At 32.8% G+C, this 144,179-nt stretch overlaps 1 protein-coding gene, 1 long non-coding RNA gene and 1 pseudogene across 2 annotated transcripts; all 3 read right to left on the reverse strand.

Annotated features, from left to right (window-relative positions):
* Positions 1 to 31,878: 31,878 nt before the first annotated feature.
* LOC107500288 lies at positions 31,879 to 104,833 on the reverse strand. The gene is made up of 5 exons (XR_004953390.1): positions 104,776 to 104,833; positions 101,367 to 101,528; positions 71,180 to 71,263; positions 36,203 to 36,319; positions 31,879 to 34,736 (listed from the first exon to the last, which is right to left on the reverse strand). It is a non-coding gene; the product is annotated as an uncharacterized LOC107500288 (long non-coding RNA).
* LOC118609386 (thymosin beta-4-like) lies at positions 66,999 to 67,127 on the reverse strand. Its single transcript, XM_036228875.1, has one exon. It carries the CDS (start codon positions 67,125 to 67,127, stop codon positions 66,999 to 67,001), a length of 129 nt encoding a protein of 42 aa, XP_036084768.1.
* Positions 104,834 to 112,691: 7,858 nt separating the features above from the next.
* On the reverse strand, positions 112,692 to 113,289 carry LOC118609309 (annotated as a pseudogene).
* Positions 113,290 to 144,179: the final 30,890 nt, after the last annotated feature.

Raw genomic sequence — 144,179 nt, forward strand, 5'->3', positions numbered from 1 at the left:
ATAATAGCTTTTCGCAGAATTTGGGAAATCTGAGGTTTTATCTAAAAGATTAATATTAAATTTTTATCCTAGTCATAATCTGAGATTTTAAAAATGTATCAACTATTAGGGAAGGAGCCTCATCCCAAGGAAAGAATCTATGTTTGAATCTTTAATTTAAGTGAGGTTAAAATCCAACATTTCAGTGGTAGAAAACCTTCATCTACCTCCTTCTCCAGAGTTATACCAACTCTCTTCCAAGTCAGTGAAGACTGTTCTTCATCACTCTATCGATTTTAGGTATTTTCTCCTAACTCGTATTTAATTATTTTTTTCTGGTAGGTTAAAATCTAAGTTTGTCTAAATATAAGTAAAAGATTACAACTACTTAATATATGTTATCATTTCATGCATTATTTATTTAAATCATTTAAAATGATTTCTTAGGTCAATACAGAATCTGTATGAAATAGAGTCATATATACATAATCACAATACTAGCAGCAAACACTTTTTTAAGAGTTTATTTACAAGGATTGAAAACTCCTGGAGAAAGTATAAAGAATTTATAGATCATTATATTTAAAATAGGCAATATATTCCCCAATGGTATGCAACCTACACATCACTGAAGATATAGGCTTAATTTAATAAGAAAATAATGTGTTTAAATTGAAAGGTAAATTAAATTTTAAGAAAAATTAGAAATGTTATTTCTTGAATTAAAAATTGAGGATTAATTTAATAAGAAAAATAGCAAGGTTTTAAGCAGAAATATTTCAAGTGTTAAATTGAAACAATATTCATGACCCTTTGATAATATAAATGATAAACTATTGAGAGAAAAAGAAGCATAATATAGATTGACTTTCTTATATTTAATCTTCCTTAAGTTTCAGACTACTTTTTATCTTTTTTTTTTTTTTATCACTGCTGTTTATACCATTACTCTATTTGCCGATGAGCCCGATGGACTCTTAAAAAAAATAACACGCTTCCAAAGACTATCTTTTCATTAAATAAAATTTAAGTTAAGGGAATTAAACAGGAGAAGTCTGATGACTTGTTTTCCCCAAAGATACTTTTATGAAAGAACTAATACACATTTATTTACATTGGTTTCCTTTTTTTTTTTCTTTTTAAGTTATATTTTATTATTAGCTTAAGTATACAGTGCATTGGTTAGACATTTATATAGTTTATGAAATGATCCCCCTGATTGCTCTTTCTCTCCTCTGACTCTCCACCTAGCCGTCATATTACTATTAACTGCATTCCCTATGTGGTGCTCCCCATCCCCGTAATCATCTATCAAATACTCTGATTTCTCTTCAAAGCGTATAAATCATTTGCCTTTTACATTTGTTTTCTTAAAGTATACACTTACCTTGCCATGAAGAAATTTTAAGCAGTGCTTTAAAAGTATCTCATCATTGGACTCCGCGACCGCCACTGAGCAGACCCGACTCACTCATTCTCGTGCCTCGCTCTGCTTGCTCTGCAACCATGTCTGACAAACCTGATATAGCTGAGACTGAGAAATTCGATAAGTTGAAATTGAAGAAGATAGCAACGCAAGAGAAAATTCCACTACCTTCAAAAGAAATGACTGAACAGGAGAAGCATGCAGGCAAATCGTAATGAGGCGCCCACCACCAATATGCACTGTGCGTTCCACAAGCATTGCCTTCTTATTTGACATCTTTTAGCTGTTTAACTTTGTAAGATGCAAAGTGATTGGCTAAAGTTTAAATGATTGTGCTGCCCCCTTTTCACATCCAAGAGCTACTGACAAGGAAGGCCGCACCTCCCTCTCCAACCTGCCTGTCTGGCTGGCAGGGAAGGAAAAGAATTTGTTTTTGGTGAAGGCAGAAGATTTTTACTGTTTAATTCCCTTAAAACTTAACAAACAGAGGAAGAAACAAGTTGCTCCAAGGTGTCCTGTAGGCTGTAAAATGCAGTTTAATCAGAGTGCCATTTTTTTTTGTTCAAATTATTTTAATTATTGAAATGCATAATTTTTAAATATGCAAATAAGTTTTAAAACCTGGTTGGGGGGGGAAGCACCTCATTATTGATACTATACTTTAGTTGGTAAGCTTGATGCTTTCTCTTTTAATAGATAACTTCATATAATTAATTGAAGCAAATTTATAGTTTTACCCCATATGTAGCAGCAAATAAGACAAATGTTTAATTAATTCTATGGAATTCTAACATTTTTTATCACAATGCACTCCAGTCAGTGTGCTGAAAAATGTTTAATAGACAACTTTCAAAAAAATTTTTTTTAAATAATAAAGCTCTGATTTTTTAACATTTGCCAATTTCTTTGGTGTTCCCATCCATAGTGGCTACTTTCAAGCTACAATCAGACATCTCCAAATATGTAGTTTGGAAAAGAAGAACATAATTGTCATGCTCCTCTGATCTGACCTGGTTTCAGCACAATACTGGGTTAGTCCTTAATCACAGACTTTCAAAGCAATGAAAACAATTCCATAACATGTGTGCTTCTATTATTGGAATTTTCTAGAGTCATGTATCCTTTTATGATGCTTGCACTAATAAGCTTTTAAGAAACAATAAGAGATAAAGGTGTATTCAAACAAGCCAGATTAAACAATCAAGGTATCGTATGAAATAACATCATTTTTAGGTCGTTTTTCATTGAACTTATTTCTTTGCATTTACTCCATTTTTTTCCTGCCTATTCATTTAGTGTTTACGGAAATTAAAATGTATCGTGTTTTGATAATTTGAAACTATCTTGAGGACATTAAATATTCTCTAATAGGTCAAAAGTACCACATAGGTACCATTATTTAAAACTTAATGAATTTTGAGCATAATGGTTTTAGTGAGGAAGAATAATATTCCATGTGGTAGAAAATTTGGATTTTTATTAAAATAAAAAAAACCCTGAAAAATGAATATTTATCATTCTTTTAGTTTATTCATCTGATTCTACATTGTTACAGATATGTCATTTGAGAAGAAATAACACAAAGTCTGTTAATTTACTCATAGCCAAGAATTACTAAAAATGAAAATCCAAAATATAGGCTAGTGACACTTTTAATACAGCCCTGTGCAGAATAGCAATTTTTTGGTCAACAATGGACCAAATATAGGACACTAGCTCCACAAGACTATAACAAAGCTAAAAAGTTCCTATCAGCTAGGGACTTTGTAGCCTTCATAAGGTTGTGTAGTGCAAAGCATTGCTCACGTGCTTATGGTGATACTGGTATAAGCAAACCCACTGTACTGCTAGTCATATAAACTATAGCACATACGATTATGCACAATACACAATAATTGATAATGATAATTAACCATGTTACTGATTTATATATTTAGTATGCTATATTTTTTATTATTATTTTAGTGTATACTTTTTCTACTTATAAGAAAAACATTTGCTATCAAACAGTATGCCATGTGATGCTGGCAGCAGCCTCGTACATCTCATATTTACTGCATCCCTTAATTGCATCATTTTCTCTGTTGTTTAATTTCATTTCATGTTGTTTTGTATAGTAACATGCTATATAGGCTTGTAGCCTAAGAGCAAGAGGCTACACAGTATACTCAAGGTGTGTAACAGGCCATACCATTGAGGTTTGTGTAAGAGCACTCTATAAAATTTACACAATATCAAAATCACCAAACAACACATTTCTAAGAACATATCCTATAGTGTTTGACAGTGAATGACTGTGAGTTTAAATATACACGTTGTATACTTAAATTAAGGTCAAACCATAAAATAATCTCTCAAAATTTCACATCAAATGAAATTGCTTCCACATACTTACATTTGTACATTTTAAGTCCTTTATTTCTCTAGTCTAAAAAATAGTTCATGAATTATAATTTCTTCCCACATCACTACCTCAAACATTTAAAAATTCATACACTGGTCCTTATTCTTAGAAATATTTTATAACCTCCCAGGGCAAAGTCATTCTGTAGAGGCCTTGTCCTGACCTTAAGATTTGCTCTCACGTCAAACATTTTGATCCATTCGCCACTGTTGCAATTCCAGCTGGAGCCAATTTTATTAATTACAAGACTTGTTCAATTCCCTTCACCCCAGTTCTGTTTACTGGTAACATTGTCTTTGGTAAATCAGGGCCAGCAGAGTCAAGGAACTCTAAGAAGTGGGGCCAGACAATAAACCTGACACCAAATCTCTGTGGATACATATAATTCCTTAATAGGCGCAGTTTATTCATATGATTCCAGCAATTTTTTAATGATCCATAAGAATGTAGGAATAATTGCATTAAATGGCTAGGCCATGGGAGTGACATTTAGATGTAGGCATGGCAAGGCAGTCATTATAAAAGAATACTGTGTATATACACTGAGGCTCAAATTTTTTCCTGCTTTGGTAACCATAGTATGTGAAGTTTTACTGTAAAAATAATCATTCCATTGACCTTGAGAAAGCTGCCGAACATGAAAGGGATTTCTTTTTTCCTACAAGAAAGGAAATAACACAAAAATGACAGGTGCCAAGTACTATCATAATAAAACACACTTACAAATTTTTGGAGCTCTTTTTTCCTTTTAATTTTGCCAAGATATGTTACCTCATTTCATTGTTTAGCAGATGGACATCATTCAACAATATGTTGGATAGTAGAAGCTATCCCATGAATGATTATTTAGATTTAAGAAAGTCTGACAGGAATGAAGGTCTTCTTTGAGAAATTAAGATTTAAGGCAGCATTTCAAAGTATTCAGTTAAATTATTTCAGGGATACCCCCAATTAAAAAAAAAATCGAAATTGATCATGACTAATTTAATATAAAAAGTAGATCAATGCAAAAGTAAATTACATAATGATAACAAGAGGAATAGCTTAACTCAGAATATCAAAAAACATTTCAAACTTTTGTGTGATATTTGATGCACATCTAAAAGTATGCTTCATTCAATAAATTATTGACAAGCATACACACACACACACACACACACACACACACACACCCTCACACAGCAGTCAGTATAAAAGAATGAAATAAGTCCAGAATTAGCACAAAAGTTTCAGTCAGGGATTTTGGTACTATAAGAGAATCATGAAACCTCTGGGTTTTTTTTTTTTTTTTTTTTTTTTTTTTTTTTTTTTTTTTAATAAAGAAAACCAAGAAAAGCATCCGCAGCCAAAATTTTTTGTACAATTCCTTGTCTGTGATCCCTGACCACAGTATAGAGCAACTTGTTATCTTCTTAAGCTAAGTTTTACAATCAGGTATCTTTGTTAAGATTAAGAATCTTAGAGAGTTTTATTGAATTTTAGGAATATATCACTAAAGAATGTCCATTTAGGGCATTTAGGAAAAGAGGTCTGCTCACACAGATAAGGAATTATAAGTGTTGCTTTCCAAAGATATAAATATCAAAGAAAGAAAAGAGGTAGGATGGTAAAAAATATCATGGAAAATGCCTTTTGTCATGAAAATTATAACAGATTGATACGCTAATTGAAAGATGATATGAAAGACAGATGGATAGCTATGTAAAAGTTGTGAATAGGATAAGATTAATGTTACTTTACTCCAAAGAACAGATCTAGGAAAATAAGTAGAAATAATAGGAAGCACAAATATAAAAAGAGAGGTTTCTTGCTCACTGTTCCTCCATCTCTCACATTCAGAAAAAGCCAAATAATGAATCGTTTATACTTAAAGTATTAAAAATGATGCCTGAATAACTATTTCTTAATGTTATATTATATAAAATGGATTCTTAAATTATATGGAAATTTGATCTTTAAAGTCTTTTATAATCCAAAAAAAGAGCATTATTTGTGACATGGTCACTATGTAAGTAAAAACAGTAGACATTTTATTTATTTAACACACAGCTTAATCAAATAACTATTCAAAGTGATTCAACAATTAAAAAAAAAAAACAGAATCTTAAGTTAAAGAAATGTTCAAATTTTAAGTCAGTGGTATAATACCAAAAGTGAACCATAGCATAAATTATGGACTTTGAGTAATTATGATGCATCAATGTAGGTTCACGGATTGTAATAAAGTACTTTGGCAGAAGATGTTGATAACGGAGAGGCTATGCATGTGTGGGGGAAGGTAGTAGTATATGGGAAATCTTTCTACTTTCCCTTCAATTTTGCTGTGAACTTAAAACTTCTCTAAAATAAATAAATAAATAAATAAATAAATAAATAAATAAATAAATAAATGGCAAAGACTGGAAGTATGAAAAAAATTGTTTTCAGCAATATATGTAAGGAAAGCCAATAAGCAGTGCATTGATATAAAATTAAATGAAATCTCTACATCGTCTTGGAATTTTTAGCTGAAATAAGTTTCAAAAAGTTACATTCAAATAACAATTGAACTGAATCCAAGTACTGTAATCACTGATTTCTTTTGTTTTTCTCCGGAATCCCAGTAACCATTTAACATACTTCTTAATTTGTGCATTATATTTTTTCAGCTGAATATGTTTTGTGGACAAACAAGAAATTTAAAAACAATTTTGGCCTTTCATTGATTAATGTGAATGAAACAGATTTGACACATGCATTTTGTTTTTCCTCACTTTTAATATGCCCATCCTAACTGAAGCTTTCATCTCAGGCATTTTAGTCCTCACACTATCAAGAAAATAATTTCTACAGTTTGGCCTCTTTTATGTTTTCTATAAATGTGATCATATTGTTGGCCTCTACATTCTATGAATATTTGAATGTCACTAGATGGTTAGACAATGAAAATTTATGAAAACATTTATAATGTTGGTTTTAAGACTAAAAAATTTGAACCTCTTCAATAATCTTTCAGAACAGGAGTCTTCAGAAGCCAAACCTGGCCAAGGCCATCCATCATAATAGCTATCTCTTAAAGTTGTAACAAATGAAACGGATTCTTGTTATTAATGTTGATTTATATAGGTAATTCTTAAAGTTGTATTAAGAAAGTTAGGTATGGCTTATAGCCATTTTCCACACAACAGTGTCAGAATTGAGTAATTACAAAAGAAATGGTGAAAATATACACTGAAATAGAATGCTTTAGAGGGAAATTTTTAGAGAAGCCTGGGGGCCATGGTGTCTGCCTGTGCAATTCTATCAACTTGCTGGATGAACCACAGTTGACTTAGTCACTCTACCGATAAACCAAGAATAACAATATTTTTGACATTAGGTCCACATATTCAAATCTACATGCAAATCTATACATAAAAACTGGGATTCCTTAACATATGTTTAAGTATTCTAGAAATAGGGTCTTAGAGAAACTTATAATGTTCTACTGGAGTTTTCAGGGTTTCATTGACTTATAAACACTCAGTTCTCTATCCTAAGATACCAGTTCTAGGAGGATCGACTCACTCACTCACCTCCTATCCCCTCAACAGACTCATTCAATATGTAAAATTCAATAGATCTTAGTCAAATTATAAGAAACCTATACTTTATTTCATCATTCTATCAGAAAGGGTTTAAACAGGGAGGCAGACCCCTGAGTTTCATGAAATAGTAAGTGGCAAAAAAGATTTTTGTAATTGAATTTGTACCTTATACAGTAGATGGATGTGCTGGGGATGCAAAGTTAGGAAAGGGACATGAGGAAAGCCTTTATCAGCACAGTGCTTTCAAGAGGCTATATAGCTGCCATAATGGAATGCGAAGAAGGTTGTTACGGAAGTCTACAAGAGTTTGCTCTTTGTAGCTACTCCCTTACTGAGTCAGCTGCAAAATATCTGGTGTAGACCTGAATCGATTGGTCGGCAAGACCAGCTGTTAGGAATTAGAACATGATGTGTCGAAGGGAAAGCCACGAATAAACTGGAGGTAGCAGGCCACTTTAGTCCTCATGGACTCTGACAACAGTCAGCAAGATTGCTACTTTCTCTTGCACATTTATCTTATAATCAAAACTAAACAGGACTCATACACTGAAGAGAATTCAGGGAACAGAGTTTGTGTATATCTCAGCAGACCCAGTCGTAAACCACAGCACTGACTGTGTTCAAAAGAGTATTACAATTTAAAAATATTTTTAAGTGTATTGTGTGTATGCATATGGGTGTGTAATTAGTCATTAAGTAAATAGATATTTCAGGCCAATTTAGAGAACATACCAATAGTAATAGAAGTTCTATAATATATCATTTATAGTAAATGTTTACTTGAATGATAATTAATCACCACATATACAAGATAGAGAAATATATAATTCTAAAATTATGATTGTATGTTCTCAAATATTTTGGAAAAAATAAATGTAAAAGTGATACAATTAGTTTTAAAGAAGAAATAAAATATAACCGATGCTTAGTAATGATATTTCTGTCATAGTAAAAATTTCTTATATGGTCTAGGTCTTTATTAAATAGTTTGTTTCTCCTCTTCAGTAAATGATAAGTGTAATCGTTTCTCTATGCAAGTAAATAAATAAATAAATAATAAATAGTAAGACAAATACTTGTATTTTAGATTAATTACTGTTCCTTAATTTGAAAATAAAAATAATTGAAATCAAAAGAGAGAATTCTAGAAACTATGGTTTATGCTTAGAAGTCCAACAAAATCATAAAGATAAAAACAGGAGAAATATTCTGGTACATAAGTGAAGAACTCACCTCTTAATAGAGCAGTTGCTTATGCATTTGATTGAAGAAATATAGGGAGCGCAGGAGAGGCGTGTTCCTAACATAATTCTTCACTGTACTGATGAGTGGCATTCACAATTAACTATTTTTTTTCCCATTAAGCCAAATATCGTGTGCCCTATTGAAATTTAAGGATTCAGAAAAGGAATTGAACAGTACTTATGGACTTAACTATATTATTCATATCTTCTATTCATTCACATTTTCAATAAATATGCAAATGTTTATTGGCTAGTTTGTGAAAAGGAGGAATAGTGGAAGGGAGAGAGCAAAAAAAGAAAATTGAAGATAAATCGATAAGAATTTTATGTTTGTTACAACATGCTTTACCCATAGTGTACACCTAGAAAGCAAATCCACATGAAAGAAAATTAGTTATGTTAAAACAGTATGACCAAGCTGCCTTTCTAGAAAGTATCTTACTTTTTCTAAGAGTTCCATGTGAGGAGTCTGGCTATAAAAAAAAAAAAAAAAAAAAAAGACTACATAAAAATCTCAGAGTTCTTCTAAATAACTTTCGAATGCTCTCCATTGCAACTGTTCACTTCAGGCCAGAAGTAATGCGTGGCTATTTTAAATGCCAGAATTATATGATAATTCGGCAATATCGATTCTATTTCTATCTAACAAATACTTGTAAAGTAAATTTACTCAAGGACACTCATTGAACGGATTATTTGTAGATTTCAATTTTCTCTAACTGGATATCATTCATTGATCTCTCACCACTTTTTTCCCTGTGTTGCAATGTTGATTAAAGGTAACTGTGATTTAAGAATATAACAGTGCTATATTCTGTTTCTAAGGAACAGAAAATATCTTGCTATTTATTTTCTAAAAGAACTAAAATTTGTGGGATGACAAGGAATCTGTCCAACTTGCTATTATATTCAGCAGCTGCAACATAAACATTATATTAAAAGAATATAGCTGTAATCAATTGTAATGTTATTTCCAAAAGAATTTTCATTGTAGTCTATCTCACTTAATATGCCTCTCTCATTCCTAGTATAGACAGAGATGGACTAGCCAAACCAATATTAAAATAGCAAAATGATAAAACAATAGGTTAAGTACAAGTACAATATATGAAATAATATGCAAAAAATTGCCATGCATCATGGACTAAATATTCTCAAATAACTTGTAATAGGAAGAATATCACATAACAAATTAAAATATTAATTTTACTGACCTTGACTAAAAATATATTTGTTAAAATTATCTTCTTCACTCTTCATTAAGTGCTATTTAATATAAGCCTATGATTACTAATCATTTTTGTCTTTGTTTTTTATAGTGTATACTGTGTTGCATCATCTTGTTCTCCTATTAATAGTTAACAAACTTATGCACTATCTGCTGAGAAAGGCTTTCATTCATGTTTACACCTATATCCATCATTGTGAATTGCCTTCGGCTATAGGAAAATCTATCTCACTCAAAGTTTTTTGGGGGAAGCCTGTGGCCAATGATTGATCAATGGAAGGATACAAGGACCAGACCCTGTGCTTCAATTTGAGACACATTTAATGGGGCCTTCCAGCTCTAGAATTCTCTGTGAGATTGACAGTTGCTAGTATTACAACTAGATTGCCTTTCAGCTTCTTCTACCCTGTCTTGCTGACTTTACTCCTTACATATTTCCCCCTAAGTTCTTTCCACAAAAAAACCTTCTGAATACAATTTTGTGTCCAGATGTGATAATTTTATTAAAGTGTCAACTTGAGTAGGCAGTGGTGCCTAATATTTTGGTTAAACATCAGTCTAGGTATTGCCATGAAGGTGTTTTTTGGATGAGATTAATATTGAAATTAGTGACTTTGAGTAAAACAATTTACCCTATGTAACACAAAGGGGTCCCTTCCAATATGTTGAAGGTGTTAAGAGAAAAGACTAAGGTCAACTGAAATACAAGGAATTGTCTTTGAGCCGCCTTTGACTCAAGACCACAACATCAACTCAGACTGCTGTCCTGTTCCTCTCCCTCTCAACGTTGATTTTAATATAAAGAATTGTTCCCCCCCCAAAAAAAAAATAATAATCCTTAGGGATGCATTTTGTGAATTAGTTCTAAGGTTTCTGGAATAGGTTTTCTGATCTGATTAGATTTAAAAGTTCCAATAACTCTTTTTCTAGTAGCAAAGAGAACACGGACAATCTATGGCATGATGTGACAATAAAGATGCATAGACTAGCACCATTGGATACTACAAATTAAATAATTTTAAGAGATTCTGGGTAAACTCTCCAATTTATTTAATATATTAGAACATTTTTGTCAAATTAGCAGGTATAATGAGATTGGCTTCTTGCTCCTAATTGCACTGGACAAAGTAGGGTGAGCTCAGAAACTCAAATTCTCAACATTAAGTGCCTCATAAACCACCTGAAGGCATCTATGTCTGCCACAAAAGAAATCTTAATCTCCTGTATAGCTACAGAGCTGAAATTGCTGAAAATCAAGTGCAGAGTCTCATCCTGTAGTGGTGGAATTAAAACACAAATTGCATTCTCAACCTTGCAAATTGTCTGCTGTTAAAGTGAAGGCATCGAATGGGAAGGAATGGGAGCTTGCAAATTGGAATGGGACAGCTGGGAAGATCCTGATGAAGCTGAGTACATTAAATCCCTATATTCTACTGTCTTTTTTGCCTGTGGTAATAGTAGTTCCACCCCTGTTCCACCCCTCCCCTTGTCTGAGGAAACTGTAAAAAGACCTTTCTGAGACACCTGCCAGGAAAGACACCACTAATTTTCCTCAGCTGCCACCCCAACAAATCCCCTTTGCTTATGTACCTTTAGTTAGACATGAATACCACAGGTACTAAAAGGTGAAGTACAAAATGTGACTGAAGATGTGCATTACCCTCTAAAAGAATTACATGATAATTCCAATTTATACAGGCAGAAATCTGGAAAATATGGGAATGGATATGAAGGATGGAGAACACTGGTAGAAGAAACATAAAGTTGGACTGGGCCAAATATATTGATACATACCCACTAAGTAGAGCTTCTGGATTTAATATTACAGCTCAGAGTTAGAAAGGGCTTTAACAATTTCTGTGGTGGGTTGCCTGAAACGTGAACAGAGAACCGGCCTTTGCTAAACGAAGTTTAAATTCCTGGTATACTGAAGTTGAACATCCTTGGTATACTATAGAGACAGGAATACAAAAGCTGAGGGAGATTAGAATGTTCAAGTGGTCTTAGCATTTAAGACTTGGTCACCCAAGAGGGTCCAAGGGACACACTTTTACTATGATGTGAGAAATTAGTTTGTGAGAATTTAAACCCAGTATCCTTGATGAGTTCTGTGATCACTCTTCTCTGCAGGTAAGAAATTACAGTGGGAATCACTGCCAGTGAATTGGGAAACTTAAATGCAATAGAAATAATTAGAACCTTAAGCAGAAAGGACCACATGGTGGCACATAATCTCCAAGGGAAAGAAGGGCATGGTAACTGTAATGAACAGCTGAGTCTAAGAAGTAATCAGAATAGTATAACATTGGCTAGTTGATTGTGGCATTCCTAGAAGTGACATAGATAGAAAGTAGAATAAATTGTTTAATCTATGTAAGTGGAAAAGTGGAAAATTGAGTGAAAAACTTTTATTTGAACCATAAAAACAAAGGGTCATGGATCCTTGATCAATTCCTAGGCTTGAGCCAGTTTATAGACCCAGAACCACATGGATGCGAGAAGGTCAAGTATCCCTGAAGAAGTATTCTGTCACACTGCCAAAAGGACCTATAGCCTTTACTAGAGTGATGGTGCACTGGGGAAAAGAAAATTATCAGGACTTTTTGAAGATTACTGGACACTGGCTCTGAACTGATATGAATTCCAGGAAACACAAAACATCACTGTGGTCCAGCAATCAGAGTTGCAATTTATGCAGGTCAGGTGACCAATGGGGTTTTAGTTCAGATTCATCTCACAGTGAGTCCAGTGGGTCCCCAAATTGATCCTGTGCTTATTTCCTCAGTTCTAAAATTTATAGCTAGAATAGGCACCCTTAGTAGCTGGCAGAAACTTCACGTTGCTTCCCTGACCCGTGAGGGCTTTATTTTGAAAGAGCCTGAGTGGAAGATGCTAGAACTGCCTCTGTCTAAGAAGTATAAGCCAAAGGCAGTACCACACTTCCAGAGGGATTATAGAAATTAGTGCCACAAGCAAGGACTTGGAGGATGCAGGGTGATAATTTCTACCTCATCCTCTTTCTACGCCTGTGCAGAAAACTATGGATCTCAGAAAATGATAGTGAATTATCATAAGCCAAACTAGGTGATGACTGTATTAGCAGCTACTGTACCAGATATAGTTTCACTGATTGACAAATTAACACATCCTCTAGTACCTGGTATGCAGCTATTGATCTGACAGATGCTTTTCCTCCTCCATACCTTTTATTAAAGACCACCAGAAGCGATATGCTTTCAGCTGGCAAGGCCAGCAATACATCTTTACAGTCCTACCTCAGGGGTGTAACAACTCTCCAGTCCTATGCCATAATTTAGTCCACAGGGAACTTGGTAACCATTCCCTTCCTTAAGCCATAATATTGGTCCATTATGAGTGAGTGACATTATGCTGACTGAACTTATGGGAAAGAAGGAGAAACTACTCTAGATTGATATGATAGTTTCATGCCAGAATGTGGGAAATGAATCAAAAAAATTCAGGGACCTTCTATCACAGTGATATTTCTAGGGGTCCAGTGGTAGGGGGCATATTGAGATACACCTTCAAAAGTAAAGCATAATTTATTACATTGGGCCACTCCTACAACCCAGACCCTGAGAGAAAGAGAGGGAGGGAGAGAGAGAGAGAGAGAGAGAGAGAGAGAGAGAGAGAGAGAGAGAGAGAGAGAGAGCACGTGAGCAAGAGAGAGAGTGTGAGCAAGAGAGAGAGATCTTAGCCATCACCTTCAAATTCTGGAGGTAATGTATTCCTCACCTGAGTGTGCTATTCTAGGCCATTTACTAGTTTTGAGTAAAGGTCAAGACAAAAGAAGGTTGTGCAACAAGTCCAGGCCACCTTGCAAGCTGCCATGCTACACTGGCCACATGATCCAGCATATTCAATGGTGCCTAATGTGTCAGTAACAAATAGAGATGCTTACTATTTGGAGCTTTGGAGGACCCCTATAGGTGACTCACAGCTCAGACACTAAGAATTTTGGAACAAAGCCTTGCCATCCTCTGTAGATAACTCCTCTCCTTTTGAGAAATAGCTTTTTGCTTATCACTGGGTCTCAGTAGAGATTGAGTATTTAGATATGAGCCACTAAGTTACTATACAAACTCATATGCCCACTGTGAACTCAGTGTTTTCTGACTCATTAAACTATGAAGTTGAACATGTACAGCAGCACTCCATCATGAAATGAGAGTGGTATATATGAGATGGAGCTCAAGCAGGCCCTGAAGGCATAAGTTCCTTGAATATGTAGCCTAAACGCCTATGGTCCCCAATCCTGCTACGTTACCTTCCCTCCTAGCCTGCACTTGTGGCTTCATGGGAGTCTCCTAACTTCAGTTCATAGAGGAAGAGAAAACTAGAGCTTGGTTTAAATACCAATTTGCACGACATGCAGACATCACCTGAAAGTGGACCGCTGCAACATAACAGTCCTTTCTGGGACATCCCTGAGAAAATTGGTAAAGAGATTTCTTCACAGTAAGCAGAAATTGAAACAGTTCACCTGGTTGTTCATTTTACTTAGATAAAAAAAAAAAAAAAATGACCAGACATGAGATTGTATACTGATTCCTGGGCTGTGGCTGATGGTTTGACTGAGTGGTCAGGGACTTAAAAAGAATATAGTTGGAAAATTGATAACAAAGAGATCTGGGAAACAGATATGTGGATAGACCTCACTGATGAGGTAAAAAACTGAAGAAATGTGGGTCCTATATGAATGCTTAACAAAAGGTGAACTTCAAAGAAGATTATGTTGATAATCAAGTGAATAGTGTGACCCATTTTGTGGATACCAGTCAGCCTCTTTCCCCAGCCACTTATGTTATTTCCCAATGGATTAGTGAACAAAGTTAATTGTACTGCCTATGTACTTAATGTAATTAAATAACTCAAAAACATAAGGTTAAACAACTACGAGGAATTAAACTGGTATAGTAGAAAATATCTATTTCATACAAAGGAATGCATTAATAGAAAATGAAAGAAGAACAACAACAAAAAACATAAGACATGCACAAAATACATAACGAATGGCGGGTGTAAATCTTCCTAAGCAATAATTACATCAGCTTTAACTGGATTCAACTTTCCAATTAAAACTTGGATTGGCAGAACAGATAAAAACCATGATCTAATTATATGCTGTCTAAAGAACACTTTAGATTCAAAACACAAGTAGGTTAAAAGGAAAGAATAGAAAAAAATATATACTCTGCACAAAGTATAACCAAAATAGATGCATTGTCAACACTAATATCAGACAAAATAGACTTTAAGGCAATTTTTAAAAAAATCTTAATGACCAAACAAGGACATTATATAATGATAAAAGTGTCAATCTATCAAAAAAATATAAAAATATATACAGGTAAAAACGGAGCCCATAAATCCATGAAGCAAGGACTGAGAGAATTGCAGAGGTGCATCCTTTCAAAATAAAAGCTGGAGACTTCAAAATCCCACTTACAATAATACTCATAAAGCAAAGATTAGAAAAAAAGAAGGCATGAAAAGTAATATAAATCAATTAACTCTAGCAGACATACAAAGAACACTCCACCTGTCAACAGCAGAACACATATACTTTTAAAAAGCACATGGAACAATTTCCAAGATACATCACATCTTAGGCCACAGAACAAATACCAAAATACGTAAAATGACTGAAATATATAAAGTATGTTCTTTGATCATGATGGAATAAAATCTAGACATCAGTAAAAGAAAGAAATGTTGTATCTTCACAAATATGTGGAAGATAAATAACACATGTTAATATAATGAATGAGTCATATAAGAAATCAGAAGTGAAATTAGGAAATTAGAAAATACTTTAAAGTTATCAAAACAAAAAATGCATCTTAACAAAACTTATGGGAATCCCTAAAAGTAATGCTGAAAGGAAACTCGTAGCTATCAATGTGTACATTAAAAATAATAAAAAAAAATCTGTCAATAACCTACATTTTCACCTGTTACTAGAAAAAGTACAAACTTAACCTGAAGCAAGAAGAAGGAAGGCAATGATGATGGTGAGAACAGACACAAACAAAATATATAATAGAAAGAATCAAGAAAACCAAAAGTGATTTCTCTGAAAAGATCAACAAAATTGAAAAATTTCTAGCTAGACTGCTCACAAAAAGAGAAAACTCTAATGCTTTAAAATGTGGAAACAAGAAGAGCATTATAAGTGACTATATAAAATGTTGACAGTAATAAAAAGGATTACAAAGGGATATCATGAACAACTGCACATCGACAAATTAGAAAATCTAGAATAAGTGGACACATTTCTAAAAGGATACAATCTACAAATCTTTCTTTTACTTGCACACAGAGAGGTCATTGTAGGGTTATCAACTGACCTAATTTCGATATTGTTGTGTCTCAGGGAACAGGAAGGCCTGAGGAGAGGGGAAGAGATGGGGGATGACTAGTTGGTAGAACAATGAGAGCGTACACATTTATCAGCTAAACTCACCATCTTAATGTGGACATGATTCATGGCACTCCAAAACAATTACAACAGATCACTAATCAAAGATCGCTGATCACAGATCACCATAACAAATAGAATAATGAAAAGTTTAAAATATTGTGAGAATCACCCAAATGTGACATGGAGACACGAGGTGCACAAATGCTGCTGGAAAAATGGTTCCAATAGATTTACTCAATGCAAAGGTGCCACAAACCTACAATTTGTAAAAATCGCAGTATCTTTGAAGCACAATAAAGCAGAGCACAATGAAACAAGGTATGACTATAGTGGTCAAACGGAAGTAATTTAAATGTCCATCAACTGATAAATGCATCAGCAAAAAAAATGGAATATTATCCAGCTATAAAAAAGAATGAAGTATTCATACATGCCACAACATGAATGAATCTTGAAAACATTATTATGTGAGAGAAACCAGATACGAAAGGCCACATAGAGTATGATGATTCCATTTTGATGAAAGGTCTAGGATGAACACCTTTATATCAGGAGAAAGTAGATTAGTAGTTGGCAGGGGCAGAGGGGAGGAGGCCAATGGTCAGTGACAGTTAATAGCCATACCACAGGAATTCTCTGAACATTTTTTTGGGAAAAGTTATAAATTAGATAATGGTGATAGATCTAAGAATTCGTGAATACACTAAAAATTAATGAATTGTGCTCTTTAAAGTGATTTAAATGATGAATTTTATTATGCAAATTTTATCTCAATAAAATAATCTCACATCTATTAACATATCACTTCACTGCTATTGCCAATTAAAAACCCACATTCTTAACATTTCCTGCAAAGTTACTCTAATGCATTTGTATTATCTACCTGCTATTGCTTCCTTATAAAATAATATTCCATCTGTCCCTGGCTACCTTTTAGCTTAGCAAATTAGTTTCGTACTTCTCTACTTGACCTTAAAATCTTTCTAGCTATTGCCTATTTCATAATTATCCAAGATTTTATCCACAACTCAGAAACAAATTCAATCAAGTCATATTAACCTCTTCATAGCTACCTTAAGCAATTTAATTTGTATATCCCTGTAGTATACTGTCATTATTTCTGAGAATGACTTCTATCTTCTTATCTGCTTTAGAAAACGCAAGTCTATAAAGCATTTAATTACTTCCATATACTTTGTAAAAAAACAATTAAATCCATATAATTTTCTTGCATTTTTTAAATTAACATATTTTGTATACTAATAGTTGTCTTTAGTAAGTTAATGAACAACTTAAGTACATGAAAAATACATTTGTAGAAACAGCTACTATAAATGCCTGAGAAACCTATAAAATAACAGAAATCCTTAAAAATGAAGAGAACTCATGTGTGCAGAGCTTTTAACCCTGAAGCCAGAGATGCCCTACCAGTGCCCCAAGGCCTACAAGTTTAGTTTTATTAGTTCCATGCAGGGATCAAGAGACAAGCCAAGAACCTGATTAATAATAGATACTGAATTGCAGATATTCTTCAAATAGCCAGTGCAGAAAAAAAATGACACTTTCTATGTATAAACTAGTACTAGGAAGGGGAGAAATGGGGAGGAGGTAGTAGAGGAAGGGGAGAGGAGCAGAAGCAAGAGAAAGAGGCAAAGCAGCTGCCAAATGTCTATTGGTGTCAGCCTTGACTTTTTAAGCCTTTACATTTAAAAAAATATGTTTTAGATATGTTAAGCTATAAGAGGAGGCTAGATACAAAACTTGATAGTTCAGAATTTTTTTCTAAAGTATATGTTTCCCTTAATAGTAATTTCATTTATGCATTAAACAGCAATGCTAATATATATGTTTGGAAAGTAAGACTTGAAAAAGAGGAGTTTTTCTTTTACTGGGTTAGGGACAGTGACTACTGCTTGAGTATATCTAACAGAAGAAAGGTAATTGAAAGAAAAAAAAAAGTTGGGCTAATTTTCTCAAAGACAGCTTGAGTTCCAGGAAATCATTGAAAAGAACTCTCTGAAAGCTTCTGATAAAGCATAATAATAATCCATAATAAGAACATTTAAAAACGGCTATACTAGATGATCATGAAAAAAAAGGAGTAAGACTATTCGTAGTTAACAATATCAAAAAAATGTATGTACAATATTTCTAGCATTAGAAGGTTACTGTTAGATGGTGATAACAGTTATTTTGTTTCTAGAGATCTTGCTTAGAATACATTAAAGAATTGCAAGAAGTAAGAAAAACACTACAGAACAGACCACAAAAATAGGTAAAATCCAATCCAAGACTGCTAGAGTAGAAAAATAAAATTGCTTCCTTAAGAGAGGAAGGGAGGGAGGGAGGAAGGGAGAGAGGGAGGGAGAGAGGGAGGGAGGGAGCGCGAACATGCGCGCGCCAGTGAGAAGGAGAAGAAGAATCTGGACCAGAAAACAATATGAAAGGAAGAGTAATAAAAGTACTGCAATCGACCCAACAAACAAGGCGGAACAAAAATGTGACCAGCTTAAAAAAAAGATACAGATTTTTAAAACTCAGTTATGCCTAACTACAAAGAGGAAAAATGAGTGAAAATGGAACGCAGAAAGTGTGTTTCACAGCCACAGAAAATTATAAGGCAGACAGGAATCTTCCCACTGTTTCTGAATTACCGAAAGTTTCTAAAGGCTTGGGGTAATCAAAAATGAAAGAAAAGCAAAGTATCAAGGAAGAGCATCTGGCAGAAGTGGCGATTCCCACTAGGTCCTTGGTTCTGTAGGCACAGGCACTGACGGCAACTCCATTTCAAAAAATGCAGTAAGAATAAGTCTCTCAATGAATCGAATGCAGATTCTCAAGGGAGGACTTCCCCATCATACATATATTATATACCCAAGAAACTCCACTCCAAAAATACAAGGGAGCTGATAGTGTAGCACAGAGTCAAAAATGCATTGAATCTTGGAGGAAGGAGAAAAACAGAAGAAAATACAGGATTTGAGATAAAGGATTTGAATAGAGAATTGGCTGCTCCAGGTGCAATTTACTTGGTATAGTGGAGCGAGAAAAGAAAATGCCACCTGACAAAATTCACACGATTTAGCGCTAAAGTACCTGAAGCAGATTCAAGTAGAAATGGCGAATTAGTTTTAAATGTACAAAGTGGAGAAAAATACTCGAGTTCACCCTTGCATATACAAATTTTTTAAGAAAACATAAATATATCAAATAGCAAGAACTGCTATGGACAGGAGGATTTTTTTTTTTTTTTTAGCTCCTTTAACATCTATTGCTTCTGCGAGATTTCACTGAGTCTGTTATCAACTTCTAAAAAGAAGCATCTCTGTGTTTTTCTATGTCCTCATTCTAAAAACATCTTTGAAACAATGGCTCTAGTCACTCTTCTTTGAGTTTTCTGAATATCATAGGTGTGGAGGACGCTTTGATAGTTTTATTTTGGAATCTAAAGCATGGAGCTTTTGAGAGTCTGGGTAGAAAAGAACTTCAACTTAAATAAGCTGTCTCATAGTCCACAGTAGATACTTCAGGCTGCAGCAACTGAGGAAACAAAGCCGAATGAGGATTAAAGCATTTTGAACCTAACACTCATTTGCTTTATTGTACCAGAAAAGGAGGATATACAGTGTTTAAACTTAAATTTCTCTATGGGAATTGATAAAGAGAGAGTATATTGATGTTCACATTTGTATCAATCTGATCTCTTATTTGCATGCAATAGAAACCAATACTGATAAACATTTTTAAAAATTATTGGAAGACTATCAGGGGTACATGGAATCAGGGGAACAGGAGTCTGAAAAATGGGTGGCTATCGAGGTAACTTCTGAAGAAGAAGAAAAATATATCCAACAAGCATGTGTTAGCCAGAAGAGGCACGCTTGGCTGCTACTGTCACTCCTGGTGGACAGTATCACAGCTGGAAATGCACTTGCCACCCGACAGTGTTGTAGTTGCACTTAATGAGTTCTAATTAATTCTTTCTATGTGTTACCTACTGCAGATTCAATTTTATGCTCTCCAGGAACACTGAATTTTCTAAGCCTGGGTCCTATTCTAGTACCCTGCCCTCTGGAAGGTGGATAGAGATGGAGAGTGATAACCTTTCCTTTTTAAATTTGTATTACAGAAGGTTGGTCTTTTAATTGCAGAAATATTAAAAACAATGAATATTTTAAAAATTTCTAATGATTAATAATTACTCTAACAACTATAAAGTTTAAAAAAACACATATAAATCTATCTTCTTATTTCTGTTCCTTCAACATAGCTAAAATCACTAAACTCTTACTTTGAGATCTACATATTAGAAGGCAAGGTGTTCTAGTGAATTGCAAGAAAACATTTCTTTTATTTACTCACATATTTTAAACACAACTTGTTATAATTTATTTGAGAGGTAGGGAATGTGTTCCCTGAAATTTTTTTTATATATTAGTATATCTTGGTATACTTAATTTGAAAGACTTCAATAAAAAAATTATCGGAATTAATTACAATTTCAAGATTCACTTGATTACGTGGAGTACACTGTTTCTATGGTCCTGTGCTTGATATTTTGCCACCTGTAACTATAAGTAATATTCAATTTATATGACTTCTATCCATATCTTCACAGTTATTTTTAAATAGTTATTTTCTAGGCAATACAGTATTTGTGAGAAAGTCAATCAATACTTAAGTATTTTCTTTTCATCATTAATGTTTTTCATCTTTGAATAAATTAACTTTTTTGTTTTTGCATCAGGGTAAGACTATGGTGTTCACAAACAATGCATATATGGATGGCTAAAATGAAATAAATACACATCAATGATTTTCCAGACTAAAGGGAAGAATCACAACTCATAACTGTATGTGTTTACAACTTATAGAATACTTCCTAATACATTTAATTTTATGCTCACACAACTCTGGGTGGATGTATTTATTATCTTCATTTCACAATGGGCCAAACAGTTTTATAAAAGTTACATTATTTATAGATCACAGTGTTTTGACTGCCAGGATTAAAACTTTAGTCACAGACTATACATGCTGGGAATAGTAAGACAAAGGTAAAGGTAACGGTTACGGGGAATTTATAAATGTACACATAGGAATAGACAAGGTTGGGTTAATGATCACATCAGAAGCTAGGTAGGCTTCCAAAGAACTAGTCCTGATCTGTCATAGAGGGATTATATTGTGTTTGATACAGCGCTATACCATTAATCAGAAAACTGGTTAATGAACTGCTTCACTGTGACCTTGACCACATGACATTTAATTTCCATTGGCAATATTTTCCACATCTACAAAATTCAGTGTCTAATATAATCCTCTAAATGAGTCACAATTTTATGACTTCTTTTGAAATGGATGTGCTTCATAACAAAGCCAATTTCCTGCAATGCAGGGATTTTATCTATTCTGTGGTGGTAATCTAAGATACAAAACAAAATTTGAGGAATGTAAAAATCTAAAATATCTACCCATTTCAAAGATTTTGGTATTTGTGTATTAGATGTACATATTGTTTCAGGTATTAAAATATCCTCAACATACAAATATTTTCAGCAAGTGATAGTACATTGTTATTACTATCCATAAACAACTTTGGTTAGAATAAACCATTTTTGATCAGACATTGACTTACTTATTTCAAATAAATTTCAGAAGGTTAAGAGCAACAAACACCTAGTGATGCTAAGGGATACAGAATACAGAGTGCTGAATGTTAAACATTTGCTAATTTTCTTAAGGTTTCACCTTCATAAAATAACCTTAAAGCCATAGGAACCAGACACTTTCCTTTTCATAATCGTGAATCTAAAACATTTGATGCTCAGGGGTGACATACTCATTCTTGAGCCCACAGAAATTCAATTCCGCCCAGTGCATTGCACAAAAACTGTTGTCATTGTGATAGCAGACGATTCCTTCACTCTGTTAAGTGAACATTATTTTAAATTCTAGTGTTGTTATCTTAATAAATTTACCCATGGTTGTTTTAATTTATTTTTTCACTACTAATCCCCTTAGTATCTGTGATTTACCTATAACGTTACTGTCTCAACCATGAGAGTGGGTTCTTTTCTCTCTGTTTATATTGTTATTTTCATATTTGTAGATGTTCTTTTCCAGGCCTTCTATGCTTCTGACTTTCCAACCAACAATTATTGTAAGTTAAATCAAACTCAAAGTCCATTCTAAAAATACATACTTTAATATCCCTTTACTCTCCTAAAATGAAGGATAAAATGTTTAGAATGGGAAAATCCATACAGATGGAAAGTAGAATAGTAGCTACCTTGGGATAAAGTGAGGCGGAGACTGGAAACTTTGGACTACCTTTTCAGAGTGATGGAATAATTCTTAAATTAGAAAGTTGTAACAATGCACAACATTATAAATATACCCAAACCTCACTGAACTATATACTTTAAACTGATTTAAATAGTGAGCTTTATGTTAATTGTACTTAAAACAAGCAACTTATAAATTTCATCTAAAATAATGTATATAAAAATTGGGCAATATGCTAAGTCCTGAAGTGGCTTGAAAATATGGCTTCTGGAGGCAGGAAGTGTTTTTAAAAAAGGTGTTGTTAGAAGCTGGGGGGAAAAGTGATCTATACTGTGTAGAGGGAGAAGTCTGACAACACCTGTCTACAGTAATATGCTAAATAAAGAGTTCATATAATGAACTTGTCATTGTGGCTAAATATTTTTAGAGATATTTAGATGTATTAGCACCATCAACCTAGAAGGTGCTAATTGCTTTTTTTTCCTAGCTGTCCAAGGTAATATATAAGAGACATAAAATAAGAAGACATTTTAAAGGTTTATAGAAGAATTTAGACATATTAAGGATACTAAAGAGTCTTTCCAGTTAAAAAAAGTTTTTTAAAAATAAATATATTTTAAAAAAAGATAAAACAGAGTGCTGCCAGAAATAATCTGTTTCAAGATGTCATATAACCTTTTAAAAAATATCTCATAAAAACAGAAGGTTTTAGTTCATAAAACAATTCAGAAAAAAAATAAATTCAGAGATTTTTAGCATATACCACTTCAAATCTTGCTTCAATCTTCTGGTTAGACATGAAGTGTTGTAGGATTCTTGAGCGGTTTTCCCTCAAAAACCTGACTTTCAGCCTTAGTATAGAAGGACCGGTGCTGAAGAGTTATGTGGGTACAGCCCTTGTCGAATTGAATGTATAATAATTTGTTATACACAAAAATCACCCAGTTTTCAAATAAATTATACCTGTTAAGAAAAAGTGGTAGTTAAGTTATAAAAATCTGATGTACAACACTGTCCTATAGTCAACAACACATTGCTGTGTACTTAAAAAATGACAGGTCTTAGATATCGTGTTCTTAACATAATAAAAACAATTAAATTTTAAAAATAATAAAATGGGGTCTCTCAGTTCTCAATTTAACCCATTAATTTTGAAGGCTGAGAAAGCTACTCAACTGCTAATAGCATTTTCAAGGTAAAGGAAGAACAACTCAGAGAGCAGAGTAAAAGAGTTGAAGAAAACCTCATCTAGGAAGCATGAGTATTGATGAAATATGGCTAGCTGAATATCTGAATTGCTAGGAATCAGTGCCTCTCTCACTCATCATCCTTTAAAGGAAGGTATTTATTACAGTTATTCTTTTTTCCTTTTTTTCTCTCAACATATGTTGGATACTTTTAAGTGCACAAGTCTTTGAGTCCAAGCAAATGCACCTGAAATGCTGAACCCAATGAGCCCATCTACACCTTGACCTGATTTAAATGATAAAATATTGAGCTTTTAAATTATAACATAATTAGAAGAGGGGGATGGGAGGGATACATTTTCATATGGAAATAAATTATTGTGATAAGAGGAAAAACAATGATATCTAGTTTTTAAAAATAATATCCCCAAAGTCCTTCCTTTCCTGCATAGCTCCCTGGATTCAAGATGGTCCCATGACAATCAGATGAAGAGATTGTGACAAAAGTGATATGTACACACTTCAGATTTCAGGCCTTAAAAGGATAGGCAGAATCTGCTTATTTTCATCTGGAAAAATTTATCTTGGGAGGTTCCTTTTGGAATGACACCATTTGAAGATAGAACACAGAGGGAAACAAGGCAGTCTCACCAACAGTGCAAGCAGAGCTGCTAAAGGAACACCAGCGACAGTCTCTAGGTGTTTGAATGAACCTCCCTGCACATATCAGCGCACCGATGATATGATATCTGCAGGAGACTGCAGTCCTAGCCATTGTTGGAAGTGGCAAGGAAGCCTCAGGAGAGGTGAGTCTATGCACAGATTGTAAGACATGATAAAATAGTTGTTTTAAGCACCAAATTTTGAGACCATATGCAGCAATAATCACTTACATATCCACTCATGGCAGAAGGTTTAAACAAACTGTCATACAGTAACTCAATAAGATATGAAAGTTGATAAATATAACCATGTACAACACTATGGGAGAAACGCATGACCCTAATGTTGAACAAAAGAAGCCAGACTTAAAATAGTGCATACCGTTTGATTTTAATAAGATATTATTCCAAAACAGGTAACACTAATCTGGGACATTAAAAGTCAGGATATCAATTACTCTTGGGAAGAGGAAGTAACTGGAAGGGTGAACACAGGGCTTTGGGGTGTCAGGCAGTGTGGCAATATTCTATTATTTTTATGTAAGGGCCAGTTACAAGCATGATTTCAGTTTAGGAAAATTCATCAAACTGTCCACTAGGCTCTGTACACAATTCTGTACATTTAATATAATTTAAGAAAATTTATATTTGATTGATTGCAAAACTTGTAATAGTAGGCAATTTCATTTCCATTTGATTAACTACATTTTAAAAGACTGATAATGCAAAATTGTAGAAAGTTTTTGATAACCACTTTAGAAAGAAATTTTGCAATGGATAACATTTGAAAATGTGCAAGTCTCAGAACTTTGAAATTCTACTTCTACCTATTCTGCCTTTGTAACGTTTTTGTATGTATTCACAGGAAACATACGAATGTCCACTGATGAATTTTGTAATATAAGATATTTTAAAAAAAAATAACTACTCATCGTAAATTTAAAATTGGTAAAATAAATTGAAGTATAATTATAAAATTTCAAAATATATAACTTAAAATGAATAAATTAGAACTAAATGTACTTCCTGTGTTTGGGCAATTTGTTGTGACATTAGGTAGTTAGCGCAGACACACTCCAGTATAAACCTGAATAAAGCTCTATAATTATTTTGACTATTACTGGGACTGTCATTGACCACTATTATTTGGTTAAAAAAACAAACAAACATATATCCAGAAATCAGAATAACAATATATTATAACATCACCGATTCTTTATGACACACATTTTTACATCCCAGTACATAGATCATAAACTGATAAAAGGCAATTTATTTTTTCTATTGATTTTTTTATAAACCTTTGAAAAGACTCTGTCCCGGAAGTTGGAAAATAGGAATTTGAGAATTCATTCAATAGAAGTTTATTGAGCTCCTAAAATATGCCAGGTTGTGACATGGTGCCCTTAAGAAGCTAGTGGAACATGCAACTACATAATAGGTGAATTACTATGCAGTTAGTGGAGCACACATCTAGGTAATGGATGAATTACTATATAGTGTAATAAGTACTTTGACAGTGATAAGTGAGGGGGTCAATGAGCAGTCACATATAGAGACACTCAAATGAGGCTTTGAAAGTTAGTGCCTAAAATCACAGGAGAAACAAAGCAAATGTTCTTTAAGTGGCTATCTAAAGGACATATCTGTGTTACCAAGCTTAAACTGAGGGCTGAAGGAGGAGTGTTCTAAAAGGATGACATAGTATCAACTAAGGATAATAGATGCAACAGAGCAAAGTTGAGAAGCAGCATGAAATTCAGCCTTAAATGCATATTCAGTGAATGTGTGAGTGGTACTGATGGAAATGGAGGGATAAAATAGGAATCGGTTATCACAGAATCTCTGAGGGATTAAAAGAAGTCGTCAAATTTTAGAAATAGAAGCAACGAATCTTAGATGTTACAGATTCTGCACCCATATAGTATGTCTTTCTTCTCATTCCCCATGATCAGTCATCCAAGCATATTGCTCAACCCAATCCTCTGATGGCTGAACCAGGCCAAATCCTCTCTTACCTACAAATAGTACCTTCCTTCCTGTCTTCTACATAATCGTTATTTTGCATTAGATAGGATAATCCCCATCAATATATAAATATGATGATTTTACTGCCATCTTAAAAACAAAACTGAAAAAAAAGAACTTCTCTTGCCAGCTACTACCACATATCTTTGCAACCTCTTGTCAGATCATCTTCACTCTGCAAATTGATACTGCTGCAACAAGTAACATTGGATACCAGCTATAGGCCTTGATCATGCCAGAAGAGAAACTGATAGTTCCTGAATCATGCCTTCTATAACCCCGCAGTCCAAAATCTGACATCTAGATCTGTTATTATATTTGCCTTGTCCCAGAATGCAATTGGCTATGAGGAAATCTCAGAGTTGCTATATTCTTTCTGAAAGCTGAATATGTTTACTATGATGTCATCTGACATTATTTGCTCAACAGTAGGCTTCAGTCATTTTGACACCCATTTTTTTTTTTAAATCTACAGTCTATATGACTCTCATGAAATCTAGACACGCATATGCAAGCGCCTATCGGGCATCCACACTTGAATGTATTACAAACCTAAAACTTACTTTCCCAAATACCCATCCTTATTCCACTCCTCAAAGTATACTATTTTTCAGTGTTCTCCAGCCTGATAAATTACAAATGATATATCCATACACCCAGGTGTCATCACTTATTCTATCCTACATATTATTAATTCATTCAAAATATTTATTGTCAACTTGATCTTCTCTAGGCAATGTTCTAGACGGTGGAATTATAGAACTGAACAAATCAGAGATGAACTCTCCCTTTAATAAGCTTGAGATGAATAACAAACATCTGGAAGTGTCAGTGGAAATACATTTAAGAATCACAGAAACCTTTAAGGATTATTGATTTTTTAACATTTCTATACATACCATGCCACAAATAAAATAATCATCTATTTCTATAGTCTATAAATTTTTTTTTCTTTGTTATGGTGGTCGTCATCCCAATATATTCCACAAACTTCAATGGACTTAAATGGAAACTTTTAAAATGGTATTCTTGTGCTTCTCTTATTAAGCTTGTAAGGAAAAGGAAGCACTCCTTCTTTCTTACATGGGAGGGGTGGAACTCAGCTCAACAAGGAACATCTTCCTAATTTTCAACAACTCCTCCACTCCTTCAATTCATACTAGAGCTAGGAGGAGTCTGGTCTGCCTGGACGCAAAATCTTTTTTTTTTTTTTTTTTTTTTTGATACTTTTTCATTTATCATGTCCAAGTTCTTAAACATGTCACCTTGGAAAGTGACTATAGTTGCCAAAATTTAAAAAAAATCAGTTGCAGCAGAGAAAGAATGTGTTAGGTAAGACATATGGAGAAAATTGCTACAGAAGTGTGTATAAAGCAATTATTCTTAAAGGGTCCAACCACTGGAGAAGGCAGTATTGCAGAAATTATATTCATTGTAATTTTCTTATTCGTTAGTACTAATATTTGCCTTCGGTGGCTTGGTGATACAGTACACATGGTTATTATTTGATCTGTAATGCACACATTACTCAGAAAAAAAAGAAAGGAAAACCTGAAACGTCTTCCCTAATCTTTTAAAAGAAAAAGGTTTTCTCGATCTTTTCCTAAACCTTTAAATTGAAAGAAAAAAAAAAAACTTTCTTTAATGGAGGATAAGGTCAATAAAAACAGATCCTAATTATTACAGTCTAGGTTTCTAATTGTGAACATGGGACTCTATCCAGAGTAGAAAACAGAGAGAAGAAGGACAGGGTAGAGTATTCATTTATTAATGCCAAACAATGGCTTTCTCTCGAGAAAAGTCATTCAAAGTCTTTAAAATAAGTCACTGTGAAGACAAAACATTTTTATAAGCTATCTTCATTTAATCTTATATATTTACTACTACTCTCCATTTCTACTTTACACCTACACTTTATTAGGTTATGCATTATATGGAACTAGTTTTTTAATTAATAATATCAGAGAAAGTATTTCTCTCTCTCTCCTTCTTCTGTCTCTGTCTCTGTCTCTGTCTCTCCCCTTCTCTCCCCAGTATTGAAGGCTCTGTGTGCTCTATTTTGAGATAACATAAAAGACTTTGAATACATATATATATATATAATTATTTCCAATATTATATATCTATACAATATAGTAGCCACTAGCCACTTGTGGTTATTTAAATTTATGTTCAAATTAATCAAAATGCTATAAAATAAATATTTTCCCCTCAGTCACACTAGCCACATATCGAGCACTCAGGGACTACATGTGGTCAGTGACTACCGCAATGGACAATGCAGTTATTATAAGTTACTATTATTGAAGAGATCATTCTCTTGGATAGTACTGTTCAAGGTCATGGCAGCTCTAATATGCATTAGTCTAAGCAACTAAGTTACTGTCAATGTGGGAAATAATTAAGAAATTATTAACTGCTACAACAGTATTTACTGGAAAATATATTTGAAAACATTAGAAAAACATATCAACTTAATTTTCATACTTACATATAGTCCCATATATTCTACAGCTCAATATTCCTGAAAGCACTGTGAATATGAGAGAGCTCTGTGTAATTAATAATATTGAATATAATCAAGGGTATTTGCAAAGCATTTTTAAAACTTATCAAAAATTGCATGCCCTTACACAAATACATACATTATATGTGTAATTTCTCAAAATAAGTTAACTTACATAAATCAATTACCAATTCTAGAATATAGAAGACATATTATAACTCTGAGTTTAGATACAGTTTTGTGAAAGAATTCATGACTTCTAAAATTGTTTGTGTCCCCAGCTGTTGATTTTCAAATATATCAGCATTCAAATATGAGAAACAGAACTAAAAGAAAATTGAATATTAACATTTGTTATTATTTATAGCAAACATCTCCCAAATCATTTTAAAAATAGAGGACTGCATCTAGACATTTTTCTGATCCAAATTTTTGAATATATAACTATCTACTCATGGAGAATTTGTTAAATTGGCATTAAATTGTTCAAGACAGCAGTGTGCACATATTTTACATTCCAGAAATATATAAATATAGCTTTCAGTAATGGATAATATACTGCAGTGATCATTTAGTCTCATATAAAATATAGGCTACATTTAGTTCTAAGGAATGCACCCAGCTTAACACACACAGAAACACACACACACACACACACAAATACACTTAATATTTTTATTAGAAAATTGCCATTTGATTTCTTAGCATTATTTATAGTAGGAAAAGTGTACTTCCCCTATTATTTTTATTTTATCTCTTACTTGTGATTAATTTTCTCAGATAAAGTCTTGTAGAAAAATAAAGTAGTTATCTGTCGACATAGAATGGCTTGAGGACTGTTTGGGAGTTTTGTTATCCAACTTATCTCAAGTGATCTGAATGACTAGTTTAATTCCCCATTTCCCCAATTGGCTCATATCAAACACCCACAGGTCCATCTATATAGTACAATTCAAATAACTCCTAAATATCTCCAAAGAATGTCTTACATTCTGCCTTTAGGTAATATGTTTCAACTCCACTCCAAGGTGAAATAGTTTATGAACTCTCTCCCACAAAACTAGGTTGCTGGGAGCAAGTATAGCTTCAAGAGTAGACTAGAGAGATTAGTCTAAAACACGGAATACTGCCCTAGGAGACATGTTAGAAATGACCATAAAATAGAAGGCCCTGAGTAGTGAGAGAATAACTAGTAAAGAAAAAAGAGGAAAAGCAAAGTAGGACAAGATAAAAAGAAAATTTAAAGTTTTCCAATGTGTCTTTACCTTTTAAAATGAAATCTTCACTTCTTAGTTATTTCACTTTTATTTCATATATATATATATATATATAGATGATAGATATTCAGTAAAATCAAATTTTCATTTAAGACTGATAATTTTTAATATATAAATCTGGCATTTAAAATGTTAAATTAATTAAGACTCAATAAAAGATTATCATAAATTATAATCTTCCAGATTCCTCTTTTCCTTATACATACCATATCATTAATCTGTTATTTGTTATTTATTATTAATTTGTTATTTCTTATTAAATCACTTCGAGTCTTATAGCATCTTCTCTCAACTATAGAAATTAATTTAGCAATGTGTTTCAATAATCATTTCTTCTTCTACTAATTATAATTATACCCTTTCTAGTTCTTTGTATAGCAGATATAAAATATTTTTAAAGTGATTATTTCAAAGTAATTATTATTTTATTGTGATTCAGCAAATAGTTATTGAATACTTAGTTTTTTGTGTGTGGTATGTGCTGAATGTAGAAAACTAAGTAAGATTACTAATCTCTAATATCTCTAATGAATTATATCTAATTTAGAAGAAAATGCTCTAAGTAATTTTACTTTTGACAATGTTTTTCCTAACAAAGAATCTCATTGTTCATAGAGCACTGGCATCAATTTTCATATTTTCCATTTTAAATTATCACACGTTGAACTCACTAACCAATTACCACTTGGCAGATGGAACTTCATGGCTGCTACTGCATTCATCTTTATATTCATCATTGAAATGCTTTCAGGTATAGTTAATGTAAACCTGTCTCAATTGAATTTTAAAAGTAAGGAAGCATTTTCTCTAGCATAGCAAGAAGTTCTGAGGTAGGTGTCACCAGAGTTCTTAACTCCTCAATGATAACATTAAAGTCTCAGTTTCCTTCATCTGTCAGAAGCTTTGCTGCTAACATGTTCTAAACACGGTTACCGTGGTGCCAGGTCAATGTTCATGGGGCTGGAAAGGGGGTGAAGGAGCAGAGCACTCTTTCAAAGTCTTTATATCATCTTATCAGTGAAGAAACACTCTATAGAAGTTTGTCAATTGCATTCTTCCTATACTGTGAGTGGGAATTATGTCACAGTTTAATTCCTAATCCAATCTGTGATGAGTAATAGGACCATCATACTTAGTTTAGTATAAAAGGACTTTATTTTACAGACTAAATCCCACTTCCCTGAAGGATTGTGGCTACAGGGAGTAGGGTAGATTCTTAGAACAAAATATATTGTATGCCAACTATAAATGAAAAAAAAAAAATTAATTATTTAAAAAAAGAAAACAAAACAAATGATAAATTAGGGCTTGGTTGAGACGGGAAAGATATATTTATTTTATGGTACAGGCAGGCAGCAACAGGATCTTGTACCCTTTGGTCTGTCACATCTCTTACATCTGGCAGGTCTTACTAAACTATCTGCTTTATAGTTTCAAAGTGCTGAGAGCGTCTATTTATCCTGCCTAAATTATAGGCAAAAAGGAGCTATCATTCTGTCACCAATAAGAAAATTTTCCTAGACACCAGTATTCTCAATCATTGAAGTCTTTTTTAATACTCTTTAGTTCCAAAATATCTTTCCAAACCTCTCACAGCTGTAGAGCAAAAAAAAAAAAAAAAAAAAAACATGGCCTTACTTAACATGCAAAGATTGTAATATAAATTACTGCTACTTCTTAATCTATTTTAATTTTATAAAGTTAAAATCTTATTCCTTCTTCATTGGTAAAGAAGTTCGAATTGAAGAAGTATAATAATTTGCCTAACAGCTTCACTCTTCTATCCAAATACATTCATTTTGTAGTGTTTTCAAGGCAAGGGGATATTTACAAGGCATATGTCCTTGCTAAAAAATGCAAAAATGCAGTTGTGTGGTACAGCTAGTGGAAATCAAATCTGAAACTTGAATCTAAATTCTCTCATCAACTTCTATGTTGCTTCAGCATAATATTATACACAGAAATAATTATAACTTGAGGTCCATGGGCTGATTAATTTCACCAAAATTACCTTGAATTAGGACATTTCTACAGTAAAGATACAGGAAGTATAGGCTATACAGAAAATACAGTCATAAAAGGCCATCACTCCCATTTTAAAAACCAAATCATGTTTTCTAGCTACAGAGCACTGTTTATTTCTCAGTCAGAGAGCTGGCAACAAAAAAGAAGTTTAAGAGAACTAAGCGCTAGAAGTGAGAAGCCCTACATGAGAGAGCAGAGTGATGACTTCTCCTCAACACTGGTCGAACGATGAGAAATCAATTGATTGGGTATAATAAGAAATCAGAGACACATGGTTGAACTTTTAGTGGCTGCCTGTATGTATGACAAAATTCCAAGGTTCTCAGCCAAAGAGTGAGTTGTACCAACCAGGTGATATTTACCTAGGACTGTCACCAACTGATTGAGGGCCGTATGCCAAAGGATGGAGCTCAGAACAGAAAATGGAGGCCCATCTTCTCCAAGGCAGTGGCAGGTCTCTCAAGTGTAAGGTAAATGTGTGTTGAGACAGAATAGAAATCCTGAGAGAAGTCCCACATGAGACCTTGTACCTAAGGAAGTAATGGTATTATTCATTTATTTGTATATTAATTTAAACATATATTTTTCTCAATTTATAGTATTAATAATCAGTTACCAACTTTTTTATTGTATGCTAGACATTGTGCTATATTCTAAAAACATTCTATAAAAACAACCATAATAACTCCAAGAACTCAATGTAGAAATTGAGACTTAGAGGATGTAAGTTGCTCAGAACCATGAACTAGTAAACAGTAGGATAATAATTTGAAGCTATGACATAATATCTGTGCTTTGACTGAATAATTCAGAGATACTGAATCCTCTAAAATGTTTTATGCTCTTATAAATGGAATAAATTAATTATAATGTATGGCATATTTATATATATGATACAAATTGACATGCTGATATATAAAAAATGGGTTCATATTTTAAAATTCTCTAATATCTCTTGTGTTCCTTAATCAGATTTATATTATACAAATGTCATAAATATTTACAGAGGTTTATTTTTTCAACATGTCACTAGTACCTTGTTTAGTATAAAACATGAAATTGTACACCTTTAAATAAAATGAAATCCATCTTTATGCCCTTAGAGCAATCATTTTCATTTCAATGCATTTTGATAGCAAATGTGATTAAAATATTAGAAAATATGCTGGCATTATAAAGGTTATTACCATAATATTTACCTGATTCAGAAATTTTACCCTTCAGGTTTCTTTTGCTTTTTGAGTATGTTTGTTTTTCTTCCAATAGTAACAGATTATCCTGCCATCAGTAATGAATGATTTTAGAAAATACTGTTAGTCTTTTTGACTCAGTAGAAATTAAAAATACAATTAAAGACACAGTGAAAATCTGCTATTTTTGCCTAAGATATCATTTGTTTCTTAAACCTGTGTGGTGTGTTATACACAACCTCTTAAATTAATCATTCTACATGTAAACTGCAAATAATATTTATGTTAGTCAAAGTTAAACTTGATTCATTAGAGAACTGAATTTAAAATGCTTTAAGCCAAAAAAAAAAAAAAAAAGAAAAAGAAAAGACAAAAGAAAAGAAAGGAAATCAGAATAAAAGAACAAAAAGGAATAAATTCATTAAAGACTGTAAGTAAAGGATGCAGCAGTATTTCATGGGACACAAGGGCAGGCAGTACATTCAGACCTCCTGAGGGCTGAGAATTGAGATGTGGAATTCTATCGAGAATCAAAGCTTCCGCATCTTTAGTCTCTCTCTGTCCTCCCTTGGAGCCACATAACCTCTCATCTCTATACCACTTTGTTTGTCTGCTTCATTCTCTCTGTAGACTGGCTTTCTCTACTCTAACAAACACAGCTCTACAACTTACATTATGTTGATTCCAGACAGAAATGGAGATTTATAAAATCATTGAATTGCAAGTTTAAGATTCTGAGACTATAATATAATAGAATTAATAAAAATGAATCCCTTTACCAGGCTCAATATATAACATTATTTGACTTTATAGCTATTAGTTGAGAAATAGAAAATTCAAAGAAAACACTCTCATCCTCAGACAAATACAGTAGACTCTAATACATCCAAACATTTTGGACAAACATGGTTTAATACACTGTGTTAGCAAACCTTTCATTTCTAAACAAACATTTGAAATTATCAGTCCTTAACTTTATGTGCAGTTACATCTTTTCTAGTGAAGAACTAAGACAAATAAAGAAACCGGTAAGATATCACATAAAAGGCAGAAGCTTTGAGTTTTAAAACAAAGATCTGAAATGTATAAAATATATGCCCCAAATCAATAAATTAAAATATTTGAGTCTCTATTCTTTACTTCTGAAAGGGTAAAACTTCTCTTACATATAGAAGTGGAGTGAAAGCAAAATACTGAGATAGATGAATGTCCTTGAGAAGAGTCCTTGGCACCATCTTGTTTTCATCTCCAAGACTGGCAACACAGAGAGTCAGCCAAGAGCTATGAGAACATACCAAGTCAAGCAGTGGAATCTGATGACTTTCTTTATAGAGGAAAAAAGAGTCAGCAACATCCCCACAATCTACTTTGTCAAGAGAAAAACAAGAAGTTGAATCATGATGTGAAGAACATCAAAAAGAAAGTGAAAATTGAAAATTTTTAAAGAGCAGAAATGGTCATCTTGAAGTAAACACGAATAATTATCATCGGAATGTACATTGACAAATATATGCAAGACAATGAAATGGCATGAAAGAATTCTATACCAAGTTGTACTCCCTTTTAAGTGTGAGGCGTATGATCATATCCACCATCAAAAATACTACATGATATGTTCAGACTACAGAGAGCATATCAAGAACTCAAAATAAGATAAATTAGGTCACAGCCAACACCCTCAACTTATTAATGCAATATAATAGAAAATAATCACAATAAACTATCCAAATGTACCTGAGATCATTTAAAAACTTTTTATACTAGTATTTAAGCTGTGAATGATAAAAATATAAATAAAAATAGAAAAAGTAAAAATAAAATTAGAAAATAGAAAATGTACCTAATAAAATTCTAGTACGTACTATAAAAATGTGACCACAAAGCAAACAAAAGTGTAACTTTAATATTAGAAACCTATAAAAAGGTCAATAAAATAAAACAAACTGAAAAGTAGAAATAACAAATTTGCAAAGATATGATTACAAATTAAGGGATACACAACCAAACAAAATTGTAATTTATTACTTAACACTTAAATTAGCTTTTTGAAAAGATAAAAATATATACTAACTTTAACAATTTGAGAAAATATATAACTCACATGCATAAACATACACACACATATAAATTTGTAAGGCATACGTTTTAAATGGAAAATAATAGTGTGTATATTTGTGCTTTAATACATTCATGATTGTGTATTATATGGATTATTGTCTACCAAATTATAATTTAGAATAATAAAATCAAGCAAAATGGAGACAATAGAAAATACACCTAAAAAAAAAATCAAAAGTAGTACAAGTTCAAATCCTAATATCCACTGGGTTCACATGACTTATTTAACTCATTAATTCATTTTGTAAACGTAGGTTAATGTGGCTTCAAAATTAAACAAGAATGACATATCATAAAAACGAAAACTGTCACTTAATAAAAAAGCAGAACATTTAAAAAATACTACATCGTATATAATGTCTAAGTAAGAATGATCCCCAAATGTCAAAATTAGCATTTTATGAAATATTAAGTCCAGTTTAAAAATCACAGATTGAGAACCTGGTAAAATGTATAGTCAGAAATCATTCATAGAAAGAAAACATACATATACTAAAGTAAAGTTATGCTACAAATGTAAAAGTTCATATATAGTCTCGATGTAAGTTGATTAAGGGACTCCTCTGTGTACCAGAAACTGTTGAAACTGTTAGATGTACTGGGAAAAGAGAAACCAAAAAAAGACTTACCAGTGAGGATGACTCTTCCAGAGAGTCTGAGTGCCGGTTCCTGTGCTCTCAGCTTGGTCAGGGCTGACACTGGAAGCCACAAATGTGTTCCATCCGACATTGCCATAAATATATGTTCTAAAAAAGTCAGATTTTTAAAATGACAAATTGATCTCATAAAGTCTTTAAAAACATAGTATAAAACTTTAAGAAACTAAACGTGTACAATAAAATTCAGAGGACTGGCAGTTATGACCAGGCCTCTCATGATGAGTTCACAGTTCTAAAAAACAGAAAAAGAAGAGGAAGTATTTGAAGTACTGATGGCAAAATTAAAAAGACAAATGTCCTCCCTTTGAAAGAGGGAGTTAAAATGATTAGAATTCTAATAGGAATTTATATATAATTGATATTTTTTTTTCTGAAATAACTATATAAAATGAAGACCATTTATCAAAGAAAAACAAGGAGGGGATTTTGCCTTACCAGATAACAAATAGTACATAAAAATATAAACATATTTAAAATGTCCTACTATCACAATAATGTATAAACAGACTCAAGGAGTAAGTAGCAGAGAATTTGAACAACCTGATGATTACATGTTAATTAAATAGAGAAAAGTATATTTAGAGAAGAAAAAGTATTTCCAATAATTAATGAACAATGGCTATTTATTTGTGAAAATGTAGGTTATAAAAATATTGTTTACAAAACACCTATGTTACATTGATTTAAAAAATACAGAACTGTTAACGGTATAGGAAAACGTTTTCACTTTGGAATAAGAAATAAATCTGGAAATGTTTTCACTTTGCTGTATTAGTTTCCAATTGCTGCTGTAACAAATTATCACAAATTTAGTGGCTGAAAACAACACAAATTTATTATCTTTCTATTCTAGATGTCAAAGTCCAAATCGTGCTTTAGTGATCTGAAATCAAGTTGTCTGCAGACAGTGCACTCTCTCCAGAGGCTCTGGGCAGGGGGAAAAATTCCTTTCTTTGCCTTTTTTCAGCTCTTAGAACTGCGTTTCTTTTCTATTGCTACCTACAAAACCAGCAATGTAACATCTTCAAAACTCCCTCTGCATTGTTTCATCTGCCTTCTCTCTTATAAAGACCCTTGAGATTACATTAGACCCACCCAGATCATCCAGGGTGTTCTTTACAACTCTGATATTTAACTAAATCACATCAGCAAAATACCTTTGGCCATTTAAGGTAACATATTCACAGTTTTTTGGAATTTGGGCATCATTATTCAGCCTGCCACAGGCATCTTCTCAAAATAGCATGCAAAATCCATAAAGATAAGTCAAAATAATGCAAATTAAAATAAATTGGTGTTTTTTTAACATCAAAGTCTAAAATGAAAATAGATTGAATCTGTAATTAATATATATTGGTTAAACATTCTGAAAAGAAGTCAGTATTTATTCAAATGAAACGGATTTGAATTTTCACTAAAATTCTCCTTCTTATATTTTCTTTGGAAAGATATTTGTCATATACATCCAAGGGAACATGTGCAAGAACATACTTGCAGATTTTTCTTACTGTGCAATAGAATAACATCTGCAAATTCAAAATGGCTTTTATTAGAAAAAGTTTTAAATAGAGTTATATAAATAGTATAGCATGATATTCAACAGTTAAATAATGAAGCACAATTGTGTTGGTAGATATGAAAATATCTCTATATTATTAACTTGAAAAGACACAGATACTGTCTGTGTATTGGTTATGAAAAATATACACGTTCCCTAACAGAAACTAGAGTTGCAAATATAAGTACAAAATACCTAGTTAACTTTAAATTTTAAATAATGAAGATACATTTTATTTCTGAATGCTGTTTGCTTCAGTTATGCAATTTTAAGTTAAACATCACAGACTGAAAACATGCATTTTTGTTCCCATATCAACCCCCCCAAAATATTTTGTAAATCTATGTCACCTGGTCATTTTTATGTTCAAATCTAGACCTTTAATATTAGCATTTAAAATTAAATCACATCATTTAAATATATCTAATCAAATCTAAACACTGTAGAATTTTGACGCCACTGTCTTTCACTTAAAAAAAAAACACATGACACACGCTTCTTTCACACGTAGACATTATTACATCATCCTTTTTACTCCTGACCATGCAAGTCCACTCCATTTCCATCACAGAATGATGTCCTTAAGTAATACACATTCGTGCTTTAAACTCCTTCATTAGTATTCATGTTAAAATAATATTGAATAAAATGTATATATAAAGTGAAAATTTTATTTCAATATTCTATGACCACAAGTGTCTAAGTTTTAAAAAAGCTCTTTGGAATCGAGTTATAATTATTGGTAGTACATGATAAGTTAATCCAATGTAATTTTGTTACCAGTTTTATTAAATATCTATTATAATAATTTTAAATTTTCTTTAAATCCCTTAGTGGATTGATAGGGCTTTCTTCGGTCACATGCATATGAATCATTATTTGTTATTAGAATGAGATAGTATTCAGCATGAATTTTATTCCTATATTTCTTTACTTTTCTTTTTACAGGTATGTATTGAGAAAATATGTTCACATAAATAGCTGGTAGTGAAAGCTGTTTTTTATAGCAAGGCTTCTCAGTTCTTTGAACTTTTTAATAGTTACATGCCAAAAATTACATAGCTATTTATCTTCGAAATTATTTTTTAATAATCTATCATCTGACAACTCTATTAGGTTTCCCTTTCATTGTGTTGAAAGTAAATAATGAGAAATCTGAAAAAGAAAATTTCTTAGCCAGTCATTAATGTCACTCACTTTTGCAATACCAACCTTAATCTTCTATTTATACCTGAGGGTGTCTCAGTTATTTGCCCCCTAGGGCAATGCACCCTAGTTAGGGTGACCCACAGTTTATCATCAAAATTGAGAATAAATGTGGACAATATTAATAAGCAACAAAAACAAGCATAGTCCAGACTGTCACTGGCAAACCAGCACATAACTGTCACCTTAATAATAAAAAATATTAAAAACAGATATGAGGCACATCATTCCCTGTAGAGACAGAGAAGGCAGTTTGTAGAGGAAGAGATGAGAAACAACAGACTTGTTTTTTTTTAAAATATATATATTTTAAATAGATACATTTTACTCTTAGAAAAATTGCATATTTGAACATTGTGACTCCCAGTCATGTAAGCCAGTTTTCGAGAACACTCTCCAGTGTTTTAAGAACATGAGAAAGAGTCGAAGCACACGTGGGTCCAGACTGCCAGAGGTCTTCTGATATGAGGCTGATGACTTTGGATTTTTTCTTTCTGTAATGTGAAATTATGTTTTAAGGCAACTGGGATCCCTGATTCTCGCTCTCTATATCTTAAGCTGGGGTAGGATGAATTATTAAAGTGTCTGTGAGAATTGCACTGGTCAGAGGACACATCCAAAATTTAATGGCATAAGTTGAAGTCCACCTTCAACTCAGAGAAAAATTGTGCAAACAATTTATACGGATTTAAATCTAGATGTTATACCTTCTTAGTTTGCCTCCTCTCAACACAAACTAGCACTACTCATATTTACATGGCAAAGTTATAGAACAGGGCTAGAGTAGGGATAACTACACAGAAATAAGCATGTCATGAGAGGAAGATATCTTTTGCAAATTTCTTTTATTCTAAAATCTTTTTAAAAATTTTTGTTTAAGCAAATATTTTCATCATTTGATATTTCAAATTGTCCAGAGAGTTTTCTGTTACCCTCAGACCCTTAAGTGAAGGTACTTATGCTATTTAGATCCAAACATATATTCTCCACTATTCTGATATATTCATAACCTTCTGAACAAGTGTAGTCAATACAATTGATATACAGATATCAGCAGAGGCATTCACATTCAGTTTGCTAGGGGGAAAATAAAAGAAAAATAAGGAATCCAATTTCTGACTATTTAAATCATCCTGCTTAAAATGTCAGTGCTATGCTCTTCTTCCTTTACTTTCATCTTCGCAAGGACTTCACTACTTCTCTCTGTTGGATCATATTTTCTCTCTTTCTCAGAATATTCCCTGTATTTCTGATATGGAAGAAGATATAAATTCCCCTTGACTTCATATTTCTGATCTAGAAAGAGCCACATCTTGAAATTTATACCGTTTAGACAGTGTCTCCATTCCCTGACTATACATTCCTTTTCCATCCACTCGACAGGAAAAGTATCACTGATCTGCTAACCAGTCTTCACTCTTCTAGTCTTACTTGACTAAGGAGTGTTCCCAGATACTGTGACCACACTTCTTGTAAACAACTCATTGTCAGTAGTGTGTTTCTTTGTTCATATTAATTTTATATTTGTCTGATGGTTACATATTTGATTTTTAAGTGTTTATTTTCTTTTTTTGTTTTAATAATATAAACTCCTTAAAGTCAGGACTCTATTATTTGCTGATACAGAAAAGAAAATAATACTGAATGAATAAGTGAAAGGCATTTTGAAATAGTTATTTTTTAGTATATGTAATCCAGAGACCTGTAATTTATGCAAAGTCATCAGCTTAATCAGTAATTAAAGATAAGTTAATTTTAGTAATTGTTGCAAAAAAAAAATCCAGGCTTTTTTTTTTTATTGCCTCAATCGCAAGTATCTTACCTATTTTATTGATCTGTGATCTTTTCTTTATTTGTGTTTTCTTTTTCTAATTTTTTTCTATTTTCAAATATATGCATTTAAGGCTGTATATGTTTCCAATGTCTTGTTATAGCCATAGTCAGCATCTCTACCATGTCATTTTATTATTATTTAGTTCAAAATGTTCCTACTTTTTTTTGTAATTATATTCCACTAATATGAGCGTTCTGTACATGAAGTAATGTCTAAACACATAAAATTTTATAATTGTTTTTTAAACAATTGATTTATAATTTAGCCATACTCGAAGAACATACTGGATGTTGATAATTTATTTTTTTTAAGTGCTCCATTTTTATAGTTGGTATACCTTTGTATAACCTTGAGTCAGGAGCTAGGACTTCATTTTGTTACTATGCTTGCCTCTAGTATCACTCTCTTACCGCTTCCAAACTGCTGCTTTTTAATTTTCTATGTGCTGGAAAATCAAATAAGCAAGCACATACTTTATTGAATGGTGTCTAAAATAAGAGTGTGTAGGACCTGAGAGATTTTTCCGTGAAGTAAGTGCTTGGCTTTTGGTTCACGATCTATGTCACATTTATGTCTGCTGAGGCCACTATGAGACATGTGTTTGTTGATTTTCAGGTTCATGACATTGTATGATCTGATTAGTTGAATTTATCAAATTTCTAATTAGTGCCTGCTTAATGACAGGCACTGGTTCTGAGCTGGACTTACAAATGTGAAAAAAGATAGCATTCACCCTCAAGGCTCTTAGAGTTCAGTGGGGCAAAAAGTCACACACAAACAGAACATATCACTATCCTAGAACAATTGCTGTGAAAAAGGCTTACATATGAGAGCCCTGGACAGGGCACCCAGTCCATCCTGGAGGGTCTGTGGGGACTGGCTTGGGTCAGAGGAAATAAGAAAAGAAACTGTGGCAGAGATGATGCTTGAAAGTCATTCCAAACAGAAGGGAAACACCATCAAAGGCAGAGAGGAAAGTACACAAACAGCATGTGGGGTAACTCAAGATGCACAGAATTAGAATGTAAAGTGGGTATCAGAAAACAAAGTAAGTGATCGTTGCTTTATATACACAGGGAAAGAGTGAGCGCGACCAGTATATATGATATAAATTATTTCGTAAAACATACAAACAAAATAAACAAAAATAATGCAGGGCTAAACATTTTTTTTTTTTTCCTTCTGTCTGTCATTAAGGTTCAAGTATGCCTGCCACTAAGCAAGTTCTGGGTTCACTGAGTAGAGCTATCCTCACCATTTTCATCTTCATCATGATCCTTACCAGAGGCAGTTTTCACCTTCATGGTCCTTAACAGGTTCAGAAAATCCTCTAAATTATGAATTCCTAGCCTTTTGTTTAAAATATGAGTTTGAATTTTACATTCTGTGGTGAAAAAAAAATTCACATAATGTTGCATATATTTCATTCTCTGTAGGAAACCCAACTCATACCATGCAATTTCTCTAGGCTATTATTTCATGTTTCCAAGCAATCAACAACATTTTATCCTTGAATTTTGCTGGTAATCCAAATACCATTATGGCCTACATCTGAACAACAGTGATTCTCACACCTATGATTCTCAAACTTTAATGTTCATGATAATTATCTTGTTAGAATAAAAAATACTAGACTGTATTCCTAGAAATTTCTGACCCCATAGGCATAGAGTCAGATAATTTGCATGTCTTACAAATTCTCACGGGAGAGTAGCCCATACTGTTGGTCTATAGTCCACTTTACATAACACTGTTTCACACAATAATTTTACAAGAAAACTACCATGTCTTGTAAAATCATGTTAGTATTAAGTGTTTCATATGGCTGTTTCAAGTCTCAAATAGCCTGTACCAGTGGTTTCTGAAATTACTACCCGGTTCCCTCCTGTGGTTAGCTTAGTACCTGGAGATGATTTAGTCATTGTTGGGTACTAACTCACAGGAAAAGAAATCCAAAAACCACCCTTCTAAAATTCCACCTTAAACTAACTCTTCCTCTCTTGATTCAAGGCTAGCCCCAAAGAATCATTTTCATTCAAAGAAATGTAATTCTAAAGCCAAAAGTAATGAAGACCAGTTAAATCTTTACTGAAGTCTTCCCCAAAAAGTCAAAATGAAAGCTTGTTTGCAGCATACAAAATAGTCTTGAAAGCTGCTTTCTTCATCTCTCTTTAAATGGATATAGAAGACAACAACAACTATCATTTTTCTCTTCCTTCTATCTAACATTCCCAAGCTCCCCATCAAAGCTGTGCCTCATGGACTCTCAACTTTTCTACCCACGTCCTTCTTTTTCTTGACCTTAAGTTATGATCTGTTTCTGTGTTTCTCTCTTTGTTTCCTTCCCTCCTGTTTCTATGGACCACGTGCTTTAGAGCTAGACTGACTTGGTTTGAAGCCTGACTCAGGAACTTAGCACACATGTGAATGTGGGCAAGTTTCTTAAACTTATGTGACTCAGTTTCCTTATATGAGGATTCTATTAATACCTGTTCACAGGATCATTGCAAAATTAAGTCAGTTAATCCTTATAAAATGCTCAGAACAGAGACATACTCAGGAAGTACTCTGTAAATGTTCACTATTCTAAGGACTATTATACTCTCTGCATATGTGTTGTACATATTTATGATTTTCAAATACCTATAGACAAATCTATGCATCTTCTATTGCTTTACCATAAACTAAGAGGTGGCTTCAGAGATAACTTGAAAGAATTGCTGACTTATTCACTGAGAATGAGTGATTTAAGATAAATCATTATAAAAGTCAACACTCTCTTTTTCTCTGTTATCACCCGAGGTAGCTCCCAAGGACCAGAACTGTCACCCTCATTATTTACACAGTAAGGACTGAAGAATGTCTGCTACTCATACTATGCTTTCATCTTCATGCAGACTCTCTCCTTCCTTAAGTAATATATGAATGAAGAGCCAACTCCCTTCCGATATGCCACCATGAGAACACGTGGGCCCCGCCCACATACCCTTGAATCCTCAGGCTAACTTTTCCCAGCAAGATTTCCTCTAGGAATTGCATGTGTCTTTCTCCCTTGCTGCAGCATGAACATAACTCACTTTTCTTTTTTCATAAATGGATTCTTTACTTCAGAAGGAGACTTTCTACATGGGTAATAATCGCAGTTCATACTTCTATAATTAAGTAGATTTTTTTCTGTATAATAAAATTTTAGAAATTACCTGAAGACATTTATAAAAAGAATTTCAAGAAAAAATAAGGTTGCAGATAAGGTGTTCATAGCATGGCTGAAATGTGATCAAGGAAATCTTAGTTAAGGCTGGCCCCTGATAAATAATGAGGATGGAGAGCATACTTAAACAAAAAGCAAATCCAGTATCTTCGGCAACATACATAGATTTGTAGGTTCTTTCCATAATATACTCTAAAACAGAAACTTAAAAAAAAAACCCAGATGGTTTTAAAAAGTGAGTTTATGTGACTCAAACTTCTAAGCAATACTTTTAGATAGAGTGGAATAAAAATCTCTCTATGGCTACAATTTTGGTGCCAAGCCTCCTTTCAGAGAGAATTTTTGCTCAACACATATAAAACGTTTGAAAGCAAAAACATATATTAGAAGTATCTGTAAACACCCCGAAGTTTTATCATAAACAATTTTGTGCTGATTCAACTGAAATCATTAAATTGGTTACTTGATATATCAGTGTTATACATTTGTTTGTTTGTTTGTTTGTTTGTTTGTTTGTTTGTTTGTTTTCCCTGTGAGAATATACTTACTATTCTGGGTGAAGAGGAGAAAGATATTGAATGACTTGAATTTAACTTTCTCTTCACATTGGCTTAAATTCACTGTTCTCAAATTAAAAATACAAACACATATCAAACAAATGTTTTTAAAATAATTATATTGTGATATACATACTGATGTAAATCTATTTGATAAATGTCTATCCAATATCCCATAAGAAGTTTGTGAATAAACTATTCCTATTGCCATTATTTTTTTTCAACATAAATTTTACATAAACGGTTAAAAAAATTTAAGTGGCTCTGTTTTATTTTAGAGAATTTATCACTTTAGTAAATAGGAATATCTTTCAATGACATCCAAAAAATTCAATTTGATTTCTTTTTCTCTGTTTTTTTCTTTTTCTTTTTAACATTTTATTTTTTACTTTTCCTTCTTCTCCTTCCATTTCCCCCTAATTTGATTTCTTCATTTGAACTTCATATATTAAAGAATACCTCTGTAATTGTTAAGATTGGATTTATTACATCAAAGTAGATTTCCAAAGGATTAAGCTTCCATTTTAAGACCTGATGCTTAAATAGAGCTGCTTTCCTCTTTTTGGAATGGTAAAGTGATCTTATGGTTACTGGTTTATGTAAACAACTCTTGCTTACAAAAACAAAACAAAACTTTTTTGTTTATACTGCAAAGTTATGCATCCATGTTACAGATTAAAGTGAAAAAAATGTTAAAGTGTTTAAAGCTCCATTATATTCTGCAGACTATAAAGCAATATTCAGTAGCTGATGTCATAGAATACTTATTAGGATTCATTATGCAAACTGATAGAATTAAATGATAAATATATGAAAATTAGCACGAAATTGTTTTCAGGCATATAATCAATGGCCCAGGAAAATTTTTATGTTATACTTTTTAATAATTATGTTCATTTGTGTGTCAACACTTAAGAAATCACACACTATTTAACCCAGTAATTTCACTTACAATAATTAGATATAGTATTAATAAACAATGTGGATATAAATTTATATAAAACTATTCACTATATAACAGTAATATTTTAATTCTAAAAGGATAAAATATAATCTAAAGAATGAAACCATAGAAATGATTAACACTACATTCATTCTTTCAGTATTTTACAGATACTATAGTATTATTTTAAAAAATATTCAATGGCATGGGAAAATTATTCTGTGCATAAGGCTGAGAAAATACATAGTAAGACAAAACTCTATACTGAATATGCTACAATTTGTAAGTAGGGATATAACAGACATTTTAAACAAATTCTGACAAGCAATAGACATTCATAGTGTTTAACTTTTAGAAATGTTATTTGGAGGAATTTGTTTTCTTTTTTCTATGTCATTTCCATATGAGTTAGTCATTTATATTTGACATAGGTTAACTGCCAATTAAGTTAAAAATATGCTTTAGAATAAAGGATAATTTCTATTAATCAACAATTTCTATAAGAAATTTGCCATACTTTTATTAATTTGTTCATTTCCAATTGATAATATATAAACTTTAAACAAGTTAAAAGTTAAAAAAAAGTGAAGTGAAACTGAGTGAAATAGCATTTTTAAAAAACTGACTATATCTATGCCTTCTGAAAATATTATAAAAATTGAATTATTCTTTTGATAAGTCTGATGATTGCTCCACTCCATTGTGAAGAAGTTTGTGAAAAAAAGAAGTGATAAAACCCAGTCATCAATTTTGTGCTGCAAAAGGATAAGAGCCAGAGAAGAAGGTCCTTTCTTTAGCAGATTTCATTAATATGCAAATGTTGGGATTTCCAAATGTTGGGGAAAATGAAAAGTTAAAGGTTACTGAAAAGTCAAGTGAAAGGAAAAAGACTGGGGTAGGACTAGGGAAAGAGAAGATACCTATGGCTTTTATTGAATATGCACTTTGTAGCCCTCTACAACCACATGAGGAAATTTCTGTAAGGTAAAACTTCAGAGCGTGGAAAGAATCCAGTTTCTCTATAGCTATTGCTACTGTAACTTGAGGTCACAGGCATTCTAATGGATACTTTATTTTCAGGTAACCTCGAATGAAAACTAGGTTTTACAGGGATGTAGGGGTACCAAGAAATGAAGTTGCACCTCCAAGGAGACTAGAATAATCAAAACCAAAATCCATTGGTGGGGGGCAAGTGCCACCAAAAACTGACTTTCCCTCCCTCTCGTCAGAGGGAAGAGGGAAGGAAGGAAGGGAAGGAAGGAAGGAAGGACGGAAGGAAGGAAGGGAAGGAAGGGAAGGAAGGGGAAGGAAGAGGGAAGGAAGAGGGAAGGAAGAGGAAGGATAGAGGGAAGGAAAGGAAGGAAGAATCGACTCTCCTAGCGTCTCTCTGGTTATTCGAGCTCTTCTCTCCGTCGTTCTTCTTTCTTTTTCTTTATTCTTTCTTTCTTTTTCTTCTTTTCTTCTTGCTTCTTTCATCTTTGCTTTGTTGCCGGTCTCCCTCCTTCATTCGCCTCTTCATCCTTCTTCCTTCCCACCCTGTCCCCCTCCACCCCTATCTTTTTCTTCATTTTCCAACATTATATTACCTCCAATTCTCAACACAAAACAAAGCCTAAAATAGATTCTGGTTTTAAATTTCAAATTCCCAGAAGACAGGTTACTGATATTTTCTAAATCTATGTTTTCATCTTGTAAAGGGAAATTTTTCTTAATATTTTACATGGAGGAAAAAAATTACTACTAACATTGTTAAAATCAGTTTCTCTAATCCATATATCCAACTGATAAAAATCTCTTCAACTTCTGATAGGAGCAAATCCTACATTTGTATTTATTAAAATCTTCTGTGCTTCTTAGGTTCTTCTTTTTTAAAAAAATTTGAGTGACATTATTTTTGAGTAAAAGTATTTAATGAGCTTCCTTTAAATAAAAATAGTGATACCATGAAAATGTCAACAAATTTAGAAACATAAATAGGAATTTACTATCTAAAGACTTAGCTCATACAGTTAAGGAGAAAAGTAGTTGGTCCTGGTTCTAGTTGTTCACATTATATAATAACCTACCCAAAGTTTGAAGCACAAAGCAGTAATTTCAGTGTGTTTGGTAACACCGAGGCTTAGAAATTCAAGAACAGAGTATTAAAGACTTGCTCTACTCATTGATGTCTTGGCCCTCAGTGCAAAACACTAAGTCCGATGGGACTTAACAAATAAAGCCTGGAATCATCTGGAAACATCTTAATTCACATGTCTGGCAATTTATGAAGTGGAACCTCTACTGGATTGTCAGCTGAGGTGTAGCCTCTCCATGTGACTTATTCACGTGGGTTACTTTGGGTTTCCATGCAAGACGGCCACAGCAAGATGGTCCCAGAGGAGCAAGAAAAGTATATTCTATGTCGATGACCTAGCCTCAGAAATTACATAAGTGTTATTTCTATCAGAATCTGTCACTTGAGGCAGTTAAGTCCATGTAGCCTACGGGAGGAGACATTTGGGAGGAATGTCAAGTTTATATCATTAGCAGGGCATGTAGGACAAAGATATTTCTGTGGTTATCAGTAGAAAATATAATATGCCACAAGGCTTATATATTTTTAATAATCTTTAATGATACACATTTGAATATTCTAAAAGCATAGGGCTTTATCAACATATATGAGTTGGGCATAGCAGCCTGCCTACCCAGTGTATCAACAATAGGCATTTAGATGTCATAGATATATAGCTTTGGGTCAACACAAGATAGTCTGCAGATACCAGCACGGTCCTCAGGGTGCTCAATAAAATTCTAGTAACAAGAAAATAACAAGATGGCAGACTAGGTAAAAGTAGAGTCTGCCTCCTCCCAGGTCTACATTGAAATTAGAACCAAATTATAAAATAATTAACATGGAAAATCACCTGAAGTCCAGCTGATCACAACCCATATGTCTGATAATATAAGGAAAGAGCCACATCAAAGCCGGTGGGAGGAACAAAGTCATGAATCAGGCAGGACAGGCACCTGTTCTGTGGTGGAGCATCACCATGAGAGAGAGTGAGGCTGCTTAGGCTCCCCTGAAGGAGGAAGGAGTCCTAGCCTCATTTGGGGGCTCCCCAGCCCAGGATCCCAGGCCAGGGAAGAAGAGTTCCCAAAAAATCTGACCAAACTTCAGAGGAGGTTGTGGCCAGCTCAGTGAGACAGAAGGAGACTGAAACCCTAAATGTCCTTTTGAAGGGCCCACGCACAGGCTCTCTTGCCTGAGAACACTCACTCTGGACACCGGTGGGTCACAGGTTCATGCAAGATTCATACTGAGAAAATCTGCATTACCTGGCGCCAGGACAGAGGGCTGAATGGCAGCTGCCATTGTGCCTTAGTCCTATCTCCCCTGTGGGGCAATCTACAGACCAGCCAGCTTGACTGTGCAGACCCCTCCCACAGGGACATTAGGAAGCTCTGATCTTAGGATATCAGCCCCCTGTCACATGAGCAGAAGCTTACCCAAGGCTTTTGTTGCTGGGTGTCTGCCACACCCTGCACTAATTCGGGGCCAAACATTCCCAGCTGGCAGCCAGCACTGTGAGCCTGCTGCCACACAAACTTGGGTGGATCTCAGGGATCTGTGGGCTCCCAGACAGCAGCTGGTCTTACTGTGATCTGTGACTTTTGTGGGAACAGTGCAAACGGTTACCAAAGTTGCATCAAGACTGAGGCTATATTGATCTTACTGCCATTGTCTACCTGAGACCTTGCCCCACCTTACTTACAAATTTCCCCTGGCAGCCTATTGACAGAGCCATTGCTCTGTCCCTCCCCCTGGGTCTCCTAATCCACAATGGCAACAAACTCTGGCTAGCACAGGGTAGGTACTACAGGGAAATCAGCTGCAGGCAGACCTCTGCTGCCTTTAAGAGCTGCAGTTTCATATTGGGGGAATACAGGGGTTTGAGGCACCACCCCAGATGGCAGCTGAACTCCCTGTGATCTGTGACTACAGCAGGAATGTCTGGGCACAGAAGTTGCAGCAAAACTGAGGATATATTGGCCTAACAGCCCTTGTCTCCCTGCGATCCCTCTTCACCCAAGCCACAAAGTGCCTGCAGCCCATTGGTAGGCAGCCTCCCCTGCCTGGCTTTTCTCTGGGGTTATGCATTCTGTGCAGGCGACAGATTTTGGCTAATGCAGTGAGTGCATTTCAAAGAAAACAGGTATGGCAGACCACTGCTGCCTGTAAGAGCTGCAGTATTTCTTGGGGGCATCGCAGGGGAACATCCCAGATAGTAGCTTGTCTCCCTGAGATCTGTGACTACTGTAGGAATGTGGAGATACAGAAATTGCAGAAAACTGAGGCTATTGGGCTGATGGCCCTTGACTCCCTGAGATCCTGTCTCATTCAATAAACACAGTGCCTGCAGCACATTGATAGGCAGCTGCCTCTGCTCTGGGGTGACACATTCTGCACAGTCAACAATCTCATCCAGCAAAGTTCAAGGAATAGAGTGACAGGAAGATCACTGCTGCCAGCACAAGATACAGTCACTTGGGCAGATTCCAGGGGTTTTGTGGGCCTATCACAGAGGACACGTCACGTAGTGATAGCTGACTTTGTTGGGAGCTCATAGTCCCAGAGCTGGAAACAAATCTGGTGCTATGTAGGCTTGATGGCCCTATGCCTTACTGAGATGAGCCCCACCTAACCCACAAATTACCTGTGGCAGCCCTGCTCCCAGGTAACCCAGTCTCATTCTGTGCTTTCCTTGGGTCACAAATTCAACAGCAAACAACAGTATTCAGTTTGTCCGGCCTATACAAAGCCCATTCATCCAGGAGACGTGTTTAGTGGCAGGCCACGAACTCACACCCACTGGCTTCAGCAATTCTCAAACAGAGCTTGGCTGTTTTCAGGCCTGTGGTGGGCAGCAGCTGACCTTGCTATGATTGGAAACTTGTACAGGGCACCACAGAGACAGCACTGGCATGTAAACGTCAGGGGAAAATTTACTCAAGAGATCCAGGAAACTGCTGGGGTCCTTGAACCACCCAACATGCATATCACCCAGAGGCTCACTCAGTTTCAAAGACTTACAGGCAACTGACAAGCAATAGCAGGCCTTGAGGGGCACTGGTCCCTCTGCTAAATTGCCCTAGGTCAGGGGTGGGGGATCACCTGACCATGGCCTACAGCTTTGTCTCTTCCATTTACTTCTAGATCCAGCATAGGCAACAACCATATGTGGATCACTTTGTTGCTCCTAGTAGGTAGCCCTGGGAATCAAAGACAGCAGCTGACCTTGGCCTACTGGGGAGCTCCTCCCAAAGGGCCACAAAACCAATTCACCCAGGGGCTGGCACTAGACCATAATAGAGTGATGCCTGACTAGTCCCATAAGCAGTACACACAAAAGGTGTTCTCAACAGATAAGCCTGCTAGGGCAAATCCCATTCAGTGGGGCAAGCTCACACACAGCAACTCTGATCCTGTGGATGCAGATTCATTAATGAAAAAAGAGAGAGGACTCAAATAAATAAAATCAGAAATTAAAGAGGAGACATAACTATGGACTTCATAGATATACAAAGGATAATAAGAAAACTCTATGAGTAATTATATGCCAACAAATTGGACAATCTGGAAGAAGTGGACACATTCCTAGAAATATACAATCTCCCAAGACTGAGTCAAAAAGTAACAGAAAATCTGAACTGACCAATTGCCACCAATGAAATAGAATCAGTAATCAAAAACCTCACAAAAAACCAAAGTCCTGGACCGAGTGGCTTCAAAGATGAATTTTACCAAACATTCAAAGAAGAATTAACTCCTATTCTTCTCAAACTATTCCAAAAAATCAAAGAAGAAGGAAGACCCTCTAACTCCTTTTATGAGGGAACCAGTACCATGATTCCCAAACCAAACATGTTACAACAACAACAACAACAACAACAAAACTGTGGGTTGATATCTCTTACAAACACTCATGGAAGAATTCTCAATAAAATCTTAGCAAACTAAATTCAGCAACACATTAAAAATATCATATCCCATGATCAAGTTGGATTTATTCCCGGGATAAAAGGCTGGTACAATATCTGCAATCAATTAATGTGAAACACCACACTAATAAATCAAAAAATTTTTTTTTTAAAAAAAGATCATATCTATACAGAACAAGCATTCAATAAAATTCAGAAGCCATTTATGATAAAAAAAATCTCAGCAAAGTAGGAATAGAGGGAACATATCTTAACATAATAAAGGTCATATATGACAAACTTACAGGTAACATCATACTCAATGGGGAAAGGCTAAAAGCGTTTTTCTTAAAAACAGGAACAAGAAAAGGATGCCCACTTTCACCACTCCTCTTTAACACTATATTGGAAATTTAGCCACAGCAATAAGACAGAAAGAGAAATAAAAGGCATCCAAATTGGAAAGGAAGAAGTAAAATTCTCACTATTTACCAATGACATAATACTATATAGAAAACCCTAAAGATTCAAAAAAAAAAAAAAACTGTTAGAACTGATCAATGAACTCAGTAAAGTAACAGGATACAGAATAAATATGAAGAAGTCAGTGGCATTTTTATAGACCAATGATGTATTTTTGGAAAGAGAAATTAAGAAATTAATCCCATTTACAACTGCATTGAAAACTATATATAAAAAAAAAAAAACCTGGGAATCAAATTATTCAAGGAGGTGAAAGATCTGTTTTCAGAAAATCATAAGTCATTGAAAAAGAAACTGAAGAAGATACAAAAAAATGGAAGCATACACCATGCTCATGGCAGGAAGAATCAACATCATTAAAACAGCCATACTATCCTAAGTAATCTAAAGATTCAATGCAATCCTTATCAAAATACTAATGACATTTTCCAGAGAGCTAGAACAAATCATCTTAAAATTTATATGAAACCATAAAAGACCCCGAATAGCCACGACAATCTTAAGAAAGAACAAAGCTGGAGGTCTCACACTACGTGATATCAAACTATACTACAAGGCTACAGTAATAAAAACAGCATGGCACTGGCATAAATACAGATACATTGATCAATGGAACAGAACAGACAGCCCAGAAATAAATCCAAGCCTATATACTCACTTAATATATGACAAAGGAGGCAAGTATATACAAGGGAGTAAAGACAGTTTTTTCAATAAATGGCATTCAGAAAATTGGACAGATACATGCAAAAAGAGAGAGAGAGAGAGAGAGAGAGAGAGAGAGAGAGAGAGAGAGAGAAAGAAAGAAAGAAAGAAAGAAAGAAAGAAAGAAAGAAAGAAAGAAAGAAAGAAAGAAAGAAAGAAAAGAAAGAAAGAAAAGAAAAAAGAAAGAAAAGAAAAAAAGAAAAATAAATCAAAAAACAAAAAAGAAAAGAAACTGGACCATCTTTTCACACCATATGCAAGAACAGACTCGAAATGGTTTAAAAACTTAAATGTAAGATCCAAACCCACAAAACATCTAGAAGAAAACATTGGTAGTAAGCTCTCTGATATTGTTAACAGTAATTTCCTTTTGGATATATCTCCTCAGGGAAGGAAAACAAAAGAAAAAAAATAAACGGGGCGATGTTAAACTAAAAAAAAATTGTACAGCAAAGGAAAAACATCAACAAAACAAAAGACAATTGACTGAATGGGAGAAGATATTTGCTTATAATACATCTGAAAACAGGTTAATATACAAAATATATAAAGAACTCATACCACTCAACTATAAAAAAACAAACAAACCAATTTAAAAATGGGAGGAAGACCTGAACAGGTATTTCTCCAAAGAGGAAATACAGATGGCCAATAGACATAAAAAAAGATTCTCAAGGTCACTAATCATCAGAGAAATGCAAATGAAAACTGCAATGAGATATCACCTCACACCTGTGAGAATGCTTATCACCAATAAATCAAAAAACAAGTGTTGGTGAGGATGTACAGAAAAGGGAACTCTCATACACTGTTGGTGGGATCGCAAATTAGTACAGCCGCTATGGAAAAGTCTGGAGGTTTCTCAAAAAATTAAAAATGGATACACCTTTTGTCCCAACAATTGCACTTCTGGGTATTTATCCAAAGAAAACCAAAACAATAATTCGTAAAGATCTATGCATCCCTACGTTCATGGCAGCCATTCACAATAGCCAAGAAATGGAAGCAACCTAAATGCCCATTAACAGATGGTTGAATAAAGAAGTTATGGTGCATATATACAATGGAATATTGCTCAGTCATTAAAAACAAGTGAAATCCTACCCTGTGTAATGACATGGATGGATCTAGAGGTTATTATGCTGAGTGAAATAAGTCAGAGAAAGATAAATACCATATGATTTCGCTTATATGTGGAATCTAAGGAACACAAAGAACAAACTAATCTAAAACAGACTCACAAATATAGAGGACAATCTAGTGAGGGCCAGAGGGGAAGGGGATTGGGGGTTAAAGGAGTACAAATTAGTAGTTTATAGATGGTCATGGAGATAGGGAGCACGGAATATGGAATGCAGTCGGTATTGATGTAATGGCTAGGTGGAGAGCCAGACAAGAGAAAGAGTAATTAGGGGATCATTTTATAAACTGTATACATGTCTAACCAATATACTGTATACCTGAAATTAATAAAATAAAATTTTTAAAAAAGTGTTTATGCAGTGTTTTTTAGTCTCAAGTGGACATTTCATAAAACCATATATTATAAATATGCACCTAAATGGGACAATAAGGTTTTTATATTATATTTGGGCTACCCTGTTTTTCCACCCTTTCTTCAATAGTCCCTTGAGTAGCTAAGCATGTAACTGTGCTAATGATGTTTACATAAAAGCTTTATATAATTGCTATAAAATTTGCCATTTGTTTTACTACCTTAGGGGGGAAAAACTTTTGTTAATATTTGCACTTTATCTTCTATTTAACTTTATAAAAAATAGATTGATCATGACATTTTACATTTTTCCTTGGAACTGGATAAAAGTTTCTATTGTTTTGCATGCTTATGTCTCTGTGGAGATATACTATGGACTTAAAGGAGACTTAGAGGGTTTTAACAGTTGGAAGGCCAGCACTCAATATTTAACCTGAAGTTACCATGGCTACTAATGCAGACAAAATTTGCTGAACAAGTTCAAGTTAGATAGCCAGAAAAGCACAAGGGGTTTCATTAATGGTTTCAACGATTAACCACAGTGAAAATTAGTGAGTGAAGGTGCTGTCTTGATTTCCTATTATGTTGATCTTACCAATGGCAAAGTGAGACTATTTAGGAAAAATATATACATATAGTTTGATAAATGTCATTTTTATTGTTGATGAAATGACAAAGAGAAAATTACTCTAATCTTACTCCATTATCACCTCAAACTATTAATATTAACATCTAGTAGCATTTTTTACCTAAAATCAGAGGCCAATAAGCCTCTACTAGTTGTTAAATACTTGTATTATACTTTCAATTACAATAAAATGTTACTAGAAACACATACATAAAAGAGATATTATGCAGAGTATGTGTGTGTATGTGTACCAATGATTGGTTTATCAGGATGAAAGGAGATTTCTCATAATTAACCTATCTTGGCTTTTTTTTGGCCATTAAAAATTATACTTGTTCATATTTTAAATTCTAAATTACTAGGAAGTATGGACTGTTGTTTTTTAAGTTGATTGGTCTTCAAAAATATGGTCATATAAGTAAATTCATTTTCAATTTTATTCAAAGGTTTTTGCTACATAAGTCATTAATAATTTTACTATACAATTATTTTATTAAGTTAGGATGTATTCAGTTGCTAGATCAGAATATCCAAATACTTGCAGCTTGAAATTATAAAGAAAACACTTAAGAGGCTGTAGAAATTTAGATCTAGATTTGGGGTACTAATTCATTTGATTTACTGAAGAACTCATGGATCCAAGCCTTCCTTCCAATTTTTCCCTTCTTACGCAGTATATTATCGATGTCCCTGGTCATGATAGGGAAGACTGTTGCCATAAATTTGAATGTCATATTCTTCATATTTAGCAATATGGCGAAATTGCATTGTAATCACCTAGTTCTCTCTTTCAAATGGGGAACAACATTTTTCTTAGAAATATCATTGTTTCAATATAGGTCAGATGAACAAGCCAATACATTATCTGGCAAAAGGGAATATGAAGACCATAGCAGTTTATATTAATCATAATTTATTTACTGGTATTCGAATAACAAAAATAAAGTAACATACAGGTGAATAGGCAACCAAAAGTATGTGTCACAGACCAGGTCAAGAAATGGTGATGTAAATAGGGTAACATAACTTAATAATACGGACCTCTAAATCACCTCCAAGCTCCTAGCCTTTGTTAATATACTTCTGAATTATTAAGTTTAAAATCTGTTCACTTTGGGAAATTATCTCCTCTCTTCAGTCATGATCTAACATTATTTAATCCTTGTTATCTATCTATAAAAGTTAAACAATTGTTTATCCTTACATGTAAGTTACACTCCCTCTCCAGGCCCAGTATCATTAGGTAGAAAAAGTTTCTCAAAAATAAAAAAATATATATAATAACCTGGAAGAAAAGTGTAACTCCAGATGGCTCCTGTTCCTTGGATTAGATGATATAGTTTTGAAAGTTATTTTACTAACTCTTAAAGCACTTATAATTCTAATCTACCAGTTCTTATGCAGAAAGCTCAGGATGCTCTATTAGCATCATCCTTGTAGCTCGAGTTCTCCAAATATAGTGTGACAATATTAATTATGAGATGTCTGCATTTTCTGAAAAAAAGCAAACAAAATTCTTCAGGTATTATGTTTTTGGTATATAAAAATATATAGACTTTTTATTGTTTACTATACAATTTTGTATAGGTCATTTTTTATAATGGGAAAGTTTTACTCATAAACTTGTCATCAATACCATAACTTATCATCAATATCAGCACAATTCCAGGTTTTCTTTCCTCTGTTTATTGGCTGAATGAATTTGGCCTTTTTTTCACCCTAATGAGGGGTCATATTTTCTCTTCTATAAATTTCAGATTCTACCCTTAAAATTACCAATCACCGAGCTACGTACCATAAATACAAAGGTGAATCAACCATTGTCTCTCTCCTTCCTCCATTCTAGTCTTGGCAGGGGGAGGAAGAAGGACCCATGTCTTGATAGAAGGGAATGAAGAAGAGTAAGTATAGCATTACAAACCACCGCTCTCGTTTTTTCCTTTGTTTTGTTTTGTTTTGTTTTGTTTTGTTTTGTTTTGTTTTGTTTTGTTTTGTTTTGTTAGGAAGGAACCTCAAACATTGAATTGAAGATAGGGAGAATTTTCTGAGGAGAAAATATTTAAGAGTGTCATGAGTTTCAGTAGTTTTATGCTAGTAGAAAAAGGAAAAGGCTATTGAGACAAGGCAATTAGAAGTCTCTACACAGAATCCTGAATTTTGAAAGTGTAAGTAGTTAACCAACTGTCCCTGATGGCCCAGGACTGAAGGGTTTTCTAGAATGTGTGATTTTATTACTAAAACTGGGACATTCACAGTCAAACCAAAATGATTGTTCACCTTAAAACTGAGTTATAATTTAGGGCAAAAAGGGTATATCATGATGTGGTAGGAATGCCTCTAAATAGAGTTACCAGTGATTCCAACTCCTGTTTTCACACCCTTGTATAATCTTGGCTCTTTTGTGTGGGCCGGAACTAATAAATTGCCTCTAACAAATAGAAGACAGTAAAAGTGATGAGATGTTACTTCTGAGATAAGTTCACAAAAAAATCTCTGGTTTCCTTCTTATTTATCATCTTTTCCTCTCATTCTGAGGGAAGCCAGCTACCATATTTTGTGCTGACCTACTGAGTAGCCAACAAAGTAAGGACATAAGGGAGGCCTCCAGCTAACAGCTGGCAAGGAACAGAAGCCTCTCAACAATCCCTGATTAATCTTGAAGTGGATCCTCCCTCAGCCAATGCTTCAGTTGAGATCACAGCCTGGGATGGCACCTTGGTTTCAACCTTGTGAGAGTGGCTCAGCCAGCATTGTCCCATTAAGCCATATCAAGATTTCTGACTTATGTAAAATGTGAGATAATAAATCTTATATTTTAAATTTATAATTGTTGGAGTAATTTGTTGCATAGGAATAGATAACTAATACATATACTATGGATGAGGCAGAGTGGGATTAACTGAAGCATAGGCATGATAATATGTGTGGTGAAAATGTAGTTTTAGGCAAGACTTTAGAATGATTTAATATACAAATTTAAAGGCACCTGCATCTCTACCTTCTCTTTAATAATGGATGTTTCCAGTGTTAGTATTCTCTTTTTTCTCAATTTTCTATTTCTACATTCTTACACTATGCAATAAATTCTCTAAAAATAAAGATTTTATTTTAAAAACATATTGTGACTCTCTTATTTATACATTCTAAAGTAAGAACCATTATTATTGTTTTATATTACCCTGCTTCTTTCCTTTGTAGGATTGTCAAAATTGATAAGCATACATTAGTTTGTATATTTTCTTTTAAATTGCTCATCTCTACATGACTGCTTCTGTTTGGTTTCACAAGGTATGTGACAGATTGCCCTGGACTGTCACAGAGTAGCTATTTAATAAAGTTTTGTTAATGTGACTGAGTAATTAATCTTGAACTTCTCCAGAAATGCTAGATAAAGAAATGCATGCAATATCAGGATATTCCACGGATCTTCCTATTCCCTAAGGCCCTTCTCAGGACCCTTGAAAGGGAATTATGTGTGAGGAAATTAACATTTAAACATCATTACCTAAACAATAGTCTGCCTTTTGATACCATTTGATTAACATTACTCTCTAAGTGTGAAGAATTACCACAAACTCACAAAGGTAATCTTGTTTCCTAGTAACATAAAATACCTGATCACCTTGGCTCCACATGTTACAAAAACAGACTTTCACATCTTTAAAATTAATAAAATTAAACATTAAATTAATTAGTCATTAAAATTAAATAGAACTGTAGTACAGAGTATATAGAATTTGACTTATACAAACTCCCTCGAGCATCTGAAAGTTATACTATATAATGTCTTTCACTATATCATAAAATGCATGTCATATTTTAATCGATGCAATAATATATATTCAATATGTATATAAATAAATAATATACATACATTAGAAATTTTTGAAAATGAGTGAAATTATTTTTAAATCAGATAAAAAATAAAACCTATGTCCCAAATAAAAGAGCAGAATAAAGTTCCAGAAAAAGAACTAAACAAAATGGAGACAAGCAATCTAGCAGATGCAGAGTTCAAAACACTAGTTATAAGGATGCCCAATGATTTCAGTGAAAATTTCGACAAATAGAAAGGAAACAAAAATGGAGATAGAAAACATAATGAAAAAAATAACTGAAATAAAGAATACATTAGAGGAAATCAACAGAAGATGAAGCAGAGGGTAAAATGAGCGATTTGGAAGATAAGATAGCAGAAAACACCCAATTGGAACAGCAAAAAGAAAAAAGAAAACAAAAATGAAGATAGTTTAAGGGGCCTCTGAGACATGAGTACCAACATTCGCATTGTTGGGATACCAGAAGTAGAAGACAGAGAACAAGCGATTAAAAACCTGTTTGAAGAAATAATGATGAAAAACTTCACTAACTTAGTGAAGGAAATAGATATACAAGCCCAGGAAAGTCAGAGAGCCCAAACATGATGAATCCAAACAGGCTCACACCACATCATAATTAACTTGCCAAAGTTTAAAGACAAAGAGAGAATCTTAAAGGAAGCAAGAAAAAAGCATCTAGTTACCTACAAGGGAGCTCCCATAGGACTGTCAGCTGATTTCTAAATAGAAACTTCAGGCCAGAAGGAATTGGCACAAAATATGCAAAATGATGCAAGGCAAGGACCTGCAACCAAGATTACCTAGTAAAACTATCATTTAGAATCAAACGACAGATAAAGAACTTCCCAGACAAGAAAAAGCTAAAGGAGGTCATCGCTACCAAACTGGTATTATGAGGAATGTTAGAGGGACTTCTTTAAGAAGAAGGAAAAAAAAAAAAAAGAACTACATATATATCAAAAATTACTTTCAATATAAGTGAATTATATGCTCTAATTAAAAGACATGGGGCTGCTGAATGGATAAAAAACAAGACCCCTACATATGCTGCCTATAAGACACTCACTTCAGGTTGAAAGACATCACAGACTGAAAGTAAAAGGATGGAATGAGATGTTTCATGAAAATGGAAACAATGAAAAAACAACAAACAAACAAACAAACAAACAAAACAAAGCTAGGGTAGCAATACTTATACCAGACAAAATAGACTTTAAAACAAAGGATAATGCAAAAGACAGAGAAGGACCCCAGTAATCCCATTCCTGGGTATTCATCCAAAGAAACCTAAAATATTACTTCGAAGAGAAATGTGCTTCCTTATGTTAACTGCAACATTATTTACAATATCTAAGATACAGAAATAACCTGGGTGTCCATCAATGAATAAAGAAGAAGTAGTAAATATATGCAATGGAATATTACTCATCCATGAAAAAGACTAAAAGCTTTCCACCTACAACAACATGGATGGACCTAAAGGGTATTATGCTGAGTGGAGCAAGTTAGACAAAGAAGAATAAATGCCATATTCACTTACATATAGAATTTAAAGAAATAAACCAATGAAACAGAAACATGTTAATAGATATAGAGAACATTTTGAGGGTTGCCAGATGGGAGGGGGTTAGTATTAAAAAGTGCAAATTGGTAGTTACGAAACAGTCATGGGGATGTAAAGTATAGCATAAGGAATATAGTTAATATTTTAATAACTATGTGTGGTGTCACATGGGTACTAGACTTATCAAGGTGATTACTTCATAAGCTATAGAAATGTCTAATCATTATGTTGTACATTGGAAACTAACATAATATTGTATTTCAGCTATAATTAAATAAAAAAATTAAAAAGATAAAATCTTTAATATAAAATGTAGCCCTTTTATACAGCATAATATAAAATAGACTATATTGCCTAAGGTAGTTTGTTAGAAAACTGCTATATTTTACCACTTAAAATATTATTTTCTGACTACATTTCTGTTCTCTACTCAGCTTCATTTATTCATTGTTATCATTTAAAACATTGCCTAATTCTATACTAGTCCAAAAGCTTTAATCAGGTTCATAAAATTGATCCATAATAATTACCCATTTTCAATTTCAAAGGTTATTAAAAACTTTGCAACTGTGGAAGTCTTGCTACATAATCTGTAAATTCCAGATGATTCTGCTTGTCCCTCCTCTTCTTTTATAAATGTGCTGAGTAAATTATTTTATTCTATGTTTACATTAATTTCTATTGATATTTGTTGAGGAGGAGAGACAAGACCATTGATAAATTTTGCCGTCCTTTGAACCATTTACATATGAGGTAGAAAGATATAAACAACAAAGAGATGCCAAAATGCAGCCTCCAATATTATAGAAAGTTTCTTTTTTCCTCAAAAATATCCTTAAAGCAATTTTCACCAAAGAAAAGATACTTTTTGAATTGAATTGTGCTATCAAACAAGTTGAATCTTTATAGGTGTGAAAGGTCTAAAGCAAACATAGGAGAAAAATCTCATTTTTCCTTTGCCTTCTACCTTAGCCTCCTTTCTTACCTCTTCCTTTTGGTGAACCTTGACTCAACCGCAAGTCTTTCAGAAATAAAAAGTACCATTTTAACGGTTTTCAGGCAGGATGACACCAATGAGAGCAGGAGGCACAAATGCAGGAACAACCTTCAGTCATAAGTTTCAGTTAAAGACAAAAACTGCTGCCTGAGCCAACACTAGAAGGATGCATACAGAACGTTCTGCTATCCTACAAAACTCAAACCCATTTTAATTAGGGAATCACATGACCTCTGGTGCTCCCTGATAGATATCAGCTGGGGAAATCCTTTTAACTGCAATCGGGCCATTTAAAGTCTCCTTTCAACAGAGGAATATAAACTCCCAATGGAAATACAATGTTTTAGAAAGGAAGAGCTGATGATGGGTAGCATTTTCTGACCTGGGAGTTAGCTCACGCCATCTAACAATTTATCTTTAATTTTATTTATTGGACAGTCTTTCAAGCCAGAGAATTATAAAAGCCAAATGTGTAGTTTTCATGTACATGCCCTCCCTGCAGTCTTTGGACATCTACTAATAAAGTTAAGACTCTAGATGTACAGTTAACAAGAGAGTGCAGGACTCTATTAAGACTGATAAATGTACTCTGCCTGAATCTTGCACAAGAAGAAGACAGAAAACTTATATAAGTGCACAAGGACTTCTTGATCCTAAGGTCTCTTGAGTTTTATTTGGTATCAAGAATAGGGTTAAGGAGAGAACTCCCAAAGGAGGCTTCATTTAGAAACTTTTTATTGTAACATTAGGAGAAAATATATTTAGGCTCATATTTAAGATATTCAACATTAAAATTATTTTTGGTTACTTTTAAAGTTTCCATTTTGAAGTAACCTCTTTCCGTGGGTTGGGGGAATTAAGTAAATGTATCAACTTTGGGTGAAGCAATACAAGAGCCAAGGTAGTAGATTCCAATAGGAGAAACATAATTTGCAGAAAAATTGTTCCACTGACTAAGCCAAGTAGATTTTTTTCTCATATTCCAGCCACCAGGATCAGAAAATATATAAGCATTATTTGGAACTAAAGAAAGAAATGAAAAGGAAAACATTGTGACAAGAAAACGGGAAAGAGAGGCTTTCCAAATGTTGAGGGAGGTGAAAACCCAAACTAAAGTGATTCAATTATTAAGTAAAACCAAACAAACTCTTAATACCTTAGTTATCTGAATTATACCATATAAGTAAATTAAAAAAAATAAAAAAGATTACCTTTGTTTTAATATCCTCCACTGTTAATGCCCTATTTGAATAACTGTTTCCAGTAAAAGCAGAATAAGTTTCTATTAGATCTTGAATCTATTAAAGAACAGATTTGTCAAATATTTGCATAATCCTCAATATATGATTGCTCACTTTATAATGACGACTTACATTTTTTTGGTTACAATAAAGTCATTTCTTATTGCCTGAAATACTAATTCCATAACAGTGACTATTAGTACAACTAAGGTTAAAATGTCACAGATTAGAATTAAATATATTATAATGCAAATATTTTTATTATTTACATTATTTTCACAGGGCAGAATGAAATTATATGAAGACTAAATACCTTCTAGAAAAGAAAAACGAAATAACTAGAAAAAATATTTTTTAGGAAAAATGGTTTAAATAAAGTTTTTATAAAGGCATCTAATTTTCTTTCTAATAAATCTCCTGAAAAATATGCTTCACATGGAAAAATATAAAAAAATAATGTGTAAAAGAAAATAAAATGATCACCAATATGTTAGAAAATCTGATTTACTAATAATTTTGATGTCCTTTTTCTGCCCTTCCCTTAATATAATTCTTTCCACTTGTAGATGTAATCATGGCATTTCTGTCTTTTAAGTATGACCATAAGACTAAATTCTGCCCAATGAGTCGTAAGGAGAAATGTCAGGCGGGACCTCTGAAATAGTCCTCAAAAGAAAGAGGTATGTCCGTCTTTGTCACCCCTCTTTCCTGCTGGCGGAAATGGTGGCACGATTGCTGGATGATGAGATGTTTTGAAATAAGGAAGTCGGAGCAACAGTGAATGTAAAAGCTCGATCCCATATAAAGGCCTGATCATCCAAGTCAGTCCTGGACTGATTAGCTATGGACATAATGTATGTGAAAGAGAAATAAACTTCCTTCTTGTTTACGTATCTATTTATTTTATATCTGTCACTCTCAACCTTACTTAATCCTAATATATGCATATTAAAAACATTTTCTCGTGACTATTACATGTGTTTTAGCTTAGTTAATTTTGCTTTGTTTAACAATGCTTTAAATATTTTGATAGAGGAACATTAATTAATTGACATTCAATTTTAGCCCATTTTTATCAGGCTTCCCTATTCCAAGTTAATATACATAATATTTTATAGTGTTTTCTAATATTGTTTTTTTGAGGCTCTAGTCAAAGTACATACAAACATACATACTACATACACACACAATTGAATAAAATAGAATAAATATTGTTGAAAGGCTTTGACACTATTTGGCAGATTTATCAATAACTTGCTTGTTTAATCACTGAAGATGGAGAAAATTTATAGTGAATTGGAAGATGCATATGTAATTCAAAGTAATAATAATGCCATCCATTAAGTTCCAGATTTTTAGAGGTTTGTGAGAAGATAATTAAATGCCAATGCATAAAAAATGTATGCTTGGTATACCCATATTTGGAAGGGCATATAATTTTGGTGAACATATAAATGGTTCAGCCATTTAAAAATATCACAAACCTTGTGACTTTCATTAATATTTTACGTTTATGTTTTTAGGCATATTCATCATTTTGAATGAAATGAGATGACTTTATTGGAGTACTCAGTGTTTCTTTAGGCAAATGGAAACCTCAATTTAGCAGTAGTGACGTGAAATTATTTTTGGATGTTATTCAATATATGCAAAGATAATTTATATTATGTCCTAACTTAGACTTCAGAAATATTCACTTTTAAATTCATTGCACTGGCTGTATTTTTTCTGTTTTAACTCAGTAATAATATTCTAAAATAATTTATAGTATTCAAGATATTCAACTAATAAATCTCAAGGTCAATAATGTTTTTCTGGCAACTTTATTTTCTTTTAAAAGCTGACTAAAAAATTAATTATAGTCTGGGTTATAATTATTAAGTTAATATTGAGGAGGATGGAAGTTTAACAGATTTTAAGCAATATAACCCCATTGCTAATAAGTTATGGGACTGTACTTTAATCTCCTTGTTTTTTATTTTGAAATTGTTCCACATTCTCATTTTAGAAAATTTATAAACAATAGGTGTTTGAACAATTAATTCCTAAGTAAAAATATGAGAGTATAACCAAAATCCCCACCCATGTGCATCTTCATATAAATAGCAAAACATACAATATAGAAAGCTTATGTGATTGGCATTATTAACATTATGAAAGCTTTATAAGAATTCCATTGTTTTATTTGTCTAAAACAAAATGGTAAATGATATAATAAACATACTCAAGGGAGAATTCTTATTGAAAAGATTATGACAATAATTAGATTTCAGTGGTGTGATTTAGATAGCAAAAAGAGCAAAATAGAAATATATATTTAAGGTAACATTAGTTATATTAGTCATATTTTACTCCTTTAATTTCATACATTAATATGACATATTATATTCTAATATATTTTGTATTATGTTCTATTTTTCCTTTATTTTAAAAATGTTTTTGTTGTATGCTGTTGAAACAATGAATTTCATTTTTCAACTAATCTTAGATGTCTTCATTTTAAAATGTCTAGAAGTTGCACTGTTTTAATGCCATTTTATGTTATAACACAATTAACAAATACATTAATTGATTTGTTAATATCTGGGGATATGTACAACAATTATAATAGGCAATCAAAATATTATTGTACATAAATAAATAAACATCCAATTTAAAAAAGGGCACTCTTATCAAGGCTTCTGAATTTTTGTTTATTCACTCGTTTCAAATTTTAGTTATGCTCCAAGTAAAACTCATGATATATATTCTTGTGTAATTTACAGTTGTGTGGGAAGATTATTTATCCAGACTAAAAAAGATATTTTGGTACTGATAAAGAATATATAGTAAAGCCTTGGTATTTTCCATAAAACAACATATTAGAAGACGCAAAAATGATACTTTGATGAAAAACCGAAATAATCAAGAGTACAGTAAAGCATCATGTAGTTGTAGGTGTTGGGAGTAATGTAGTACGAGTGTGCAATCATAATAATATTTTCTTCAGTTTGAAAAATTCAAAAATTAGGAAATTAAAATATGCCTTAAGTGAAAAGTTTTAGCAAAGTACTTTTTAAACTGTGTTGTATGATTGAAATAGTCACAATTTACGTTTATGAATCTAACAATACTTAAAATCAATAAATCTTTATTCTCCATTTTATGCCTATTTTGTGCCTGTTGTTAAAACCATTATAATTATAATAAGGTAATATTAAAATGTGAAAGTTTATATTTGTTCATATTTAAAAATATGTTTTTTACTTGAATGACAGTGTCACTTAAGAACTTTCTATTAGTTGATTGTCAATTATTGACACTATCATAACACACCATAAAAATATGAGCGAGTTTTTCAAATTAACAAAACCTAAGAAATCAAAAACTTAATAAATTAGATTTTAACAATCATAACCATTGTTTCCATTTACATTACATAGATCAAATTAAGATTTAGCACGTCTACATTCGTTGTTAGGGCAGTTGGGACTATGGTATATATTAATGAATCTGGGTTCTTTAATTTTAATTGAGCAGTAGAGTCTGACATTGTGAAAAATATACCACTGAATTATTCAGTTTGTTTATTTTTATCTCATAAAATATACAGTTCAGTGAAAATTACATGAATTTAATTTTTTTAAACTAATCTTGATGTCCTCATTTTAAAAAGTCTAGATGATTAAAAATGCTAGACTGTTCTTCTGGTTGTGGAACATGTATTATTAGCAGTATGCTGAAAACAAACAACAAAAACTAACAATGATTATAATCAGAAAATAGAAATGAGATGAATGAATCAATGTGAATTAATAATAAGCAATAGCAAAGAGGGAAAAAACTCCAAAATTTAAAGGTATAGGCTAATATTAATTAAAGACAATTTTAAAAGGCAAACTAGGAATACAGATGATCTTTATATTTCCTTTTACTAATTTTACTAACCTTTTAATTATAAAAGAATATACATTAATTGTAGAAAATGCATTAAAATTTAAAAATTTGAAAATAAACAGATGGAGATATTTACCAAAGAGTAACAACAATGATTAACATGATTATCTATTTGATTTAATCATTAGGGTATATTTTTATATAGCTGAGATTATAGAGTATGTGTATTTTGATATTCTATATTTTTCACTATTTTCCATATTACTAATTTTATGTAACCATAACTTTTTTCGAGTTTTAAAATTTTTATTTGCATATTTAAAAATTATGCATTGCAATAATTAAAATTATTTGAATAAAAAAATGGCACTGTGATTATACTGCATTTTACAACCTGCAGGCCACCTTGGACCAGCTTGGTTTCACTCTAGATTTCACTGTCTCCTTCACCAAGACGCAAGTTCTTTTTCTTCCCTGCCAGCCAGACAGGCAGGTGGGAGAAGCAGGTGAGGCCTTCATTGTCAGTAGTTCTTGGATGTGAAAAGGGTGCAGCACAATCATTTAAATTTGATCCAACCTCCTTGTATCTTACAAAGTTAAACAGCTAAAAGAAGGAAAATAAGGCAATGCTTGTGGAAGTACAGTGCATATTGGCAGTGGGCGCCTCATTACGATTCACCTGCTTGCTTCTCCTGTTCAATCGTTTCTTTTGATAGCAGTGGGATTTTCTCTTGCGTTTCTGTCTTCAATTTCGACTTATCGAATTTTTCAATCAGCCATATCTGTTTGTCAGACATGGTTGCAGAGGAAGTAGAGCGAGGCGGTGAGGAGTGAATCCGATCTGCTGAGTGGCGGTCACGGAGTCTGTAATCATACTCTTAATAGTTTCCTTAGTATGTGGATATGTTGTGATATATCTATGCAAATGTTGTAGATATTTAGATTTTAACCCACATTAGTGTTATAAATAATAGTGTAATGCAAATTTTTATGTTAAGTTTAATTTATGATGGTATTTGGTGTAGAGTTGTATTTTACATAACTCGATAATTCTATTTTTTCCTTTATTTTATGTTTTGGATGTTCTTCCCTAGTATAGTCTTCTTTTTAATATTTTTATATTAATGCATTGACCTCCATTTTATCTGTATTTAATCACATACTATATTATCTCTGCATATTTAAAAAAATAAGTGAAATATTAATTTTGATGAGCGCGTGGTATCATGGAAATACACATAGTGTTTTTATTGTTATATAAATTTTTACATTGGAAAACATTTTTGTTATGTAACAATCCTCTGTTAACACACTTTTCGTTTATTTTTTAATTTTTTCCTCCTAGAGAATTATATAGCATATTTTGTTAAATTGTATAGCCTCAATCCTGTCCCTGGGATTAAATTCTATTTAATATATAAATAAATTTAATAAAAATTGGCATATTCAATATTTAGTTTTCAAGTAAAAGAAGGCACTAATGAAAACAAGATACATAACAATGAAACACAAATCACAACTATAGTTAAAATCATAATTTCTGGACTTAATAAGCCAGACATAAAGATTAAATTCCTCTATGACAGATGAGGTTAACTGAGGAAATCCTACACAAATATTATAAACTCCTTGAAAACTATTAGGAAGTTATTTTATAACTTTCTAGTCTTACTGGTTTCCATTTGTTACAAACTCATAATTTCAGGACCAATTAGAAATCTAGATAGCCTTCCCTCTTTCAAGGAGCTGGTTTTAACTGCAGCCAAATACTACTGCTAATGTTATTACAAGTATCACATATATCATAACTGTATTTAATATATTTATGGCACTACTGGTCTATACTATAAATAGTAGAAAATTTAAGAAATAAGAAGGTAAGGATTAGGTAGGAATAAATAAATAAGTCATTATTTAGGGATTATATCATCTATCAAAAATTGCAATGCAATCAAAATACAAAATATTGAAATAAGAGGCTTTCACATATTTGCCAATTTAAAATCAAATGTAAAACTTAATAGCATTTTTAACAAAGCAATAAATAACTATAAAATTTTCTAAAAATAAAATACCATTCGCAAGATCCTATGTTATAACATATAAAATATAACAGAATTAACATAACTGAGAGTTTGATAAGATTTCTAAGGAAAAAGATTTAAAACTCTAAAGATTATTCTATATGTTCTAAATTTTCCCACTTTACAGCATCTTCAAATTTATAATATCTTATAATCGATAAGGTATAAAAACACTGTCATAATTTAGTTAACAAAATTTCCTTTTTTAATTATCCATAAAATAATGGTATATCTTCCAATAGATAACGTATTAGATTCAATGCATCATGGTAAAGAATACAGAAGATGACTTGAATATGTGTATTAAATTCTTTTAGATGAGATGACTAAATATTATATAATTCTCCCTAAATTAATCTAGAGTTGATGCAATCCTAAATCTAACCATATGGAGTTTTTTAAAAAGTCAAAAACCCGAATTAAAATTCAAATGTAAAAATAATGGACTATACATACTAGTCACTCTTCTTTAAAAACACACACACACACACACACACACACACACAAATGTCCATGGAGGCCAAAATCATACATAAAAATCTATACAATCAATGGGGAAATTACTATTGTTCCAGAACCTTTATATTTTTTATCTCAAAACATTAAATTCTCCTAGTATTGGTTATAAATATATACACATAAAAAATAATATATTCAGTGCACTGTAATATAAAACATTAGATATATTGAGAAAGTGTTCTAATTAATTGTAAAAAAATACCAAGAGTAGTTTGAGTGTTGTTTGTCTTTCCTTTCTATTACATAACTTGTGATCTGGAGTGAGCATCTTTTCTATGCATTAAAAGATTATCATACTCCTTTCTAGGTTTGGATCAGCTTCTAACATTTTATCCTTTGCACTTCCAATGTCCTGAACTACCTCTATGAGTTCCTTTCAGATGAACATTTTGGCTGGTGCCATCGCCTCTGGAAATATTCATTTATTCATTGAAACTACTTTTCTCATTCATGCTGATAAATTCACCTTCACTAATTTCCTCTGGTCTCTCCAACAATATCAGCGTCACTGTTCTTATGGTCAGTTATTTCTTTTATAACTCTATTTACATTTGGTTAACTTATAATATTAGCATTTTTCATTTCTTTATGGTACTTTCATTTGGGGGGTTATTTCTTATTTTGATTATCCACTTTTTTATACAATATCATATGAGTGTTATCAGTGAGACACCAGGAGATAACACAATTACATGCTTCACTGTCCCTGTGTTAAATGAATAACAGATGCATAGTGACCAATTACCAACGGTCTTGAAAGAAGTGACATGATTGGTCTCCGATTCTGATGTGACCTTTTATTTACTCAGTAATAAGTGAAATGAAAAGCTAGCAGTGAAGTGTTTGTTGTATGCAATTACTCACAATTAATTTACCCAGGCAATTAAAGTTTGAATTGTGTTGTTGGAGGACTGGTGTTACTTAACTAAAGCAAGGTAACTGAAATTCATGCAAATCAGGACCATACAAAGTGAGGACTACCTGCACTTCAAAAGCAAAGTAATAAAATGGTATGTTGTCACAGGAACAGACAGAGCGACGAAGAAAGAACAGAGAGCTCTAGGACTACCACAAGTAAAACAAAGCAATGGGGCAAATGCATTTCTTTAGTAGATGAAGTTAGACAACTGGCCCCCTTTATGAAGAAAAGTACAACTGGATACTTCTTATAACAAAAAAGATGAAACCCAAAAAAATGAATTTTAAATATTCAAAGCAAAATTATAAAATTAACAGAAAAAAAACATAAAGAATATCTTTGTGAATGTAAACTGAGAGGAATAATTACTTTTAAAATCCATTTCTTGTTTTCCTTCATCCTTTTCATTTACTAAATTATTTATTTGACTATTTGTAATGCTATCATGATTCTATAATCAGATCTGCACAGAAGATATTCTCTGCATCCCTTTTATTCCATTCTCAATACTCCTATCCTCTCCAATATTTGTTCTGCATAAACATTAAAGGAAGTTTAAAGCACACCATAAACTAAGACACAGTATCTAGAATACGTGTAATTAAAATTCATAAAGGATTTTTAGAATAAGAAAAATCAGTAAACTAGTAGAAAAAATAGCATTTATCTGAAGAAAAAAATTAAATATCCAATAACTATATAAAAAAAGGCTCATGATCTCCACAATATTTAATCACATACTACATTATCTCTACATATTTAAAAAATTAAGTGAAATATTAATTTTTGGTGAGTGTGTGGTATCATGGAAACACACATAGTGTTTTTATTGTTATATAAATTTATACATTGGAAAACATCTTCCATTTCCTATGATCAACTAAAGCTGAAAACGTGTACCACCTACTAACGAGAAATTCCATTGTTATTAGAAATGGTAAACACAACTCAAAATAACAGTTATTTCTGAAGCTGGAGATAAAGAATAAAGTAGATGACATTTTAAAATTGAGAGTAATGATCTGTTTCATAAACTAGTTAGTAGATACACTGATGTTGATCCTACTACTAATTGTAGAAGGCAGAATAATTCCCCAAAGATGCCCAAATCCTAATTCCAGGAAACTATGAATATGTTATGTAACATGATAAAACAGGCTTCTCAGATATAATTGAGGTTAAGGGTTTCAAAACAGGGATATTATTCTGTATTATCTCAATGAGCCAAACCTAATCACATGAGCCCTTAAAAACAGAGAATTTTTTCAGCTGGAGTTAAATAGATGTGGCAGGAGGAGTTTAAAAGTGTGAGTGAGCCTCCACTTACCATAGCTGTAGGGAGCCAACAGTAAAAGCAGTAGAAGAGATGCAGACAAGCTCCAGGAGCAACGAGAGGGCCTTGGCTGAAAGCCTGCAAGAAAATAGAGACCTCACTCAACCCTGCATCTGCAAGAAACTAAATTTGACCAGATGACTGAATGACATTGGCACCAGATTCATCCCCAGAGCCTCCCAAAAAGGAACACGGTTCAGCCGTTACCATGACTTTTGACCTTGTGAGATACTGTGATAACACTTCTGACCTACAGAACTATGAGATAATATATGGGTATTATTTTAAACCACTGAATGTGTGGTAATTTGTTAAGGCAGCAACACAAAACAAATACAGTAGTCTTTATATGTAACATATATATTTAAAAATTATTGTTTTGTACTATTTTATATGACAAAAAATCTTAGCAAAAAATTAGTAAAATCGAAACTCGTAAATGTTAATTTTATTATATATTTCCATGTTGGCTTAAAATTCGAATTATAATTTTATATTATTTTGAAATTTAAAAATAAGAATGTTAAATATTAATATTAGAGATTAGTCAAATTTGTGCTCAAAGAAAATTCATGGCCTTAAGGCTTCTCAAATTAAAGCTCTTTTGCAGTATAGTGGTTAATTGCAGAAGGTTTTGAATTCACAAGGTTGATAAACTAGTTCTTGTCTACTTCATACTAATTTTGTGCTATCTATGCTTTTCTGTTACAAAGGACAAAGTGAATGTCAGTGTAAATTTTCTAAGTTCAACTTAAATGTACTTTGACTCAAAAAAGTAATAGTTATCTTTACTTATTAAATTTATTGGTGAGATTTCCTTCTGTTTTGTATGTTTTCAGTGTGTTTACAATGAAATAGTTTAAGGCAGGTGTTGGAAAACTATGGCCCATGAGTCAAGTGTGGCCTGCCATCTATTTGTGTAAGTAAAGTTTTATTGAAACACAAAATCCATTCATTTACTTATCCTGTGGCTGCTTCCATACTATAACAGACAGTTCAATAGTTCTAATAGAAATTCATGGACTATATGGTCCACGAATCCTAAATTATTTACTATTTGGCTCACAAAAGTTTTCTAAGCCTTTATTTAAGGAAACACAAATAACATTTTCATGATATCTTCATGAACTGAAAATCTACTGAAGACAAATTAGTGATGATCAATTATAAAAAAAATAAATAACATAACCTATTACCTTTCTTTTTTACAAATTTATTTTTAATTATAGTTGGCAAACAATATTATATTAGTTTCAGGTGAACAACACAGTGATTAGACATTTATATAGCTTCCGAAGTGATCGCCTTGGTACATCTAGTACTATCTGCATAATTATTACATTATTGACTGTGTTCCCTACACTGTACTTTATATCCCCTTAAGTTTATAATTGGCAGTTTGTACTTCTTAGTCCCGTTAGCCTTTTTTACCCACCCTCTAATCTCCCTCTCTCCTCCCTGGTAACTATCAAAAAACATTTTGTTTGCTGTAGCTGTGAGTTCGTTTATTTTTGTTTTGTTTATTTATTAGATTCCACAAAAAAGTGCAATCATACAGTATTTGTCTTTCTCTGACTTATTGTACTGATCATAATACACTCTAAATCCATCATGTTGTCACGAATGGCAAGATTTCATTCTTTTTTGCAGCTGAGTAATATTCTATTGTACATTAAATGTTTATTATATATCACATCTTTTTATCTATTCATCTGTTAATGGGCACCTAGGTTGCTTCCATATCTTGGGTATTATAAATAATGTTGCAATGAACACAGGGGTGTATATATGCTTTTGAATTAGTGTTTTCAATTTCTTGGGATACATTTTCAGAAGTGGAATTACTGGGTCATACGTTAGTTCTTTTTGAAATTTTTTAAGAAATCTACATACTGTTTTCCATTGGGGCTGCACCAGTTTATAATTTCACCAACTGTGAATAGGGCTTTTTTTTTTTTTCCTCTATGTCCTCATCAACAGTCACTCTTTGTTGTCTTTTTGATAATAGCCATTCTGACAGGTGTGAGGTGATATCTCACTGTGGCTTTGAATTACATTTCTCTGATCATTAGTAACACCGAATACCTTTTCATGTGTCTGTTGGCCACCCATATACTCTCTTTAAAAAATACATAAATATAAAACATGGTCAAATATTTAAAAAAAAACTCTTTTAATTGAGATAGCCTGTCAAAGAAAGCAAGTGGAATAAAGAATGTGGAAATTTATGTGACTATATCTAAGTATCTAGAAAGTATTCCCTAAAGATCAACATGCTCTACATTTTTTCTCTCTTCATAATTCCAGTTTTGTAAAACTGTTTTCCCTTTCTCATTTTTTAAGCAAATTATTATCCCTTCATTTGTTTCATTACATATAAGGATGACTAGTTTTCCTATATAAAATAAATTCAAAAGGTGAAGCAATTCAATTTTAACATGTATCTTTATCTTTTAAAGTATGAAAGGAAAAATAATCATGCAGTTTATTTTTGCCCATAGAATTGTTAGAATAAGAAATCATGAATTGATTTCTCTGGAGTGTAAAAAAATGTTTGAAATTGAACCATATTCTAAGAGAATTATAATTAGATAAAGTTAATGTTCCAAGCAGGAGCTATATGTTCTACTTCTAATTTTCAATCTTCACAGGTCTTCTAAATCTTGTCTGACTCTTGGCATAGATTTAATTATCACTCTCCCTGAAAATGATTTAAAATAAATTCATTATGTGACTTATTCATATAATAGTTGAACAAGGAAAGGTTCCAAGACTTAATATATATAAAACTTATAGTATATATAATTAGAACTTTATTTTTATATTTTGCAAGGGTCATAAGCATTTGGATAAATACATTTAAATAAAATAGTTAGGTATTATGTCCTTCTGAGCTTGTATGTATTTTCTCTGCTAAAAGTGGATAATATATATAGAATGGTTGATTTTTCTCTCCTAAAAACAAAGACTAAACTGTAATATGGTATTTAAATATTCACTCTTGAAATGTTTCCTTAACTTTCCACTGCAGGGTCAGGTAAGAGAGCATGCGCATGAGCAGCCAAGGATCTTGATGGTGTAACAGTGGTTTGACAAATTTGTGATGAAGGCAGAAGTGGTCTGATTGAAGAAAATGGAGATTAGAACATTTTACTCTGGAGAGCTTGAAAGTTAATTTTTTGTCCTTGTTCTTAAAATTGTGACTTAGTGTTTTATTATTGCATGAAGTTAACATAAGGACATATTCATATTTAGGAACAAAGTGTCTTTGCAAAGTTATTTCAAAGGGAGTAAGCTAAGGAGGAAAAGACAAATGAGGTGCTATTATTTATTCAGTACACAGTAAACACTTAGCAAGATGCCTGGTTCTGCCACCTCTTGGAATGGGCGGTCTGGAACAATTTATAGCGAACTATTTTCAACTTATGAATTAAGTCATCTGAGGCACATAAGACTGCATGCTCTCATAGCTTGTTAGCAATACTCAGATACAGGACGTTGGCATTTGCCAAACAGAAAATGTGGAATCAGCCCTGGTTGAAGACTTGTATCATTGCTGGAGAAGTATTATTTTAGCTTCCTGGAAAAGGGCAGTTGAATTCAGTTATTCATGTATGCCTGGCATAACTGGATCAAATAAAATAATGAAATCACTCTGAATCTAAATATCTTCATCTGTAAAATGGGAAAAGATTTTTTTTTTTTTTATTTCAAGAGGGTATTGTGAGGATTAAATGACAATGTTTAAATTGCCAGGCTCTTGTATGCTCCTATACCCTTTAAAACTTCCCTAACTAGACTTATTGTTTGACTTATGTATTGTAGATCTACCTTAATGCTACTAAAACAGTCTATCAAAATGTAAAGGTGATTACACCATAATTCACCTTACTATCCCAGCAATGATTACTTACTTAGGGCTTTCACTCAAATATTGGAGGAAATGGAGTATTAAAACATTCCATGAGTCATCTTACATCCGTGTCTTTCCACTTACACCAGTATCTTTTTTTGTCCCTCTCACACCAGTGTCTTTATGTTCCTCATTCTCTGGCATATATGTGTGTGTGGAGGCGAGGGGTTTTCTATCTCTAGTTACCAGTGATCTAATTATACAAATCATTTAAGAGACCTCAGCTATCATGCGTTTAGAAAGTTTCTCCCGATAAAACCATCTAACATTAATCCGCCTTCATCAAAAACGTGAAGGACTAGATTATGTGTTGATCTTCTGAAGTGCTAATCCAAACTCCATTGTTGACATTTTAATATGTCTGGCTCTTCATGGTGATTGTAAAATTTTTGAGGGCAGAAATCTTCAGATTTATAAATAGTGACTAGCCTAATAAATCTATGTTGAACTAAGTAGAAAACATTTGGTATTTTGAATATCTAATAGTAGTACTCAGAACATATGAGCTCAATATCTGTATTTTGAAGACAACAGAAAAGTGCTATAAAATAAATTTTAAAATTACCTCTATATATTCAGATTTATAAGATATATATTTACTTCTAACAAAAATAAAGGAGAGGGACTTAAGTATTATCTCTGTGTAAACTTTACCATTATCATCACCCTTTGATAATGTGAACTTCTTGTAATTTTTCACTAACCTTGTTTTTATATGACTCACAATACAATTAAGCCCAATGCCGATTGAGAGAAAAATGTAAAATTTGCATTTAACTACCCTCAACCAATGACAGAAGGTTTAAGAGAATGTTGGAGATATATTTCTTGACTTAAATTTCTCAATAATTTTTAAAATGTTTTTCTTTATATAAATTGTCTATGGTCTTTGAAAACTATGGTTTCATTAAAAATTGTTTTTAAAACTGGGGAAAAATTGTCATTCATCTTAATGCCTGATGATTTTTAAAAAGAAGTAAAAACAAAATAAATATATCTTGTTTTTCTACATGCATACACCTAATACTTTTAGATGATTTGGTTATAATTTTAAAGTCAATTATTTATTTATTTTGTACTTTAAGTTTTAGTAGCAGTTGTCAAACAGTAATAGAGTTATAGTTCCATCATTTCTTTTTTATGTGTTTTTTTAAATTTCTGTGACAGAAAAACAATATGGAGCTTTCCATCGTATTACAGGAAAGGTCTATTATCTCTTTTTTGTGGCAGACAAATGGTGCTCTAGCCTAATTTAATACTAAGTTCATTTGCATCCCTATGATTCTCTTTAAATAAATTATATAAGATAAAATAATTAAAATATCACTCAATAATTTTTATAAAGTATATAAATTTAAAATAATACCACTGTACAATTACAGAATCCAGAATTTTTAGTTTTAAACTCTTTATCAACACAGTATCTTAGATAGTATAATCAAAGTATAGAAAGTAAATTTAGAATTGAAGATTGAAATGGAAATCTGCCTCAGAATAACATTCTACCTGAAAATACATTGAATGTTCTTGGCTATTTGGCTACTGAATCATTCTACAAATATTCATTGTGAAGCATTCTTTGTAAGCACTCTTCTAAATAATGGGGACACTATGCACAAAATAAAAATGAAATGGTTCCTGCACTCAAAGAGCTGATTTCTAAAAGGGTTTGAAAAATATCTGACAATGTTTAAATGAAGAAGATAATTTCGGAGAGAGGAAAATGCTATAACAAAAAGGGAATAAATAAAATAATTACAGAGGTAAAAAATACCTCAGATATTATTTTCAGAAAATGTCCCCATGAAAAAAAGAATGTCTTACTTGTTGCATCCCAAAGACAAAGAATAGTTAGGTTCATATGATGTCAATGTAAACCAGAAAGAGGGTAAAACGAGTGAATGTGATAATGCACATGCTCAGTATATAGAAGAGCAAGATCTTCAACAAAAGTTGAATAGACTGAGCAAGGTAAAGATAGATAGAAGGGAACTTAAAGGGAGAGGCAGGAGATCTGCAGGACCATTCTATCAAGAAAAAGGGGTGTGCTCTTATAATGAGATTTTAGATGTGGAGTAAGAGACAACAGATAGATTTAAGAAGAGAAGTGACATTTTGTGGTTTATACGCACATAATATATAAATGCTGCATAGAAAATGGAAAGTCTGAGGAAAAAAATAAATAAAAGAAAGCAGAGTGTTTAGTCGCGAAGCTGTTGTAGTATTCAGGTTAACTATGTGTACTATTAGACTGTTTTTTATGCTAAAAGAAAATCTATGTACCTATACATGTACTATTTTATTAATTAATTCTACAAATGCTTATTAAGATTATACTTGGTCAAAGAATGTGCTAGACATTAAGAATACAAAAATGAATTGGGCACGATCTCTGCAGTGGATGGAGGGAATCTGATGTTACAAAATAAGTCCAATATGTAGAAGTACACCTAGGCCTAAATGGCACAATAAAGAAAGTCAATATGAAGCTGGCTGTGACTAAGGGCATTTCATGAAGAATTTTCACCAGAGCAAACAAAGTGTTGACTCTACTTAATTAATATCAGGTTACTAAATCTGAAAAGAATCAGTCACTGCTTACACATTAGGGGAGGTGCTATCTACTAAAAGTGAATGAAGGTCAGAGTTTCCCCCAAATATCACTACTCACTTAGTTGCATAAAAAAATTCTGATATTCTACTTGAGAAAATAAATCTTTTTCATGAGAGTATATATTAAGAAATGAATTTACCATGAAGCTAATAATAATTCACAGCTCCTCATTAAATAGATCTCTTTAAAGGGCGTTAGCAGTGTGTTCACTTTGCTTTTTATAATACTTTTGGTAAAATTAAGAAGGTGTCTGTTTTTACCTTGTCCCTGCCCCTCCATCAGACTTAGTCTAGAGTTTACTTGCATAAGTGTAAATGTAGATATTTTTGGAATAAATATATAGTGAAGGGAAGTTGAGAGTCTATTTAACTTAATTTCTATGAGATATGTCCAAAAAGTTACAGTTCTGTCCACTCACAGTTATTTCTAGAATCCTCAGTTTGGAAATGGCTTCTAAGAACAAGAATGGAGTATTTCCAGAAAGTTTCATTCACTTTTTAATTCATTTAACACTTATTTATTGAATACCTATTGTGAGTCAGGAACTGTGCTAGGAACTAAGAATATAATGATGTACAGGAGACATAATCCCACACTGACAGTATCTCTGCTCACTTTGCTATACACTTATGAACATTTCTCCCTGGTCTCATTCTAGGAGCACTGTGACAACTTTCCTGGCACCATGACCTAAGTCTAGGCACAAAGGTTTTCACTATTTGAATGTAGGCTACAGCAGGTAGCAGTGGAAATATGTAGATGCAAAGGAGAAAAGATCTTTCAAAGACTAAATTATCTCTACATCGTCTCTATAGAAAATATTTCAAATTATTTTCATAAGAAGAGGTGATCATGGAGTATTCACCCAAATAATACATGGGTAAAAATGTAATAGAGCTGTCAGGGAGTAAATTATAAAGAGTATAATAGCATTTTCTCTGAATTTTGTGATCTTTGTGGCAATTTCCAGTTTTATTAGCTTTGTAATTTATTGTAATTTTCCCTAATTCTAAATAAGCATGAATGTGTATCCAATATTATTTATAATATGTATCTATTATTTTACACTTGTATAAGTTTCAAGGCCCACAAAACCTGAATCTACCCATGGCTACATTAATGGTAGGAATTTACTGTTTACACAGCATTTTACATATAATTTCTCATATACTGCTCTTTCAAATGCATATTTTACATCTCTATTTTGCATCTGAGTATAAAATTAAAGTTCAGATATTTACAGATATTTATTCCCCCTGGGTCATTCAAGGTAACTGAGGTTCTTCTCACTCCAAGCCTAGTATTCTTCCATGTTCAAATTTTTCCCTTTTCATACTATGATAAAAATGTAGATAGATTAGCTAAATTTTGCAGAGCTGGGTTATTTTTTTCAAACGTATTCTTACATAATGACAAAATATTTTTATAGATTATTACCTTAACTCTCCAACATATTTCCGACAGAGTGCATAATGTACACCCTTATTATAACATGTTTGATAATTTGCCTAAGGTCATGGACATCATAGAATCTTAGTGTACTTAAAAAAGAAAAACTCGTACAGAATTCTTGCAGAAGATAACCATATGCTCATCGAGAAACAAAAGAACACTGTATACCCAAAGAATTTTCAAGCATTTGCCAGTATGCAATTAGAATTTACCAACAAAACTGCAGTGAATTATTTTTATAAGAATTCAACATAGTATTTTTTTTTATATCTAAAATAAGATTTGAATGTTTTTAACCACAGAGGGAGGGAGGATTAAGCCAGTGAACTGGAAAATCGGAAAGCTCATTGTACATTCAATATTTCCTAAACGAGATTTTATGACTAACTCCTTTTAGTAAAATCCAAAGTAAAATGACAGCATTCATGTGAAAAATATTAAACATTCGATAGCTCAAAAAGGTTGAAAGATAATAGTAGTTTTTAGTAGAATAATAACTGACAAATAAGGTCAATTTAAAATAGCATATATTAAATATAAAGACTATATATTTTTAAAATATGAAAACTGTAGCATAAAATATATTACTAATGAAAAAAACACAAAGGAAATGCTATTTGATGTAAATGCAAATGCTAGTGGAAAAAAATGATACAAGCAAATAATTTAGAAACAAGGTACAAATTAACCCAAGCCTGCTTTAGTACAAGAATTTAGTGATAATTAACATATACCAAAACTTATCCTTCTAAAAACATTATGCTAAAATTAAATAGCAATTATATGCTATGCTTTATGGTATTATATGTAATTTCTATATAACATTAGCAAAAATTAATATAACCCAGAATCTAACTGCTAATTTTCTGAAATTTTCAGAATACTCCATGACAGATGAAACAATTATAATGCATGCTTGGTTTCCATCACACCATGTAACCAAAGAAAATGGGATGATTTACTAATCTATGGAAAATATAAGATATGGTTTACAGTGTGTAGGTATTCCTCTGAAAGAAAAAGAAAACAAAAGTTTGATATGATATGTATCAGCTTCTTCATATACTTCTAATTCTAGATTTCCTTCACCCTCAGCCTGCACCTAGACTGGACTGGATTCTTGCCCACCGTAGTGACAGACTTTCATCCCTGTGAAGTCTGAGTTGTTTGTGGCCTTGCCTTTGTTGGGCTAGCATGACTATAATGCTCTATTTTCCGTTATCACCAGGCATCAAGCATCGAGAGGACTTCTAGAGAAACTCACATCCTTGACATATTTGCCAGCTTCCCAAGGATATCAGGATTAATAATTCCAGCCAGTGCAGTAAATCTTCTATTTACCTCTGGCCTTAGGCAGGAAGATTCTACATTAGCTAGGTGCTGCCCCTCCCCTTCAAACCATGGCCTCAGACTTCACAGAGTCTGCTCAGTAGGAACAGGATGCACATACTCCACAAGGAGGTATCTTGTGAAAATAGTGTAAGAGGAACTAATATTACTTTCACTCCATAGTCTGGTTCTAAAGTCCTCTAGGTTAGGAGAGTGTAGGATCACATATTTACCATTGGTATAGAGCATATATTTATTTCATCCTGAGTGAAAGCTCCATCACCTCACAGAGTGTTTCCCAAGCAGGGGCTTTAGCTAAATTTTTAATAGACTATATCATCATTCTATATTTCAATTGCTATAAATGTGCTTTCAGGATCTGATGTGATATTTCACAAGGTTTCATACTGATAAGTCAAGTATATTGTATGCTCTCAGACTGTGGTGTTGGTGGAGGCAATAATAGCATGGAAAACTCATTTGGATCCAGAGTATGTGTAAATTTCTGTAAAGGTAAATTGCTGTACCTCCAGGGTGCAAGGAGTTCATATCCTTCAATGTAGCGCCAAGTCGTTAGCAGGACTTATTGAGAGACTACAAATCTATGGCTCAGTGCTAGTCACTGCTAGTCTGGCAAAGTGAACTTTCAACGATGGCAATATTTAGACCAGGTTTGAAAAGAGGGAGCCCCTGTTCATGCATGCCCTCTCTCCTGGCTATTATCACCTTTCCATTTTTCAATCTTTTGATTAAACATTGGGGTGTTAGTAGAGAGAGGCCAGCTAACTGAGAAGTTAGTCATTCTATCCAGTCTGTACGGAATGCCTTCTCTGTAAGGGATCAATATTCTCCGGTAGGTAATAATGTGAGAAACTAAAATTCATGTGCTTTGTGCTCACTCCCAAAGGTAAATTCACATGTCTCTTTTCCATACTTGTTTGAACATTCCATTCTCAATTGTCTCTGGCTCCTGTCCAATTAATCAAAGTTTTAGCTCTTGTCTAGAAGTGCTTATGTGCATTTGAAGTCTCAACTGCCTTCGTGTACAAAGCGAATGACTAGATTTTCTCCTCCCAGGTCTTCCTGGGGAAGAATCTCACTTTATCACTAGTTGTAGAGCATCACTGAGTGGATTTGTAGAGCATCAATAGTCCACTTCAGCTTGCCCAAACATATCATATTTTGCTGCATGTATGAATGAAAGAAGATTATTTCCTCCTCCATAAGCAAATCACAAGAAGTATTATAGGAGACTAGGCATATGTTGAAGGAGAGATGTTGTAAGAGATGCATGTGACATGTGGAAGTCTGGCCAATTGTTCCTAAAGCTTGTGCAGTTTGACTAGCACAGAAGAGGTTTTTCATGAAAATTTTAGTGTTCTGCTGCCACAACCACTTTTCCCAGAGGATGCCCTATTTGGGGAGTTCTACCGGATGGCAGGGAAGTACTGAAATGAGAAACACCTGGGTGCTGGATGCTGCTCCTCCCAAATTGTCCTAAGGAGTCTGGCTCACACCAGCTTATCACATAAACCTCAGCCCACCTGGAAAGCCCCACCTCAACCCCCAGAGTCATCGTACTCTCGCACCCAGCCCTAGGGGGCAGCCAGATATTGGGGAATGGCTTCCGCCCCAAAGGCTTTGCAGGGGTAGGATCATTCAAGGCCTTCTGGACTCTTCTTAGGCCTAAACTGAATGTGCTATTTTCACTATATGACATTTATTTGGTTGATTCTGACTCTAAATGTATCATTCTCATTGTATAATGTTTTATCGCTAAAGTGCCTTCTCAACCCTTACTATTTTGTAGATCTGAAAACTCTCAATTCATAATAGACATCTGTCATTACATAGTCATTTGCTCATTGTCAGGTACTCATTCCCTATTAGTTTTCAATAGCATACTATAGGCTGCTTTTCCTGCCACAGAAAGCATAGCTTGCTTTGGGATCCTAAAAGTCTGATCTTAAAATCACCTCCTGAATCTTTGCAGAGATTCCACACAGCAGCATCCATTCCCACCATGGATGTTTCCGCCACCAGCAAACATGCTGAGTCACGTGCCTTTGGAGGCAGACAAAGGTTACTCAGGCTGGTGCTGCTATGGAGTCCTTTGCTATACTAGGCCCTACTCCAAACCAACAAACTCTGGGTCACCTAATAAACGTGAGAAAACAAGATTTCAAAGTGTGACATATATTGCTTAAAAATCCCAAATGATGTACCGAGTGTTGTGTCTCCTATTCACTGAGAGGAAGGGAGGGGGTTGTAGGAAAAAAGGAAACTGGTAATAACATGACCTTCACTTTAGGAGAGATGTCTTGGAAATTCTCAAATCACTGGATCTAAGAGCTTCACGTGTGGAGTAGACCTTTAAATCTCCATAGATCTTTTTTTCTTTCAAACTTGGGTTAAAGCATTTTATTAAGAGTATCAAGAATGTTTGCCAGGTCTAGTTAGCAAAATGACATCAATAGAGTTAAGACTACTAAGTTCAGATAATTTAGCTCCCTATGGTCTATACAGTAACTAAAACAAGGAGAGCTCTAGAGCAAAACAATGAATGTGAACTCCCATTTCATCCTTAATGAAGGGATTGAAAAGACAACAATTATCAGATCAGTAACCCATAACATGTTTTACATTCTTATCAACAAAAATAAACCTGGCCTAGTAAGTATGAAAAGTTATAATTTCTTGGTCCAATTCATACTTGTATAGACCCTTCCTACCTATAATGATGGTTCTTAGTCCATAGAAAACAAGTATGGGAATTCTGTTGGCTACTATCTATATCTATCTGTCCCTAAGTATATATTCTAGAACTAAAGAAATAACTGCAGTGTGGGTCCACAAATACACTATCCCCAGACAAGATGAACTTGTACCAGGAATTCATAGGGTAGAGAGATGATTTTAGATGACAGATAGATAGACAGATAGATAGATGGATGCTAGATAGATAGGTAGGTGGGTGGATGGATGGATGGATGGATGGATGGATAGATAGATAGATAGATAGATAGATAGATAGATAGATATTGATAGATAGATAATAAATGGATGATAGATGATAAATAGATGATAGATAATAGATAGATAAATAGATAGATAGATAGATAGATAGATAGATAGATAGATAGATAGATAATAGATAGATGATAGATAGATAGATAACATTTCCATTTCCTAAATAAATCTTCTCCTTTCTGGGAAGACCATGATATCATTTGGTATTTCAGATCCTATATTTAATTGTCTTCACATGATTTTACAATTTTTCTTCCTTCAATACACAAATCCCTGGTAAATGCCTAACTGAGGTGACACTGTAGTGACCTTCCCCAAGAGGACAGAGCATCCCCTTCTATCTGTGAAGGGACCGAGAAACAAAGTGAAGGACCAGAATTTTCTATTGTAGCATCAGACATTTTTTTGCTCTTGTATGCTACTTCTTGATATTTTCAGAAAAATAAATATATTTACAGTAAAGTACAAATACCAAATACCATAAGTTAAACTATATTTGTTCAGTCATCTGTTCTAATTATCTATTTCTGTTTAACAAAACAGTCCAACATTTACTGGCATAAAACAAATGTTTTAATTTTGCTCACAATATTCCAGGTCAGAAATTCAAGAAAGACTCAGCTGGTTTAGCTGTCTCTGATCCACGTGGCATCTGGGCCTGAAAAACTGGTAGCCAAGATGGTTTTTACTCACATTTCTAGTGCATGTGGCTCACTGGTTTCTCTATGTCTCTGCTCTCTATTTCTCTTTTTCCACATGGAATCTCATTCCCTGGCCTCTCTACATGGTTAGACCTCTTACATCCAATGCTCATGATGATTTTTTATATGATTATATTTATATGATGATTATGACACACACCTCTTCTTCACTCCCCTCCAACAAATATTTTATAGCAAATCTTCCAAGATATAGAAATAGAACCTGTCAGTCACTTAAGGTCTAGAGCTTCCAGGCACAGTGAGACATCTACCATATTATGTTGCTCAAGGAAGTCATACAGGACACCCAAAGCGAAGAGTGTTAGACCCTACCTTTCATTGGGAAGAATGTCAAAGAATCTTAGTCAATGTTTAATCTACCACACTGTTTTGTCCATGGAAAATCCACAGATTAAAGTACCCTGTTTGCCACTGTAGATCTTCTGTTTATTATATGTAATTTAAACCTAAAGTGTTTTTATATAGTCTTTACTATTTAAAAGAATATAATTAATACCAAGGAATCTAGCCCCATGGCAGCATCTGTTAAAGTCAATTTCAGCCTACATATTACATCAAACATCGATTAAAGATTTCAAGACTCCATCACCAGTACATCTCATTGCCTTAGTGAAAATGTATCACATGGAAGTAGGAAGCATTCTTCATGCTTACAGACTAAATCCATTTTAGCATTCCCATCATTTCTGCAGCTTTCTGAGTTCTTCCTCAATACTCCACTGTAACAATGATAGCACTTCATCTCATTTACGATAGGCCATCATTATGTTCACAATTCAGGAACCATCCCAGCAGAGTTTTATAACTAGCTCCAGGAGTCCTGAGTAAGAAAGATGTGTGCTCACATCAGTAAATTCCTCCTTGCTGAGTCTTTCATTCTGCACCTCCACTCCAGTTCAATATCAACAAGATCTACTTCCCCACGTGTTCCTGTTTTCCTTCTGGTTTGTATTAACTAGGAACTTCAATTCTTCCACAGGTAAGGTTTTTCCTAAAAGCAGGAACTCTATTTTCCCTCTGGTGTGTGTTGAGATCTGATTCTATTTACTGGCCCAGGAGGCAATAAGCGGAGGCGGACAAGGATCTTGATGAAGACAAGCATCCTCTAGCACTGCTCTCTTCTAACAAGTAAGAGGAGTTAAGTCCTCCGCTCTGTCTGGGGACACATGGAAATCTGGAGTTTAAAGACCCTCACAATCACCTGCTAACATGTTGGAATCACAGATCTTCAAATCTTACTATTTTCCTATCAGAGCCTGAGTAAAATAAGGAAGGCAGAAAGGCCAATACAAGGATGCATTTTTTTCCCCTTGGCAACCCCTATGGCGTACTGATGTTTTCATCCTCCAGAAACTACGAGGAACCCTATAAATGTGTGTCAACATAGTCCATTGAGGGAGGAAATAGAGAAGCCTTAATCATTTTGTTTGTATTCTGACTGGTTGGAGGCTTCCCCGCGGCCATGGCTCTGCTGCACTTGGAGGATGCATAAGTATGAGTGTCGAAGGGTCCTAAAGACGTTCCAAGCTACAACATCAAGACGTTTCAGGCAGAAGCCAAAGAAATGTGGCAATGGCTTTAGATATCTGTTGTAAAAAATATGAGAATTCAAATATTCTGGATTTTAAAACCATGTGTAAGGGAAAAGCTTAACAAAAAACAGGCTTGGATTAAAAAACAATTTCAATGGGTTCAATTTAAAATACCAGTCCCAAACGTTTAAGTTCATCCAGAATTTCTACTTAATGAATCACAAGAAGGTAAGATATGGGCCAGAAAAATCACTGATAAGAACAAATTGGAAAAACACAGAATGCTTCCAGGCCCATCATCAGAGACTCATTTGCCAGATTAAGAAGCAATGAGAAAAACAGAGTCAGTGTGCAAAATTATCTCCTCTATGCCAGGGCAACCAGGAAGAAGCTCTAGTAATCACAAAGTTAAATCTCCCTACCAAAACATTTTCCAGATCTGGCTTTCTCCTGGTTCTCCACAGGAAATTTTCTGAAAAGGTGAATATAAGCCTTTGCCAGGTTTTAAAACATTTAGACAAGGAAGCCTACACAGTTCCCTAAATCAAAGTTCCACTTCTAACTGTAGACAAAAAAGAAGAAGAAAGAAAGAAAGAAGAAGGAGAATACTGCAGCCCAAAGAAGGAAGAGATAAGAGAGAGAGACAGGACAGGAAGGAGTAGGAAGAGGAAGTAATTAGGAAGTAATGCTTATTCCTTATTGACACCTTTAATTCGCCGAATCCCTCCCATCACCCACTCCCTCTCCCTACATCCCTACCCCCCTCCCAAAAATCAATGAAGAGAAAGAAAGAAAGAAAGGACTCTCTCCATGAATATAAGCCAAGGGAAAAGTCACAAGCACTGAACATAAAATATAATAGTGCCAACAACTGAACAGCTCTGCGGATTTATAAATTTCTTTTTAAAAAGTAGAATCAATGTAAGAAACTAGGCCAAAGATAATCTGAAAGGAATGCATATATTTTCGTGCATGAAAAATTACACAAAAGATTATACGACTATGAAGCTAGTTGAAAGAGAAGGGGAAACTGGGATAAATTGTTTGAAATGAAAAACTAACTGTATTTAATAAAGTACTATAAATAATAAAAACAGACTGGATTCAGGAGCTGTTTAGAAAACTGAGACACTTGAATTTCTTATAGAACATAAGAGGAAAGGATAGAAAGATGAAATGAAAGGAAAAAATAGAAACAAATCCCATTTCATATCATAAAGAATTAAAGACAGAATTAATCAAGATATGGGAATTGTTTTAAGATGAAAAGAAACTTTAATGAATTAAGAAATGAGTCTGCAAATGAATGAAAAAAGATCAATTTCTTATTTATCTCAGAGAATGTTTAAAATTATAAAGTAAACAAGAACAAGCACAAATAATAATTCTTATGAACATTACAACTGAGACAAGTTAATTGCAAATATGAAATTAAAATAAAATAATTTATGCTCATCGAGATTTCACCTGTGACAGTAAATAACAAAATCAAACCAAACAAAAATTTAAGCAATGAGTTCCAGAAGAGCCAGCAAAAGCCAATAGATTTTAATTGATTTCAATTTTTAATTTATCTGGGTAAGTAGTAGAAATACATTTTCATATAAGTAAAAACACAGGAAATAAACTGCTCACAGCTTCATTAATCTCACACACACACACACACGCACACACACACACACACATACACACACACACACTCTAAACTTTATAACCGTTTGATTAAAGGACAATATATAGACAAACTCAAAATTTCTTGACAATACTACTAGTTTATATGCTAATTCTATAAATGAATGCATGGAAGTGCCCCAACTAAGAGATTTTAAAGCACTACTTGTTTATTCTTACAAAATAAATGTAACTATTAAAATGTTGTAAAAGTGGTGACATAAATGTCAAAAGCAAAATGGCTGTTTAAATAATAGATCCAGCAGATTTTTTTTTTTTCTCTTCTAAGTGCCTGTAGGGCTGAATGGAGTATAGTCATTCCTTTTAGCTCTAGAAACAAAAGTTTACACATGCCTTTTAGAAAACAGAGATGTCGGCATAAATATTACCAGTGTAATAATTACAATATAAGCAAATCAATCTAAATTCTTTAACTTAAGAGAATAATTTTACTTTTCAGTGAAGACTGCTATTAGAAATAACTTTTGTTAGATTACTTTTTTAATTCATAATAATACTTGCTTTTTTTGGTGCTGTAGGAGAAAAGGGAATTTTCTCTTTCTAATCTTGCTGAGATCCCTTTACTAGTGGTTAGAATAGTTTACAATTCAAAGCTAGATATTGAAATTATTTTACTTAGCTCCAAAAGTGAGGGAAAAAGCCTGAAGTCCTCTAAACATGTAATATGCAGGAGAAAATTAGGGAAATAACTTTAACAAATAGGTTATGAGACTTGTTTCTACTTTTGTTCTCTGCTGTTTATTAAGCAATATTTCCCTTAAATGTCCATTTTTCTAAGATTCTTTGTCTCTTGTTTTTCTGATAACTTAAGGTATGTTTTTAGTGTACCTTACTCAATTAATATCGAGATAAGTTATATGTGAGGCATTTTTAAGGCTTCAATTAAGGTACATTATAGAAGAATTACTGGTTTATATTAATCGTTATTTCCAGCATCACTAATATACATTGCACAATTTTACTAAGTTCCTGCAAAGGTAACATACCAATGTGAATAGTTCTGGATAGCCATCTCATAAAATGTAGAATCTTATTCTTGGATGTTGTTTAAAAAATCATGAACATATTTGTATTTGTTCAACTCACTCTTTCCTTTGCTCTGAAAGGTGAAGAAAATAAAGCCATTCAATTCTATAAGTCCATAGTTCCAATAGAAAGTATTATAGTTATAAAAAGATTTAGCCTATGGAGAAACAGGATCCTGTATTTTTGACCTATTCTAAAACATTTGCTATTTGATTTCTCAAATAGACTCTGTAATGCCATAAAGGAGAGTGTTATTTGTCTAAAGTCAGTGCTTTATTACAAAGTCATGAGTGTTGCTGGACTTAATGGCAGCCCAAACACTGGTAAGTCCATAAATGATATATGTGTCACTGTACATCACCATACCTTCTTTCTTAAATCTGAAAGTCACATGCAGAAACTAGGCGGTGTTGTACTTTTCAAAGGTTGGATTTCTGGTATAGCCTCTGGGATGTCTATATACTCTGAATCCCTTCAGCAGGATATCATCTTCGACAGAGTACAATAATCCAGAGGCTTTATTCAATGCTAAATAAAGGCAGGTTTATCACTTGCATTTTGGCAAAGGCCCAAAGAAACAAAGAGAAGTGGAAAAGCTGTATAATAGAGAGAAGGGAAAGCTTCAGATACACCTGCTTTGGAAGCTGTTGACATGAGGAAGCTGTAAGAGGGATGCCTGGAGCAGGGCATCCTATGCAATTGGTTACAGGTGCATAATTATCTCCTGTCATTTGGTCCTAAGTTGGAAGTAGGGAAAGAATTTTAAAAACTGGATGACAGCAAAAGTTAGGGAAGCTGTAAGTTATTAAGAAGTCCTGGTCATTTGAGGCTAATTGCTATAAAGGTTTATTGCTTGGCTTCCTGAACTGGTTGTTAAAGATAATAGTTTGATTTCCTGGACTGGTTACTGCAGATAGTGGGTTGGCTTCTTAGACTGATTGTTACAGATTGTGGATGAGAGTTCTATTTTTATATATGATCTGGTATGGTCCATTTGAACATCAATTATTTTCTCAATTTATTAATCACTCTGCAATGTATTTTTGTACTTCAGTGTAGTAGCTTATTCTGATGAAAATCCTAAGATACAGGTACTACTATTGTTCTTACTTTTAAAATAAGGAAATTAAAGCCTAAAAAAGTTAAGAATTTTTTTTTTCTGGAAACATTCAGCTTAGAAGTGAGTGTGATGTGATATGAATGTGCTGGTATATTATTCTTATTCTGTATAGCAGTGCTGACCAACAGAACTTTCTCTGATGATGGAAATATTTATAATATATATTGACTAATATTATAGCCCATGACCACGTGTGGCTACTGAGTACTTGAAATATGGCTAGTATGATTGAAAACCTTAATTTTTAACTATACTTAATTTTAATTAGTTTAAATATATATTCAAATAGCCAAATATGGCTATGGTTTCTGTATGAAAGAACAAATCTCTGCGCAATACTGATTATCTGAAAATAAGAATTTTGAAGAAAATGCCTTAGTCAGTTCAGGCTGCTTTAACATAAAACGATTAACACAGAAATTTATTATGTGTGGTTCTGGAGGTTAGGAGGTCTGACATCCGTGGGCCAGCATAGTTAGCTTCAGGTGAGAGCCCTCTTCCTGGTGTTTGGACAGCTGTTTTCTTGCTGTGTCCTCACACAGCAGAGAGAGATAGATCACCTCTGTCATGTCTCTTATAAGAGACTAGTCCCATTCATGAGAAATCCATCCTCATGACCTAATTATCCTTCAAAGGCCCCACCTCCAAATACTATTATTGGAAATCAGATTTCGATATATGATTCTGGTGAACACAAACATGCAGTCCAGGAAATAGAACATCATATTTTATACCTAAGTCATTTAGAAAGAAAAAAATAATCATGTCATTTAGAATTTTTTTAAAAAAATGTCACTTAGAAAGAAAAAATGAGTCATTTAGAAAGAAAAATGGAACAGAAGACTAAGATAAAATATTATATCATATATATGTGTATATGTATATATATGTTGATACATTTTCTCTATATGTGCATATATTCTATATTTCATATATATGCTAGTAAATGTGTTATGTATAAAATATAGTTACAGTATTTATAGTTACAGGTAGAATTGAATCAAATGTAATATTAGCACAGTTGATCTTTGAGCAACATGGGGGTTAGTGAAGCCAGTGACTACACAGTCAAAAATACACATATAACTTTGACTCCCTAAACATTTCTGTCCTACCTCAGTATCAACAAGAGATTAGTTTAAGGATCCCCACAGACATCAAAATCCACAAATCCTCAGGTTTCATATAAAATGGCAAAATGGCATAGCATAATGCACATATTGTGGTAGCAACTATAGTACAAGGAATGAAGCTGACTCATAGTATTGAAAGATTAAGAATTCCAGTTGTTGAGGGATCAAAGAGATAACTGAGTTGCCAAAGATCCCAACTGTGCTACAGTCTTCATAGGAAGAGTTGTCATGGGGTTTATATGACACATTCCTGATTATCTAACTTCTATATCCCAGTAGTTTGGTAACACTTGATACTCTCAGTTCCTATAAATTAAATGGGCTGAATCCATTACACTTAATATGTATAATTTTTCATTGAAATGAATTTTCTCTAATCTATATGCTTTTTATGATATACTATGTTTTCAGTGACGAGACTCAGATATTCTTTCTTCCTACACTGGCATTCAGAATATGAAAAATAGTAATCAGACGCATAAAATGAAAACATAAATATCTAACTCAGAAATAAGTATTTTAAAGTTGTTATATTTGAATACATATTCTACTAAGTTAATATTACACACTTCCATTCAACCTAAACAAATTCTTAATGAAATATATATTCTCCTGTTAGTGACAAATATGAATAGCAACTTCTCCTTTTAAAGTATTGTGCTTAATGACAGATATTTTCCAGTTAAAATTATAGTTAAGAGTATATTGCTAAAAGGACAGCATTGCCTATGTCTCCATAGTGGCAAATCATACTTTTGAATCCACCCCTATAGAAAGAATCAACTTTGTTCATCATCTCTGATGCTGCTTCTAGAATCATACATCTATTATTAAATAGGAATATTTTAAATTCTTCCTTTTGCATTAACCAATTCTGATTTTTACTCTTTAGAATTTGCATATGTTTAGAGACTGAAAAATTTAATGCTTTTTGTTTTCTTCCATCACTTCAAATGAACCAGTGTTGCTGAGTGACTACAGTTTTCATCCCCTGAAGATAATCATAGTCTCCATCCTTAAGTTAGTTCCTAGGTTTTAGGCAAGTAGACCTTATTGAACTTTTTCAATATAATATAGTTATTATATTGAAAGACAGTCATAACTTTATGTATAGAATGCTGTGGAGTACTTTAGCAAACTGTGAACTTTAGAAAAAGCTTCCTGAAGGAGGTACAATCACACAATAAAGCTAATAATAAGTCAACTGTAATATTAACACCAAATGAAATTAAACAATATCCCTTTTATTCCATTTTTCAAGTTCCTTCACAGTTATTTTGAGTGCAGAAAATGTAAAGTATCACTTCAAGAACATTGTTTCATAGTTTTGTACCATCAATGAGAGCTTTGAAGCATTGATATGCATTCATTTCCTTAATATGGTTTTGATGATGGATAATCAATCCATATTTACATTTTTGACAGTTTAGAAAAAAGTGCAATAAAGTAAATTAAATGTGAATCGAGACATGATAAATTACTTGTGAATAATCCATTTCAGCATTTTCAAATGTTGTTTCTTTGTCGACTCATAAATAATAAATGTGAATGTATAATAGTAAAGTGATTGCTTATTGTCTATTTTTCTGAATAGGACACTCTAACTCACAAAATTTTTAAAATTACACTTTTAAAATATTAACTAACCCAATGCAATAAGAATGTTTGAAAAGGAAACAGGCTAACAAGTTAGGATTTATTCGTTAATTAATTCATTCCTACAACCAATATTTTCTAAACGCTTTTTACATATGAGACACTGTCCTAGGTGCTAAGTATCTGGCAGTGAAAAACAAAACAAAACAGAAAAACTATCTACTCTCCTTGAGTTTACTTTCTAGATGGAGAAGGAAAGAGTAAACAAACACATAAATACACTATATGTCATATTGTATGTAACAGTATAACTATGAATAAATTTTAGTAAATTGTCATACATATTAAACATCATGTGGTTTGGCAAACCTACACATCCTCTTTGAAATTTAAATGTTTGTGACTATAGTTCTTTATTTAAAATTTCTTTGGAAGATAATCCATTTTAATGTTTTCTGACTTCAGATGAAACTTTGCAGTTTATTAATGGAGGCAGAACTGATATTCAGATTTACAGGTCTAAGATGCTTTAGACTCTTCTTGTATATCTCCTGCCCTGCTTTAGAATTAGACACTTCTTAAAGGAGCTCTGACAAACACATAGTAACCTCTGATCTGTTTAACATCTCTATAATTCTGCTTTTTTCATGTCATGCAAATGAAATCATATACTCTGTAGCTTTTTCATATAGCCTCTGTCACTTAGAAATATGCATTTAAGATATATCTATATCTTTTCAGGTCTTGTTTGCTCATTTGATTTCTATAATTCGATGATATTAATTCCATTAATGCACACATCAAGTTTATTTGTCCATTCTCCTATTTAAATATACTTTAGTTGCTTCCAGGTTTGGGAAAATATGAGTGAAGTTCCTATTAACAGTCAGAGGAAGGTTTTGAATAAAAATTTCAAATCAGCTATGTAGTTAGAAATGCAAGTGCCAGATCATGAATAAATTTTATTTTGTCTTATAAAAAACTGTTAAACTTTCTTCATGCTGGCTATACCATTTTCACTACCACCATCAATAAGTAGAAGTTATTATTCCAAAATCTTTCCACTAATTTGTAGTGTTAGTTTTTTGAGGTTTCAGCCATTCTAATAGGTATTAGAATTGTTGTTTTAATGTGAAATTCCCAGATGACAGAGTTTTGAGCATATTTTCATATGAATATCTGCCATCTGTATCTTTTTTGGTGAGATGTTTATTTAGGTTTTTGGCTCATTTTTAAAATTTGATTGTTTATTTTATTAAATGTTTCTATTTTTTGGACAAGTGTTTTGCAGATATGTGTTTTCTAAATAAAATCTTGCAGTTTATGGCATTTCTTTTAATTCTCTTAACAGTGCCTTTTGCAGAGTAAAGGATTTTTTAACTTTAATAAGGTTAAATTTGTAATATACTCCTTGAATTGATCATGATTTGGTGTTGTATTTAAGTTTATCATAAAATTCATGCTCATGTAGATGTTCTCCAAAGAATATTTAAGAGTTTAGCATTTTACATCTAGATTTACGATCAATACTGAGTTACATTTTGTGAAATGTAGCAGGTCTGTGTCAAGGTTTATTTTATTTTATTTTTTATTTTGATGCTCATTTGTCCCAGCACCATTTCTTTAAAAAACAAAAACAAAACAAGAACTTTCCCCATTAAATCGCCTTTGCTTTGCTCCTTTGTCAAAGATCAGTTGAATACATTTTTATGTGTCTTTTCCATGGATCTATTTGTCTGTTCTTTTTCAGTGTCGTGCTCTTTTGATTACTGTTGCCTTACAATAACACTTAAAATCAGGCAATGTAAGTCTAACTTTGTTCCTCTTTAATACTGTGTTGAATATACTAGTTAATCATCTGAAACCATTTGTTTATATCCACAAAATAGCTTGCTGTGATTTTGACTGAGACTGTGTCAACTCTTTTGATCAAGTTGGAAAGAAGTGACATCTTAACAATATAGAATCTTCTGATCCATGAATATAGAAATAAACCTATTGTTTGAAGATTTATGTTAAACTACTAAGCAGTTAGACGTTGTTTAATGTTTGCTGTTGCTATGGACACTAGAGCCTTCAAAATTCTAGTGCATTTTTTTTCTCTCCTCTTGACTTTGGGGTACCCTAAGTGTTCCTCTTAGGGAGCTTGTATTGAAATTCTATCAGCTCCAATACACTATCATAATTCTGGTGTCTTGTTGGTGTGATGGTAGGGTGTTGGGGAATGGATCCATTCTGTATTCTTCCAAATAATTAGCAGTCTTTCAGTGCACTTGGTATTCTGAGCTTCGACCTCCAGAGCTGTTTATTTTTGGATAGCCCTCCGCCCTTAGTTGAGACAGGAAGGACCTACATGCAAAGAGTTTTCTCCTTTCCTAGACAGCTGCTCAGAGACTCTTTATAATATTCACTGTGTCATGGCCTTCCAAACTTAGAGAATGGGTTTGGACTCACAGCTAACTTAGCCTATATCCTTAGATTCATGACATTAACATTAACTTATTTTCACCTCTACATTTTCTGAGACTCATATTGGTACCAAACGATGTAACAGAAAAAAAAGCAATGTCCAGTCTTTCAAATAAAACCTTGTTTCATAAAGTTCACTCTTTTCTGCATTAATAGTGGTTATTTTCTCATCATTTTCATGACAATTATACTATATTCATTAGGTAAAATGTAAAGAAAATCCATATCAGATTTGAAAAATAATTTGAAATTAAAGACGTCCAATTTTCTAATAAATACAAAGTGAATAGGGTCAAACAATCAAGTGAGTGACTGGCATGCCCAAACATCACAACAGGAGGGCACTTAGGGAGTAATAGATAAGTTTCTAATCATCTGCAAGACCTATTGACCAAAATATTTTGAATCCTAAATTTACCAACCTCTATCTTCTGTAGTAAGATAAAACATGTGATCTAATGACAATTACATGACATAGCACTCTGAGAGGATTTTAGGAGAATAAAAGAATCCGAAGAGAGATGAGCTCCCTTTTTGGAGAGAGAGTTATTAGAAAAAGCCCTGCTAATCTGAACAAGAACGTGCTGGCAGATGGAAAAGGAGGGACATTCAAATGTCTGACTCAAGGTATAAAATGTGGTATTGAATAATAAGTTTGCTGATATCAGAATTGGGAAAAAAAAAACTCAACAGAGAAGAAAAAAAGAAAGAAAGGAAAAAAATTTTTAAAAAGAAAGGGAAAAAAATGACAGAAAAAATGCAGGTGCAGCTCCAGGCTGAATTCAAATTGTGGGGCTAGAAAGAATATTTACTTCATTTGCCATCCTAATCTGAACAGAAGTTCCTGGTCTACAAAAACATCATAAATGAGATTAAGAATATTAGAACAGACACGTAACTGGAGTATCTAGTTTGTCCATTCCACCCAAATAAATACTATTTCTTCCTTTTACCCACTTTGTCTTCCTTTCCTTTCTTCTTTTTCCCCTCTCCCTTCCTCTCCCTTCTCTTCTTCTTTTCCTTCCTTCCCTCATCCCTCCCCTCCCGTTTCTCTCCTTCCCTTCTCTACTTATCATATATTTTTTGCTCTCCTTATTTTGCTTTCCTGTTCTTTAAATTGGTCAAACAGAATAAGCATTCGATTCACTGAAAAATGTGTTATCTCATGAATGATTTATACCAACAATTTAATAATTCATTTTTCAACAAAATCCATAAAAATCAATTGTGTTCACTCATTATTGGCACGTTAAAGCTTTAAAGAGTCATTGTACATAGACTGGATAACATTTGAGTTTAGCTAGAAGAAAGATGAACATTCTTTCCTATCATCTCAATAGATTATTCTGTAAGTGGGGTACAACTCAGATCTCCACAAAGAGAATAAAGATTCAGTAGGCTTAATGCTGAAAAAGTAGTGTCTGATTTTGGCAAGATTAATGTTTTAAGTCTCAATCATATTTTAAAAAGAAAAAAAACCTGAAATTTAATTATTGTTCCAAGTTATTAAAGCAATCGTCCAAAAAATGCACTTGAAGCAACCTAAATAAAATAAAGATGGAAAAATTAGTAATATGTAACCGGAAGGCTAAAGATAAAATTTCATCCTAAACTAGAATCTAGTAAAAAATAGAGAGATACAAGAAGACATAGTAGCAACATCAAGTTGATTGTTCTAGCTTCACTGAATGAGAATGTAACTTCTCTAGAGACGTACAACTGGCTACTGGTTTACCAACATACTGCATTTTTAATATAACTTACTGTTTAGAAAGACAGTCAATATATATTTTATACAGTTATCATAGAGAGGAGGTTTGCCATCTTCATAATTTCTAGTAAAAGCAGCTCAGCTGGTATTGGTATATAAATATTAACAATATTGATACATAAGCCATTTGAACCAAATAGTAGTTCTAAAATTGTTAAAACCAGATAGCAAGTTATTTCAGATTTTCATTTGTATGAAAGTCCCATCAATCTTTATGTATAATAGATTTCTCCTTCTCTAAATACAATTACATCTGTGGTCTGGAAAGTATTTTTAGTTATTTCGTTTCATGAAATCCACCTATTTTAGGACAGACCGGGCTTATAAATATTAAGCTGGCACCATTTTTTTTTTTTTTTTTTAGCTCAAGTATGAAGCTTGCTGAAAAAGCAAAATTCCTTTCTGAACTTTTGATTTGAGTCAAGCGTGAAGTGCTTTCTACTCAACAAAGTTTTCTTTTTTCAATAATAAAAATTCTATAAAAATTTTAGGGGCTAAATTTCAGTTTTGTTTTGGTTCTCAACACACAGATTCATACCAGTCCAACTAACCATCTCATTAATGCATTTACTAGATTGACTTTTATTTCTTCTAGGCTTGGAAGATAGTGAAGGCATCTGATGACCCCAGAGTCACTTAGTCTCCTTCTCTAAACCATAGCACCAACTCTAAAGGGAAAACCAAAACTTGACATGACTAGTGAGTAAGAAGTCTTTTTTTCTCAATCTGCCTTCATAAGTGCCTGGTAAAGAACTCCTTTCCAGAATTCAGATTTATTTATAATTGGATTCCCTAACTTTACAAACACTTCAATTTTGACATTAGAATCCTTACATTTGACAATAAGAGCATTGACTTATTTGTGAAACTATAGGTAATGCTGAAAAAGTAGGGGCCGATTTTAGCAACATTAACGTTTTAAGTCTCAATCATATTTTAGAAATCTTAGAGAACTAACAAAAGACAGGAAATTCACCTCTGAGAAATGTAATCACTATACTTGTCCATGTCTCTCCCTAGGGAGGCTAGATAAACCTGACTTTTGCACTTTTGTTTAACTTTCTTTAAATCTAATGACCATGTTCTGGTGTACACACACTGGGCTACAAGTCCTCCAAAGCCATGCACTAGTGAGCATGTGGAGTAATTATGAAGGTACTACGAGCAACAGTCGAATCAACTGCAATACTTCATAATGCCGTGGTCTACCACCTACTCACTGCACAGTGTAAGAATCTGAATTACTAGCTGCCATGCCATGACTTTGCAGTCAATAAGAATTGGCTGCTCGTGACTTTATTCAAGAGCATTAATTATATCCTAGGTGGGACTATTTTTAAAAGAGAAACTCATTCCAAACTAACTAAAAGGTAATTATTTTCACACATATATGTATAAAATACATATAACCTATATGTATATACATAATAAATGTTATCAATACAGTTAAAAGTCATTATTTTTAGCACTAACCAAAGACTAGCTCCTGAGCTGATAATTTTTCAAGAGTTATCTTTCTGAATTCTCACAAAAACCATATTGCTTTGCTCATTTTACACTCAGGATAACTAAGATTCAGACATTTTAGTAATTTGCTTATAACACCCAATGAGTAGTTGGCAGAAGTTCTTGTGTGCTTATAACCACCATACAATTGGAGAGTGCTATGGAATATGATTATAGTGAATGTACCTTATCACAATTGGAAGGAATAAATTATCAGGCAGTCATTTTTCGAAGTCTCTGGTGTTCATATTTGTTGTCATGCTGTTGCTTTCTCACTCTCTTTTTCTTTCTTTTTCCCTCGAATCTCTCATCTCTGCTTCTCTCAGCATTTTCTCCTAGCTTCCTCTATGCAGACAAACTTCCTTTGGTACAAATTCCATAATCTGACTGGTTTCCATGTCTAAATGAATTATTTTGCATGGTTCATTTAAAAATCATCAAAAGATAACTAATTGCCTGAATTAGGTTTAAAAGATGATTGCTTATCCATGCAGATTTTTAATCTTATTCAACTGGTAAAGTGGTTAATTTAAAAAATACCTCTTAAGTTTTGAGTGCTGATATGGATTTTCTTATGATGAGATATTTTTGACCTACAATTTAACAGAAAACTTGAACTGCATTAAATATGTTTACTTCGATCCTTTTTTGCAAGTGTTCTGAAATTTCACAGTTTCTAAATCTTTCAATCTACTTATTTGTAAACATCTATAAGTATACAATAGAAAATTTTATCTCTATTTCAAATCTCACTACAATATTGCCAGTCATCTCATGCTCATATTTTCTTTTTCCTTCCCTAGAAACACTATTCTCTTCTTTCAAAGTGCATCAATGTCTGTACTTTCTTCAACTGCCCTATGCAGCGTTTAAAATGTAATAGAGATAAAGCTGACACCCTTGTCTGTTCTGCTATATTCAATTTTGCAGTAGTTAGCAATACCACAGAAGAGTCTGTCATTACTCTGAATGTGCTTCATGTAAAAACAAGAAATTCATCTCAAGCTGTTTATTTCAAAGACAGAAACTTAAATCGGGACTGGGATATACATCTTCACTTATATTCAATATTCTTCTGGCATATGCTATGATAAGTGAATTTCCATTTTAAAGTTCATATTAAACAGCATCTAAGCAAGTAGCAGTAGTAATGGCAGCATAAGCCAAATGCAATAATCCCATTATCAATCCCTTTGCTTCCAGTTTAGTCCCTACCAAAATCAATCATTTTAACTGCTGCTATATAATTTTCCAGAATTTCACTTTCATCATGTCATAACACTGGCCAAAACACTATAGTTGTCAAATTTCATTATCTCTAATAATAAAAATAATTTCCTTTATATATTTGTTCATTTTCCAAGCCCCCTTTCTAACTTTATATACAAATATTCTCATACCTACGTTTTCCACTCCAATTAAAGTGCTATACTTAAAGCTTTCACACAGAACTCCCCTGATTTTCTAAGACTCCCTAGAATAATCCTTAAGATTAGTTTCTTTATAAGTCATAACCTTCTCTATTTTAGATGAGAATTTCAGAATGAATATTTGTCTTTTTCTAATTCCATCTCCTCCACAAACTTATTGGAATTGTTTTGGTCACAAATCCTCTAACTTCTATGAACTCACATGTAAAATAATAATATTGTGTACTATCTTTGTTTTAAAATGTCCCACTTTCTCCATATTACACAATGTAAGATTTGTGTAATTCAGTGTATTCACTGCTAAAATGTTAACGTTAAACATCTGAAGACACCAAAGCTTCAATAAATCTACTAAAGCCCAGTTATGTTAATAATTATTGGTAACATGACAACATATCAAAACCACAAAAGAGAAGATACAAACTAAAGGACTAAAAGTACATTGTAAAGCCATTCAAAAATTTCTCCCAGTAAAGTATCGCCCTTCCTATATTTATGTAATATAGACGCTTATGGTGTTACATTGTAAAGCAAATGAAATTAAGACAATTTGTTAAACGTGTGGGTAGAAATACTGGCTGTGACCCACATTAGTTTGGTCGTATTTGGTCACATTGGTTAGCATTACTATGCACAGATTGTGATATAGTTCTTAGGCTTCATAAAAACAATGCTTTATCCTAGTCCAGATTGCTATTGTCTTCTTTTCAAATATGGCACAATATCAATGAAATATAATTTTTCAAATAGTAGAAGCTATGGCAATGTCATGCTAGGTCACAAAAGAGTTATAATCCGTCCTACCCTATCCCCGATTAAATTGATGTAGTGTTGATCAGGTCAGAACAACAGTAACAACAATAAGCTGAGAGATGGGAGGGATTCCTGATAAACTGTGGCCACAGACTACCAACATATGAATCCCAACCCTAGATACACATTGGCCTGTGTTGATCAGGAAACCTCAAGACAGAAATTCGTATTTTACTGGATTCTGTCTGGTTGTACCCCAAGGAATGCAAACACAAAGAATTTCAAAAATATATTTTTCTTGCACAATAAATAGCACACAAAGAAATAAGGCGCACAAAGAGGAAAAATAACTTGAGAAGTAATTATAATAACAGATGTACATACACTTTGAATATTTAAATTATAAAGTTAAATAGTAGCATAAAAAGATCAATATAAAAGAGCACCTTGATCACAGACTTCTAGGCTCTTTAATTGTGAGAAGATATTTTTTTGTTATCTAAGACACCCAATCTGCGGCATTTTATTATGGTAGCCTAAACAGGCTAATACACCATCCTTTTTCCTTCACTTTATGCACTGGAGTTTCCCCTGTAAACAGCATTCAGTATTTTTAATCTGATCTAAGTCTACTTCGACACATTTATTTATCTTGTGAATATATCTGTATTTTTTTCCTACCATGTGGGTCTTACTACTTTTTATGTATTCCATTTTTTTCTGTTTTTTCCCCAATGCATGTTTTCTTCATTTTAAAATTATTTTGTTATTTCTTTTATTTCATATCCTTTTTCTGCACCCATTGATTTAGAAGATATACAATCAGTTTCTGTTTAGTGTTTACCCTTGACACTTTAATATGTGTAGTCAATTTATTATGTGCTAATATAAACCAATGGTTTATTCTTCTCCTGAATCATAAATGAATCTAGAATACATTAATTGCAGGCAGACTATTCAAGTTTATATAAAACTGTTCATCTATCTTACTTTGACCTCATTTTTTTTTTAACTCTACCAAGTAGAATTTGTTATTTTTGTTTCATATTGTCCATGTTAGTTCAGATTTTGTTGAATTTGAGAACCTACTTACCATTTTATTGACACATAACCTCTTTGGGTGTCACCAACTTTCTTGTAGCATCATTTTTTCTTCTTTTTGAAATTCATTCGCCTTTAGTGAAGGTTGGGTAGTAATAACTCTCAATGTATATCACAAAATGTCTTTATTTAGGTGATCCTCTGGTGAGTTTTGCTGGAATACAATTTTAGAACAAAAATGATTTTCTATTAATAATTTGAAAGTATTATTCCTTGGTTTTCTTACTGCTAGTGAGAAATAAGCTGTTCACGTATTTTCATGTTTTAATGAGTGTTTACCCTACAGTTATTTTTAAGGGCTTCTCTTTTCTTTGAGTAACCTGTAGTTTTACATATATGTGTCTAGGTGTGCATTTCTTTTTATAATTATCTGTATGAGCTTATTCCTCTTTTTAAATTGATTATTTCATCCACAATGATAATTTCTGGACCATTATCTCTCTATTGTTTATTTGTTATGCTTATTATTACTAATTTCTAGAATTCTTAAGAGATACACATTTTGGAAATTTCATTTCATCTTTATTGCTAAACTTTCTTACATATTAAAATTAACTTTTGTGTTTCTTTGTTAACCCCTCAACAATTTATCTAACTACATGATAGTTAGATTGTTTATTCTCACATAATGCCTATTATGCTGTTTGACCTTACAATCGTTTTAAACCTCAATATCTTTCACCTCTCTTGGATTTTTCAATGCCTTTTTAATTACTACAGACATAATAAGTATCCTGAATACATGTATATTAGATAATTCATAGATAAGATGCACATTTATCTGGTTCTTAAATTCTTTCTCACTTGTTTATTTCTGCTTTTGTGAGGTTTTTTAAAGTTATTATTAAGACCTCACATTTCCTGAAATTTAATCTATAATTTTTTTTCTTTTTAAAAATTAATTAAATTTTTATCATGGTTAATGAAATTTAGTAAGTTTCAGGTGTACACTTCAACAACAGGGCATATATATTGTATTGTGTGCTCATTGCCCATTTTTCCTCACCTACCTCTCCCATTCCCCTTCCCCCCACCCTCTGGTAACCTCTAGTTTATTGTCCATGTCCATGAGTTTCTGTTTGTTTGTCCTGTTTGCGTGTTGCTTTTAGCATTGTATCCCACATATAAGTGATATTACATGGTTTTCAACTTTTTCTGTCTGGAATATTTCACTTAGCATGATCATCTGAAATGTTTTGAGAGCCATGTTGAAGGAGCATTTCTCCTGGAGTAATTTGTAATTACTTGAGCATCAATAATAAAATTACCAAATGAGGGCTAGATCAAATTAATGAATTCTTACGAGAGCCACTTTTTTTGTTTATTTTAATCTATACTTAGAGCCAGAGATATAATAGAAAATTTCCCTTGTTTTTCTACCTGTGTGGTGAGATTTTTTTTTTAATTCATTCTTGTACTAGGAAGTAAGTTTTCTTTCAAATTCAACATATATAAGGTGGTTCTGGATCCAAATTCCCACCCCAGGAAATAGTACTAAATTTCATTAGCAGACAACTGGTCCTGTCCGAACACCCCCTGGGACATTTCACACAAAAAGGTCCTATATTCGGTACCGTTAAAAACGTCCATGCTTAGAAAACGTCCCTGAGTTCAGCTAGCACATAAGGTTTATTTCTACTTTTGGTTTAGAGGATTACTACACAAATATATTATTACGTTTTATTGGACCAATAATTGTATTGTAACTGTATTGCTAATTATAACCCTTCTTGCCTGGGTAGCCTAGCTGGTAATGGCACATGGGATTAGGTAGATGGTTCAGCTTAGACCAAAAATCTCTATGAGCATTTTGGATAAGATCAAATGTCCTGCAAAGCTAAATTTCTAGGCCACAATCATCTACATATGCCCCTTGCTATCTGACAGCTTCAGCACTTGCCACTCTCTGGACCTAAAACCTTTTTTCCTGTCTATAGATTTTCCTTATTGTCTTACACTTCTCTAATACACACACACACACACACACACACACACACACACATACACACACACATGTATATATGTGTGTATATATATACATACACACATATATATGTATATATATGTGTATATATATGCCTGATTATTATATTTAGCATATTTATATGCTAAATAACAGAATATTGTCAAGATATCTCTCATCTTACTAAAAATGAGTCAGTGAAATTCTATATAATAAAACATTAAAATATATTTATTATATTTTATTGTGACTATTTGTAGCTCCACTGGAATATGCAATTTGTGAAAAGCTAAATTCTATATTTTGCATTACTATTCATGCAACAAAATGCTTTACATTATATATAGTAGGTATTTTATGATGACTGTTGAATTGAGCTTAAAAATAATATAGCTCAGTGACATGTCATTAGAAATATATTTTTGATTTGGTCAATTGATCAACAATGGTTCCTATAAGATATGTTTTTGCATGAGTCTCATATTCACTGTATGATGATTACGATTTCGATAAATAGTTATTTTGACATAGACTAATATAAACCGCTTTAAAATTCACACATAATGTTAGTATAATTGCCATAAGATGTATTTATGTATTTTGTATCTTGTTCTAAAATGGGTCAGTTGTCAATATAGGAATATGTAATACAATTCTATGATTCAACATGTCTTTAAAACACATGTAATTCCTACAATTTATTATTCTGTATTTTTTTCTAGTTATTATCTTCTTCTTTCTTAATAGAACTATGGAAAGAAATTGTCTCAAAATGTGAACAATGCTATAGTATTATCTAAATATACTTTGTTTTATTATTTTAAAGAAATTAAAGTGTCAAGAAATTTGTATCTGAAATAAGCAATTTATATTTAGAACAGGTGAGATATTATTTAGAAGCAAATAAAAAGTTGTTGGTATATTACAGAAATGCATTGTATGATTAAGTGACATTAAAAGGCCAAAACAGTTCTTTTTTTCCTTAATAACTTCATAATGGTTTCAGTTAAACTTTTAAAATGTGCCTTTTATTTGTTCTCTTAAACAATGTATTTATGTTATTTTATACTTGGAAATCATCTTTAATATCCATTGAACAATTGAATAATGAAGACAATTTTCAGCTAGGGACTCTAATTTTGTTTAACAATTTCTATTTTCAAACATTTATTAGACAGATATTTCATTCATTTTTCTGTGAGATTTTTTAATTGCAGCTTAATTTTGTATCTTTTTGTTATTAAATTAATGCCAGTGAATATTAGTATCGGTACAAAACTTTGTCTTATTATTGGAACAACCTCAAATTTTAAACTTTTTGCATCGAAGCTCAGAGGCCACTATTTATCCTCTTTTTAATACTAAATAATGATATTGTAACTTTAGATATAACAAGTTATTGACTTTTTTTTCTTTAAACATTATTACTGGAACTTACTTGATTTATGGTTTAACACCTCTTTAGTATGTTCTCATTTCCTTGACAAATTTTAAACTTCTGTTCTCATTTCATGTTTGCTGCAAAAGGTATTGCAATAGTTATTATTCCAGGATTTTCTTGGTTTGTTATATGTGTAAGGTATTATAAAAACATCACAACTCCAAGCCTGAGTTTATTCATTTATACTTTTATTGACTAACCATGTGCTAGATACTGTTAAAAACACAAAGACTGTTGAAGAATAATGTAGACTTGGGCTTGAGCAGTGACATCATGGGGATACAGAAAAAAAAAAAAAGAACTTAAGAAGTACAAATAGAAATCAACAAACTACTTTAGTTAATAAACATATTTCCATTTAGTTATGATTGTTATTTTACTCAAACAAACATCAATTTTCCTCTAGTGAGAACAACGTGTATTTAATAAACTAGTACAAATTGGTTTGATTAGTTTGATTAGGTTGATTAAAATGCCAAAAACATTGACTCAGTTTTGATACCTTATAAGATGTGTTTTGCAATGTTTTTCACATTTTTCATAAAATAATGGTTAGCATTTTAGGGATTCAGGAAGACTATCATCTCTATTTTAAGTCTTCAGTCTTCCTTTATGTTTTCTAAAGGATGAGTCAATTGTTGGAGGTTTACATGGCTAAAGAGTGAAAGTTTATGCACCATCTGCTGAGCAGCAGAGATATCAGACCCATGAAAGTTTTCCAACCTAATACTCATGGAAAAATTAACACTAGAATGTAGAAAAAAATGCATATTTAAATGACCAAGAAGCTACCTATATACAAACCAATGGGCAATATTTACAAAGGTGTATAGAATAGTTTGCTTGACTTTAATTAGGATCTATTTGCAAATCAAAAATATTATATTATTTTAAGTATATAATGTAGATGCTCCATTATCATTTTATTCAGACTGAAATTAAGTAATGTTCCATGAAATAGTGTATTTATAATCTAAAAAATATTTCGAATCAAGCATTTAGGATTAAATATAGTAATTGAAAAAAGAAAAATGAATTAATAAGCCAAATATATAAGCCTACATCTATTTATCTATATGAACAGTGATTGTAGATTTTCACTGCAGTACAGACAGTCCTTGACTTATGATAATTGGATTCATAATTTTTCAACTTACAAAGATGCAAAAGTAACATGAATTCAGCAGAAACTATATTTCAAATTTTGAAAATCAATCTTTTTCCAGGCTAGTGATGTGCTGGGTACGATACTCTTCTGATGCTGAGCAATGGCAGTGAGCCAGCTCCTAGTCTTCACCCAATCAGAAGGGTAAACAATTGATGCTCTACCGTGCACTGTGCTGCCAGCGCATTTTGGGTATAGTGTTTTGTGCTTTTGCATCCATCAGTCTAGGAGATGCCCATCTGTGTCTCCTGCTTCTGGTAAGAAAAGGAGAAGGAGGCAAAGACTCGAGATGAAACTGAAGATAACTGCCCAACTGTAAGCTAATGTAAGTGTTTGGAGCACATTCAAGGTAGGCTAGGCTGAGCTGTTATGTTCGGTAGGTTAGATGTATGAAATGCATTTTAAACTTGCAATATTTTCAAATTATGATTGGTTTATCAGGATGTAACACCATCATAAGTCAAGAAGCTTCTGTATAATTGCAATTAAAATTTTTAAATTAATCAACATAATAACAATAATATGCATTTAATTTAATAATATTTATAAAATATTCAATAACTATATTATTCTAAAATTTGAAATCATAGCTACAAGCCTAACGTAGTATGAAAATCATTTAATTTGTTCAAGAGAATTCAAATAACCATAGGAGACTTTAAAATAAGCATTTCAATAAATATTTCATTTTTCAATGAGCTTTTTTTGATGTCAGGTAGGCATAGACTAAAACTTCTATTCATGTTTAATCTGAATTTAATACTACTTTAAGTGTCTTTACATTGGATTATCAGTGATTACCAAATTATATAACTAACTATTCCTGATATATTACTTATACATCTTTCCATGAAAATCTTTCGAAGACAGCAGTTAAATATATCTTAGTTTTTGTTATATATTTAAAAAAAGGTTAGAACTAAAGAAAATAACAGCTTCTCTTTTCAAATGCAAATTATAATATAAAATAACTTGTATAATATATTCACTCAGGCAGGGAGTGCATCTTTGAAAAGTGTATTGCCTAGATTGCCTTTACTCCTGTTAAAATATCTGTAGAATTTTTAGAAACATCACAGACATACTATGTTGATTTCTCACATAAAATAAATCCACATCGGTTTCTGTATTAGCTTATTTTACTGGCGATACATTTTTCTTTGTCTTTGGTGTTTGTCAATAATTCTTGGTGTTCTTGGCTTATATTTGCATCACTCCAATCTCTGCCTTCATCATCATATGACGTTCTTCCCTCTGTCTGTCTTTCCTCTGTGTATCTGTCTCTCTCCAAACGTCCCTGCCTTTGTAAGGACACCAATCATAGAATTTACAGCTCATGTCAATTCAGTATGATATCATCTTAATCTGATTACATTCTTTATAAATATGGATAGTGCTGACATTATATACATCAAAACTTAAAATCTTCAAAGGGATTATATTTTACATAGTTTATTAACAGAGAATTAAATTTTCTTGAGAAATAAATGACTGTCAGATTTTGGAAAAATCAATAGTAAGTGTGAATATATAATATGTCATTTTAATTTTAAACATGAAAGCTGAATAGTGAAAAAAATAACAATGGACCAGGAATTAAAAGATGGTGGTGTGAGTCTCGGGGCTGTTGCTATCTAGCTTTGTAACTTCTGTTTTGATCCTAAAATTCTTTTATCTAGACTTCTGTTATAAATTAGGTTTCAGAACTTTATATGTTGAATCTATAGGTACATCATATTGCTATCTATTTTCTTAGAATCAATTGTTTGTTTTTTTTTTTAAGCAAACAATTTTAACTGAGTTCACTCTCTACTAGGTAATGAATTAATTAATTATATTGGAGAAGTTAATGAAAACAAAATAATGAAATAATGCATATTTAATTTATGTACAACACATTATTGAATATAAAAAGAAACATTTTCTTTTTGGAACCATCTTCACAAACAAAATAATTCCATTATTTTCAGAATCTGACAAAATTGTAGAATAGTAAGGTACTTAATTATACTTAATTTAGATAAGCTAAAATGTATTTTAAGCAATTTTTCCTATTGATTTTGCCTACGGTTATCATTTGCCAATAGATTTCATGCTTTTACAAAATAAACAAAAATAGAAAACATAGGGTGAAATAATTGCTGATAAAATCAGGAATCTATTACTAATGGATGAAGAAAATAACTATTCTTTTGTTTTTTGAATTTCTTTGTAATGACCACATACTTTTTTTTTTTTCCATTTTGTAGACACTGCTACCATATTATACAGATAAGCAGAAGTCTAGGTAGAGTGCCTGTATAAATATTTTACTAAAAAGGCCAGAGTATTCATAGTTTTCTGGGGTTGGTCATGCCTGCATTGCTAGGAGAATGAGATTTTGAACTTTCTCCCACAGGGCTGCTATCCCTTAAGAGGAAATAGATGTATACTGGTGAAGGATATGGGAAAAAAAAGTTTCCTTTCTTTATTCTTTTTAGAAAAAAACACACATTTAAAGAAAAACATTTTTTCCATTGTGGTTCTAATAACTGTGCTACCTTTTGTAATTGCAGCTTCATTTACTTTGGTTATTTTTCCTGTCAAAATATAGATGATTTGTAGAGATAAAGCTTGGGTGTAATTGATATTGGCCACTGTAACTTATTCTTTAATCTCATCTTTCTAGTTGCATTAGCTAAAAGCAGTTTATGAGTACAATGTGCACAGTGAGGTAAATAGCACTGGGTACTGTTATACACACTGAGAGGGCCAAAGGCTTTCAAGTGGAGCAGGCAGGTGAGACCAAAAGCAGGATCACTTTGGAAACAAATGTCTCTGATCTAATTAAGTCACTTTAGGTCAATCCTCATTATCCATTACTGGAAAACTGTAAAGAATAAGACATTTATCATTTTCTTATCTTATCTTCTTTTTGGAACACACTGATTACTTAATTTGGTTTAAAATGCTACAGATATTCTCAGAATCAATGTATGATTACACCTTAAAATGGAAAAGAGGCAAGTTTATCCCCAAAGCATAATGTATCAACATAGTTCAGGAGAGCAAAAGAAGGAATTTAAGTCTTACTCACTTGGAAAATGACATATCTTTAACTTGGAAATTCTCCAAGAGAAAGCTAGATGAAACTCTAAATAAATGGAAGGAGATAGTGCAGAATATAGAAAAGGTCAAGCATTTTAAACATCAAAATCAAAATATAATGTAAAACATTAGAAAAGAAAACATGCAATGCTTGGAATGGGAATGAGAACAAAAACTATCTGGTAACCTGAATATGGTTTCTGGTATTTTTAGCATATGACTAAATAAGAACTGTAGGGACAAAATATATACATTTCCTCAACAACTCACAGTAGAGAGAAGATAATACAATAAGAATTATTACAGAACTATAAAACATATTTCTCATATTGTATTTTAATGCTCTCAAGTTTATAACCAATGAATTCAATAACAGGCCATTAAAAAAATGTTGGCAAACCTACATGAGCCAGTGAGGGAGAATGTGGGTGTCCCGTTAACATAATTTATCATCTTGCTGAAGCAGCTCACATCTGTGTGTATAGCTACCTTACTTTTACATTCCTTAGATCTAGATAGAAGGGCAATCTCCTGAAGGTAAAAACTGCTGCATAAAAGACATGTTGACAACTGTCAAAGTCAGCAGCTATACAAGCAGAGAGTTTTAAATAAGGTGTTTTTTTTGTTGGAGCTTAGTAAAATGGATGCCAGAGAATATTATGAAGTGCATATTTTAAAAAGTCTCCCATTCCCAACATGCAGAAAATTATTCCCTAGAGAACTGATGGTAAGTTCACTATTACCTCACTCTAATATTTTAAAAAGTAAACAGTATATAATTTATTCAATGATCCTTATATAATAAATACAATTAAGTTAAAAATTGTTAGACTTTCACATATTGCAAATTTATAAAGTATGACTATTTCCAATGTCATTATTTAAAAAATATCAGAGGTAAATTATAAAATTATATACATATACATACACACATTGTCTATAGATGTGTATATATTTAATGTACAATCAGTATAGAAGAGTAAAGGAGGCACTAGCAGAAAGAAATACTATTATGGAATAATTATTAAAGAAGTAAATTTACTACTTAGATCTTAAACATAGAACTGAAAGAGGCAACTATACTGTGCTGGTACAAGTTTGTATTTACTTATTGAACTTATCTCTTTATCTGGTTATACTCACTTAAAAAATGTATGTACTAGTAGGTCTTAGGTTTGGGTGTGAATCATGGGAATACTCAGCATAACACTGTTATAAATATAATATGAGGATATTTATTACTAATGGTCAACATATATAGAAATAGTGAGTTCAGGCTTCTAATGATTCACTTGATATTGAGATGAATAAAATTGCTTTCTCTGATGGTCCCTACTTTCTCTGGTTTCTATTTGCAAGATCACCACATAGTACAAAAAAAAGCTGAAAATTCAGCCTTTTTGTTTACCTTTCAAACAGCAAGAAAAATGAGACAAGAGATACAGGTCCTTTCCCTTTAAGAATACTTATCAAAACTATTTTTGCATACTACAAGTAAGAATTTGATCACATAATCAGAACTACTACTAAGTGTCTCTGGAACATCCAATCTGTTTTGCATGCCTATGTATCTGACCAAGAATCATATTCTCTTACTGAGGAAGAAAGAGCACATCTTTTCAAGACAAGCAATCTTCTAAACATTCTAATAGTTTCCAATACTATGGTTTTTCCATATTATTTATGAGTTATATTAGAAATGACATCTTAATACATATATCACTTTATAAAGCCTTCAATGGCACATGATGGCCCAAGGGTGATCCAAATACTTACCAAGAATGTCTTCTATTTTTTTCAGACCTCTCTTTTATGTCCACCATCACTAATGATGTTGATACTAGGGATGTTGTGTTCCCTGCCCTGTATCCCTGGAGAGCTTGCTCACTCAAAGCTAAGTAAAAAAAAAAAAAAAAGATTAGATGCCTAATAAAGTCACACTACACACACACACACACACACGCACACACACATGTGCGCACGCATTCTACAAACTTAGAAAATAGCATAAAAGGATATTTTGGAAAATCATATAGAGAGGAATTTGAGTAAATTACAAAATATCTGAATGTCACTTAAAAGGTTTAAGGATCTGAATAGCATAAAACTCATTCATAGTTTTAAAGATAATGTGCAAATTTATTCAAATTTCTGAGTAAAAATGATTACCAACCTAAAATTCTATACCCAGAAAAACTATAAATCAACTATGATGGCAAAATAAACACATAATCAGGCATGTACCACCTAAATTTTTTTATCTGACATCTTAGAAACATATAGAGGGACTTATACTATCAAAATTAGGTCGGATACCAATAATGATGCGTTAATAATAACATTGATATTGGTTCATTACCTGTGACAAATGCATGACACTAACGCAAGATGTTTCACATAAGTCCAGGCAGAGCAGTGGAGTTGCCACCTTGTGTCATCTAACTGCCCAAAATAAAATTAAGGAGGAGAGGCAGGAGTTTAAATTAAAAAATAATAATAATAAAATCAGAATCAGTATTCAAACATAAGTCAAGAAAATACAAAGGTGACAGGAATTTCTGAATTTGAAATTTAAATTATTTCTCATTCCCACCTACTCAAGTTTTTCAAATAAAGGACTTCAGAGCAAAAATTAAACTCAGTGTATAAATATAAAATCATTGGTAAAGACCTGAGAAACAGCTAAAGAATTGCCTCAGAAAAGTGTTCAATGAGACAAAAGACCCACAAATGATTCTGCAGATGTGCCTCACACTTTTCATTAAACTTTAGGGTTTCTGAAACACTTAAGAAAGCTGTCTTTCATCAGCCTTGCAGGAATCCCAGAGCAGAAAGTTCCTATGTTTGAGAAAAAAAATTAATGTGGCTTTTCTATAATAGAGTGGACTACCAATTTATTTATAGAAAATCCACAAAATTATTTCAGCTTGAGCTAAAAGAGATAGAGACAGTGCCAAATGAAAAGAGCACTTTTGACCCTCCAACATCTAAAAGACAGCAGTGGGCTCACAAAATTACTCAGCTGGCGACCTCTGCCCAGCTGCGTTTCAGAATCACTAACAATTTGTGTCTCAGAGAGGCCTCCCATTTCCCCCTCTTTAGACTGAGAGTGACTATAGTGATTATTCTATTGCTGTTCCAGCATTGTATTTGAGTTATGACAGTCAGAGAACTTCTCTCTTTAGTTCTAGGATTGTAAGACTGAGAAAAAAAACAAAATATGTGAAGTTTTACAAAAGGAACCTCTTCTGAGGATCTGATTCAGGACCTCAAACATGAGTGTGGTACAGTAGATAAAAGGTCAACACACTACAGGCAGAAAGACAATTATTGCTAACATGGTTTTGTAAAGAAAGTATGTTAGAACACAGCTATGTGTGCTCATTTACACATCGCCTGTAAGTGCTTTCAAGCTATCATGGCAGAGTTGAATAGTCTGGACAGAGATCATATGTCCTACAATACTAAAAATATGTATTGCTTCATAGATTCTATAAGGATGTGTCTGAGAAAGTGGTAAGCACATTTTTTTTTTAGTTTAAATGCATTTTTTTAGACAATCTACATGACATGTTTTTCTTAAAAACAATGCCTCCACTCCAAATAAATCAAAGTCAAAATAAATAAAGTTCTCAAGATAACATCAATCCCACTTGTCCTAGTCCTGGTGTGTAGATGAAAAGCAGGAGCCAATTATGACAATAGTAATCTCAATTGCTAAATTTGTTAAAATTCTAACCACCCTCAGGGTAGTTCAGCAGAGCAAACATGCCATGTTTTCACCAATAAAGAACTGGCAGTTTATGAAACAGCAAGGTTGTGCTTGATGTACTCAGCAGCCTCTGTCATAAATAGTGTTGCTCCTGGTCTGTTCTTCAAGTTTCCTTTGACTGACTTCATGCAATCTTTGATGTACTTCTTGTAGGCTTCTTTTGTGAAACTGTTTTCCTTCAAATGATGGTTCATGACAGTAATAACACCAGTGATTACTGTGCTATGGGTACCTTCGCCTTTGGGGCCTTTGGCAGAGGCATTTCCACCAATGAGCCCATCATCAATGTTACCCTCTGTCCTATTGATCATCTGCTTCTCCACCTCCAAGTCTCCCACAGTCTCCCAGATCTTGTTAAGATGTCAGAGAATATCTCACCATAGCTGAGGAAGTCCTGGTAGATGGTCACAATGGCACCTGAAGGATACTGTGGTGCTCGCTGAGCAGAGCCCGGAGCTCGGAATAAGCACAGTGCTACTGGAGCCATGCCGAGAGGGGGTGGGGAATGGTCAACATTGTGTGGCCAGAGGTCAGAGAGTAATGTTTATAAAACATGTCTAAACCTTTTATTTTAAGTCAATTATTTTAAGTCAATAATTGAAGATGATTTCTCTCTCCTCAAAGATAGAGTCCAGTCTTCGTTTCTCATTTCTAATGAGTAGACTACAATAGAGGTAGCAGTGTCCAAAGCAAGGTCCTATAAACAGTACAGAATTTGATTGGCTTACTTTCTCTTAGGATACATACTTTTGGAACACAATCAACATATTATGAGAAATCTAAGATTAGGTTATAGGGAGAGAAACACGGAGAAGCCCAAGTGGAGAGAAACTTTAAAACTGAAAGCCAGCAACAACCACCAGATATCAATAGGGAAAAGATTTAGATGAAATCAGCCCCTTGGCAGAGAGGGTATGAGTATGGAGTTATGATTTTGAAACTTGTTTTTGTATATATCTAACTATTCAGAAGTTGCCAACCTAACAGAATGATTTTATAAAGACTGAGTTAATGTGTCAGCTTAGGAAAACACTCTGTGAGTTGGGGACATTTTCTCCAAGATGCTGTTTATAAGCTGATATATAATGTTGTGCCACAAATAGCTAAAATACATAGGTCTAGGAAATAAGGAGCAGAAATAACATTGACCCTTCTCAGGATCATCCTTGTAAGTCACCGCTAGAATGTGTGCTTCTGGTACTCTCAACTTTTGGGTCGGCAAATGTGAAGCATCTAAGTACACATCTAATGAAAGAAATTGTAAGGATTACTATGGACTTAAAGCTATGAATAATTTCTAGTCATTTTGGTTCCTCATGAAAATGAATGAGCAGGAAAAAAAGCAACAACAACAAAAAAAGTATTCTACTAATACCCATATAGATCCTGATAAGCATGAGGGCTAAGATACTTTTATGCAATTGTAGTAAGTAGTAGTATGTTCGGAAACCAGTAAATTCATTTTGGTACCTCTAGGTGCTTCCAGGTTTGCGATGATGATAAATGACCAATATCAGTGATTATGGAGAATCACAAGTAGAGTAACTAAGGGCTCAGATGAATATTCAAGTGGACCTATCAGCAAAGATTCTAGGCATGTCAGCTTCTTAGTTAAGAATATCAAAATATGCATTTATGGTGGAAGAAGATGATTATCGATGACATCTCCAAGACAAACTACAGTAATCAGAACTCCTACATGTACTATTAGCTCTTTTTTATTAGTTCCTTATAGAAATCATGCTTGAGAATTAGCTTACTGGTGGGCAAAAGTTGACTTCAATGATTCAAAGAATAGGATTGTATTGACTCCTATTATGTAACATTTCAAGATCCTCTTTGCTCTCCTCTTCCTCCATCATATTAGGCAGGGTTGTACTGAACACATTTTCTCTGGCATTATTGCTCTGTACCTCATGATTTTTGTTCTGGTGATTTTCTATCCTTAGAATATAGAATGCTAGCAAGAAAATATTCTACATCAATGCATGCTTAACTCTAGAAGTCAGAATTATTACCAACTATGTTGCCATTCTTGATGAACAGGAGTTTATGATGTATAAATTATCCCTTCTTAATCCTCCAAGGTAAGAATGTTGACATGTATTTCAAAACACACCTTATAATACTCTGATGGGATCAAGTGCCAGTCACCTATTGCAGTGGCTAAATCAATAATACATCCTAATTTAGACTTTTCCTCATTCCATGATTAATTTGCTTTCCCCTTATATTTACTTCCTGAGTTCAACTTTTTCAATAATCTACCTGCATGCAAGCCTTTGTCTCAGACTCTGCCTTATGGAGAACCAAAGATAACCTTCCATTATTTTGTTTGACAACTCTTATTCATGATTATCTGCTCCTTCTTTTAGTTTTGTATAATTCTTATTTGGTTGATGATAGCCTAATGCCATCCTGGGTATAAGAGTGGTAGATATATAGGCAAGTAAGTAGATAGATGATAGATGATGATGATAGATAGATAGATAGATAGATAGATAGATAGATAGATAGATAGATAGATAGATGTAGAAATAAGTAAAGATATAAATGTATGAATAGATATTATGTGTGCAAAGATATTCAATTGTCCTTATTTACACAGAAGTGCTGTTTTATGCCACTTATTTTCAGACATACTCTGTATGAATTCCTTGTAGACAAGGACATTTTGTAATTAATCCTTGGATGACTTCGAATTTACATTTAAAAAAAAAAAGTGATCTCCCCCTTCCCCCCCCCAAAAAAAATAAATCAAGAGCAAAAAAATAAAAATGAAAAATAAAAGGTAATGTTCATAATTTAACATTGTCTGATTCATCGTAGTTAATTCATTAATTTGCATTTTGATAGGATGAATTTTAAAAAAAAAATAAATAAGAATCCCAAATGTACAAATTTTGTTTTGTTTCATTGTTCTTTTTCAGATATGCTAACAGGAACACTAGCATCTTAGTAGGTATTTTATGTTTATGGAAAATAGACTTGGAAGATTTAGATTTTATTCTTTTAATTTATATTAAAATACAATTAGAAAGAATGGTAGATTTTACAAAGAAAAATTCTATTGATTGTAAAGAGATAAAGTATAATTGGTAGTTTCCCACTTCCTTTAATTAACTTTATTCTAAATCCTTCACCTACCTTTGTCATAGAAGTAATATTGTGAGAAGAAAGAAAGACTCTGAACCTGACTGTACCTATAGGAATCATACATAACGGGGAAGTATACATGAGGTCATATTCTTAAGTAGATAAATGGCTTACTCAGATTCAATGCATAACAGATCTTGTATATCATGTGCTCTCATACATTTTTCATACAGAGATAATGATTTAAATATTTGTATTAGGAAATCCATTTTAGATAGTTAAGATAAATATGAAAACAGGAAAAACCTAAAAAATTCTTTTAGTTATACTGTTTATATTTGTCTTACATGATTTTTATACTTTTAACTTCCAAATTTCATTTTTTTTTTATTTACTTAAGTTTGGAAAATTTTTTTTCAGGGAAAAAAATCACAAATAACACTATTTTTATGGTATTAAATTTTAAGTTTAATTCTTAACTAGGTTTAAACTATCAGATGGAAACTACATTTTCAAAAACTAAAAGGTAAATTCATTTAGAATTAATGAACGGAAATTAATATATGGAAATATATGTGCATGTATGGCAGACAGGATCACTATGTGGCAGATGTATATCCAAAATTTGTCATATTTTTACATATTTTAATCTATTATTTCTACTGTATGTATCACCCCCATAGTCACAAACTCAGATTTAATATATTAGCTGAAAACACAAAGTGATATAAAAGATGAGTACTATCGTTTAAGTACTAAAATACAAAATTACAATCGCTTAAAACCTATGAAATCAACATTTAAAAATATTCCAACAATTGAGGTGAAGTGGAACTATCATTCAGAATGACACAAGTGCTATATTCTTCCTTGCCTATATTTAAGGCATTGACGGCATTGATACAAACCTCAAATCTTTGTCTTATCACACATTTTCTCTTTATTCTAGCTTTGTGCTACATACCTCTACCCTGTTCACAGGAAGATTCTTTATAGTAAGTTAGGCGCAGCTGTCTTTTCCAGAGCAAGTTTGTAAAGAGGCACAAAAGGAGCAGTTTCAATTGCACCATATTTCCAACTTTGAGACAGCACATTAAAAGCATATGGCAAACATCCTATCTGATTGCCCACATACATTGATCACCTCAGTTTGAAATTACACTTCCTATGAAGGATGAGTCTGATTCACCTTAGATTTGAAATTAATCCTTTAGATAATTTTAAAAATAATCATTTACCTTGGTATCAGTCTTTATTTCACTCTTACCACAATTCCACTGCACAAAATTAATCTGTACTGTTCAGATTACTTCACTGGCTGATAACAAAGCGCTGATTTTTAGCAGGATAATATTTGCCATATAACTGATTATTTTCCTTTGAATACCCTTTTCATTTCCTATTCCATATTCAGTTAGCCTGTATCTTTTTCTCTCTCAATAGATCAGTGAATGGATAGCATGATAAAATACAAAAGGTTCATTCTTGATTGTTTTTTTTGAAAGAATAGTTTGGTAAAAAAAAAAAAAAAAATGTTTCCTCAATATCAAAACCAACATACTGATCTAAAAGTACCTTGGAGATTTTGTGGGTTCAGTTCCAGACCACCACAACAAAGTGAATATCACAACAAAGCAAGTAACACAAATTTTGGGGTTTCCAGATGCATTTAAAAGTATGTTTACACTATGTTGTAGTCTATTTAAAGTCTGTGATAGCACTATGTCTAAAAAATAACCAATGTATATACCTTAATTAAGCAATACTTTATTGCTAAAAAATGTTATTATGTGAGCCTCAGCAAGTTGTAATCTTTTTGCTAGTAGAGGGTCTTGCCCTAGTAACATCAAATATCATTGATCACAGATCACCGTAACAAATGTAATGAAAAAAAAGTTTGAAATATTGCAGAATTACCAAAATGTGACAGAGACATACAAAGTGAGCAAATACAGCTGGAAAAATGGTATCAGTAGACTTGCTTGATGCAGGATTGTCACAAACCTTCAATTTATAAAAATTACAGTATTTGTGAAGCACAGTAAAACGATGTATGCCTCTAAATAATTTTCATGCCAAACATAACAGGGAATACATTATAGACTGTAATAAAATCAAATGAATATCTTGGTGAGAAACTGGTGTATGTTCTTGATAAAAACAGCAGAAACTTCCCGTCATCCCTCTCACCTCCACCTGCTACAAAGGTACTGCTTATAGCATGCAGAGAGGAGTCTGGGAAAATAGGTATCAGAGCAAAACAAAACAAGAAATTTGGGAGGAAATGCATATTGGAATAGTGCTGCAATCCTGGGAAGATTATAGGGAAACAGTGTGGCTGTGCGGTCATTATGAATCAAACAGCAGAAGCAGTAGTGCTGAAATGGTAAAGATGTCCTCCTATGAGAGTAGCTTTTTCTCTGGGAGGAGAGTGAATGCATTAGGGGAGTACTTGGGGTGAGGATGATGTACAGTACTCTGCAAAGGCAATAAAGATTAACAAAAGGATTTCCCACTAGTATCATTAGATGACAAACAGGACAAAGATCCTTCCCTCCCCTATCCCCAACCCACACCTACCTTCGAAAACAAAAACGGGGGAAAAAAATTCAAGCAAACCAAAAACTATAACTTTATTTTTCTTAAGGAGCCCTAGATTATTATCCCCATCAAAAATAAGATGAGGAAAGAACCTGTATTCATTAAGGGTAAATTTCTAAGACAGAGGGAGAGAAGATTCTAAATAGAATTCAGATTCATTCACTGAAAGACAAAATAATATTTCTTGCACATCCATGTCCATGACATGAATCTTTTCAACTGCCATATGTACAAACTTAGGCAATTAAACACTAAATACTATAATGAAAAAAATGTTAATGCTGAACAATATACTTAGAGACGTATAAACACAGACAACAGTATGGTGGTTGCCAGTGGGAAAGGGGGATTGGGGCAGGAAAATGAGGGTAAAGGGGGTTAAATAAATGGTGATAGAAGGAGATTTGACTTTGGGTAGTGAACACACAATACAGTATACAGATGATACATTATATAATTTTACACTTGAAATCTATATAATATTATTAATCAAAATCACCCCAATAAATTTAACAAAATTAAGAAAATAAAACTAAAAAATGAAAAATATAATTTGATATATTTGACTATTGCATGAGTATGGCATTATGCAGGAGGTATAAAGCCAAGTGTTCACAGTTGTATTATCTTATTTTGAAAGATAATAAGTCTTTGTTAAAGAGAGACTGCAAATGTTTTCCCACATGTTCCTGATTATTCCAAATACCAAAGTGATATTATAAAATACAAATTAAAATTAAAATCAGCTCAAAGTTACTGTATTAGTAGCATGGGCTGTCATAACAAAATACCACAGACTGGGTGTCTTGAAACAACAGAAATTTATTTTTTCACAATTCTGAAAGCTACAAGTCCCAAATCAAGGTCTGAAAGTTTGACTTTCTGATGAGGGATCTTCCTAGCTTGGAGACAATCACTTTCTTGCCATATCCTCAAGTAGCCTTTCCTCTGTGAGTGCAAATGAGGTGTTGGTGGGGGAGTATGCTCTCTGGTATCTCTTTTTATAAGGACACTAATCCTATCAGATTAGTCCCCACTCTTATGACCTCATCTAACCTTAATTATATTCTTATTATATCCTTGCTCCAAATATGGCCAGATTTGAGTTTAGGGATTCAACCTACGAATTTGGAGGGGACACAAATACTCAATTCTTAACACTTATAATATTGAGAATAAAAACAATAGTTGATTTTTTTCATGAATCCCATATCATAGCTTGTATTATATTCCATGTTGTTTTTTTTAAATCCTGAGTACATATATTTAGTGAGAATATATAAGAGCATCCATATTGATCTTGAACACATGTAAGTAGCACGAACATATAACATCACTTTAGATTGTCACCACATTAAGAGGTCCTCCTAGCATTTGTCAGAAATTAATAATTCTAAATGTTCTACACCATTCTAAATAGTGCTACTCAACAAAAATTGCCATGGCTAAAATATCAGTAATGACCTTCGCCCCACCCCTTAAATTCAGTTGCCCTCTAGATTTATATCTGACGCTAGCTATCACTTTCTGTTAGGTAATCAATAATAGAAACATGGTACCTATATTTCCATATTTTTTCCACCTCATATGTTTCTAACACACTATATTGTTTCTCTATTGACATAAGAATTCTGCATAACAAAACACACTAAAATTCATTATGAAAAAATAATTACTAGGTTCATGAGTCTGTACTTTTATCAGGGATGTTTCTGTGGTTTGGCCTGGCTCATTTGTGCATCTGCAATAACTACAGGTTGGCGAGGCAGTGCTGATGATCTTGGCTGGGCTGTCTCACATATCCCAGGGTCAATTGGCTGTCTGTCAGTCTATTATGGCCTGGGCTGAGATAAGACACTGGAGTGAAACAACTCTGGTCCATGTATTTCTTCCTCTAGAAGGCTAGCCCAGGAATACTCTCATGGCAAAGGAAGAAAAGTAAGAGAGGAAGATGAAATATATAAGTGTTTGCTCAATACTTTGCTAACATTGACCAAAGCAAGTCATGTGCTGAGAATCAAGGAGGGGTCATGCTCTTCCTCTTGATTAGAGGGGATAAGAAGCAACATTGCAGAGGAAATAGACATGGGAATGGGTAAATAATTTGGACCATTAAAGCGATATATGTACTATATATGCATGCACACATACACTTCCAAATGGAATTTGTTATTGTTTCCTTTGTATTAATAGGATCCTATTATCCTAAATTCTATTTTGCATTTCTTACCAGGAGATTGTGGAAAATTTTAACTAATAGCTATTTAAATCGTTCTTTTAGGTGCCTGTGTAATACACCAACATACTTATTCTCTTTCAGATAAATAACCATTATCATCATTTAAAAGTAGGTAATAACTTTTCTATGAAAATGTTATACAAAATAAATATTAAAAATTCATAATATACTTGAATCTATTTTTCTAATCTTTATCATTGATAAAAACATAAAAATAATAGGAATGATTAGTACTATCATTTTAGTAATAAAAATAGGGAATAATAATAAAAATAATAATAATAAAAGATTTAAAGTGCTATGAGGATAAATGTAAAGATATAAAACAGTTCTTTGTATAAAAGTATTCTATGAAGGCTATTAATATTATCATTAATATAATAACTATATCTTCTAGCAATACAAATTTAAGGAAATGCTTATGTGCTATAAAATTCAATCTATTTATTTAAAAATGGCAGGAATAAGTTATTTTGAAATTCATTTAAAAATAAGTGATAAAATGTAAGAGTAGGTAATATAGATGTACATATTATCCACTTTTCTATTTCATGCTTGCTTAATATACTAATTTTAAAAATAAACACAAAAATAAATGCATGCTCATGTTTTGTATGCTTGACTTTAGAATAAAATATTTTAACTATAAATTTACATTTCATTTCTATTTACAGTTTTGTTCTTATCAAGGAAATAGATTCAAGTAACTATGACTATGTACACTATAGAATGTGTTAAAAATAACTAAAGTCCACTGAATTTATTGAAATTCACAGAACATATAAGCAAAATAATGTCAGTTTAATAAAACTGAAAAATTAAAATAAAATATTTGCACATTATATTACATTTATGGTACATATGTATTGGTATAATCTTCATATACACATACTTCCATGATATATTATGCAGCTTCTAGTCCATCCTGGTCTAATTTATTTTAATTAGCCAAAGTACCTTATTACACTATATTTTTACCAAAATTATCCACTAGAGATTTTGGCTGTCAGCTAATTTTCCACTATATTATCTGCTTGTCTTGACCCCAGAATTGTAACAAGAAAACAGCAGTAGAGCTTATTTCCAAATTGTTAGTACAGAAAATATGTTGATACCTGTAGTCAACAAACTGCTACCTAAATGTAAGACACAGATATTTCAGAAGATGCATATTTTGATGTTATGACTTATGTCTATATTTTAATGGGACAAAGGGACAGTGAGTTAACTAAAATTAAAAATATGTATGTATTATTTCTGTTTCTTCATTGAATGAACTATTACTACTGGTGGATTTTTAGCCTCAACCATTAGGCTTAAAATCTTGAACTAAATATACTTTTGTAGATTCATGAATAATTTGCATTCTTGAGATATTCACTAAAGTTGTTCTCTAAGAATTATAATGTTTCAACATTTCATTTTGTCTTTAAAATGATACTTGTAGTTTTTTTTGTTGGCTTTTAAATCTGTACATTGTTCGCCTCATCTCGGAAATTTAAGTTTTAGAAAAAAACATCATTTCTTTTTATAAGTAGTTAAAATGACTCTGTAGTTTGTGATCATCAGGCTGCCTTTCAACCAAAACTTGCTGATGTTATTTTGAGAAGGCGGCTAAGAGCAGGTGTTAACTGTCCTCTCTGGACTCAAACTATTCAAAGACAAATCCTTACCCTCCACCCTCAAAGAGTTAGTCATCTCAATGTTTTAGTCATCTCCTCTCCACATTGAGAACCAACTTCATAACACTGTTCTAAGGATTAAATAAGTGACATACGTTAAAATACTGCCTAGCACATAGTACAAAATAAAAATATAAGTCAGCTATTATTGCTTTTTTGTGTGTGTTTGTGCTATTAAATAGTCATTGCCAAATGTAGCAAATATGAGCTCTGCTTTTATAAATGTCTCTGCTTTGAAATATATCTGAAAGCGATCCATACTAAGTAAATATGACCTCTTAATAGCTATATGTATATATTGAGAAAGAAAATAAAATATATTATCCAGTTACTTCGATGTGATGACTATTTATGATTACGATGTGTCTGAAATTCAGAAATGTAAATCGTACTCTCAGTGTATAAATTAGTCACGTTTGGGAGCTAATTTAACACTCTGTTACTTTCAAAATTTACAGTTTCAGTAAACCACGTAGTTCTGTGTGTATCCAGAAGTCAATTTACTTGTCATAAAGTATCCTTTTTATTAGCAAATGAATTAGATATTTAAAAACTTATTTGCATTTATTTAGGTCAATATTTGTATGCTGACAAATTTTTAAACTCTGAATTAGTTAATTGTTAATTTCTGTCATATCCTTTACTTCTATATTGAAAGCACAGTATTTGGAACCTCTTTTACATATCCATCATTCATGTTATGAATGTTAAACATTCATTTTAAACCCACTTTCACCTTTTCTCAATATGCATCCAAAGGTGATCTTTTTGGTACAGTTAGCAGCTCCATCACCTTATCTTTGTATGTAGATTGATGAAATCTACCATATCTTCAGCATGTGGTTTCCACAACAGTGGATGTGGAAATTTTATCTACAAGGATATGAGTAATATGAGGTTTTTGGCTGCGAACAATTAAAAAGAAAAAACTAAGACTCATTGATTTAAGTACATGATTTGTCAAAAATGAATCATAGGCAATTAAATTTGACACTTAGAAAAATGTTTTGTGAAGTTTCTCAAAAAGCAGAATGATTCCAAGTTTTTTTTTTTTAAGATAACAATGCAGACTTTAAGTATTAATGCAGTTTTTATAACTATGTTTGATATAAACATATTTCACTGTGGTCTATTTTTAAATGTTCATAGTACAACATTGAAATACAAAATGCATTTATCATGAGTTACTACAAATCAAACTCATTGTTATTACAAGATACTGATAAAATCCTGATCCATAAAGTAACTGTTTCTATATTGTATATGTCTGTGCATTAGAATACCCTTCTGTTAAAGGAATGATGAGAAGCCAGACTTATTTTCAATTTATTGCATCACTATTCAAAGGGACTGAGAGATCAGTTCTTAATTTTTAGAAAGTTATAGAATAATTAAAAACAATTAGATGTGGCATAGTCCCTAGTTTTTATATAATACAACCTTCTTATTTCACTATTAAATCCAAAAACCTAACTTAGTGCTTGTCATATATTAGACAAATGAAAAAAGTTTGCTGAATGAAGTAGATGGTATTCTCAGTAACATAAAAGTGCTTTTTGGAAGACATATATAAAAATATATATATATGTCCCTGGAATCCTAATCATTTTCCAAAAGTGTGCATGAGACCACAATGAACTTGTTCATGAATTACCACAATTTTTGTGTGTACTTACTAGGACTATATTTAAATACACACATGAATGTATCAGTATGTACCTAATATATATATACTTGAAGATGAAAGACATATTAAAAAGTACGTCTTCTCTGATCCAGATTTTACAACTGATATGCAATATATTTTACTAGCTGAGTCAACTTCCAACTACACGTAGTCATTGCTTTTGAAGGATTGTAGTGATAACCACATACTTATATTTACTAATCATAATTATTTGGTTATTTATTTAATCTCTGAGATATCTCTTCTCTATTATTTCAATTATATAATTTATTGATAACATATTACATCATATATGTAAATTTATCTACAGATAATATTTATTTCTATAGGCAGAACTGTTGTAATTTTCTAAAGATGAAACTATTGTAATTTAGTTACTTCTCTGTGTGTAATTTCTACTTTCTGATCCAAAGGTTTAAGAACAATAGTTGGGGAAATTATACTTCAGAGTTCTTTTAAATTGTTAATATTATTCCATAATACTTACTTATTTTGCTGTCCATTTATACATTTTTATATGCTTAAGTTGTAAATGATATCTAACAAACAGTGAATATTAAGAAATAAAATAGCATCTTGTTATCAATTTTTAATATAAATATATGTATTAATTAAGCATCACATAGAGTCATTCTTCATTCTTCTCTACTTTTTTATGACAGATCTAACCATCATGAAACAGCAGCTATAGAAGACAAAATCCACAAAAAAGTCAGAGAAGAGCCTCAGAAAAATAAAGCATGTATTGGGAGTTGAGGGAGAGAGAAGGAGAGATCGATTTTCTTAAATTCCACTATGGGTGATCCAACTGCCTCCCCTCCAAGAATGAAATATTAGTTGATATCAGATCACTAGATACTTATGTATTATCTACTAATATTATAGAAATATATAAAAGTTTTTAAAATGTCATTACGCAATATACACTTAGCTTTGTAAATTGTACTACTGACTATATGTTTAATTTCCAATATATAAAATTAGAATTAGCATGCTATTTCATGCAAATAAAGTTATCCCCCAAACCAATATTCTATATTCTCAACATTTTTATGTCAAAAGTTATAATTTAGTAACACTTTTTTTTCAATGACATGTGAAAATAAGTTAGATTCAGTCACTTAAATTTACAACATTCAGGTACATTCGTAGATAAATAAATATATTATGGAACATTTTATTATGCAATGATGCTAACTCATTTGGATGTAAGTTAAAGATTTTGACTACCAAGAAAAAGTAAAGCAAATAAAATTATTTCACTTTTTATAAAGTACAAATCACTATGTAGTCACTTGATCAAGGTTTTCAGTTACCATTTTGAACACTGATGATATTTGATATGAAAATTCTGTTAATCTTGAAGTGTGCTAATGATATTGTGCTTATGTTTCTAAAACAAGAACATCATCTTTTAGCAATATATTCTACAAATTTTAAAGATGCAATGGGACTAGAGGGGAAGTCAGGTAGAGTACAGATGAAGCATGATTAGCCATAAGTTGACAGTTTAAAAGCCAGGTGATTCAAATATGAGGTTTTATTATATTCTTCTAACTACTGTTATATACATTTGAATTTTTACATAATAAAGATTTTAAAACAATAGTAAACAAGAGTAAACTGATTATGTCAGTTTTAAATCAAAATTCTTTTGAAGCATATTATATAGGAAGTAGATGGCAATCTAATCTAGACTTTTTTTTTTTTTTTTTTTACTTTGGGGATTTATGTTATTAATTGCCTGGATCTATACTTACAGAATTGATTTTCCACTAAAGTTGTTGTCAGTTTATTGTGATGTGACTGGGCCACACAGCTCTTCCAGCAGAAGAGGTAAAAATTACTGTGTAAGTTTAAGGAACTGTAGGAAGCAGTAACATAAATTTGTGCCTAAACTTGAGTGAAGCATATCTGTGCCTTGTCCCTGTGTCCTTACACAGCAGGCACAGTAATCTCTGTCTCCCCCTCTTCTTATAAAGACACTAAATCCATTAAGTAGGGCCAGCCCTCATGATCTCATTTAATCTTAATCATTTCCCAAAGAAAGGCCCCATCTCCAAATACCATCTCATTGGGAGTAGAGCTTCAACAGGTAGATTTGAAGTGGATGCATTCAGTCCATAGAGCTAGTTTTGCTTTAAAAAGGAGTAAGAGTTTGAAAATATCTTCTGAGAAAAAACACAACTTGATTCATACCTTAGGAGTATTATTAAGATATGATTTCTTGACTCAGTTTAGAGTTGAAAATTTGTTGGCCTAAGTCTAAGAACTCCTTCAATGCAATCACTGAGACAGAAGAACAAAGTATCTGATTAACAGCAAAGTAAAAATAGGTAGTGAAATATTTTCTCCACTTTCACTTGAAACTCAGTACATTTTGGCTAAAACAGAGGTTCTGTTGTAATGTAGACAACTAAGTAATCCACAGTTTGTAACCCTGGCATAGACATAATTTTCACACTGGCAGTCCTAATTTCAAAGATAAATTTAAGAACTTCAAGGGAACTAGGAATTGTGTACTAGAAATCTGTGCATAAGGTATTACTGATTGAAGGAAGACTGTTTGTGAGGTCACACTGAATAGATATTATCAACAACTGAATGAGACTTCTGGACTTTTGGGCAGGTTTAGTATTCTTGAATTATGCAGTTGGAGCCATGGTCCCAGGAATGTCAGTTACACTTGTGAAAGAAATCACAGTAGCACAATTGCCTGATCAACTCTGGGAGAATTCTGCTACATGAAAAATATAAAGTGCAAAAAATCCTAAGCCTGCTATGCTAATTCTGACCAAACCTACAAAAAACACTTTTTCTTAAAGAAAAATAAAAGAACGATAGCTGATAATGGTTAAGGAGGAAACAGAAAAGAAACAAGTATTTTGTATTTTGAATAATGTACATATTACTGGTGTATTTCTACAAAGATACTCTTTAATCAAAATATTTTTAATTAAAATTGTGATATAATATTAATAGTCTGAGCATCCAGGTTACTCTCCTTCCCTTATCTGCTCAACTGCACCATCTCTCCCACCCTCAAATGGTTGTCTCAGCCACTCCTCAGAATAAAGACTGAGTTTTGTCATGATCACCAGCATATTTACTAAGGCACCACTGAGGTAGCTCTAACACTCTGGTCCAGTTCAATTAGAACCATGAGGGTTCTGGTTTCCCCAGTAGCTGCCAGGAAGGGCCAGTTAACACGGTCCAGAAATGCAGGGATTTTAAAACCTGTGTGGTAAACTTTGAACAATGAAAGAATAACCAGAAAAATAATATGACTTTCCTTCTGTTCCAGCCCAATGGACAGTACTCCACACATCCTTTCAAAGATATACTTTCTGCGTGTATTCCCTTGTGAATCTGTGGCCAGCATGGTTATCACAAATGCATTTCTTCCTCTCCATACCCAGAACATACTTTATACTTGTTTCCTCAGTCTTGTTACCCTGGTAATGCAGCAACCACCCTTCAAGCACCACCACCCCAAAACAGGCTTTACCATATATGCTATACCCCTGGCTGAATTTTCAAGAAAATTTGGGCTAAGACAACTGGTTAAAAGTGACTCTACAAACCAACCCTCAGAATGAGACTTCAGCTTGCCTTTTTACTGATCTGAAGTCAATAGAGATATTTTTTATGTGGATAATTAGGATGAGCAATAATCCCTGGCATGCATTGGCATCATATTTACTAAGGCTTTCAGCACTATTTAATTAGGAAGGAGCTCAGATGCAAGGTAAGAAGTCAGAAGTGACTGCACTTGATTAGTATAGAGGTAACGGTAATTATAAAAAGTATTATGTGAGGTGTCTGTTTTTTCCAGACTTAGGAGACCTTACACACATACACACACACACATACACACACACACACGCACGCACACACACACACACACACACGGAGGCTTAGCATGAATTATCTCTATTCTTAAGCATGCTATGAAAAACCTCAAGAATTCTTTAACAATATTAGAAGCAATTCTTAATTATTTCAGCTATAAGAAAGACTGTGTTGAAAGTCAGACTTGGTGAATGATTATAAGGTTGTAAATGCTGCAGTGAAGATTAAATATATATCCTTGATATGTCATGACTCTCTTAATGAAGAGTGTAACTTTGAGATCTAAAGAGATAACTGTGTAAATGGGATTAATATTGAACACCCAGACTTACCTATACCCTGCTGGATAGGAGAAGCAGCCCTTTCCTTCTGTGCTAAGAATGGCCTCATGCAATGACCTGATCTGTAGCAAGCACCTGACAAGGTGATGATGTTCTCCACATTTGGTGCCACTAAACATTAGCCTCCAGGTGTAAAAGGATGAAGTGTCATCAAAAACTGAGCAAGAAAGTGCAAGTCCTGATCAGAAAAAGAAAACAGCCAACAAACAAAGGAATGTCAGGAGCTAGTTAATAGATAGCGGTGTGCAAAGGGAAATCTGTAGAGTTTAGGTTGGGGTAATATGATGGTAAAGAAGAAGAGAGCTAAGGGTCAAGCTGCTGTGCAGGTTGCTGTACAACTTGTATTATGTCGGAGGAAACTGGACAGTACTCTAGAGGAGAGTGATGATATATAATGCCTTTGAAATACTTCATCACAAACTGAAGACTCCTAAGGTTCTGAATCAAAGCCAAGCCTTACAATGTTTGTTTTTCAGGGAAAAGAGACTAAGACATAGTCAACATGGTATTTTTTGTTTGTTTGTTTTCTGTGAATAAATTATCCATTCTTGGATTGTCTTTCAGAACTACTCAACTTATTAAAAGACTTTCGTATAAGAATGTGGAGAAAAGAGAATTCTTGTGTGCTGCTGGTGAAATTGCAAATTAGTTCAGCCACTACAGAAAACAGCATGGAGATTCCTCAAAAAATTAAAATGAGGACTACCATACAACACAGAAATTCCACTTTTGGGTACTAAAGAAAATAAAAGAATAATAATTCAAAAAGATAAATGTACCCCTGTGTTCTTAGCAGCATTGGAATAATAGCCACGATATGGAAGCAAACTTGGTGTTCACCAATAGATGAGTGGATAAAGAAGATGTGGTCCATATATACAATGGAATATCAGTGATAAAAAAGCATGAATCTTGTTACTTTTAACAATATGAATAGATCTAGAGAGTTTCATGTTAAGTGAAATAAGTGAGACAGAGATGAACAAACACTGTATGTGTTTATTTATATGTGGGATCTAGAAAACAACAAAAACAAAGAAAACAGAAACAGACTCATAGAGAAAAAAATCGATGGTTGCCAGAGAGGAGAGGGATTGGGAGTTGGCATAAAAGGAGAAGGGAATTAAAAATTACAAATTTCTAGTTATAAAATAAGTCATGGGGATGTAATAAATATTTAGCATTGGGAATAGAGTCAATAATATCATAATAACTATGTATAGTGACAGATGGTTACTAGACATACTGTGGTAAAAATAAATGAATGAATGAATATATAAATAAATACATAAATACTTTTTATCAAATCCTTTCCTCCAATAAAATTTTTAAAAATTCTCTTAACTAGTCACAATTGATTTCCAATAGAGATATTACCGATAACATGTAAGCATGAGACAACTAAATCATTTGAGTCTATAGATGAATGTGATAAGTCAATGAACATTTAAGTTAAACCAAAATTTTATTTGTTGATTCTCAACCTACAGATGTAATGCTATCACAATTATCACATTGTACCTAAGGGAAAAAGAGTAATGTCTCTTTAGAAACTCTTATTCATTCATTCATATCAGTCAACATCTGACCTACCGTGTGCCAACAAAGTTTAAGGCCTAATTATTAGAGTGAAGTATAAGACAGATATTACACTTTCATTCTGGAAGTAACTCACAATGCACACTGCCAAAATACACAATTCACATATAAATAACATGGAAATATCTCATCCCAGGACTAGGCAACAATCACTGTAACTTGGATATTAAATCTTGTAGGGTATCAAATATACAACAAATAAATGACTTCAGAGAATGACTAGTTCAAAAAAATGAAAATTAAAAAGTCAGTGGAACAACTAGTGAGTATGTGGAAAGAAGTGTGCTTTATCTAAAGATTCGCAGAGAGCCAGTTCAGTTCATCTGAGAGGACCTAGCAATAGGAAGATCCAGGGAAAGGCATTCTGAGCATAATTAAATGATCTAAGTTTGGAATGTTTGATGATCAGAAAAAGAAAGTAATTAGTGCTGCTGCAGATAGGGAACCAGGTGACAGTATGGTTATATGAAGGTAGAGAAAAAGGTAAGGTCTTGTATGTCACAGAAAGGGATTTGTACTTCATTACAATTGCAAAGAAAATCTATTGATGAATTTAAGCATGTAAGTGATATGACCTGATTTGTGCTATAAAATTGTTACCCAGCTTGCACTGAAGAGAGGAAACTGCAGGGTGGTATGAGGAGTGGGACAGTTCAGAAAGACTGATTCACGGTTCTCGATCCTGAGAAAACTGGCTGGTGAAACCATTAACTGAGGTGGAGAAGGCTGAAGGAAGATGAAAAAGACAAGGAAATGGATTCTCTCCTAGAGCCCACACAAAGAAATGCGACTCTGCCAACACCTGGATTTTAGCTCAGTGAGACATCAGGCTTCTGATATGAAGAACTATAAGACGATAAATTTGTGTTGTTTTAAGCCAATATTTTTTAAGATTGCCATAATTGACATGTAATATTATATTACTTTCTGGTGTACAACATAATAATTTGGTATTTATGTCACTGTTTTTGTAGTCTGTTAGAGGAACAATAGAAAAATATGAGTCATGCTATCTAAAATTGTAATCTCCCTATAAGAACTTATATTCATTTTGTCTGTCTTATTTTTCTCATAGCACTTATACTTTTATGACACTATGTTTAATTATTGGCTTCGTGTATTATCACTAGATTATATATTAAATAAGGCAGGGATTCCTGTCTCTTTATTTATTTTTATTTTATTTTTTTAATTTTCAGTTGTACTCCAATAATCTTAAAGATTGTTTAGTGCATGTAAGCTCCTGAATAATAGTGTTTGAAATAACTAACAAATTAATAAATCTGATCAGGTTTTCATTCACTTAGTAAGACATTTCTAGCTCTGGCTCCTCCAAGGTAGAAATTCAATGTATACTTTTACATCCTCATCTTTCTTGACTATCCAGAAGAAAAAACACCAGAGAAACATGTTTTTATTACCAAAACACTATTTCATCATTTGCCATGACACCACATTCTCCTGGAATTCTTCATTTTACTTACTATAAATCTTCAAGTAAAATGCCTTTAAGGCCTCAGTCTAGATCTTCATCTCTTTCTACACATGCTCATTTTAATTAATCTCATCAATTCCTACTTTATAATACCATGTACATGGCTAACCACCAAATGCACATCTGCAGCCTGGACACATCTTCTGGGCTTCAGACATCTATATCTACATGTTTACTAAACATTTCTTTGGTCTCATAAAGACATATTAAAGTATCTTGTCCTATCCAAACTGTTTTATTGGATGAAAAGCATTATTTTACATATTTAGTCTAAAGTTTATAAACTAATGAAGTCCTGGAGACACTGTGGACATTTTATACTTATTTCTACATTAAGACTGGAAAATAAAAAGCTTGCAGTATGCTAGAGTCAAGTGGGCTTAACATCATTCTGATAAGGGAGTAAAAATCATCCCTTCCTCCAATCACACTGTTTTCGATTGTGTAGAACAGAAGACATTTCGCTTTCTCCACTCTTGGAATACTCACTGCAGAGATTGAGAGAAAGGAAGGTGAGGCTCAATTAATCTATTCCCTGTGAGGCATATAGTTTTATTGAAACTGCCAGTTAAGGTGATTTTCCTTTTTGGCTGCCAGGTCTCTTACCCCGACCTTACCTTCCTGGATTAAATGACTATCAGTTCTTTGGAAATGACCTGTCACTGCTGTCAGGTTATGCAGTGAACTACTATCTCAGGCAGCTTGGTGGTGGAGTGCTCCTATTACTAGATTCATTTAGAGGAGAAATTAGGAGAATTTCTTAATGTAAAGAAAAAAAGTAATGTTAATGAAATAGAGACAATATTCAAATACAATAAAATAATTTATAAATTAGAAAATACATTAGATATTAAGATATCAGACACTTCTCAGTTTCAGATGAGATCACTGAAACCTAAATTGTAAATAACTATTTTTAGGATCACATTGTTAGACAAATAGAATTTCAACTAAATTTCCTTATTTGTTTATTTTTTATTTATAATGTGATTTTTCCAGCAAACTATTATTGTTTTTATTTTTTTATTTTTATTTTTTGCAGCTGTAGGGAAATAACTCACATCTATGCAAGCTGTGAAGGCTGAGATTATAACAACAATAATCATAATATTTATCAAACACTATATGCCATGCTTTGCACTACATACTTTCTATGTTTGATTTTATTTAATTCTTGCAAAACAAAAAAAAAAAATAGTTTTTTATATTCTTATTTCAGAGATGAGGAGAAGGAGGCCCTAAGAGATGAAATATATTTTTAACAATCATAAATGACTGAGACGTATCATGGCGATAGGAAGACAGTCTCAAAATGAGCAGGCCATATGAGCAACATGGCCAGTTGGGTTCTCCTATTGGTTGCTGGGATTCCGCACAGAGATAGAGACTCCAAGATCCTCATGCTAAAAACGGAACCATAAACACATGCAGCCCAGGCATTTCCATTAAAAATAATTAAGAATTATATCAATTTATATTGTTTCAGATTTTATACAGAATGCCTACATAGGAGAAATTATATATTCAGAAGAATACGTGTGGTGTGTGTGCATTATGTGCATGTGTGTGCGTGGGCGCGCATGCTCTGGATGTGTGTCAAGAATGTAGTAGGAAGTCCCCTGGCTTTGTCCAGCAGTCCCTCGCTTCTTTTTTACGAAGTTAAGAGATGCTCCTCCAGGTCAAGGAAGTACTTGGGATGTTTTCTCTTTACTACCTTGACCCAACCCATCAGACAATGCAGAGCCAATAAGACAGAGTGAATTTCCTATTCCAAGGTGAAGCATAAGTCATTTTTTTTAAAAAAACTCTCTATTCTCATTTTAAATCCCTCATACTGAAGCCTGAACAGTGACAAGTGAAAATCTGAATATGAGATTGAAATTCTGAACCAGATACTAAATGATATATAGTGAGATACTATAATCAAATGTAATCAGAAGATTGTGAAAGTTGCTCAAGATGATAGTGAAACAGTGTTTATCATATTGTGATCCACAAAATATTACTGGTGAAGAGATAATGAACTCGTATATAAATAAGTGTACTGAGTGTTCTGGGTTTTCTTAATGTGTTGGTCAAAGTAATATATTAAAATGATAAAAATTAACACAGCAGGGTTTTAATAATAAGGAGAAATCTTTATATCCATACCTCTGCATACATAGGACTCTCCAGAGGCAATTTAGTGCATGGGTTAATTTTCTGCAGTGTTGATGTTTATTTTAACATTTTCACACATGATGTATGTATATTTGCATGTGTATAGCTATGTATGTGTGTGTATATATGTACAGAGAGACATAGATATACATATGGGTGTGAGATGTGGCAACATTTTTAATGGAAAGACATTGGATGTTATAATGTAGGAAAAATGAAACTTGAAAGAGAAAATTATTATTTATATATTTTAATTTGTTTTTATTTCCTACCTCTTGGATTGAGTCTCTGTCTCACTTTTTACACAAATTTAAGTGGTTTTATTATTTTCAAATATTTTGGGATATTTTACCAAATCTATTTTCCAAATCTATTATTATATTTTATTCTGGAAATCATGCTTTAATATTTCCAAAGTAATTACTTCTCACATCATTCCATTTTCATATATTTTCACTATGAATCCAAGATCTTTGTAAACTTTTGCTAATAATTGGAGTTCTTAAATTAAAAAATATATATATTTGTCTTCTAACTCATCACATACCTATTTTATTTTCAGTCAACTTTTCTGCCTTTTTAACCTTGGTATTTTTCTATCTATTTCTGGCCTTTTCAAATATCCAATAAATGTTTTGTCTTTTCATGGCTCTTACCTTGGAAAAGTACTGGCACATAGTAAGTAGTAACAAGATGTCCTTTAAAATTCTTGTTTTTATAGTAATGATAAGAAAAGGTTGGTTAAAAAGAGATTTTCCTTTACAGTAAGCATGAGAAGAACAACCTTATATATTATAGGGGGTATCCAAATGTCAGAATAAGGAAGACTACTCTTAAAGTCAGCTGCACCCAAACTAACTGTTCACTTTTTCCACAGAGAGATTACATAATACATCAGAAAAGAATCCTTTTTTTTTTTTTTTTTTTTTTAATTCTTATGGTAGGCAAATTCCTGGCTGTCCTGTAATCTCTAAATAAAGCCAGGGGTGGGAAGTGTGAATCCATAATATACTGTTATGTAAATGACATTCAAGTTTTCAGTTAGTACTTCTGATGTCTGCCTCCACCTCTCACTGCTTTCCTCATATACTTGCTGTCTCCAAGTCCGGAGTACCTCTGGTTTCAAAAGCAGCTCGGCATCTTTGTTCTTTTCAGAAACCTCCATATATATATAGGCTGCGATTTTTCTCTGCTTCATTTTATCAGTAAATAGTCTATCATTCATTTTTCAAATTCAAGAAATTGGCTGAAATTTCTCATATATTAAGATACTCTTTAAATATTATAAAATCATGCTTATTAATAATTGTTCTATTACTAATATGATTTAACATGATTGGGAAATAATGTAATGAAAGCATGAATTTGGTTTTTCATTTTACTCTGGAAGTCACTCTAGGGATATTTATGCCTTCAAATTCCTATCATTCTTACAGCTTTCAATGTAGATTATAGAGACTTGGAAGGCACATCACCCTAACTCATTAAGATGTTTGAAGCTGAGTTAACTTTAAATTCACAACTTGTCTGAACCCATTGAAGGGATGATGTCACAGAGCAAATAAATAATACAAAATCTTTGAGAGATAACATATGCAGTGGAAGGACTCGTTCACCTGCAGTAGATGCAAAGGGAAGAGTTTAGTTAGAATAGTTGTAAACTGATAAAAGCTGAGTGTAGGCTGGCAGGACAGTATGAGACCACCGGGAGCTGAAGATATTGGAGTCTATGTCTTCTTGCATAATTTCACCATGAACACCCCTGAGTACGTGATGGAACAATTGGGGGGTGGACCCAAGAAGCATCCACGTGGTACAAGCCTCAGCTAGAAAAAAGCAGCTGTGCAGGAAGGACAAGACAGTCCACACAGACCCTCCCTTCTACGCACTGCTGAACAAACCCTTACTCCTGGGACTGAATGGCAACTAAGAACTGAAGTCCTTAGGGTACTGGTGAAAACTCATTACAACTGATGGAATATATCAGGGTTAAAATACAACAAAAAAAACTATTCCATGGAAAGCAGTTGGATTATGCATTAGATCCACCATTACAGTCAAGAGAGGGGCAACAGGAACAAGGAAGCAAACAATAACCTCCAAACCTAAGGATGTTATTTAATGTTAGTACCAAGGCTTAATTAGAACACTAGAGAATGCACCTCTAAGACCATATTACACCATGAAATGAAAAAGCTTCAAATACCAAGTAACTGAGGATACTATTGACCAAGAGGAGAAGAAAAAGAGTATGCAGAGACTCTGTGAGGCATGCCACAAGGGGAAGACCTAGAACTCAGCGCTGGAGAGACATTTTCTAGAATATCAACCCCCATCTAAATACAAAGTATTTCTACAGAAATTTGAAGGATGTGGTACACTGATGATAATCATAGCTCATCACTACAAAACTAGACCAAATCTTAACTATATTGACTCATACTTTTGCATTGTGACAAGTGCACCTATTCCCAAGTGTACATATTATCTACCTCAGTCTCTTCTTTCCTACATATGATGTCAGCATTAAAACGAAATATGACACATATGTACAGGCAAGAGTAAACACACTAAGAATAACGAAGTAATAATGTGATCAAGATTCAGATAGGACACAGATGGTGAAACTGCCTCACAGGAAATTTTAAATCACTCTACTAAATTATATGTTAATAAATATGTCGGGTGGGAGGAGAGAATTGGCTGGCAGAGACTTTACAGCAAAACCAGGAATTAAATATTCTTGACTCATTTCTTCCCTGCTGTGTCATGACCCAGAGAATAAAAATAAATTCTATCACAAATTCACTCCTTGGATTTTTTTCCCACTAAATTCTCCCAAATTAGGGTCAGCTACTCTCTAAGCTCAGGGTAGCCTCTTCAACCATTATTGACCTTTCATGGCTGGTCAGGAGACCCCACCCTTCCAGATTGAACCTGGCTGCTCTATTTTGTACTGAGTACTAAAGAATAGTGTCAAGTTCTTAGTAGCCCTTGTAGCTCCTCCTCTAGGTCCTCTCTCTGTGGGGGCCTAAATAGGTTCTGGTACAAATTCTAACGTGGGGGAGGGAGGCTCCCAAAACCAACAAACGATTCTCAGGGTACCAGCAGAGTGTCCAAAATTCAACTCACTTTGCCTCAATTCTGACACTACCTACCCAGATACAGCATCAAATTCCACAGGTTGAGTCCCCAGGCCTATCTTTAGACCTCAGCCAGAAGTCCAAATTATTACCCATACATCTGACCAATTGGCTATAAATCAGAGGTTTCTTCCTTGGACTCAATAAATTTAAGAGAATAGCTTAGAACTCAGAGAAACATTTTACTTACTAGACAACTTGCTTATTATATAAGGATATGACTCAAGAACAGCCAGATGGAAGGTACATGGACAGGGGTGCGGAGCTGCCATGCCCTCTCCAGGCACACCTTTCTCCCAGCATCTCCATGTGTTCACTAACCTGGAAGCTCTCTGAACCTGGTTCTTTTTTTTTTTTTTTTTTTTTTTTTTTTTTTTTTTTTTTTTTTTTTATGGAGGCTTCATTACATAGGCATTATAGATGAAAATCACTGGAGACTGATTCAATCTCTGGTCCCTCTCCTCTCCCCTGAGGAGGAGGGTGGGTAGTGGGGGTTGTGGGACTGAAAGTTTCAACCCTCAGATCACACGGTTGGGTCACTGACTCCCATCTCAGGTGATTTAAAAGTCACCTCAGTCACTTAACAAAAGCCACCTGTATCACCCTCAATACCTAGAAAATCTCAAGGGTTTTGGGAGCTGTGAGTGAAGAAATATATTTTGCTCATCAGAATGACTAAGTCCATATTCCTCATAAATCACAACATCACAAGGCCAAATTGACTCTTTGTAGTTACAACGGGCATTTACAGTGCACGATGAAATGTAATCGAGAAGCCTTTAACTCAGCTGGCCCGAGAAAACAAGGGTAAATACAGCTGTCTTGACTTCTGAGCTGTCTCCATCTGTCCCTACTCTTTCATGACCTACCCAATTCCCACCAAAAAGTAAAAAAGAAAAAAAAAATAGGATGCTTTCCACTGTCTACTGCTTTGTTTTAATAAGCTATTTGCAGTAGGAAAATAAGGTTCTAATTAAAAAGATGTATGCCATATTAAATATATGGTTTCAGCAAAGGGGTGGAAACTCTAAAAAAGAATCAAACAGAAAGAGCAGAAATAAAAATACAACAACTGAGATGAAGCATGCCTTTGATAGGGTCATCAAAACTTTGATGCAGTCAGGGAAACAATCAGTGAATTTAAAGAGGTCAATAGAAATTATACAAATTGAAACAAAGAGGAAAAACAACAGAAAAATTCAAGAGCCATAAAAAAAAAAATTAAATGTTCTAACTTAAATGTGATTGAAATCTTGAAAGAAGAAAAGGGACTAAAGGAGAAGTAATATTTTAAAAAATCATAAAACATTCCAAAATTAATGGTATACAACATAGCACTAAGCTCAGAGAATGCTACGCAGGGAAAAATACATATTTTAAGCATATCATGCTCAAATGTTGACAACCAAAATAATAAGAAAATTTTAAAAGTAGCCAGAGGAAATAAGAAGCATAAACAAACAAGAAAAAAATATTTTAAAATGTCAGAAATTATGCAAACCAGATATCTTAGAGGAATATTTTTAAATGCTGAAAGAAAACAATTAAATTTTCCTACCCAGAAACCTATACTTTCAAACCAGAAATCTATACTCAGATAAAATACCTTTTAAAAATGAAAGGGCAAGAAAACCTTCCACAGAGAAAAATCTCAAAATTCACTGCCAGTACATTGTCTCTACAAAAATATTGAAAATGTTTTTTTCAAAAAATATGTCAAATTAAGATGTTGATCTACAAAAAAAAAAAATTAGAGCTCTGGAATAGAATAAATGAAGGCTAAAAAATTACCGTTCTTAGTTTTAAATACTGTTAATATAACTATTTGCTTAACTGTCTGCATTGCTTGTTTATAGGACATATAAAAGGCAAGGCTGTGACAAATATATCAAAGGGATGTGAAAGAATCAGTGACATGCTATAGTAGGTTCTTTCACAAAATACTAAGCGTACATATAAATATCAAGGGTAGAGTTTCATTTTATGAAGATATATATTGTAAACACTAAGACAACCACTAAAATTAAGTCAACAGAGAACATAAAGGGATAATATCCAAATAACTGAAAAATGCATAAAAATAAAATAGATGGAACAAGTATAAAGCAGCCAAAAAATTAGCAGATTTAATCTAACAATTATGAATTAAATTACAAATAAATGATTCCTTTCTGTGACAAGCTTATTTCCTATGAATAGTGTTCTCAAGTTCCATTCATGTTGCCCCATATTGCAGAATCTTCTTCATTAAGGCTGAGTAGTATTCCATTGTGTATACAGACCACATTTTCTTTATCTATTAATTTGTTGATAAATATTTAGGTTATTGTACATTTTGTCTGTTGAGAATAAAGCTGCAGTGAACATGGGGATGCTGATATCTCTTTTGCGATATCGATTATAATTATATAAGATATCAAAAACACTCAAATTCAAGAATCAAATACTGAAATGGTGGTTTCCAGGGGCAAGAAGAAATAAATGATGAAAAACAAATGAATATTCATAATGTTTCAGCTAACTAAAGTGAATAAGTTTTAGAGATCTGCTGTACAACGTTGTATGTAGAGTTCATAACAATTTTTTGTATTATACACTTAAAATTTTAAGAAGGTAGATCTCATGTGAAGTGTTCTTATGACAATAAAATAAAATATAAAAACATGAGTTCAACATTTGTGTAAAATGCTAAGATTATCACACTTGATTAAAAAAAGAAGAGATAACTGTGTTATCTAAAAGAAACTCACTTAAATTTAAAATTAAGATTAAAAGATGGAGGAAGATATACCATGTAAACACAAATTAAAAGAACTGGAATAGTATTATTAATATCCAAAGAATTAGGATTAATAACAAATACTATCAGTGATAAACAAGAATATTACATAATGATAAAAGGGATTATAATTCTAAGACAACATATAATCTTAAATTTGTACACATCTGAAAATAGATTATCAAAATTCATGATGCAAAAAGCTGTTAGAAATGAAAGGAGAAACAGACAAATCCACAAAGATGATACTCTAAGACATTTTTTTAAAAAGGCTCAATGAATGTAAAATAAAATGGTGTTCTTTGATGCATAACAAAATTGTTAGCAGTTAATAACAAACACATATCTAGATTTTATCTAAAAATCTGAAAATTTTCAACATTTCTAACAACCATTAGATCAAAGAGAAACCTTCAAGATATTTCAAGACAACTAAATTGAATAAAAATTAAAATGCAGCATATTAAAATTTGTGGGATGAAGTTAAATCCTGTGTATGTGTGTGTGTGTGTACAAGTTTGAGTCTGTTTATGAGTTTAATAATAAAATAATAAAAAAATATTTTCTTCCTTTAAGAATTATTTGATCTTTTATTTTAATATCATAACATTAATCAGTGGTTGATATCCAGAATAAAACATGCACATGCACATGTGGTATGTATGTGTTTGTATGTATACCAAGGGGACTTAATTATTACTTGTTAAAGGCTTTTCAATTTTATGCATATATCTCTGTAAGATAAAAGCTTGATGTACATTAATTCAGCACTTCTCATGTATTATCCCTTACTCTTAAATTATGAGAGTAAATCATGTATATGATACACAATTGTACATAAAGTACATGTACAATAAAATTTGGTTGCATATATAGTTAAGATAAACATAAAATTTAGCCTCGAAAGATATTAAGTACAAGAAATTTCAATGTATATAGAGGTTCATTCATTCATTCAACAAATATTTCTTCACCACATTATTTCCAAGCACTTCTCTAAGCCCTGAAGATATAGCAGTAAATGAGCAGTACTTTTTTTTATCTCAATTTACATTTCAAAGCAGAGCAAAAATAAGAATTAAAAACAATGACATAGTATATTTGAGTTATAAACCCTTAGAAAATTATGAAAAGGTTATAAGGATTTCAGTAGTGAACTAGAGACTGTTGTAATGTTATACTGAGTGGTTAGAAAATGCATCACTGAGAAAAGAGCTTTCGAACTGAGATTGAACAAACTCAGGGAGCAAACTGTGTGGCTATAATTGAAGGCAAGCATTGCCTACAGGCACAGGAACAGCAAGCTCGAAGGCCCTGAGCCAGGAGTGTGGGGGCATTTTCTTGAATATCTGGGAGGTTTTGTGAGGGTAGAGGGTGAGGAGGTGCTGAGTGAAAATACATGAGATCAGAGACTTAAGTGCTGGGAGGAGGGAGCTGATAATATAAGAAATGCCTTCTGGCTTTGCAGGAACTTAAAAAAAACCTGGTAAAATTTCTTCAGCCCTAAAAAAGTAAGATCAAGAAGAAACATATAAATGACTAAAAAGCTGTTCTGAAGGGATTGTTATAGCCAGCTTTCATTTACATATTAATCCTCAGGAGTATTCGTTGAGTGGTTACTGAAAATTATACTCAAAGAAGTGGAACAAAAGCAGGTAGACTTGAATTAAGTTTGATAGCAAAAGCTTAGATGCATTTCCTTACAGTCAGGGCTATTAAAATTAAAATGAAAAAAGAGGATATTTTAAAATGGCCCCCTTTAGGATATGGTAATCCTTAAATAAAAGAACACATACTTAAAGTTGTTTTTAAAATAAACTCAAGGATTTTATAGTTAATTTTATTAAAATATTTGTTTTCATGCTTGAAATTCTCAAGATGAATAATAAATATAATACCTTTTCTTTAGTATCTAATAAACTTTTATCAGAATTTATCAGGCATGGACTTTGATACAAAAACTCTGGAACAAGTATGAACTAGAAATTACCGAGGATAGAAAAAATTAGTTTAATATTTCCAAAATGTTATGCGAAGATATTTTTTATGGTTGAATTGCCACCCGTATTATAAAATAAATAGCAGGTGGAAAGATTACTAGTCCAATAAAAGCTGTGGGAGAAAAGAAGTATTTAGAAGTGAGAGGTGTGACAGATTTCCTCTGGCTTGAAGTCAGAGTGAGACTACTAAAATGCAAATCAACCTTGTCTTTTCCTTGCTTTAAACATTTCCCAAAGAAGCCAAAGCCTCTTTATCTTGCCTGTCTTATTTTTCTCCATCTATTTTACCTCCTCTCATAGTCTAAGCTTTGGTTATTTTGAAAATCTTCCAGCTATAAGCATAAATGTCTTCTCTGGCCTATAGGTTCTCAAACAAGCATTTTTCTCTGTCTCAATTTTCACCCACCTACTTCGGCTATCAGATTAAATATAATCTTTCCTTACCGTCCCTAGACTCTTGTGGCCAGGTAGTATTTTTAGATACACTTTGGGAAGCTTTTTAATTCTTGCTTAACCACATTTTCTTTTTTTTTTTTCATAATTCATGGAATAGCTGGTCTCATGCCTTTCTGCCTCAGGGGAGTTGTCCACCAGGGAAATAAAAAACTAAGTCCAAGTCAGCAGGACTTCTGAACTTTTGTCTCCAAAATCTTAAAATCATTGAGGAAGAATGGGTTTTCAGGAAAAAAAAAAAAAAAAAAAGTATATTAGAAGGAGTAGAAAGAAGAAAATGAGCCCTGCCAATAATTATATGAAAATTTACACCACAAAGGGAGAATCGCAAGAAAAGTGATGGATCCCCAGCTCTCAGTCTGGCCTTGTTCTTTGCTATGGCCCAAGTTAGACCAACACTCAAGATAGCTAAGGTCCTGTAATGTTCTTGGGAACTGCAATAACGCTCATTATACATACTCAAGAAATGATCCTTGACTGAATGATTGTACCAGAGAATAAACCCAGACCAAATATTCCTAGAATTAATGAGACACTATTAATTCTAAGGGCCTGGACGCATTGAAGTTTTATAGGATAACTTACATTAATTATAGATATAGAAAATAAAGTGATACTTCTATATGTGCATTTGGAGACAAAGCAATATTGCTATAGCAATATGTGGTCATGCAGCAATCTATTACTATTATAATATACTGCATTTTATATCTGTTGCTTAATTTTTGTGTGTTTAATCCTAGAAAGGGAGCTGTTCTCATGTCTATTTTGTTTTATATTTCATTCCAAAAGGTCTAATAATAAATGACAATTAAAGATCTTAATTTTAAAGAATTGAATAAGAGATAGTGAATTAAAAGTTTGACCACTTGTAATGTCTAAATAATTATAAGGGTCTAAATGGCTATAAATAGATCCTTGTCTAGCTTATAAACACTTCTTGACTTCAATGAATTTACAGTAATGGCACTATCTCTTTTTTTAACAAGGAGAAAATGAAACAATCGAAAAGAGATTTCATATATATTCACATATATATGCATGTATATGTGTGTGTGTAAACACAATACAATACATAACACAGGTTCACTTACAAGGTCAGGGAGAATGTTTTTAATCTTTTTAAATAATGTCAAGTTATTTTATAAATGAACAGTACTTGTTTACATCCTTATCACTGGTACAAATCTTTGTCAAGACTTAGTATTGTCAATGCTTTTGTTGTTGTTGTTGCCAATCTGACCAGTGTGTAATATATTATGTCTTTGTGGACTTAATTTGGATTTCCTTTACAAATAGTGATTTATAACACAATTTCCATATTCATTATTCATTGATCATTCAGTTTTTTTTTCTCTGGCGAAAGTCCTGTTTTTCTCACCTCCATCCATTGTTCTACTGTGGTTTTCTTTTTACATTTTAGGTGTTTCTATAGATTTAGGACTCTAATTCTCTCTTTAATTTTGTTATATTTTGAAACATAGAAATTAGTTATTTCAATTTGTCACATTTTATAATTTTTCTTTTAGTTGTTAGGCTTCTGTATCATTTTTGAAGTATATTACCTATTTTAAATTCTAAAATATATTCTCTTATTTTAAGATTTGTTTTATATATTTAAATCTACAATATATATTGAATTATTATAAGTGTGCATAATAAAAAAATAAAACTCACATTTTATCACTCTGGATTTGGTCAGGAACCTAAAGCCACTGTAAGTATTATAGGCATTAGAGATCTAACAAAAGAAATTAGGGATTAAGTATAACGGAATAAGGCACAATATGAGTGGGTGAAGATCTAGTAGAGGAGAGTAAGAAGATGAGAGAATGAGTCACCAACACTTCAACCTGATGCACAGGCTCCAGTGGTACAGCTGGAATTTGTGGGGGAAATTTGAAAAGCAGCCTGCATTTGTTCCACCATGCCAGCTGTGAAGTGGAAGGTAGGGGAGAGTTCTGCAAAGGAAATTAATCTTTTAAAGAGGCCCCATCTGATGGTGTTATGATACCTGGTAAAACCACATATTTGATTGCCATGACATCTCGCAAATAATTGTTTCTGCTGTAATTCGGTCTTCAAAATGGTAATGCAGTTACTTTCTAAAGCAGACTAGAATTTATAGGGAAAGGAATTAAACAAAATATATTTCACGACCTTCCCATTGAATTGACATGAAAAAATTTCCACCAGTATTATCCCCAACAAATTTAGGTAATTTTTTTCTTAATTTCCAGAAGTATTTAT

Source organism: Rousettus aegyptiacus, unplaced genomic scaffold (assembly GCF_014176215.1).
Source record: "Rousettus aegyptiacus isolate mRouAeg1 unplaced genomic scaffold, mRouAeg1.p scaffold_m13_p_11, whole genome shotgun sequence".
In the NCBI taxonomy this organism is placed as follows: Eukaryota; Metazoa; Chordata; class Mammalia; order Chiroptera; family Pteropodidae; genus Rousettus; species Rousettus aegyptiacus.

Coding starts and splice junctions, on each gene's coding strand:
- LOC118609386 (XM_036228875.1), bottom strand. CDS start 67,127: ATGTCTGACAAACAGATATGGCTGATTGAAAAATTCGATAAGTCGAAA.